The following is a 144,179-nucleotide window of genomic DNA, read 5'->3' on the forward strand; positions in this document are numbered from 1 at the left end:
GGCAGAAGAACATACTGAAGAATACATCAGGAGGGTAATAATAGCAAAGCACAGGCAAGCAAGAGAAGGATCCAAGATGGCGGACTAGAGGGAGGCTGCATTTCTTGTCACTTTGTGACTCAGGATTCAAGCAGAGGAAATACTGTTTCTCTGTGAGACAGCCCTCGCTGCCCACTGATCCCCTGATCTTTGCCCCAGGTTTTTACACCATGATCCCCAGTCCTTTTCCAATATACCACCCACCCTTTGGTTGCAGATCACTCGCTGACTGCTGCTGACCACCTGCTGTTTGCCCATTTTCCTGCCTTTTGCCTGCCCATCGCCCATATTTAGCTGGCATATTGCAGGCCACCCCCTGCCCACCCATGAAGTGACAACAGCTTGCAGACTGCCCATGGAGCGTCTGCTGCCCTTTGCTGCCTGGAAGTCCATTGTCAAGGTAGCTGCAGGTTTGGTTACACATAGCCACTGACATCTGGGACACTGGCCAGGGCCTTGGAGTCCAGGGCCAAGGGGCTTGCAGGTTTGCCTCTGACACTGACACTGCTATCTCAGGAACCCACCTCCCTCAGTCTGGGGACATTGGCCAGGGCCTGGAGATATATTGTTGGGGTTCCTGCAGGTCTGGTTATGCCTAAGGTCTTCCTGCTGGGTATGCTAGTGGCTGCAATCTGGCTGCCTCTTTGCAGGGTCCCTCCTTTGTGTGAGTGCATCCCTGGTGGTCTTTCTACAACCAGGAATGGCATTAAGATCTTGGGACTGCAGCAAGGCAGAGCCTGGGGAATCTAAAGCCCAGATCCATCAGAGTGCAGCTGGGTCTAGGTGGGCCAGTCTGGGTCTATCAAGCCTGTGGAAAGCTGGAGACTGGGGGCAGTTTTCCAGGGGGAGCACAAGTTGGAGAAACTGGAGAAAACCAGGCTCTCTCCAGCTCAGTGAGTCCTTAAGTACACAGGGATAGAAGGGACCAGCTACAATGGGTGGGAAGACTGGAAGAGTGCATGAGGGAATCTTACTGTAAGCTTACCCAGCCAACTGGTACAGCATCCACAGGACTGGAGCTACCATTAACTTCAGACGACCCAACCTATTGGCCAAGAAAGGAAGCTGAAACATTTTTGAAAGCTGACAGAAACAACAAGTCAATTTTCCATAGAGACTTTCTTACCCCCCCCATCTCTACCATCTTTGAATACAAATATTTTTCATGCATCAATTTATTGAGGAGTGGGATGTTGGAATAGTATATTAGTTTTGTTGTGTAGTATCTTATATTTTTACCTTTTCTTAAAAAATCTGTATATATTTTTTCTCTCACTTATCTGTCTCCCTGGATTCTCTTTCTCATTTCTCTCATGCTAATAACCAACCTCTATTAATTCCTCCTTCACTCTCATTATAAATTTTTACCTCTATCTTCTCTCCTTCTCCCTCATGACATCACATCTGATACTACTTCTGTTCTTCTGTTCCTTCTTCGTCCATCATTTGAAATGGTAAACCCTTTTACTGTTTATATTGTAGACAATAATGGAAGACATTATTTCTATTCATTGTGACAAAACTGTAGACACCTTATTTGGTTTAAAATTCTATATTGTTTGCATTGGGTGCTGTTAATATTGGTCTCACACTTAAAGGTGAGGTACTAGAAGCCTTCAGGGACACTAAAAGAGTAGAAACTTTACAGCCTCAGATCCATAGCAGTAGATGGGAAGACACAAAAGAACATGAGAAAACAAGGAAACAAAGCTCCTCAAACAAACCAGGATGTTCCAACAATAGAATCTATAGATAACACAGTAGAAGAAATGTCAGAGAAGGAGTTTAGAAGGTACATAGACTGATCTTCAAAATAAAGGATGGTATTGGAGAGAAATACAGGAAATGAAAGATCATTTCAATAAAGAGGCAGATATTATAAAAAGGAATCAAGCTGAAATCCTGAAAATAATGGAAACAATAAAACAAATTAAAAATTCAATGGAAAGTATCACCAACAGACTAGACCATTTGGAAGAAGAATGTCAGACAATGAAAGTATGTACTCTTGAAAATAAAGGTAAATTAGAAAGTCTTAAAATTTGTGAAATACCAGCAATCAGTAATTAGGGATAAATTTATAGTATTAAATGCTCATATTACAAAAGAAAAAAGGTCTCAAATCAATTACCTCAGCTTCCATTTTAAGAAACTCTAAAAGAAGAGCAGTCTACTATTGTGGAGGAAAAGAGGTAATATCACAGCAGCAATCAATGAAATAGAAAACAGAAATGTGATAAATACCAAATGATACAATAAATTTGGAAAAGAATTTGGCAGTTTTTTAAGGATTTAAAGACATACCTACATGGGGTTTGATCACTTCATTCTAGTTATTTATCAGAAAGAAAAGCAAGTGTATGTCCATGAAAATACTTACAGATAAATGTACATTGACACTTTCTTTGTACTAGGTGTAAATTGGAAACAATTGAAAATTCCACATTCAGTAGAATGGAGAAGGAATATTACTCAGGAATAATTGAACTTCAATACAAAATGGTAAAAAAGAATTGTGTGGATTTTTTTTTTTGCTCTGAGTAATCATAATGGATTTCTATTTTAATTACTTGTGAACAATTGCAATTTTAGCTTAAAATTTTCCCCCCTAACTGGCGATTGACTCCAAGACCTTGCACACTTAGCTACAACCTTAGTCTTTCTTACTTTCACAAATTTTATTTTGAGACCTGGTGTCACAGAGTTGCCAAGGCTGACATTGAACTTGTGATCCTCCTGCTTCAGCCCCAAGTAACTGGGATTATGGACATGTGCCACCATGCCCAGCATTTCAATTGGTTTTTAACAAGTAACAATAAACCAAAATATCTCTATAATAAACAATTTTGAAGACAGTTGATTATCTGATGTAATGATAAAAATGATTCGAGGACATGCTTAGCTTTTAGATATATAAATGATATTCATACTTTAAATTGAATCTTAAAACATTTTAAATGCTAACATGCTGGGCAAGTGTTTACAAATCATTACAATCACACCAGTGTTACGGAGTTATGCCTGGAATACTCTTGTGTGTGGTAAACGTGTATTGTGTAGGAGGAGGCAAAATATCTCTAGGTCCCTTCTTTGCATAAATGAAGAATGGATTGCCTATTCAAGATGCTCAGAGGAGGCCTGGGTATTTCTCATGAGGTTGATTTATAGAGTGACATTCTAGGACAATCTCTTCTCCTCTGCACATAACAAAAGCAAAGCACTAACCAGCCTGCTTCTGTCCCTCAGATGTGATATAAAGAAGATTGAAACCCTCTGTGACAGGCCAGGCCTCTTGGTTGCCATTATAGGTATCTCTTGACTGTTCTTGAGATACTAGCTTAGGTTATTTATTCCATTCCGCTATGATGGTGGAAAAATGTGATTTTTTTTCTGTTATATTTAATTTTATTTCATTCAAATATGGACATATATGGACATAGGATTTATATTGAGTGTGAATCTTATTTTGAGAAATTGGGTTACCAAGTTCTGCTCAGTGGAGCCCACTATTTGCTGGATACCAGGAAATAAAAATCTTTAAGATTTACATATTGTAGAAATATTTGAGAAATATTTTTCTGAGTATGCTAGTATTCATTTCTAGATAGCCTACTAATGGTGATATTAGTATTTCTGTGTATGGATGAAGCTGAAAGATAATAAAGAACTTTTACCTCTACATAATGGTCAGCTGACTTTTGTCACTTGCTTCATTCTATAGCTGCAATTTGAGTATCATGCTATAGTTTATTCTGTAATTGATTTCCTTTATATTTATTTTGGCTGGTCCACCATTGTTTTCCACAATTTTACCAACTCACTTAAAAATAGAAGACCTTTTTTCAACCTCTCTTGTTTGTGATGACCTCAGTTTGGTTCATGCACAAGAACCAAATTTAGTTCATCTGTGCAATTTGGTTCATTGCACAAGAGCTCTCCTGCTCTTGTTTTTCTTTAAAATTTTCAAGGATGTCTTAGAGTAGCCATGCAGTATATAATGTGGCTCTTTAATGCTTAAATATGCTATTTTCCAGAAATTTATCACATCTCATCTTTTATTTCCATAGGAAGGGTATTAAGGGAATGACCAAGACCCTAAAAATGTTATCTCTGGTAGATCCTAGTCTCATAGCTGGAAAAACGGTGAAAGATGATGGTGATTTAATGACTAAATATTTCTGAAACTTCTTATTGGAGCTATGCCATTAGATTTGCAACTTTCACCTTTCACCTAAATGCTAGATTTATGACTTTCACCTGAGCTCACAAGTCATATTTATTCAATCAATGTTTCTAAATTGCAATGTTGAGACATGTACTGAGGCTTCAGTAGAAAATAAGACAAAAATCTCATTTATCATGGGATCATCATCTAGTAATGATTTTAATATGGACGATATCTTGTGTAAACAAGTTATGGTTTGAATTGTGTCGTGTGTGTGTGTGTGTGTGTGTGTGTGTTTGGAGTCCTAATTCACAATACCTCACAGTTTGACTTCATTTGGAAGTAGGATGTCCTTGGTTAAGATATGATCATTCCAGAATAGAGTGGGCCCCTAATCCATTATGACTGTTCTCATGAAAAGAGGACCATGTGAAGATACAGAGACAAGGAGAGAACCCCAAGTGAGGGCAAAGGTCGAGAATGGATGTGCAGCTGTAAGCCAAGGAGCGCCAGAGATTGCCAGCAGACCACCAGAAGCCAGGAAGAAGCACAAGTGTCAGACATACCATGATCCTGCTGACACCTTGATGTAGGACTTATAACCTACAAAACTGAGACAATAAATTTCTGCTGTTTAAGTCACCCAGGGTGTGGTACTCTGTTATGGCAGACCTAGAAAACTGATAAAATAGTTCCACTGGATTTAATTATTTCCTTTTTGAAAAATTGTTTACCTGAAATCACCAATATTCCTTGGTTACTTCTTTGAGAATTTGATAATAAATGTAGACTCTCCAGAAGAGGAAGTCAATAATAATAAAATTCTAAGCTCTTGAAGAAAGAAAGGACCTTGCAAAGTCTCTGATTAAACCTTTCCCTTAATGTGGTAATACTCCATAACGTAAATGCTATAGTATGTTCCCTACAAAAATGGGTGTCACTGCCTTATAGGGTGGTACATTCCTATAGGCTGTTTTTTCACAGAGTGGTAAATACAATGTAAAATTTACCACCAGGAACATTTTAAGTATACAGTTCAGTAGTAAATATACTCATATTGTTTTTCAACAAATTGCCATAAATTTTTCATATTTCAAAACTACAACTGTATGCTTAATAAACAACTTCCCATTTTCTGTTTGAAAGCTGTTAGAGTTCTTTTTTTACTAGTAAGCCTGAGTTGTCTTCTTAGCTACTAAACTGAGAGTACTCTAATACCACTTGCCTCTTTTGTACTTGGTCCAAAGACATAATAACACTTCTGCAAAAACCTCTAAAACTTATGATTATTGTCATTATTGTTGTCAATATTTATCATCAAGGACAGCACAGTCTATAAGTTCTCTGCTTTAAACAGGTAGTAAGGCCTTCTGACTTGGGTCTTACCACTCTTATATTTTGGTGATGTTTTGGTGCTGGGGATCAAATACACAGCCTAATGCATACTAAGTAGATGCTTTCTCACTGAGGTATACCACCATGCCCCCATCCCTATTTTTTCTTTCTTTTTTTCTTTCTTTTGTACCGGGGACTGAACTCAGAGGCACTCCACCACTGAGCCACATCCCCAGCCCTATTTGGAATTTCATTTAGAGACAGGGTCTCACTAAGTTGCTCAGCGCTTACTGTTGCTGAGGCTGACTTTGAACTCATAATCCTCCTAACTCAGCCTCTGGAGATGCTGGGATTACAGGTGTGCACCATTGTGCCTGGATTTTCTTTGGTTTTTAATCTTTTCTTTTTTTCCATTTCCATGACAGAATAACTACAGTTACTCAGGTTTATTTTACTCTTTTCTCATTATGTTCTCTGATTTTCATGAACCTCTTTCAGTCTTTTAAAATTATTGTCTATATTAATATATTTATCAAAATTGTATTTTAACACATCCCCCTTTTTAAAAAAAAATATTGGGTTCTATCTGAGGACTTAGATATTTGTCCTCCTTTTCCTGTGTGTGATTTAGTCTTATTTCTTAGGCCAGTATTCAAGGTTTTGTTTACTATTATTTTCTTAATGCCCCTGCTATACCTATTAAATCATGACTTGTCTCTTCTCAGTATGTCCCTACTGCTGCATGTGTTTCCCATGCTTTGATTCACAAAATCTTAAGGGGAAATTTTACTTTCCAGCACCATCTTTCAAAATAGAACCACGATTGAATTTTATCACTTGCAAACATGTGACTTTGGCCATATATTGAATTTCCTGAAATTAAGACCTTTTTCATCTGAAAATGGAGATGCTTAATAATAGAATCTATCTCATTATATTTTTGTGAGAAACAAATGAGAAAGTGTGAGAAAAATGCTCACTAAACAATAAATTGTAATGGTTTTATTTCCATGGTTTTGCTTTCGAACATTTGACAAGATGATCCTTTTGTGTATATAACTCTTATTTCTCTGGTTAGAATCTAAGATTTGTAGAGACAAGAATCAAGCTTAAAACTTTCTGTGAATTCCCCAAAGCCACTGTAATTGTGCTGTCCATATAGCATTCAATTAAATCCAGTATTTAATGACTATGTGAAGGTAAATTCTTTTTAAAGTAGAGGAGATTTAGCAGTCTGACGGATGCCATGTTTCAGATACCATTCTCTAGTATCTTTATTAAGATGTGTACAGATCTGTGTCATAAAGAACATTTTATGCCTCATTAGGGCACCGTAGCAACACGGAAGCTGTTTTGATGGCAATATGGCTGCGGCATCTGTGCAGGAGCTACAGGATGGCTAATGACAGAGATGTGTGTTTGCAACATGTCTGCTTTTGTTCTGATGGGGTAAATAATGAGAAATACTTCATTAAGCTGTGCTTTTGAAAGAGTTCATAGAATACTATGATATATGCTACAGGAAAGGGCACCAAACTCTTCCTTTGGAGCATGAATTAATAATGTTCCCCAAAGCGTGTGTTCTGCAACGTGCCAATCTTACCATGTGATCACAAAAAATTCCACATTATCCATCACTTAATATTTGTGCAATATCATTTCAAATATAAGGATACTGAAAAGCAAATTTTGTTTTCATGTGCAAACCAAGGTAGTTATATTAATATTCACATATGGACTACCATCTGGACTACAAAGTTATTATTAATGACTATGAAGGCTTCTCTTGGATTTCCTTGTAATTAAAATGCTGTATGCTTGCTCAGCTAACAGTAAAGTTTGTTTTATATTCCTAGGGGTTTTTTTCTTCTGTATGTCTTTGCCTTTACTGCTTATTATTATGTACTTTCTTATTGTGATTCAACTTTTAAATGAATTCATTAATTTAGCAAATATTTAGATTGCCTACTACACATCAGATATTATATGAGGTTCAGGGGAGATGTTTTTGAATAAAAGAGACATGTCACTGTCCTAGAGAGTTTTCATAACTAATTACAAATAAAATTAAAAATGTCTTTAATTTTAGCAAAGAGACAACATCCAGTACATATAATTGATGTCCCAAATAGTCTAGAAGTCTAAAATTAATTATTTAATTGGCATCATGTAACAGTACTAAATTCAATATGTATTTTATAAAATTTCACTCAAATTTATATGAAGAAAGAATTATGATGCATTTTCCTGGTAATAGTAATTTCTTCCTTATTTATCACAGAAATTAAGATATATAAGCTCACAACCTCTCCATTTTCAGAATGCTCTGGTTTATTGTATAATGAATTATGCTTTAATTTATATGTTTCATGAATTAAAACAATCATTACTGATTTAAAATTACTTTTTAGATATGACACTTTTATTTTTTTCACAACCTCATACTTTTTTACATTATCTTACATTTCCTATACAGCTTGTTCCATCTGTAAATACTTGTATAGTTAATACTACTCAAAAAGTCAGATTTTCTTGGGTTCGTTAAATTCTGTATAGAAGATTAGAGCTTTTTTGGTAGTGATTCACAGTGTCAAAAATTTTCCATAATGAAAGATGATAACACATTTGAATCCATAGTACTAATTTTGGAAATAGTGCAGTTTTATTAAATGTAAATTGACTGCTAGTCAAATTTCTTAATGGCTGTGTAAGGATTAGTTGAAAAATGACCTACATTTGCTTTCTTTAATAAGAAAATAAATAATGAATGGGGTTTTCTACATTTTTGGTTTACTTGGCATTTCAAAAAGAATTTGTGATCACACATCCGGTTTCTGACCATTTATGGGGTTATAGTTGAGATTTGGTCTATACTGTGAAAACATACCCTGAGATGACAGTATGAATTTATGTTTCCATTTCCGGTTCTTATTTTAAATGGTCTCGTAATTAGGCTCCAGGTGTTTTGCATTATTAGGTTGAGTGAAAACTTGGGAGTGAGAAATGTAAAATTCACTTTGTGGCTCTTCTAATTCTGCTTATTCTAGATAGCATATAAAACATTACATGGAAATGCAAATTTGTATGTGTTGCAGTATAGCAGTATTGACTTTTTTTCCACTAATGTAATTCTTCAGAGGCATCTTTATTCTTACTTTTTTTTCCTCCCTGAAGATTTTTTTGAAAAGGAGATAATATTCTTCCTCCTCTTCCCACTTGAGCCAGATTATTAATAATATTAAACTCTCCTTGGCAATGATTTCTTATTTATGAATGAACAATAGCCAGTTCAGTTTAATACAACATAACTGTGAAATCTTATCACAGTTTTTAATAAGAGGTTGATCCTCTTGGTATACTTTAGCAGTTGGTTAGGATTATTAGTTTGGAAGTTTATATTCTGTCAGATACTTTAAACCCTAGGCTCCTTTTCATTCCACCACAATAATCCCAGCATTTCAGAGAACCATGTTATATAATCTGAAACTCCTGGATTAGCTCAAATATAATTATAATTTTGTCCAGTATGGTTGGCTTTGTTCCAATATTCTTTACCTACATAATAATAAGGTTAGTTCTTTCTTATATATGACATGGGAATTTAGGCGGGGGGGTGGTAACATAACCCCTGGAGATGGTCATAAAGTATATGTGCAAATATGAGCAGAGACTAACTTGGGATGTACATATCATTATGTGATGAAATACATGAAGAATGGACTCCAGAATAAAAATATTAACCAACCTATTGGGATAGATGAGTTATATTTTAGTCACTGGTTTTAAGAGAGATGTGTAATTAAATTCACATTAATGACAAGAATATTTTAATTCAGGGAAAACTTTCTTTCCTTTTTTATTCCTTTTTTTGTATATATTTTTTGTTTTTTATTCTAATTTGTTATTTATGACAGCAGAATGCATTACAATTCATAATATACATATAGAGCACAATTTTTCATATCTCTGGCTGTACACAAAGTAGAGTCACACCATTCATGTCTCCATACATTACTTAGGGTAATGATGTCCATCTCATTCCACTGTCTTTCCTGCCCCCATGCCCTCTCTCTCCCCGTCCCTCCCCTTTGCTCTATCTAGACTTTGTCTAATCCTCCTATACTCTGCACCCCACATCCCCATTATGAATCAGCATCCTTATATCAGAGAAAACATTTGGCATTTGTTTTCTTTGGATTGGCTAACTTCATTTAGCATTATATTCTCCAACTCCATCAATTTACCTGCAAATGCCATGATTTTATTCTCTTTTAATGCTGAATTAGTATTCCATTGTGTACATATATACCATATTATCTTTATCCATTCATTAACTAATGGGCATCTAGATTGCTTCCACAGTTTAGCTATTGTGAATTGTGCTTCTATAAACATTGATGTGGCTGTGTCCCTATAGTATGCTGTTTTTAAGTCCTTTGGGTATAGACTGAGGAGTGGGATAGCTGGGTCAAATGGTGGTTCCGTTCCCAGTTTTCCAAGGAATCTCCATGAGTGTGCCTTTTCCCCCACATCCTCGCCAACACTTACTGTTGTTTGTACTCTTAATAGCTGCCATTCTGACTAGAGTGAGATGAAATCTTAGAGTAGTTTTGATTTGTATTTCTCTAATCAATAGAGATGATGAACATTTTTCATATGTTTGTTGATCAATTATATTTCTTCTTCTGTGAAGTGTCTGTTCATTTCCTTAGTCCATCTATTGCTGGGGTTACTGTTTTTGTTTTGTTTTGTTTTAATGTTGAGTTTTCTGAGTTCTTTATATATCCTGGAGATATTAATACTCTATCTGATGTGTGTGTGGTACACAATTTTCTCCCACTCTCTCTTCTTGTTATTGTTTCCTCTGTTGAGAAGAAGCTTTTTAGTTTGAAACCATCGATTTTACTTTATTGATTTTTGATTTTACTTTTTGCTCTTTAGGAGTCTTGTTAAGGAAGTCACTTCCTAAGCTGACATGGTGGATATTTGAGCCTACTTTTTCTTCTATTAGGCACAGGGTCTCTGGTCTATTGCCCAAGTCTCTGATCCACTTTGAGTTGATTTTTGTGCAGAGTGAGAGATAGAGGTTTAATTTCATTTCTTTACATGTGGATTTCCAGTTTTCCCAACACCATTTGTTAAAGAGGCTATCTTTTCTCCTATGAATGTTTTTGGCACATTTGTCTAGTATGAGATAACTGTATTTAGGTGGGTTTGTCTGTGTCTTCTATTCTGTATCATTGTTCAATGTGTCTATTTTGGTGCCATAAGGTCTAGTGTTATGACATCCCCTTCTTCAATCTTCTTGCTAAGTATTGCTTTGGCTCTTCTGGGTCTCTTATTTTTCCAAATGAATTTCATGATTGCTTTTTCTATTTCTATGGATAATATCATTAGGATTTTAATAGAAATTACATTAAATCTGTATAACACTTTTTGTAGTATGGCCATTTTGACAATATTAATTCTCCTATCCAAGAGCACTGGAGATATTTCCATCTTCTAATGTTTTCTTCAATTTCTTTTTTTTTAGTGACTTAAATACATAAAATTTTATTATTTCCAGCGAAAGCTAGTGAGGGCAGCGTAAGGCAAGCATGGCATCTCTACAGATTTACCATTGATCTTCTTCCTTTTTCACATCTTAAATGAATGTCTTCCATTCTCAAGTTTGCCTTGTGGTCCAAGATTTTTTTCTTCTTTTCTTTTTTTTTTTAGATCATCTAGTTTACTTTGTATTTTTTTCATATTTCATACATTAGATTCAAGTGGGTTATGAACTCTCATTTTTACCGCAAATACAGATTGCAGAATCACATCGGTTATACATCCACATTTTTACATATTGCCATATTAGTAACTGTTTTATTCTGCTACCTTTCCTCTCTTCTACTATCCCCCCTCCCCTCCCCTCCCATCTTCTCTCTCTACCCCATCTACTGTAATTCATTTCTCTCCTTGTTTTTTTTTCCCATTCCCCTCACAACCTCTTATATGTAATTTTGTATAACAATGAGGGTCTCCTTCCATTTCCATGCAATTTCCCTTTTCTCTCCCTTTCCCTCCCACCTCATGTCTCTGTTTAATGTTAATCTTTTCCTCCTGCTCTTCCTGCCTGCTCTGTTCTTAGCTGCTCTCATTATATCAAAGAAGACATTTAGCATTTGTTTTTTAGGGATTGGCTAGCTTCACTTAGCATAATCTATCTTTAGTGTTCTGTAGTTTTTATTGTAGAGGTCTTTCAACTCTTGTTAGATTAATTCCCAAGTATGATTTTTTGAGGGTATTATACATGGGGTAGTTTTCCTAAATGCATTTGATTTATGGGTACTGATTTAATATCATGCAACTTTGCTGAATTCATTTATTAGTTGTAGAAGTTTTCTGGTGGAGTTATTGGGATCTTCTAAATATAGAATCATGTTGTCAGCAAACAGTGATAGTTTGAGGGTTTTATTTTGTTTTTTTTCCTATTTGTATCTCTTTAATTGCTTTCATCTGTCTGATTGCTGGCAAGAGTTTCCAGAACAGAAGTGGTGTTCCAGTTCTTAGAAGGAATGCTTTCAATTTGTGTACATTTAGAATGATCTTGGCCTTGGGTTTAGTGTAGATTGCTTTTACAATGTTGAGTTATGTTCCTACTATCCCTTGTTTTTCTAGTGTTTTGATCATATAAAGGTGCTATATTTTGCCAAATGCTTTTTCTGCATCTATTGAGATGATCATGTGATTCTTGTTTTTAAGTCTATTGATATGATGAATTACATTTATTGATTTTCACATGTTGAACTAACCTTGCATCCCTGAAATGAGCCCCACTTGATCATGGTACTCTATCTTTTTAATATGTTTTTTATATCATTTGCCAAAATTTTATTGAAAATTTTTGCATCAATGTTCATCAGGGACATTGTCTGAAATTTTATTTCCTTGATGTGTCTTTATCTGGTTTAGGTATCAGAGTGATACTAGTCTCATAGAATGAGTTTGGAGGGGTTTCCTCCTTTTCTATTTGATGGCATAATTTGAGGAGTATTGATGTTAATTCTTCTTTGAAGGTTGGGTAGAACTTAGCTGAGAATCCATCTGGTCCTTGGTTTTTCTTGGTTGGTAGGCTTTTGATGGCATCTTCTATTCCATTGCTTGAAATTGATCTGCTTAAATTGTGTATGCCCTTCTAATTCAGTTTGGGTAGGTCATATATCTCTAGTAATTTGTCCGTGTCTTCAAGATTTTTTATTTTATGGGAATATAATTTTCAAAATATTTTCTTATTATCTTCTGTATTTCAGTAGTGTCTGTTGTAATATTTATTTTTCATCATGAATTTTAGTAATTTCAATTTTCTCTCTTCATTAGCATAGCTAAGGGTTTATCAATTTTTTTTCAAAGAACCAATTTTTTGTTTTGTCAATTTTTTTCTTTTGTTTTAATTTTATTGATTTCAGCTCTGATTTTAATTCTACTGTTTTTGGTGATGATTTGTTTTTCTTTTTCTAGGGCTTTGAAATGTAATGTTAGGTCATTTATTTATTGAATTTCTTTAGAGGAATATGCTCAGTGCAATGAACTTTTCTCTTAGCACTGCCTTCATAGTGTCCCAGAGGGTTTGATACGTTTTACCAGTGTTTTCATTTACTTCTAAGTATTTTTAATTTTCTCCCTGGTTTCTTATGCTATCCATTCATCATTCAATAGCATGTAATTTAGTCTTCAGGTGTTGGATTAGCTTCTATTTTTTATATTATCATTGATTTCTAGTTTTATTCCAGTATGATCTGATAGAATACAGGGTGTTTTCTATATTATTTTGTATTTGCTGAGAGTTGCTTTGCTGCATTATATATAATCTATTTTAAGGAAGAATCCATGTGCTGCAGAAAAGAAAGTGTATATATATATATATATATATATATATATATATATATATATATATATATTTGTTAAGCCTAAATTATTGATTGCATTATTTAATTCTATAGTTTATTTGTTTATTTATTTACTTTGGAGTATCTCTCCAGTGGTGAGAGAGGTGTGTTTAAGTCTCCCAATATTATTGTGTTGTGGTCTATTTAATTCTTGAAATAGAGAAGGGATTTTTGGTGTATGTAGATGCTCCATTGTTTAGGGAATAAATATTTATGATTGCTATGTCTTGTTGATGTATAATTCCTTTAATCAGTATGAAATGTCCTTCTTTATCCCTTCAGATTAACTTGGGCTTGAAGTCTACTTTATCTGATATAAGGATAAGAACCCCTGTTTGTTTATGTAATCCAAGTGAGTGATATGTTTTTTTCCCACCCTTTCACCATCCATCTGTGGATGTCTTTGCCTATGAGGTGAGTCTCTTGGAAACAGCATACTGTTGGGTCTTGTTTTTTAATCCAATCTTTGAGGCTACGGCTTTTGATTGATGGGTTTAGGCCGTTAACATTCTGGGTTATTATTGAGATATGATGATATGATTTGTATTCCTGTTCATTTTTGTTTATTTCTGGTTTTTAATTTGACTTAGTTTCTCCTTTGGTTCTCTTTTCCTTTAGCATAGTTCCTCTCTTTGCTGATATTTTTTTTCTTTGTTTTTTTTCCATTTCCTCCTCATGGAATATTTTGATAAGAATATTCTGTAGTGCAGGCTATCTATTTGTGAATTCCTTCTAATTCTATTTATCATGGAAGATTTTTATTTCATCTTCAAATCTGAAGCTTAATTTTGCTGGATATGCAATTATGGGTTGGCATCCACTTTCTTTCAGAGCTTGATATGTGTTGTTCTAGGTCCTCCTGGCTTTGAGGTTATGGGTTGAGAAATCAACTGTGATCTGAATTGGTTTCCCCCTATGTGTAGTCTGATGCTTTTCTCTTACAGCCTCCAAAACTTATCTGTATTCTGTATGCAACACATTTTCATTATAATGTGCCTTGGTGTGGGTCTGCTGCAACCCTGAACACTTGGGGTCCTGTAAGCCTCCCATACCAGACCTTCCACTTAACTCTTCAGGCTTGGGAAACTTTTATATATTATTTTATTGAAATGGCTGTGCAATACTTTGGTTTTTTATCTCTGCCTTTTTCTATCCTGATAAATCTTAAATTTAGTCTTTTCACATTATCCCATAGTTCTTGGAAATTCTGTTCATGATTTCTTAAAATCTTCTCTGCATGCTCAACTTTATTTTCAGGATTATATATTTTGTCTTTGTTGCCCAAGGTTCTGTCTTCCAAGTGGTCTAGTCTGTTCATGATATTTTCCACTGAATTTTTAATTTTGTTTATTTATTCCTTCATTTCAAGTATTTCTGCTTGATTTTTTTCAGAATCCCTATTTCTTTATTGAACTGACCTTTCACCTCCTGAAATTTATCTCTGATTTCACTGCTTACATCCTCATATATGTTGCAGATCAGTTTAACTATGTATGTTATGAACTTCTCTGACATTTCTTTCACTATATTGTCATCTTAATTTGTTTTGGGCACCCTCTTCCCCTGTTCGCTCATGTTGTTTGTGTGTCTTACTATCTAGCAGCATGGATCAGAGGCAGCACAGTTTCTACCCAGTAGACTTACAGAGTCCCTGAAAGTCCCCTGTACCTCACCTTTAATACGAAGACCAATATTAACAGCACACAATGCAAACAATATAGAGCCTTAAACCAAATAGCTACTATTAATATGTCAGATACTTCTTCTCTCCCAGGTAGTCCTGAGGGATGGGACCTTTGTGCCTGTCACAGAGAGCCATTCTGTATCAGGTGAATCAGGACCAGATATTAAGAGCTGTTGGCTGTCCATGTAGTTGTGAGCACTGGGCTGGGTTGATGGCTAGGTAGTGTTTGGGAGACTGGGGATTAAAGGGCTGGAGGGCCCTGTTGAGTACAGGACACATGCTGAAACTGGCAGGAACAAGGGACCAATGGAGGCCATACTGAGGAGGGAGTCAGGGACCAGTGACCACCGCCCCAAGTGGGTTCGAAGAACCTGGTGGGCACCAGACTGGCTGTCTGGGTGAATGGAGAGCAAGATGCTCTCACATCTTCTTATGACCTTTTGACCACTGTAGCCTTCCCCATCTGTCCGACATGCTTCAAGACTTGTATTAGAGCTGGGGAGAACCAAGATGGTGACTATTAGCAGGATGGTGACTATTAGCACACCTAGTAGGAAGACCTCAAGTATAACTAAACCTGAAATCACCTTGATAATGGCCTTCCAGTCCCTAGCTGGTGTCATTGATAGAAGCTGTCATGTCTGGAGATGGGACAGCAGTGGTGGTGGCAGGCCAATGTATTTTTTACCTATTGAATTTAGAAAACCTAAAAAGGCTGATGGAATTTCTTTAAAGGTAGACTAGTTATACAGACTCTGAACTTAACTTTTTAAACCAAATTGAATGATTTCCTTTGTGGTTTTAGCATTCTTTAGCTATATACCTGCATATCTCATTACATGTTTTGAAAACTCAAAAGATTATGTAAATCCTTCTTTTCAAGAGTATGTTTTTTCTTTGCCTGCCATTAGTCATTGTAAAGAGATTATCCCTATATATATGTCTGATCTTCAGATATTTTCTGAGAATTATAACAAGGTTGACTATTAAGTTTACAAGATTTTAACAACCACACATGCTCTTCATAATGCACCAAAAATAAAAACCTATATTCTCTGTCCCAGACATCATCAGTGATGTTTTAAAATAAATCCGAATTACAGAAATTCCAAATTATTCCTAGGAATAGTTAAGGAGCACAGTGTCTCTGTCAGGAAGTGTCAAGAGCATGGGGCCTGGGCAAGATTTTCCACAGTGCATCTTCAAGTGCACAGACTTTCAAAGGCCCTTGTCACATACTACTAGGCACAAGCATTTAACAGGAAGTTAGTGACATCCCCAAAATAGAAGTTCAATTTTCAGGTAAGAGAAACACCAAGGAAGGTGAAAGAAGTGCTTAATTCAGAGAGATTACAGTTGACCTAAGCTGTAAATAGGTTTTTAGAATCCTGGAAATCCTTGAAATTTTGGAGTGGTCATGAAACAAGGTGGAGACCAGCCTAGATTCTGAATCCAGATAGTTCCAGGCATGACTCCCAATGTGTTCTGTCATTTACTACAGGACTTTGGATAGTCACTTCAAATTTCTTAGTCCACTTTTTAAATTATTTTTTTATTTATAAATGAGAGCAAAATACATTAAAATTCTTATTACACATATAGAGCACAATTTTTCATATTTCTGGTTGTATACAAAGTATATTTCACCAATTCGTGTCTTCATACATATACTTTAGATAATAATGACCATCACATTCCATCATCATTTTTAACCCCATGCCCCCTCCCTTCCCTCCCACCCCTCTGCCCTATCTAGAGTTTGTCTATTCCTCCCATGCTCCCCGTCCCTACCCAACTATGAATCAGCCTCCTTATATCAGAGAAAACATTCAGCATTTGGATTTTTGGGATTGGAAAACATATTTCAGAATCATTTGTGTTTATTCTTCTGTGAATTATCTGAATCATTTTCCCTTTTTCTTAATTCTTTATGCCATTGATATCTAGGGGATCTTCTTACATTAGGGAAATAAGCTGTCTGTGACACAAATTGCAAACATTTTCTCCAGTTGTTGCAGAAGATTTTTATATAATATAGACAAATTTTTAAGTCCTTACTCTCATTTCTTGAGTCATGGTTAGAAAGATCCTTATCACTCCAGAATTGTAATTTTATATAATTATATTTTATATAAATCTGTATTTCCCCCAATTCTTCTTGTAGGGAAATTATCATTTTTTTCCCAAACTTTTATCTAGGGAGGAACAAAAATGGGTACAACTCTATGCCATACAAGGGGCCTGATGCCTCATAGGTCTTAGTCCACTTTTGCTATGCGAAATTAATGTGGCAATAATACCCACTGCATAAGGCTACTGGAAGGATTTATTTAAACAATACATAAAACACATATTGCAGTATTTTATATATGCTAATTATGGTGAAAATGATGAAGACGATAAATGAGATGGTCATTTTTTCTGGTCAGGTTGGTTCCATGCAACCAAAGGAACACTAAAACAGGAAGCCTAATGTCTGGTTTCATGTGTCATATGTCTATTGGCTAGTTGATCACAGCTTTGTTCCCCCCCACACACTGGATATTTGATTAAGCAGGTTCTTTGTAAAAATGATTCACAAATAAGATTTCTGCTTTTTTTCCATATATCAGTCACCTGAAAATATACTTCATGTGTTTATTAATAACTCAAACACTCCAGGAATTTACTCTAAGGAAATCATAGGAGTATTTTACTACAAATTGTATTTAATAGTATCAACCCCAGTACTTTTAAATGTTTTAGAACAATGTAAATATATAAAATAAGGGATTATTTAATCAAAGTACAGAGTATGCAAATATATGAACACATTTGCCATTATTGAGTAATGTTCTAAAAAATGATATTTATAATCAAGATGTTCTTAAAAAAAATGACAAAATGGCCAAGTGTGGTGGCACATGGCTGTAATCCCAGTGGCTCAGGAGACTAAGGCAGGAGGATCTCCAATTCAAAGCCAGCCTCAGCAATGATGAGATGCTAAACAACTCAGTGAGACCCTGTCTCTAAATAAAATACAAAATAGAGCTGGTGATATGGCTTAGTGGTTGAGTGCCCCTGAGTTCAATCCTTGGTGTTTTTTTTTTAAAAAAAAACCTACAAAATAATTTAGAAATACTAAGCCATATTTATTTTATTATATACATGTGTATGTGTGTATATAGAGACAAAGACACGAATATTCATTAAAATGTTAATAGTGATTTCCCCCTATGATTATTATAGTAAGTAGTGATTTTTTTTTTAATTTGTAAAATAAGAAAACATTACCTTTATTATTTTAAAAACATGTATTTGGGTTGACTACTTACCCTCTATGTGTATATTAAGTAAAATATTTTAGATTGCAAAGTGAAATGTTTTATGGGTACACATTTTTAGACTAGAAATGTTTTATTTGGTGAACATTTTCTCTTGGATGAGTCTGTTATGCATTGAAATGTAGATAAACTAAAGTATTTATTTAAAAGTTAAATCATTCTACTAATAAAGCTATAAATTCTATCTACCAATAAATTGGCTGGTGAGCTCATAGTGATACATCCATAAGTCTCTTCAAGCCATCAAACCATGAGATTGCAAGATTCTCTTGTTCAGTGAAAGTGGGGGGTAAAGCAATAATAAAGCTGATTTTACTCTTTCTGTAGGGAAATCATCATATTTTAAACAGGATTTGGGGGACAATATAATAATAATAATAACAGTAAGAATTTTCATCTATTAAAAGCTCACTGCAATACACAGCAATGTTTCAAGGTGTTTTCTTTGCAGATCTCTTTGTGTCTTCTCAACTATATGAGTTTAATATTTTCTTTCATCACCACTCAACAGATGAGAACACTAAGGCTCAGAGGTTAATGTATTATAGGTAAAAGCTAATAGCAGAGTTGGATTTCAGACGGAGATCTTTCTAATGCTAAAAGTCATTTTCCCCAAAAGAAATTTGTTTCTGTAACCACTAACTTATTTATTTTAAAGCTATCCCTCTAATCCCAAATATTTTTGAACAATCAAATCTTAGTATATCTGGTACTTCTGTGTAATAACAATACAGAAGCCTAATCAAGAATTTTGGAAAGATATCTTTCTTCCCCTATTGTATTAGTCAGGGCTACCATAATAACATACCACCCATTGAGTTGCTTAAACAAAAGAAATTAATTCTTTCACAATTCTGGAGACTAGAAGTCCAAGATCAAGATGTTGGCCAGGGCATGCTATCCTTGTAGCTCTGTAACTTATGGCAGCATAACTCCAATTTTCACATGGTGTGCTTCCTATGAGTGTCCCTCTTAATAAAGGTACCAGTCATGTTGGATAAGGGCTCACCCTTCTCAATGCAACTTCCTCTTAACTAATTAGATCTTCAGTAACCCTCTTTCCAAACAATGGCACATTATCAGATATTGGGAGTTAGGACTTCCAACATTTGAATATCTAAGGGATGTATTTCTACCCATAACACCCACCATGATTATATCCCATTTCTACTGTGCTAAATTCTCCTCAACCTGAATCACCAGGGTATTTCCCTGGGTCTATAAAGGGATCCATGAATAGAAATATATGTGAATGTCATTGGTCTTCATTGTTACCCTGTTTGAAATTTCATTGATTTTAAAAACAGTATTTCAGAAATATATGTTGAACAGCCTTCAGCAGACTGCCAAAGGAATGAACGTCCCTCCCACATAAAATTAAGACCAATTATATAATATCATACATAGCAGCACTAAAGCTCAAGGTTATATATATTTATGAATATGTCAAAATTAACCCCACTATTATGTATAATTATAAAGCATTAATAAAAACATTTTAAAAATACTATCATGTCATAAACATATTGTCATGTAATAAATATATTCTCTCTATAGATATTTATAAGAAATTACAAGTCTTATGAAATCTTACTGTTGCTGTAAGATGCTGATTTAAATGTTTTATAAATTAACATTTTTCTTGTAATAAACCTATGAAGTTATCATGTTATTTTGCCCATTTTGCAGGTAAGAAAAATAACTCTCTGGGAGATTAGACAACGTGTAATAAGTATACTCAGTTGTCAGCAATAGGTGGGAATTTGAACCCAGGTAGGCTGGGTTCACAGTCTGAACATTTAACTGCTATGCTATGGATGCTATGGGATTAAATACATCCAATAATAGGCAATGAGAGGAATTTCTTACTCAGTAGTGGAACTAATTGTCTGAATGTGGTAGACTAACCTATTAAGTAGAATATAGGAAACTTAATTTGAATAATGAGAGATTCCATGGGATGATGAACCAGCTTCACTCTTTCAAAGGGGAAACCTGTACATGGGACAGCTAGACATTCAAGGTTAATGTCTTCATGGTTCCCAAATTTTAGTAAGCCTCCAAAATCACTTGGGAAGCTGTACTTAATTCTGGTAAGTACTTTATGGAGGTAAAATTACTCTGTGTTAGGGGTTTATTAGGCCTTGTTGTCTATTACCAATACCATTATCCTAATACTAAGGGAACATTTCAGTAATGCCCTCAAGCACTTAGTTTGTTTACTACATTTAAAATGACATTTTAGAGAGAGACCATGGAAAATACTCCATATTTCACATTTTTTATTTTTCAGAGTGTTTGGTGTTAGAAATTATTATATGATGAAGAGTTTAATGACATTTACTAAATTAAGGATTTACTTATTTTTTTATCCAGTCTTCCATTACTACAAGGAAATATCTGAGGCAATTAACTTGTAAAAAGAAAAGGTTAATTTGGGAGTCACAAATTCGGAGGTTCCAGTCCAAATTTGAGTTTGCTAATGAGGATGGCATATATGACCAGAGCACACAACAGAGCAAATCATGAACATCATCAGCCAGGGAGAAGGAAAAAAGAAAGGGGAAGAGATTGGATTCCCACAATCCCTTTAGAGGGCATACTTCTAATGACCTAAGGACCTCCCAGAAAGCCCTATTTCCTAAAGGTCTTACCACCTCCTACTAGTGCCACCATAGGGACCAAGCCATTAATACATGGACCTTTGAGGACATTTGACAACCAAACTATAGCATTTGCTTGGAAATGCTTCATATGTTTCTATTATGTCTAGCTGTCCCATGTATAGGTTTCCCCTTTGAAGGAGTGAAGCTGGTTCATCATCCCATGGAATCTCTCATTATTCAAACTAAGATTCCTCTACTCTACTTAATAGTTGGTCTACCACATTCAGACAATTAGTTCCACTACTAAGTAAGAAATTCCTCTCATTGCCTATTATTGGATGTATTTAATCCCATAGCATCCATAGCATAGCATTTAAATGCTCAGACTGTGAACCCAGCCTACCTGGGTTCAAATTCCCACCTATTACTGACAACTGAGTGTACTTATTACACGTTGTCTAATCTCCAAGAGTTATTTTCCTTACCTGCAAAATGGGCAAGATAACATGATAACTTCATAGGTTTATTACAAGAAAAATGTTAATTTATAAAACATATTTAAATCAGCATCTTACAGCAACAGTAAGATTTCATAAGACTTGTAATTTCTTATAAATATCTGTAGAGAGAATATATTTTTTACATGACAAGTCAAAAATATCTGAATTAGCTATCTTTATCCAGATAAGTTAGAAAATATTAACCCAGTGGGTAAGAGTGTAATTGATATTTACTTTTAAAAAAAGGATATTAATACTTCCAGATTTTTAAGTCAAGTTCTTGTTTTACAAATTTATATGAAAAAACTTAAAACTGTTAGATGAGTTCTTTTAAAATATCCATTGTTGGATATATATGTTAATATATCTACTTTGGTAGTCGAATATCCATTTGCCATGCAAGAATAGTCTTTTTATAATAACTAAAACAAAAAGCATTGTAACAACTGAATTCTGGCATGTACATGCCAAGAGATTTAGGGAAAAGTAAGACAAACACAGGGCAATTAAAGTTCAGACTGGAAACATACAGATAGACTTCAACATATATCCATTAAGGGTCTATTATGCACCAAGCTACATAGAGTACAGGCATGTCCTTGTGGGACACTTAGTCTCAATAAGCATACAGTAAATAGGAAAGTGAGACATGCCCAGGCAAGGCCATGACTGCAGTAAGCACAATGTACTGTGGGAGGATCTAGAATAGATGACAATTAGTCCAGGTGTGAGAGGTCTAGGATCTGTTCACTGGAAGAAGACAGACCTGAACTGAGGCTGCTGGGGCAGTTAGAGTTAATAAAGTGAAATGCCAGGAGAAAGGCAAGGAATGAAAGAATATTCCAGCAGGACATGTCTATCAGCTTGAGCTTTAGACAAGAGACAGGGTTGGATTGAAAACATCCCCAGGAGTTTAGACTGAGAGAAATATAAAGAGATAAATCTGGGGAGGTATGCAGGCAGGTCATGAAAGGCCTTGTGATCCACGTTACACATTTTGAACTTTATCCTAAGGGTAAACAAGAAGCCCTTGAGGGATTTTACTAAAGAAGTAAGGCAGGGTCAACAAGAGCCAGAGAAAGAGCATTTTGTTCTTTTCTCAGGTTCTTTGTGTCTTTAAACCACTAGGGAGACAGAGAAAAGATGCTGAGTATTTTCTTCATAACCACTTTTACCCAAGGGAAAAACCAATGAAACAGAGGGACCATATAATTTATCACTTCAAGTATTTAGGCGGGAATAATGAGAGTAAACTGAAATGTATGGTCACCTTAAATTTAAGTCTCAGAAATTTTATAAGTCTTCCTCTAACATTTTCTTCAATCCTATTTAAAAATGCAGAAATAAAAAACATTCTTTTTAGTCATCAGCAAGAATGTGCTCACTGGTCAGTCTAGAAGATTACCATAGTCTTCACAATTAATCATATTCTTTGCTTTTCTGGATCCAACCCTGTGTTCCTGGATGATTTACAGTTTACATCTTGTTACAATCACTAAGCATTTTTATGCCGTACTTGGGCTTAGAAAGTCTTTACTTACTTACTTCTGCCTCAGAATTTTTCCAACCATAATGTATCTTGGTTTCAATGGATCATTTCTCTAATGTATAGAGATCACTTTCAATTACTCCCATCTTTCAGCTGTTAGTCACAGAATTATTAGCCATTAGGTCATAAAAGACAGGAACTATGCCTCCCTAGACATAATAAGGTACATATCTGAGACTTCCTAAAAGAACCAAATGACATTATTTTTATTGTTGTTTCTCTCAGTTCTGCAACATATATAGGTACAGTCATTACCATATTACTCAAGAGGAAAATAAAGAATTGGACATTGTCAGAAAGCCTGGAATTTTTATTCATTCCCAAATTGTGTTTAATTATTTATTATTAGCTACCAAATGAAGTTACTACTTAGAAATTGCTATCTCTTTTTTTATCTTAATAAAAATATAATAGTATCACAACATTCACTGCAAAAGCTCATTTAAAATGCTAAGTTTTCCTTAAGTCATCAAAATTTCTAAAGACAAAGAGCAGAATACTTATGAATTTAAATGTTTCATTGACCTTGAGGTGGAAATTAGGTCAGGATAAAGAAGTTTTGTTGGGCACAATTCAGGAGCTACTTGTCAAAATAAACGAACTTCATTTTTAGAACCACACACGCCAAACAAAACAGCTCCTCAGGAAAAACCTTCAGAGCCCAACTGCCACCACCGGCTTCCCACAAGCCTCTCCACCTCCCATACTCTTGAGGTTGATTGGCTGGGTCACATAGGCGGAGCCAAAAAAAGTCCCCCAATGAGCAGCTCCATGGTCTGAAAGGGCGGGGAAACAGCCCAATGAGCATCACCACAGAGGAGCCAATCAGTTGGCAGCTAGAAGTTTGCTGGGGCTGCTGTGAGCCAATCATCAGCTGAAGCTGGAAGTTTGCTGGCAGCTGGAAGTTTGCTGGGGCCCCTTCAGCTGTGGCTCTCAACATCTCCCCCTCTATGTTTAAACAACAAGCATGTGGCTTAGGGACCGTGCCTGCCTTAGGTTGTCCAATACTACATACGGTCCTTACCCGTTATCGGATGAGCTGACCTCAAGGCATCAGCCTCCTGTCTTAGGTTGGTACCATTGCAATTGGATCTTACCCATCACTGACTACCGGTCCAGCATACAGCTACACCTGGGGATAGGTCTTTGTACCAGCCAGGGGGGGTGAGGTTCTTTGCCTCACCTCTGTTGGCCCCCAAATTTTAGCTGAACGACCATAACAAGCAGAAGGGAGGAAGATACACCAAACCAATTGACGGCTCCTTTTGGAAAAATTGTACCACCGATGACACCATCAGCAAAAATAACTCAACACTACCACAAGTCACTGTACCAACAGACAGTTCACAATGCATACAAGTGAGTCCACAATGCATACAAGTGATACATAGTCCAGGCAAGTTCTGCAAGCAGTTCAGTGATGGCTATTGCAGAAGCTGTAGATTGGTTTTATCTTTGTCTTCACTGGCACTGGGATGAAGATAGGAATTCTGGCAATAATGGCTAAAGAAAAAATTATATAACATTCCAGAAGGCACTGAAAGAAAACAATTTTCTTAACAATTTACATTATCTTGAACAGAATTATTAAATATAATGAAAAGGAAAGGTAAAAGTAAACAAACAGATCTGTTAACCTCCTTTTTTGTTCACATATTAAAACAATCCTCAACAGCTGTTTACCCAATTTAAATTAAACCATTTAAATCACGCGAATAAAGAAAAATATTTGGATCCATTTTTTCATGAGCGCTCATCATATATGATATACGGACATGCGTACATTCAAACATATAACACAAAACACAAGTGTACACACATAATATAATACATACAACACATAACATAATAGTAAAGGTCTTATAACTTTTTACAGGTGAAATATCCATTGCAATGTTTAAAAACTCTATAGTCAAAAAATAGAACTGATCAGCAAAACATTAACCTAGGTCTGTATGAGCTCAAAAAACAAAATAGAACTTCATGATGTGGGAAATGGTAATAATAAAATAGATATTGAAAAAAGCATCATGGTTCTGTCGAAGATGTAAGAATAGCCAAACTGGAGTTTTGGATATCAGTTGTTATGGATTTGAGCCAAATCATCTTCTTTTTGGTCTGTAGAAATCGATTTAGCTAATCTTTCTGGAATCCAAATTGGCTGCTGTTCTCCCTGTGGAAACACATAAACAGAACCCCGACTCCAGACAATCACTGGGTCAGGACCTTAGTTAATCTCTCTGGAATCCAAATCAGCTGCTGTTCTCCCTGTGGAAACACACAAACAGACCCCCGACTCCAGACAATTACTGGGTCAGGACCTTTCCATTGTCCTGTTAGAATATCCTTCCAAAGTACTTTGGGCTTATGTACATTTTTTGGACACATATGCCTTTCCGCAGCACTAAGCCCTGATGAATCCAAATTTTAAAAGTTTAGAGTAAAAAGGGTTATTTTAAGTTTATCTTTGCGGAATATATACCACTTCCCAATTCCCTCTTTTTGCTTTAATAAGTACATTTTAATAGTTTGATGAGCTCTTTCAACTATGCCTTGTCCCTGTGGATTGTATGGGATTCCTGTTATATGAGTAATGCCAAATGTTGAGCAAAATTGTTTAAAAGAGGTAGAAGTATAACCAGGGGCATTATCTGTTTTTAACTGTTTTGGAACGCCCACAGTGGCAAAATTTTGTAAGCAATGAGCTATAATATCTTTAGTTTTTTCTCCGGCATGAAGGGAGCCCATCAAAAATCCAGAAGAAGTATCAACTATAACATGCAAATATTTTAATTTTCCAAATTCTGGCAAGTGTGTGATGTCCATCTGCCAAATATGGTTAGGTATCAATCCTCTAGGATTAACTCCAAGATTAACTTGTGGTAAAAAAGTCACACAATTTTGACATTGTTTTATTATTTGTCTAGCTTATTCTTTAGTTATTTTAAAATGCTTTTGTAAAGTATTAGCATTGACATGGAACTTTTTATGAAAATTTGTAGCTTCTTCTAGTGTAGAGAAAATATGTATGTCATGTGTAGTTTTATCTGCTAAATCATTGCCCAAACTAAGGGCTCCAGGCAATCCTGCATGTGCCCTGATATGTCCTATAAAGAATGGATCTTTTCTGTCCCAGATTAGACTTTGTATAGTGGAAAGCAAAGAGAAAACAGTAGAGGAAGGGGAAATCCTACCAGCATCTTCAAGGGATACTATAGCATTAACTATATACTGACTATCGGAAAATAAATTAAATACAGAATCTTTAAACATAACAAAAGCTTGTAATACTGCATTAAGCTCTACCTTTTGAGCTGATTGTTTGGATACTAAAAATGTAAAAGTTTGATCAGGTGTAACTATTGCTGCTGTACCATTATTTGACCCATCAGTGAATATATTTGGAGCCTTCATAATAGGTGTTTTTCTTATCACTTTTGGGAAAATTACAGGATGCAAACACCAAAAAGACAATAAAGGATTAGATGGTAAGTGGTTATCAAATGAAACATTAGATTTGCACATGATTATTGCCCAAGTATTTAACTCATTAGCTAATTCATCAATTTGATTCATAGTATATGGAGTAATAATTTTATTGGGAGAAATTCCAAACACTCCCTTTGCTGCTTTTATTCCTTTGAGTATTAATTGTCCTACAGCCTCAGGATACCTAGTAAGAATAGTGTTAGGAGAATAAGATAAATGTATCCATAATAATGGACTTTCTTGCCAAAATACTCCTGTAGGAATATTTTTTTGGTAGTACAATAAATAATAAAGGCAAACTTATATCAATTCTATCCAAATGCATATTTTCCATATATGTTTCAATGATTTTTAATGCCTTTCTTGCTTCAGGAATTAATATGCGGGATGAATTTGGATCTGATGGAACTTTTAGGATATCAAATAAAGGTCCCAACTCTCCTGTTGGTATACCTATATAAGGCCTTATCCAATTTATGTCTCCTAATAACTTTTGAAAGTCATTAAGTGATTTGAGTTGATCTACCCATATTTGAATTTTTGGTGGACGGACCATGGTTGAGGATAATAGAACTCCTAAATAATTAATTGGAAAATTTAATTGTACTTTATCTATTGCTCTCTCTAGATTATAATTTTTTAATAAGTTTGTAAGTGTGGCATAACATTCTAGCAATATGTTTTTATCTTTGTGTGCTAATAATACATCATCCATATAGTGAAATATTTGTAGTTCAGGATTTTGATTTCTAAGTGGCTGGATTACTTTGTTAACATAAATTTGACACATAGTTGGACTGTTAGCCATCCCTTGAGGGAGTACTTTCCATTCATGTCTCTGATCAGGACCTTCATGATTCAGTGCAGGGATAGTAAATGCAAAACATGGACTATCCTCAGGATGAATTGGAATTGAAAAAAAAACAATCTTTAATATCTATAACTAAAACATACCAGGTGCTTGAGGACAGCTGCTTCACTGTTTTGAAATTTAAAGCATGGTGAATTCGCTGCCCTCCTGCCTCAAATACAGGGCATGTTAATATTTGAGATCCTGTCTCAGGATCCCAACTATCAACTGTGGGGGTTGGGAGCCTCCCAGCATATGGAAGTGGTGCTGTTGGTTGGACACTTATGCCCTCTGGTGATAGAAAGGTGTTAGTAGCAGTCTCCTGTTGTAGCTTTTCCCCTGATGGCTTTTTCTGCTCTAAGCTTTCTTCCTCTATCTGACTAGCTCAAAAGACCTTCTCTTTTACTTGAATCTTTTCCTCTTTCTGACTAACTTGAGAGACCTTCTCTTTTTCTTGAATTAATATGTCTTCTCCTTCCTCTACCTTTGTCTGAACTGAAGGCTTTGGACTAAGCAAATAAGATACCAATGCCCACAATGTCAATGTGCCAACTGGCAGAGTTCCTGGGCTTTTCTTTTCTATTCTTTTTAAATCTTCACCATGATGGTTCCATTGTGATATATTCAACAACTCCACCTTAAAAAGCCATGGGCTACATTTTTGTATTGTATCAACATATGCCCTGACTGCTCTTGATTTTACTGGGATGCCTCCTTCCTCTAACAATTTACTTAACACTCTTTTGGTTTGTTTTTTACTAATTTCTGATCCCATATTTCTACTATAATACAACCCAAAAAGATGACACCAAACAAAGCCGAGACAGAATGAAACAAAAATGGAATAACAAAAAATCATTATAGCCTTTCTATCCTCCTGAAATGTCCATCCGTCCTTTCTCCCTATCTGTTCCTCAGATGCAAATAGTTTTTCCTCAGATGTGAGCAGTTTTTCTTCAGTCTCACTCATCTCCAGGGACAGGCAACTTAAAACAAAAGTGAAACAAAACAAAAGAAGAATCTTAAAATGGCTACCCATCCTCTCGCCCTGCCCTCAGGGGCGAGCAGTTTACCTTATCACTTACCCTCAATCTTTCCCTGTACGGGCCACCAAAAGCTGCAGTCTGGCTGGGCACAATTCAGGAGCCACTTGTCAAAAGAAACAAACTTTATATTTAGAACCACACATGCCAAACAAAACAGCTCCTCAGGAAAAACCTTCAGAGCCCAACTGCCACCACCGGCTTCCCACAAGCCTTTCCACCTCCCACACTCTTGAGGCTGATTGGCTGGGTCACGTGGGCAGAGCCAAAAAAGTCCCCCAATGAGCAGCTCCATGGTCTGAAAGGGTGGGGAAACAGCCCAATGAGCATCACCGCAGAGGAGCCAATCAGTTGGCAGCTAGAAGTTTGCTGGGGCTGCTGTGAGCCAATCATCAGCTGGCAGCTGGAAGTTTGCTGGCAGCTGGAAGATTGCTGGGGCCCCTTCGGCTGTGGCCCTCAACATCTCCCCCTCTCTTTTTAAACAGGATATAAACTATAAAAATCATATATGGGATAAAACATCATTCCCAATATTATTTTTCTTCCAAATACAGAAATAATTTTTAAATCATAAATGAAAACACATTTATATATTTGTATTGGTTAATCCACAAATAAAATCCCTTAGGGATTTTCTATTCATACTGAATTTCAGGATTCTGGCTAATTAGTTGGGTTTCCCTTAAATTTCTTTTAAGACAGATGCAGGAGAAATGTCCTTCATCTGGGTTTAAGAACATATGTAAATGTCTCGGTATGTACAATTAGTTTTAGTTTGTATTTTAAAGCTTCTACTGTTAACCCCTCCATTTCTTTGGAAACTGTAGTGACTTCCACACTATTCTGTGTCAGCCATCTACATTTATGCCCACAGATTGAGCTGAGAATTCCTTGATACTGAAATCACAAATGCAAACATTCTTCCAAGTTCAATGTTTTCTCCTTCCTATTCTCTGACTTAGTTACCTATACTTTGCTCATTATTCAACCTTAAAGAGACCTCTGAGTCTCCATGTCTGCATCTTCTGATTGCTTTATCGCTTGGGATTTTCTTTTTTATTTTTCCTTACTTTATGTGTGTGTTAGTGTGCCCATGCACATGAATGGAATGGGAAGCTCTCATAATTTCCTATTGAGCATTGTAGACATGGTGAGAAGAGCAGTTCCATTGTTATAAGGAATGTCCATTGCTCATCCAGCCTGGATGAAGACTCACAAGGCTGTCAACTGGAGCATACACTGCAGTTGCCACATACATTTCAGCTCAAGCCTGGGGTCAGTAATGGACTGTCACCAGCCCTGAGACCTGGAGTCATCTTGTGCTCAATGTGATAAAGTCACTCCAAATCTTCAGGTCAACAATGTTCTGGCAACCCAATCTCACATGATACCCATAAAAGAAATACAGCACTACCAGCAAGAATGAATTGCTCTTAAGCTGCCCTCCAAGAAACTGGGCCAGGGCACAGAGATTCTCGAAGATTCTGTAGTTATGACTCAAGTATTGGATCAATCCCATGTATTGAGTAGACTACTTAAGAATTAGGTATGGGGATCTACACAAGATCCATTCCTGACTGGAGTATTGTCTTAGTACATTTCTGCTACTATAACAAAATGTCATAAACTGTGTGCCTTACAAAGACTATAAATTTATTTCTTCTAGTTCTAGAGGGTAGGAATTGCAAGGTCAAGGTACCAGCCTATTTGGTATCTGGTGAGGGACCTGGTTCAGAGTGGTACCTTTTCATTGAGGCCTAACATAGTGAAAGGGACAATCAAGCTTCTGTAAACCATTTTTATGAGAATGCTAATCTCATTCAAGAAGGGCCTAATTTTATGATATCTTCACCTCCCAAGGGCTTTACCTCTTACAAACATTACTTTGAGGGTTCAAATTTCAATACATGGATTTTGGGGAAAACATTCAGGCCATAGCAGGCAAGTTGCTCAGATAGCATTGCCAGCCCAGCTAGTCTCAGACACCAGAGAGGAGCTTAGAAAATTCCAAGGAAGTCACTCAAAAGTACAGTAATACCATAGGACTCTCAATAGTAACCTTATTTGTCCAAGTCCAGAGTCCAGGTTGCTGATTTCAAAGTGATCACATTCTAGGGAGAAGCATCCAGAAATTAAGGGTTCTAAAAGTCCAAGGCAGAAGGTATCACATTTCTGATCCAGTCTCAAAAATCTTGCAGCATCACATGGATCTTATTTTAATGGATGCAAACCAGTTACTACAGCCTGACCAAAATCAAGGGAGAGAATATTAGATTCCACCTTGATAGGAGAAGTCAAGGTCAAATTGCAATATAACCATGTTTGACAAATAAAAGCTGCCCCAACTAGCATGGTTATAATTCTTCTCCAGAGCACTTAGAGTGTTTTACTATTCATTTCTTTACTTTTTCTCTATTATCTACCAGATTTCCACTTGCCCTAATGTCTAAACGCTAGCACTTGTGCACTTTATAGCCAAGTGTTGATAGAGCAGTAAAGATAAGAAAATGAAAACAAAATATCTGAAAAGTAAGAGGGGGTGCCAGTAAATATCTACTGATTGATACACAATTAACCACATCTCTGTTAAACAGTTAAAATGTACATATTGAAAACAAAGTTAACCTTTACAAGAAAAGTCAGCTCCAAGGAAAACTGTGTCAAATTCATCAAATTCATCCCTTTACCACAAAACTTTCACTTAATATGTAAAACTCTACCATGCTAGTTCAATACTACACAATAAGGAAATCACAGAAGATAACTCCTCTGAGCAGAGCCATATGTATGCTAAGGAAGGTATTCCTTCCCAGTGCCCACGGAGGGATGAAGGCATCCCGAGAGCAAGGAATTGAACCACTCTAATAACAAAAGTGAAATTAATAGCTTTAATCTGTTTATCTATTCTCATTCCAGTCTGTTCCAGCCCACTATGTCTGGAAATTTTTACCCTCAGAAAAAAAAATGCAGTACTTTATGTCTGTCATTTTTTGCTAATCTTCAGATGCTGAAAATCATTTTAAATCCATTCTTGTCATTTTGGATTTGCATAAGTGTCTTGAAAGAAAAGTCTAAAAAGGCAAAGGCTGATTTAGTGTGAATGAACATGCCATAAAACATTTCAAACCTTACATCATTCATGTAAATCTTTCATGATTTAAATTTTTTCAACTTACCAATAACAAGTATTCTAGTGTGAAACTGAATGCAGTAGCAAGGGCTGGGAAGGTTCTTTCATTAAAATCCTTCTTCCTGAGACACTTCTAAGTTCGGGGGAGGGTGGAAAAAATATTCTTCACTTCAGGCTGAAATTTGCAATCTTAGCCTAAACATATGATTTACTAGTTGAGGGAAAGGAACAGTCTACAGAACTTCATTAAGATACTGAGGTAAGTGGGGTTGGGAGGGGTTGATATTCAATATATACCCAAATTGGTTTAGTAAAAAAATGTTTAGTTTAGTCAAGCAACTGATCAGAAAATTACTTATATATTTGGAATTTGCTTTTACTAATCCTGCACCAATCTTATTGTCAGTTTGAATACTTTTTTACTCAAATACTAACTTTCCCTAGTGAAATGGAGATCTGAAAACTCTCTAACCCATTTCTTAATACATGGCATGAAAAAAAACCTTCTATGTTTCAAAGTACCTGTTTTTATCAAACACAAGTTACCTATTAATGAAGTAGTCTAATTTAGACCCTATAGAAATTTTCACTTTAATTGCAGCATAAAAATCTTCAGAATTAAACTGTATTTTTCCAAAAAAAAAATCCCCAAACCCCCCTCACTTTGTGACTTTCATACTTTTTTGACCTCATCCATTTTCTATTTAAACTTTTAAAAATATAAAATCCATGAAAGAAAATTACTTTAAAAATCCCTCAGAAACTTGACAGATATTAAGGAGTAAATAATCTCTAAATGATCTATACAAATAATATTCTTCAAGTGGAGGCTAGAGGATAAGAATTTCAATTTCTGTATTTAATTTATTTAATGCTAGTGACCCAAGATAGCATTATGCTGTGCTTTTAGAGTTCTTTTTTTAAAAAAAGTTTTAGAGTTCTTATTGATGAAAGTGGTTCAGTTCCATTTGATGAGGGGCCATTAGCCAATGTCAGACACCTGTCTACAGAGTATGTGGTAGCACTTGAGACATGCACCTAATGAGGCCCATTTTTACCTCTGACAATACAGGCTACAGTCTCCTGCATAGTTGTATTAAGGTCGACAAGATTGAAATTGACCAAGCAGCTCTTTGCCTGAAAGCTATAGGGTCTCTATTAGAAGTACATTACTTTGGATCATTCTTTTTTCTAATATGGATTTCTGTGTAAATGACACACATATATACCTTATGACAACAAATTGAATAGTGACTCATCCTGTGAATTTGGATCAATACTACCTCTTCCACCACAAGCAGCCCCACTGTCTACTATTTCCCTGGAGGGATCTTGGCAGTTACTATTAAAAGCCATGAAACCCCAATACGAGTATCTGAAACTCACCTCTTGTGGACCCCCCCGCACATCACTGAATTCTCCACAGCATCCATCTCAAACATTTTTCAGATAATAACCATACTTATACAATTTTGTGTGTATACTAAACATCTATGAATTATAAACTTTAAAATAGTGATTTTTGTGATATGAGAATCATATCTTAATTTTTAAAAACGAGAGAGATAGGAACCTAAGATATAGACAAAAAAAAAGTCAACATGTAAGTCAATGATTCCTTAGGAAACATAAAATTTTTCAACACCTCTTCCACAATAACACCCTAGAGCTCTGGCACAGCATATTTGGCAGGTGCCCAGCAGTCTTCATTTTAGCAGTCAGGCGATCCTGACATAGGTGGTCTGCAGGGCACTGTTAAAAAATACTAATATATTTGTACAACTAGAAAAAAAACCCACTCAAACATAAGAATAGGAGTAGAAAGAGGGAAAGAGCACCACATTCACTTATAAACTAACCTGTGCTTATGAGTTCAACACTGCTTATTAAAGAAAAGGATTTCACTGTCAGAAGTTGGATGCTAACATTAAAAAACAGTCTATTCATAAAGATTATTTTAATTCAAAATAAATGATGGTAATGAAGAATTTTGGACAATAGCTTAAGTTGGGAAGCTACACACTGACTGGTGTATCTTTCCCAGCCTCAAAACATACCATAAATGTGGCTACTCACTTTAAACCACAAAGACCAATATTCTACCACAAAGTTTAGCACAAAGTATGTTTATCATAAATTAATTTTGTTTACTATTTCAAAAGATACATATGTAGTTATTAAAATTAATTTGTGGCTGCCACATGCCTATAATCACAGAGGCTTGGGAGGCTGAGACAGGAGGATGGCGAGTTCAAAGCCAGCCTCAGCAATTTAGGAAGGGCCTAAGTGACTCAGAGAGACCCTGTCTCTAAATAAAATATAAAAAGGGGCTTGGGATGTGGTTCAGTTGTTAAGCACTCCTGGGTTCAATCCCCAGTAAGAAAAAAAAATAACTTATAGTTGAGATTTTAAATATTGCTATTTATTCAAATTCTGCTGTGTTGTTTTCCTACCTTTGTCATTACCTTTAATTACTCCACCACTTATTAATCCCATATTTCAAAACCACATAACCACCTGACCTATTTCCTTTGCTCTTTAGCTACATTGGAACACTGAGGCAAGCCTATCATCACTGTTAGTATCTGAATGTATCCCCAAACTTCATGTTTAAAATATTGTGAATTGGAAACTTGATCCCTGGGGTAGGGGTATTTAGAGATGGGGCTTTTGGGGATATATATAGGTCATGAAAATCTCATGACCATGAGTGGAAGGTTACTATAAATAGGGATATAAGAGTGAATATTCCCTCTTCTGCCCTTCTTCCATGGGAGGTTATGGAACTCCTCCCCTCTAGAGGACCCAACAGTCAAAGCATTGTCCTAGAAGCAGAGACTAAGGCCTTAACTTTCTAGGACCTTGATCTTAGAATTCTCAGCCTTCAGAATTGTGAGATATAAGTTTCCATTCTTTTTAAATTACCAATGCATAGCATTCTGTTATAGCAACACAGAATAGACTAATGCATTCACCTCAAAATAAATGCTAATCCATCAAAATTCCTTAAGTTAGGGCTAGGGATGTGGCTCAAGCGGTAATGCACTCGCCTGGCATGCGCAGGGTGCTGGGTTCAATCCTCAGCACCACATAAAAATAAAATAAAGATATAAAGATGTTGTGTCCACCAAAAACTGAAAAATAAATATTAAAAAATTCTCTCTCTCTCTCTCTCTCTCTCTCTCAAAAAAAAAAAAAAAAAGATATTCTAAAAAAAATTCCTTAAGTTAGCATTGTGAACCTGGATTTGAGCTCTTTGCCAGTCATGGCAAAAATATAAACTCTTTGAATAAATATGGGCTTGAAACATCTCACAGTCATTCACTCAGCAAACAATGATTGAGTAGCCACCAAGGTATTGACACTATACTTGGCATTATAGATACCAAGGCAAATAAAACATAAGCCCGCTCCTCAAGGACATGGTAGAGTAAAGACTATTAATACATTAACAATAAAGTATACTGAAGTTTTGTAGATGCCCTGATGCATGTAATTCAAGGAACATGGAAACAACAAAAGAAAAAGTAGCTAGGCCTACCTGGATGTGGAAAGAATAGCTAATAAAAAGGTAAACCAGAAAAAGAACGTTCTGAGGGTTAAAAATAGCAAACAGTCTTTTGTCTGGAAAACAAAGAGGATGCATCAGTTGGAATTCCAAAAAGAAACAGATGACATTCTGCAAGTAAGCTCATGTGTGGGGGATTATTTGCAAAGACCATTTATTTCTGAATAACTGAATTAATTTCTGCATTGGAATAACAACTTGACATCTTCTTGAAGCAAATAATAATTGAATAGTAAATGACATGAAATACCATCATTTAAAGCATATATTCTGTATCAAGTGTTTCACCTACATACACCACACCTGAAAAAAATAGGTATTCATTAATTCATTTGTTCATTCACTCATTCATTCTGTGAATAACCACTGAGCCCCCACCATTGGTCAGGCATTGTTTGAGCACTAAAGATAGAGCTGTGAAGAAAGCAATCAAGGTTCCTCAATTTATGGGTATTCCACTGGAAAACGCCAATGATAAATAATCAAAGTAATTGTGGAAGTGATAAGTATTATAAATAAATAAATGGCTTATATTAGTCAAAGTGGCTTAAAAAAAGCAGGATCTGCTTTAGGAAGATGTCTCTTAAGAAGAGGCATTTGAGATAAGGCCTGAGTGATGAGAAAGAGCTTGAGTCCAACCATATCACCTTCTGTTTATGTTAGTATGCTTTTCCATCACTGTGACCAAAATACCTGATGAGAACAAAGAAGAGGAGGAAAAAAATTTTTATTGGCTCATAGTTTTAGAGGTTCAATCCATGATTAGCTGACTCCATTGATCTGAGTCGGGTGAAAGGGTATGACAAAGGAAAGCTGCTTAGTTCATTGTAGCCAGGAAACAGAGAGAGAATGTGAGGAGCCAGGGACAAGAAATAATCCCAAGTGACCTGGTATAAGTCCCCAGTGACCCGCTTCTTCCAAGCATGCCCCAACTGCATTCAGTTACCATTCTTAGTTTATTCATATTATTGACCCGTCAAATAGATTAATATACTGATTAGGTTACAGCTCTCATAATCTAATGATTTCACCTCTGAACATTCTTTCATGAACACATGAGCTTTTGGGGGGACACCTCATATCTAAACCATAACATCAGTAAAAACAAAACACCAAAAGAGCATTAGTTGTTGGGAGAAGAGAAGGATGTACAGGCAAAGCACAGGATTATTAGGGCAGTAAATGTACTAAAATAGTAGATACATATCATTATATATTTGTCTACAGTTATAGGATGTGCAGTAGCAAGTGAACTCTACTATAAACTATGAACTTTGGGCAATAATGATGTTTCAGTGTAGGTTCATCAGTTATATCAAATGTACCAATGGTTGTTGGGGGAGCACTGTAGGGGTACCTTCTGTTGTATTTTACTATGTACCTTCTGTTGTATTTTACTATGAATCTAAAACTGCTCTAAAAAGTAAATTTTGCCTAATAATTTGAAAAATCTGATCTAGTTCACAACAGAGCTCAATTAAATTTACATGATTCAAGTTAAAAAGAGATACTACAACACTAAGTTGTCACCCATGTTATGAGAATTGCTTTGGGTTAACCTGTTGGAATCTGGAGAGTCTCACCTGCACTCATCTGCTTTGTGCATTTCAGTTCTCTATTTGAATTAAGTGATTACACTGAGAAAACGTGTGATTGCTACATTTTCAAGCTAAGAAACGTTGGGGGACGGATTGGAACACGATGGATATGAAATCAAAAGATGTAAAAGGTAGGAAATTAGAGGGTATTAAGCAATTGAAACTCATCTGAGTAAAAGCAAGAGCAGTTTTCGTTCAGTGTGAACCATTAAGTCAGCTTTGAATGTCACTGGTTACTATAGGAACTTGGGTAATGGAAAACGAAAACAGCTAGATTTATGACTCCCATAAATGTGTTACACAGCTGCCTACTCCCTGCCAGAGAAAACTGTTGAGACTGGTAAAGCAGTGAGACTTTACATGTAAATGTGTAGAAAGGACATGGACAAATTAATACATCTTTAGATGTTAATTTGCAGATCAAATATGTTTGAATTATTTTGCCTTTGTTTATTATTTAGTAAGATACTGAGTCATCCTGGGAATTAAAATCATAAAGATTCTATGTAGAACAAAAAAAAATGTTTGTTGAGTTGAATTTGGTCTTACATAAAACAAAACTACAAAATTTATTATTCTTAAATATATAGCCAATCATACTTAAAAAAGCAGTCTCAGATATCTACAAGGACTCAAAAAGTTATGGTTGTATATAATATTAATTATAATTGAAAAATACTCATTTTAAACCACAATACACTATACAAATGAATGTAATCTTATAACCAACAATGAAATATTTATCTAAATTTGTGATAGTCTTTTATTTCTTTCTAACCTCAGGATTACTCTCTGAATCCAGGCCCTTATTTCCTGAGCACTATAAAAACCACTTGAACTATGCTAAACATCCTCTTCCAACCTATTTTCCACAATACCACCTAAGCAATCTTTCCAAAATATCACTCCCTTCTGAAGCACAAGATTCCAAAAACCCTATTCAAATTGTCTTCTTGGGAGTACACATATTTTGATAACCAGAATCCAACCAATATTTTTATTGTCACCTTTAAAACATAGAGTGACCATATAATTTATTTTCATACCAGGATACTTTTGATAGTAAAACAGATAGCCATTAATAATTATCCTGAGATAGCTAACATAGGAAATGTGAAATGTGATTCCCTTGTTTAAGAGCCTTAAGAGTTCCTTTACTTTTTCAGCTTTAATGAATTTTTCCTTCCTCTGCACTACATAGCTCTAGGAATGTTCCTCTACTTAGCAATTTCAAATAGCATGGTGAGCATTCTCATCATATATAATTCCTACTCTAGGTTCACATATCCAAGAAGTCGAAGATGCACCTTTGCATCCTAAGTAACAAAAACAACATTAGATACTTAAAAAGTATTCAATAAATATTTTTTTTGGTGGTCAAGCAGATGCTGACAAACTTAAGTAAAAGAAAAATAAATGTCCAATAGACATAACAAAGATCAGGTAAAGATCTGATCATCCAGATGAATCTATGAAATTATTTTTCATCTTTTTGATAATAGCCATTCTGAGCGATGATAATTCTGTGGTTTGTGCTTTTTATTTCCTTGATGACTAATGAAGTTGAACACTTTTTCATAAATTCTATGGCCATTTTAATTCCTTTCTTGAAGGAGTGTTTATGCATCTCCTTTTCCCAGTTGTTAATTGGATTATATTATTAAGTTTTTAAAATTTCTTATATATTCTGGATATTAATCTTCTATCAGATGATTATAAATTTTTTTACCCATTCTATAGGTTGCCCCTTACTCTGTTGATTGTTTTCTTTATTGTGCAGAAGCTTCTTAGTTAAACATAAATCCATTTGTCTATTTTTACCTTTTTTCCTATGCTTTTGGTGTCTTATACAAAAAAAAAATGTGGCTTATTCTGATGTCTTATAATATTTTATATCTTGTCTTCTAAGAGTTTCCTAGTTTTAGGACTTATATTTATTTATTTGATAAAGTTTGCATTGAATTTTTCTACAGGATGAGAAACAGGGATCGAGTTTCAATCTTCTGCATATGAATATCCAGTTTTCCAAGACCATTTATTGAAGAGGTTGTTCTTTCTCCAAAGAATGTTTTTGATGCCTTTGTCAAGAATCGGTGAGCTGTAAACTCAAGGGATTATTTCTGGGACTCTTCTGCCCACTGATCTGTGTGTCTGTTTTTATGTCAATGCCCTGTTGTTTTTCCAGCTATAACTTTTTAATATATTTTGAATTCAGGTACTATGTCACCTCTAGCTTTATTCTTTTTGTTCAAGATCACTTTGCCTATGTAAGGTCATTTGTGCTGCTATATAAATTTTAGGATTTTGTTTTCTAGTTCTATAACAACTGTCATTGGTAATTTCACAGGCATTACACTGAATCTGTAAATTATTGTGGGTACAATAGATCATTTTAATAATATTAAACATGAACAAAGGATGTCTTTACATTTTTTTTCTGTTCTATTTGTTTCACCAGAATTTTGTTATTTTTATTATAGAAATGTTTCACTTTTGGGGTAAAATTTATTCCTAGGGTTTGGTTTGTTTCTTTTGTGGCTATCATAAATGGGGCTGCATTCATTCTTTCTTTCTCTTCAGTCTCATTATTGGTGCCTAAAAATGCTACTGATTTTTGCATCTTGATGTTGTATCCTCCAATTTCACTGAACTTGTTGATTAGTTCTAATAGTCTTCTAGTAGAGTCTTTAGAGGTATTTTCATGTATAAAATCATCTACAAAGATGATAATTGGCCTTCCTTCCTTACTATTTGTATGTTTTTATTACTTTCTCTTGCCTAAATGGCCTAAGTCTTCTAGGACTGTTTTAAAAAAAGTGTTGAGAGTGGACATCATTGTCTTGTTTCAAATCTTTGAGGAAAAGTTTTTTTTAATCTTTTCCCCTTTCAGTATGATATAGCTAAATATAGATTTGCTATATACAGCCTTTAATATGTTGAAATATATTCCTTATATACCTAATTTTTTCAGAGATTTTATCATGAAGGGATGTTGAATTTTATCAAATGCATTTTCTGTATCTATTGAGAGAATGATTAATTTTTGTCATTCAATATGTTGAGGTGATTTATTACAACTTATTGCCATGTAAGTGTTGAATCACCCCTGCCTTCCTGGGATAAATCCCATTTCTAATAGTTCCCTAGCTTTAGGTCTGATAATTTTGATATGCTGTTAGATTTGGTTTCCTAGTGTTTTGTTGAGAATGTTTCTGCCTTTGTTCATTAGAGATATTGATCTATAGCTTTCTTTTGTAATTGTTTAATTTGTTTGGTTTCAGTATTAGATTAATGCTGGCCTCATAGAATGAGTTTGGAAGAATACCCTCCCTTTTGCTTTTTCTTCGGAAATACGTTGAGAGGAACTGACATTAGTTCTAACTTAAACTTTTGATAAAATTCAACATCAAGTCATCCAATCCAGGACTACTCATTGTTGAGAAACTGCTACTGATGCACTCTCACTAATCACTTTTGGTCTGTTCCATTTTCAATGTCTTCATGGTCCAACTTTGGTAGATTATATGTGTCCATTTCTTCTAAGTTGCTTAATTTGTTCATGTATAGTTGTTTATAATTATCTTTAATGAGCCTTTGTATTTCTATGATGTCAGTTGTAATGTGAGTTTTTCATCTTTAGTTTTATTTATTTTCATCTTTCTTTGTTCTTGGTTAGTATAACTAAAGGGTTTTTTTTTTTTATCTTTTCAAAGAACCTACTTAATTTCATTGATCTTTTATTTTGTTCTTTAGTCTCTATTTCATTTATTTCTGTTTTAATCTTTGCTATTATTTTCTTTCTACTAACTTTAGGCTTAACTTGCTCTTTCTCTCTGGTCCTTGATATGCATAATTAAATTATTTATTTGAAATCTTTCTATTTCCATGATCTATGTGTTTATTATAAACTTCCCTTTTAGTATTGCTTAGTGCTTTGCCAGTAAAGACACCAGTAAAGATTTGATATGTTGTATTTCCATTTTCATTTGTTTCCAGAATTTTCAAATTTTTCCTTTTGCTTACTTATGATTCATTATTTTTTCAGTATCCACTTACATAATTTCTGAAGTTTTTGTTGTTTACTTCTAGTTTTATTCCATTGTGGTCAGAAAATATACATGATATGTTTTCAATTGCTTTGAATTTATTAAGACTTGTTTTGTGACCTGATACATGGCTTATTCTAGTGAATGTTCCATGTGTGATGAAAAGAATTATTTGGAAACAGTTGTATGAAATGGTTTATAAATTTCTATTGAGTTCATTTGAGCAATAGTATAATTTAACCTTGATGTAGCTTTGCTGATTTTTTGACTGGATGATTTGTCCATTGATATAAACAGGGGTCTGAAGTCTCCCACTATTATTATTTTGGAGCCTATTTCTCCCATTAAATCTATTCATGTTTGATTTATAAAGTTAGGTGCATAAATTCATATTATTTATATATCTTCTTATTAAATATATTCACTGATCATTATATAGTGAAGTGACCTTCTTCATCTCCTCTTATAAGTTTTGTCTTTAAATCCAATTTTCCTGATAAAAGTTCAGCTACTTCTGTTTGCTTTTGGTTTCCATTTGCTTAGACTATCATTTTCTATCCTTTTACCTTCAGTCTCTGTGTGTCTTTACTGGTGACGTGAATTTCTTATATGAAGCACAGATTTGAGTCTTGCTTTTGTATCCATTCATCGAGTCTCTATCTGTTAATTTGTAAATTGAGTCCATTTACATTCCAAGTTATTAGTGATAAATGCTAAAACAAATGGCAGAAATAATTGGTGTAAATTAACAGAAAAGTACTAGACTATTTTGGGAGGAGTGAGATACATCAATGTGATTAGGCCATCTGTGTTTAGTGATTATACAAGTTAGTTTCCTGCCCCACAGAGAAGGAATAACAGGGAGACTATCCTTTTGTAAGTTAGGTTTCTGCCCCACAAAGAAGGAATAACAGGGAAACTATCTCTTTGTGACTCTACTTTGTGTACAACTAGAGATATAAAAAAAATGTGCTCCATATGTGTAATATGAATTGTAATGCATTCTGCTGTCATATATAACCAATTAAAACTTTTTAAATGAAAAAAAAAAAAAGAAACAACAACAAAAATTCAACCAGATGATCCCCAAGTTCCTAAGAAACACATTCCTGGATCCATAAAAGACTTACATCTCAAAGGGGCAGAGAAAGAATTTATAGTAGCAGAGACCTAACTTCAGGAAGAAACCATGTGAAGTCCAGTTAAGCTGAGAGAGACAAGAAGATTATCCTTGTCACTCTCTATTATGTTTTCCCCCTTTTTTCTTGTACCTCTGTCCCATCCTAAAGGTAGGGGTCAGTGACTATTATTCATTTTATTCAATATCTTCCCTGAGATAATTTGGTTATCTTATGGTTTTAGATACTACCTGACAGATAACCTCATTATCTCTTCTCATTCCTTCACTATCCACCAAATTCCAAATTTTAATTCCTAAGTATTTAGCAAATTAATCTGCTACTATTAATTCCTACTTTAAGTCCTACCTCAGTCATTGAAGCAGTTTCTTAATCAGTGCCCCTCTGGGACTTCCTTCATAGAGCTGACAAATATTTAAATAAAATGTGAATCTAACATGTGACTTCACTGATTAAAATCCTTCAAATGTTCCAGCATCCAAACGTAATGCACAGGCTTCTTAACATGGACAGCACACAGGCCTCCATGAATAGGTCCTAGTCATTCTCTATGGTCACATTTCTCAAAAGTTTGCCTTGGGAAGACCATGCTGTCTCTCATCTCCAGTTCTTGCTTCATGTTTTTTTTTCCTACCTACTCTATGCCCATTGCCTCAAAAAAACAAACCTAACCTGTACAGTATAATCAGATTAACTGCTGCTTTTCCCAAAGTCCATGCATGTTTCAAATTTTAAAATTCTACATTTGTCCATTTATCTGAGTGTTATAAATTTCCTACTAAACACGAATTCCTTATGAGGACTTCATTTTTTTTCCATTTTTTTATATTCCCAGAAAAAGCTACTATGCATAGTACATAGCAGAATCCAATAATTACCTTTTGAAGTAGTCATGAAATGAATAAACTAGTGAGCAGTCTATTTGGGCTTAATAAAATATCATACTTGAGTAGTTTATAGAAATGTATTTCTTATAGTTCTGGAGGTGGAAAAGTCCAAGATCAAGCTACCAGCAGATTTGATGTCTGGTACTGGTTGGTTTCCTTCCTATTTCATAGATGGCACCTTCTTGATGTGTTCTGTTAAGGCCAAAGCACAATAGACTACCTTTGGACAATTTTATAAAGACACTAATTCCATTGAAAATGGCTCTGCTTTTATGACCTAGCCATCTACTAAAAGTTCTTACCTCCTAAACTCAATCATTTTGGGAAGATAGGTTACATTTTCAACATATCAGTTGGGAGGGGGGCATAAACATTCCAATCATAGTAACAGGTAAATATGTAAACAGCAGGATGGATAACTCAGGCATTGTAATGATTAATTTGAATTGGCAACTTCATTGGATGATGCCAAAGCTTAAGAGGCTTCTGGGGGGCTGGGGATGTGACTTAAGCGGTAGCGCGCTCACCTGGCATGTGGGTTCGATCCTCAGCACCACATACAAAGATGTTGTGACCGCCAAAAACTAAAAAATAATAAATATTAAAATTCTCTCTCTCTCTCTTAAAAAAAAAAAAAAAAAAAAAAAAAAGAGGCTTCTGGGTGTGTCAATGAGAGTGTGCTAGGAATGATCGGCATGTGGGATAGCAAACTGGAGACCCTCACTAAGCATAGGCAGCACTGTCCAATAGGATGGTGGCTTGGATGCAATAAAAGTTGGAAGAAAAGGAAGCAGCAACAGATGCTCCATTCTTCTTGAATGGATTCCTGATTGCTGCTGAAATCACCTGAGAATATCAGACTCTCACTCCCTCATTCTTCCAAAGTGGACTCTGCCAGTGATTCTCCAGGTAGTTTCCAGAAACCTTTAGTCTCAAACTGGGGTTTGGGATCACTGATCCCTCTTGTTCTGAGGCTTCAGCCTCTTGGACTGTGCAGCTACTGGTTCCTTCAATTCTCCAGCCTTTGTGGACTATTCAGCTTCTGGTTGTGTAGGTCAACCTAATAAATCCCCTTTTTAAAATCATACTTCCTGCTGATTCTGTTCCTCTAGAGAACCCTAATACAGGTACCTCTTTATTTTCACAACCAGATTATAAAGAAGCAAACACATTCATAAATACAGATGCACAAGAGGAAATATATCCAAACATATACACACATTTATTAACAAATAGACATAAAATAATCTTAAAAAAATTGCGTAAACTTAACAAAGTCTAAGTTTTCTGACTTTTAAAATGTTTTATCCACACATTGCCCCCAAAACCTTCTTTTAAATGAAGGGTACTTGTATCAAACTATTATAGAAACAGAGTTCAGTTAATCTGATAGTGAACCACAGGCAATCAGAATCCTCCCAAGTTGTAATAGCACACTACACCCTTTTAAAAGCAAACCTATGGAGCCATTCTGAGAAATGAAGGGTAAAAGACTATCTACAATTTTGTATCCTGTTTAGGTGAGGAAAAAGAATGTCTAAAGTATTTTGGCCAATTTTATATTTTTAAACCATTACTTTCACACCATGATTCATTTGTATCATCCGTTATGCTAATTGACAAGCCATTATTTCTGCCAATGAAAGCCTATTGCTAACATGCTAATTAGCTAATCTTCAGTGCTAGGGATAAAGCTAAAGCACTTATATGTGGCCTTGGTAATTAAATGTTAGTTGACTACCCCTGGAGTGTGAATACTGGATTAGAACAACTGACTCTCCCACAGGTAGAAATTAAAGGTAACTAATGCACATTTACATCACAGTGTTTATGCTAAAGGATTGTAAAGCAGATTACAGACAGCATAACACCCACTGTCTAACATGCATATAAACTGTATGAATAAAAAACTCTCAAATTCTTGTTGAGCTCTTCCTTACAATGAGAAACTGTGGTCTTAGATTTATTTTCCAACTGATTTCCACATGCACTTTACAAATGTGGTCTCTACAATCAATATTTAAGAAGAGAGAAAAGAAAATATATTTGATGTACCTGTCCAAATGTTTAGCACTGCACCTCAGAGGAAAATGTTTCTTCGTGTCTTTATTATGTCATCAGCTTATGGCCTGAAGCATAAAGATAAATTTCTCCAAAGTGCTTCTTTTTACTAACAAGATAGAAAATAAATAAGAACTTTCAGCATTCCAAGATACAATGCTTTCTTCTTTAATATGACCACATTAATCTTTACCTCTGAAATGGTGATGAAAAACATGTAGCATTACTGTTGTTTACTCTTGAATAAGACATATTAACAAAGTTAATCCAAGGTAGATACACTGTATCATGCATCTGAAATCTATTGTATTAATTCAGTTCTCAAACCTGTGGGATAAGGATATAATTTTCTTTTGGAAGTCAAAACATCATATATCAACTCATGGTGCAGCTTATTGAAATACATTTTGATCTATTTTCCTTCCATTTATCTTACATATAAATAGTAGTCAATTTCATATCTCAAATACGGTTTTCTATGGCATATGCTTAAAATCCTATAGACAACAAGTAAAGTCTCCTGAATGCTAACTGGTAATTTTTTTGCTGATTTTTTACAAATATAACTAATAGAGGTCAGCCGGGTGTGGTGGCACATGCCTGTAATTCCAGCAGCTCTGGAGGCTGAAGTAGGAGGATCATGAGTTCAACGCCAGCCTCAGCAAAAGCAAGGCGCTAAGCAACTCAGTGAGACCCTATCTCTAAATAAAATAAAAAGTAGAGATGGGGATGTGGCTCAATGTCCAGTGCCCCTGAGTTCAATCCCCATTACCAAAAATAAATAAATAAAAATAAAGAACAGAGGGGGAAAAACTTAAGAACAAGAGAGATGTTGCTAAACTGAATTAGCATTAATTTTCCTTGTAAATATAATGGTGAAGAATTTATGCCTCCTAATTAATAGGATTTAGTCATGCTTCCATTTTATGCAATGAATACTACGTATTATAAATTAAGTATATTGTATCAATTTTGTCTAAATTAAATAAAGTTGGGCCCCAAACAACAAACTGTATGTTCACATTGACTATGGATGGCTCTCTTTACTACATGGAATTCATTTTCTCTGCGATCATTTTTTTTTAAATACTCTGTAAGTTCATTATTTTAGTCAGCTTTTCTTGCTGTGACCAAAATTCCTGACAAGAACAACTTAAAAAAGGGAAACTTTATTTCGGTTCATGGTTTCGGGGGTTTAGTCCATGGCGGCCCAACTCCATTGCTCTGGGCCTGAGATGAGTCAGAATACCATGGTGGAAGAATGTGCTAGAAGACAGCTGCTCCATTTATGGCAGACAGGAAACAGAGAGACAAGGGGAGAAGGGCTACAGGGAAGATGAACCCTTCTGGTACCCCAGTGACATATCTCCTCGAGCCATGCCTCATCTGCCTAGAGTTACCACTCAGTCCATTCAAACTGGGGTGGACTGATTAGGGTTACAGTTTTCACAATCCAATCACTTCTGTTAGAGTCTGTAAACAAGTCAAGATGGCACCTGGCATTTTGCAGAGGGAGTGGTTTGTGAAATAACGCCAGCGAGACATTAAGTGTGGAGATTCCTTATTGGTTGACTGCTGTATCTAGTTTATGTTAATTAAGATAAGCTGTGTGGAATGTATATATACCCCTCCTGTCCTACAATAAACGGCTCCCACTTCTGCTGTATCAATGTACACAAGTTGTTCGTGCCCCCCCCCAGTTATTTTGCCCAGCCAGCTGGACTGCGGCACACTTCTCCAAACATTCCTGCTTTAACCAAAAAAGATATGGATAAACATGTCATATCCAAACCATAGCATTTATCAAGTTGATACATATTTTTTGCTGTCATTAATAGGAATAACCACCTATATAAATTGACTGCATTTTAGAACTGCATCCTAAAATGCAGTCAATTTATATAGGTGAAAATTATGGTGAAAACAACTATTGTACGTAGGAGTTACTCCAAGCAAAGTCGTAGGTAACCTAGATTTTGTTTTACAAATGCTTGAACTGCTGCTCTTAATACTACTGTTCAGCTTCCCCAGTGCTATATTTTACAGCTACCAAAGGGCCTCTCATGGATCCTCACAAGTGAAGGACTGATTCACTCCTTGATTGACTCATTTCCAACACATAATACTGTTCAAATCTTCCCATTTCTTATTTTATTAAAATGTACTGCCCTTTTTTCTTTTCCTCTCTCTTAGATATCGATTAGGAATGTAAGTGAACTCATTTATACTATTCTATTAATATAAGATAATGGCTTAATAGGGAATTCTCTAAAAAGCAAACTTGAATATTAATACATTTATTATTTATCAAATATTGAGTATCACCAATGCACTAAGCATCATTCTGTTCTGAGCCATTGGGGGATATACATCAGTGAGGAATACCAGAAAAGAATGCCAGTCCTCATGGAACTTTCATTCTAGCAAGACAAGAAAGAGACAACAGTCAGCAGACAGAAGTATGACAGAATATTAGAAGGCGATCAATACTATGGAAAAAAAGAAGAAAATAGAATAAGGTAAGGGGATCTGTAGTGCAGGGATGGGAAAAGGATTATAATCATTGAGAAGGCAACATTTGACCAGAGACCTGAAGTGGGAGAGTAACAAGTCATCCATATGTCTGGGAAAAGTACCTTCCTCCTAGAGAGAGTGACCACTACAAATGTCCACTTATGGCAGGAGCATGCCTGGTATATTTGAGGTATAGCAGAGATGATAGTGTGGCTGTGCAGAGCAATCCAGATAGAAAGTAGCAGGAAGAAATCATAAAGATAAGAAGGAATGGGTAGTAGGGAGAGAAAGACAAGATTATCTATGGCTTTGTTAATAAAAACTTATGTACTTAACCTATCGTGGTCAAATACACCACAGAAATTCCAATTACAACTGCATATTTATTTCCTTTATTGACTTCCCAATTTTGAATGGCCAATAAGTGTCGAGCATTATGTGAAGTGCAGGTGATTCAAAAATGAAAAGGCTGCCTTCGGAGAGTTTAAAATTTAGCAGGAATACAAAACAGGCAATTATAGCACAAAGTAGAAGTTCTATAATAGTAATACTTATAAGACACACTCAGATTATAGAACAAATGGCTCAATATGGAGTGCAGCAGATAAGACGAGAAGTGGAGAATCAGGAAAGAGTAGGCAGTACTTGAGCTAAGCTGAGCTGAGCAGAAATTCAGGTGTCTTATACAAGAGAAGGACATTCTAGGCAAAAGAAATAGATAAGCAAATTCAGAAAGTAATAAAAAGCAGAATGTTTCCTTGGTATTATAAATAGGTCAGTATTTTATAACAAGAGAATGTTTTGTCCTGTAAGCATCAGAGTAGAGCTGCGTAGCCTGCTGCAGTGCCCTGTCTTGATGGCTAAGTGGGTGAAGGTCCTTTCAGTGAGGAATGAGAATTAGGCCACCTACAAATTTATTCATTCGAGCTCAAGATCACAACTCTACAAGGTTACTTCTGGGAGTCTGACAGTTACAAAAGCATATCTTCCAAATAAGACAACCTACGAGGTACATCTGAGCTGCCCCTGACTTTATAAGCACAGAACTTGGAGTTCACTAGCATGGCAGAGACAATAGCATGGTTTCATTTCCATCCTCCTCCTCAAGCAACAGGGACTCACATAATCTTTACTCCTAGCCATTGCGCTAGACAGGTATTATCTTTCTCCACTTTATGTAACATTAGTGAAAAAAATGCTTTCAAATTACTGCAATAGCTTGTTTCTTTCTTTTAGGCCATCCCTGACATTCACTTCAGGAGTAGATAAAGTTGAAGAAAGCTCAGTCATGGGTCCTTTTTAGTATTCATCAGAGATAGCCATCAGATGCTCACCTAGAAAGGGAGCTATAAGACAAAGAGATCCTAGAAATGTCAGCAGAGTGGAGCCTGAGGATATGACACCAGTAAAAAAGCCCTTGTTACCAAACAACCAAATGTCTCTAAGAACGTGATGTCTAATATTCAGTTTTAGGCAGAATCCATAAAATGGCAGTAACATTTTCCCCCACCTCTATTAAGTTTCAGAAGTGAAAAGAAAAATGTCCGTTTATAAAGTAGGAAAGGGAGCAAATTTGAAAGAGAAAGTAAAACAGCAATTGAGGTTTCAAGAATCAAGATTTCTGAGGGTCTTAGCTACTCTTCGTCTCCACTGTCATCATCCTTGTCCAAGTAACTGTCACCTAAGTGTGACAGAGTCACAGGACTATCCATACATCTCTTCATTGTAGAAAAAAAATCCAGCCCTTTAATCTTGTTCTAATTACTTTTTTTCCTTCACAATTCCTAACTGTTAGATACACAGAGGGGGAAAAAAAACTCAATTGGTAACTCAATCTAATGTGATGCTGATATATCCCCTTTAGATGATGTTAAGAATTTTTAGTCAAAACTGCTTAGTTTCACTTTTCTATCCTTAACTACATTTCCTGGCTTTTTCTTACCACCCAGTGCTGGGATCAAACTCAGGGCCTTATGCATGCTAGACAAAGCACTCTACCACTGTGCTACGTCCCCAGAGCCCTCTCCCTGCCATTTTTAAGATGACTTCAGGGTATAGCTCATTGGGATAGGTATGGTTTATGTCATCTATAGGTAAAGAGACAGGGAATGCACTCTGGCTCCTTGGGTGATAAAGCTGATGGTTCTTGCCTCATGAGTTGCTCCTTGGGCTGCTGGTCTTCATGACTAAGTTCATGAGTTGGGAGACCTGAAAACCCAGTCCCTCAGGTTTTGGTCACATTCCCCTACTGTTCTCTGGCTTTTCCCAGCTCTGGGTATGTATGCAGGTTCCTGTGAACTGCTGCCATATTAAGCTAGCTCCTACTCTACATTTTCTTCCTGACATGCCTTAGCCCATGACAGAAAAGAGCCTGTGGCAGACAGTCACAATCAAGCACCAATCCATCATGCAAACCATATATGACCCTACAGGATGAGAGAAAGGAACTCAGAAAACACATTTACACTCTCTCTCTCTCTCTCTCTCTCTCTCTCTCTCTCTCTCTGTGTGTGTGTGTGTGTGTGTGTGTGTGTGTGTGTCTTGTTCTGGTTGTCTCATGTTTGAATTTCTACCAATTACCATGCTTCAAAACCTTGATACTGAGCCTTTTATCTTCTTCTTTTCCTTATCATTATTTTCATCTTTTAAGGACAGATGGATGCTTCATGTAGATTACATGTTTAATGTATACAGAAAAAAATCTTTTTAAATATACATTATTTCTCATATTTCATGAGATCTCAATAAATATTTGCTGTATGAAATAAATATGACTTTTTAAGATGAGACAAAGTGAAATTAGAAAATAGCAATAAAACTATTAGACCAAACTTTCCACATAGCTGGTAATATAATTCTGCAAAAAAAAAAAAATAGGTATCTGGTAAAGTTTCTTCTCTGTCTTCCTACAATTTTTTCTTTCAGAAATAAAAATAGAATATATAAATAAAATTTTAACAAGAAAAAATAGTGCTTTAAGAATTCATGGTGGAAATTAAAATTTATAAGCCTAGAATTTTGCTTACAACAACAACAACAAAATTTAAAGCATCCTTATTTGGTTCCTGTTTTCTCCAAGGAAGAAAATAATCTTCAATAGATAAAGTAAAAATTACTGAAAGGTATTGCAAATTGACAAATTTTAAATGAAAATAATTTCTGAGCCTTAAAAAGATTCCAACCCAGGATATGGAAATACACCTCAGTTGTAATTGAGAATCTACTACCCATAATTTTGAGAAATTTTGAATAATGGGAAAGGGAAGACTTTAAGAACAAGATTATATTAGCGTTGCTCTCTTTGCTGACACAGAAGTAAATGAAAATCATCTTCAAAGGAAAAGAAGCAAAGACCCAAAGTTGGGAAAGTACAAAGGAAAATTTAGCTACAGTGTTGGTATATGTGAGGAGGCAGTTAAAGAGAAGTCTAGAAAGGGATAAAACCGTATTTGGGGAAGCGTGAAAGCCAGGCTAAGTAATTTAGAGTTTTTTCTACCTTCAATCCTAAAACACAACTAAAAATTTATATTCTCTCCATTTTTATTTATCTTTTCAAAGAAATATTGCCTATCACAACCATATGGTTTGAGATTCTATGCCTATGTGGGCAGCTGGCCATGATTACTTGGGTTGTTTCTGTTATGTGTGTGTGTGTGTGTTTAATGAATATTCTTTGCAAGAGACCTTAAGCCAAAGAAATTAGAATTAAAAGGGAGTGTTCTAGGAAGGTGTTCAGAGGAGATAAGTAAGGTATACAACTCTGTCACAGAGCAGAGAGAAAAGAATGTCCAAGGATGGAAAATAGTGAGATGGTCATTAAGCAAAAGGACAAAGAGACAGAGATGGGTTAGGCCAATAAAGAGGAGTATGAAGGTATATGATAGAAGAATGAGCTATATTTTATATTACCTCTTTCCACTTAGTACAAAGTGCCCAAGGACAGAAAGCTTGACTTACTACCTAGAAAAAGATGTGATTATCTCAGAATATTTGATAGATTTTCCTGCCATGGCCAGTCATGACAGTCCTCTTTACCTCCTTTACGTGACTCATGATGATTTCTGTGTTTTTTCCAAGGCAAGAAATCAGAATGTGCCTGTTTGAAATGTATCTTTTCCATTGCTTTCCAAATTTTACAATGATAAGTAAAAGTAGATTTCTCCTTCGTTTATGTTCTCTTTTTGAAAGATAGTAGAAATATTTACTCAATAATCACCTCTGCCTTCTTCCCCTTCAAAGGGCAGAAGTGATGCTCTTAAGTATGAAAGAAAAATGAATAAAATGGTAAGATTAAGGTTTTGAATTCATGAAGAAAAGAAAATCGCACCTTCAGGTTTGCTTTATCAAAAATATGCACAACATTATGAATAACTATGATTGCTATTCAAACTCATTGGATATTGCACTGGGCAAAGTACAGACAACTAAAACATATTGATGAGGGCAGACCCTGAAGAACAGGCAGGTAATATTGAAACACTGCATTTGTTAGTGTTTTCAACAGGGAAGAATAATTACAAAACCATTAACTGTCTACAAGCAAGGATAAACACACAATAAAGATAATCTGCTTCATAGTATTTATAAGTAAGTAAAAACAATCTTTAATTTCTGATTCTAGTTATGATGGTGTAAAAGGGATAGATAGGACTTACAGTTATAAAACTGAACAACAGGCAGTATAAGGCTATGATCTCTAGAAAAAAAAATGGGAAAAGCAGTGGGTATTCCAATCTTCTGCCTGGAGTAACAGTCCAGACCACAATGCAGGGAAGGAGAAAGCAATCAAAGCCCAAGGTGCCCAAACTAATTTGAAGAAAGAGAGATTGGAGCTGAGGAACAAACGGTGGGCAGAATTTGTCATCCAGAACATTGGAGTCTTTGAATGAATACTCATCTGTTCATTTAAGAGGAAACTATTCAAAACCAGCAAAATAACCACTGAAAAGTGGTAAGCAGAGTGCACACAGGGCTCAAAATTGTTCATATTCATACCAGAAAGAGTAGGAATGCCTTGTAATACAAAGAACATTGGATAAAATTCTGAGAAAGTACTCCTTCACAGTGGAACAAAATCATCCCTATGTTACAGGTTGTTCTGGACACATCCTGACAAAGTTTAACATAAAGTTTCAAATGACCAATTGATTTTAAATATTATGACTCTGTGGAAGAGTAAAGCCCATAACAATTTAAAACCATAACTGAATACAGCAATCAAGAAGAACTTACAATGACCATCATCAATAAAAATATGTAGATAAAAAAAGAACAAAGTACTAATGCCAAAGAGAAAATATCAATGAATGGAATCAGACAAAGAAATAATAGATAATAGATTTAGCATTATAGTAGATTTAAAGGCAATTATAAGTAGTCTCCATAGGTTTGAGACTGTAGAAAAAAACAAGAAATAGAAAATATAAAAACCATTGAACTTCTAGAGATAAAACAAAAATACCTGAAAAGAAAATTAGATAGAATTAACAGCAGAATAAATACTTCAGAAGAAAAGATAAATGTAAAGACAACAAAAACTATCCAAATAAAGTTTAGAAAGAAAAAATAATAAAGGAAAAATGAGTAGAACATTAGTAATTTGTTTAATAGCATGATATATTTGAATATATTGTAATTAGTGTCACAGAATAAGAGGGGAGAAATGGAACAGAGAAAAAAATTTTAAATAATATCTCAAAAAACTCAAAATTAAAAAAAATATATAAAACCACAAATCTAATAATCTCAACCAATCTGAAGAAAAGAAAAAAATACAAAACATGCAAGACCATATTATAATAAAATTGCCGATTGAATACCATACTTGAGAGTGAGATTGATCAAATTTTATGCATGTACCAGTATGCTACAATGAAACCTACAATTTTGTATAATTAATATGTACCAATAAAAATTGTAAAAAGCATCTAAGAAAAAGACATTCTGACAGATAATAGTATGCTGTTAAATCTCTAACAACACACTCTCAGGAGGGGTGATGATGACATGATTTGTAGTGTTTGCTGAATCCTCTGGGAAAAATGCTTCTATGTGACCTATTCAGTTTACCATCTTAATGTCTCTGAATGCTGAATTTGGAACTTAAACATATATCAGCTCTCATGAGGTGGCACAAACTGGACACAGCACATTACCACATATGAAAGAACAAACATAATGGCAGCAAATTCTCCTCAAAACTCATGAAAGCAAGAAGTAACAAAATTCTTGGAATTCTATATTAAGCAAAATATTTTCTAAGAATAGAGTTAAATTGAGGCTTTTAAATAAAAGTTTATCGAAATTAAAAGAGAATTGACTACCAGGAGATGAATATTACAATAAATATTAAAATATATTCTTAAGGCAGGAAAAAGTTTTAATCAGGTAGAAATTTGCATGTACACCTGGGAAAATTAAGAGTGAAAGAGATATTGAACCTGGGAATAAGGAAAAAATAACTCATGTATTTCTCATTTTAAAAATATTTAAGTAATAACTGTTAAAAGCAGAAATAATAATATACTTGAATATTTGTACCACATAAAGAAGCAAAATGCATTTAACAAGACCACAAAGAACGGGAAATGAAAGTATATGTTTTAAGGTTCTTATTCTCCAAGAAAAATGGCATAATATTATTTGAAGGTAGATTGTATTGAAATAAAGAGGAGAATTATAAGAAAGAAAATAACAAAAACAATGGAGACAAATGAAAAACATGCCAAGATAGTAAATTAAACCCACATTTATGGGTAGTATATTTAAATATAAATCATCTATCTACTCTTATTAAAAGATTTAGTTTTTTTAAAAAAGTCCCTACCATATGCTGTTTGCAGACATCTTCTTTTTACATATAAATGCAACTGTGCCTTCTTGGGATAAAACATATTGGGTCATGAGATATTACATTTTTTAATATTGTTGGATTCAAATTGCTAAAATTTTGTTATTTTTTATATCTATATTCATGAGGGAAGTTGGTGTGTATTTTTTTCAATGCTGTCTGGTTTTGGCATCAGAATTTATTTTAATGCTAGCTTCATAAAATATGTTCGGAAGTGATTCCTTATTTTCTAGAAATTTTTGTATAGAATTGGTATTATATTTTTCTTAAATATTTGTTTGATAAAATACATCTTGAAAAACATTTATACTTATATTTTGTTTGTAGAAGGAATTATAATTTTGAATTGTATTTCTTTATCAGATATAATGCTTTTAGAGTTACAGAATTCTTTTTGAATTAACTTGTAATTTATCTTTCACGAAACTTTTTAATTTTCCTAAATTATAAATTTATAATGTTCGTTAGAATTTTACTTTTTTTTTAAAAAATTAACTTTTTATTGTTGCATATGAATTATACATGGTAGTGGATTTCAACATGATAAACCAGTGCAAGTATGTAACATAACTGAATCAACTTCCCTCCACAATAACTCCCCTTACCCTCCCTGATCTCTTCATTTAACATATTAGTCTTTCTACTTTCATGAGATCCTTTTTTTACTTATTTTTTTCTTTCTTTTCCAGTAGCTTATATACATGAGGAATAAAAAACACATAATATTTGTTTAAGACTGGCTTATTTCATTAAGGAAAGGGATTTCTAATATATTAAGCTTCCGCCTTAGACCATACAAAGTCATTGGAAAGATTAAATACAAAAGTAATGAAATAATCAATAGGAAAAAAAATAGAGGAAAATCAATAAGCCAAAAGGGTAGTTTTTTGAAAATGTCAGCAAAATTAAAACCTCTAACCAATGTGATCTAGCAAAAAGAGAAATCACCAATTACCAATATCAGGGATTTAAAAAGAGGGTATCACTATGAATTAAAAAACATTTAAAGATCATGAGAGAAAAGCAGAGGGCTGGAGGCATCATAGTAGACTGACCACTCTCCAAGACTGAAAAATATCAACCGGGGTGCAGCTGTAAGGTAGGAGAGCCTTGAGAAAGCAGGGGAGTACAACACAGTGCATCAGCAGCCAGGTACCCAGAAATGCAGGTTCTTAGAATAATAAAAGAAAGCAAACTCCCTTCCAGGGAGCTCAAAGAGGGAACCCAGGTGATTTTAAGAAATGCATACTTTGCTGCTAGGCAGGCATGCACTCTGAGCAGAAAGATTTGGAACCTGTATAGGGAGCCAGTGGAAGAGAAATCACCTGCCCATCTCTGACCCTGTGGTTCCAGTGGCAAATGGGAAGGGGAGGCATCTTAAAGGAGCTTCACTGTCTAGATGCTCTGCATGGGAGATCAGAGCTCCTGCACTTGCCTGCCTTCCTTCCTTCCTTCCTTCTTCCTTTCTTATATTTGTTTTTTAATTGGTGTTTGCAAACTCAACAGCCACTTTTTTGTTGTTCCCACTGGGTTGGTGGGCAACTGCTGTGCATCTCAGTCTGCTTTCAGGAGTGAGACTGTGGCGAGATCCCATTAGGGCCTCTAAGCAAGAGGAAAGCAGAGCACATCTCCCCCTGTGAAATGAGTAGTCCGAGCTTTGTGACAAGTGGAACAGGCTGATTGTAGATGTGGAATGGTATTGAATATAGGAGAAATGAAAGTTGGTTTAGTGAAAAACTTGCTGCTCTCGGCACACTGCCTTGGTTCAGGCTCTACAGGCCTGGTCATGTCCCCCAGGCTCAGAGGTATTAGAACATTCATGCAGCAACTTGAATATCTCTCTCTCTCTCTCTCTCTCTCTCTCTCTCTCTCTCTTTCACACACACACACACACACACACACACACACACACACACACACACCACAGACTGAAGCTCTCAGGGTATGAGGTGCAGCACAATCTGGAACAGTTCATAGGCTATGCAGGTGAGAGGGATGATTGGAGGCTCCTAATATGGCCATACCCCCATCCCTAGGTATAAAATATAGAGCTGTTGAGGGTGAATTTTGCTCTGCAGAGGATAATGTTCCTTCAATATTTGCTGGTGGGCAAGAAGGATCGGAGTTCAGAACACAAACTCCACTAACAGGTTGGCCTACCTGGGTCAAAGCTGAAAGGGAACACACTATATAACAATGGTATCCACAAACTTCCCCAGAACTGGTGAAGCCCCAGAAAGAAATATATCCTTTAAGAAATATATCCTTCATACTAACATAAAGGAGAAATCTTCATCTTTTTTACAATTTTGTTGTATTTGCTTTTTCTTTTATAAGTTGTTTTGTTATATCTTCTCTCATTATTTTTTTCTTTATAGCTCTGATTTTGTGTTTTTCAGTTAATTGGGTTTTTCTTGATAACTCTTCTTTCTCATTTTTATTCACCTCCCTTCTAATTTTCCTTCTTTCTCAATTCATTCTTCTTCTACATCCCTTCAATTCCCCCATTTTCTTTTCTTTCTTTACCTCAGCAAGGAGAAATCTTAATCTTTGTATATCTGTCACTATATCATTTTACTTTGTAAATTGTTTTGTGTCTTCCCTCACTATTTGTTATTTCATAGTTCCTATTTAGTTTCTTTAATTCACTGTTTCATTTTATTAATACTAGCAGGACAGGCATATAATTTATGTTGCACATTCCATTATGTAAACACTGGAAGAAACTTATCACTTGGCAGATTCCATCCCCACCCATACCGACTTAGGGCAAGCTACAAGGAACCCCATCTAACTGGTGCCTAAGCAGGGAAAATACTGCCCAGTCAAAGTTAGGTAGGAGTAGAGGGAGCCTTATTTTTATAGAGCATCTCAGAGTTAGAAAAAAAAAAATCAAATGCGTGCAAGTTGCTTCACAATATATAGGTTTTACAAACAACATCAACAAATTACTAAAATGCCTCCAAATCCTTAGAAATAACAAAATTTAGTCAGTCTTACAACATATAACCTAATAGAATGCTATACTAATGTCCTTTCCTCCAAAAAGCACTCCTGTGAGATGAACCTGTATGATTGCTAAACTTGAAGTCTATCAACAAGTACTTCAGGTATTATGGAGGTTTCTCTAGAGGTAAGCTATGAATCATTTACTTTCCTATTTAACTGATAGATGTGACAGAATTTAGGTAAAATGCCTTTGGAAAAGTAATATGAGAAAAATATAAATATAAATAATTTTTACTCCTATTTCGTTTTATGTACTTTTTTAATTAATTAGATTTTTCTTAGACATTTTTCCCTCATTTCTATTGTCTTTCTTTCTCTTTTCCCCCTTTTACTCCCCTAATATTTTCCTCTCTTCCTTCTCCATATTTTCCCCTCTTTCTTCTTACATAATTTAGCATTAAGCATACTATCATTAATACCTAATTTTTTAATCCTATTCCATATTATTTCTCATCTACCTTTCTCACTGGTTAGTAGACTTATAGAGATCATTATTAATACATTTTTAGTATATGCTGACATATGGTTTCCTCTTAAGTTATCACTGTTAGTAATAGCTATTCTCTTTTCTCAAAGTGGCATTTGTGGCTGAACTTGGCACTCTGGTCAGGCTGGATTTGGTGTCTTGATGCTGAGATAAACTCCCAGCCCAGGGCAAATTGTAAAGAACTAACTGGTTACTAAGAATACACTTACATAATAGAGGAAGAGAAATCTATCACAACAGATGCACAAGAAACAAACTCAGATTGCAGAAAACACAAGGAAACAAGCCAATATGATGTCTTCAAAATTTTGTAAGTCCCCTCTGATTAGGTATATATCTATGTATTTATATTGGGTGAAATGCAGGACAATGAATTCAAAAGTTTATGGTTAAAATGATCAATGACTTAAAAGAACTGAAAATGCACTAAGGGAGAAAACACAGAACATTACAGAATATTTCAGTAAGGAGATACAGATTCCAAAAAAGAAAAAGAAATCTTGAAAATGAAAAAAAAATCAAAGTGTTCAGTGGAGAGTCTCACCAACAGCCTAGATCAGGCAGGAAAAAAAAAAAGAGTATCAAGGACCAAAGACAAGGTAAGACAATCACTTAGATAGTGATTTTAAAAAAATTAAGAAACAATGAGAATATATAAGAGCTCCGGGACAATATTAAAAGACCAAACTTAAGATTCATTAGTCTTGAGAAAGGAGAGAAGATACAGACTAATGGCCAAGAAAAATCATTCTTCAAAACATTAGCAGAAAACTTCTGTAATCTTAGGAATCAGATGGACATGAACGTATGTGTGATATTTAGAACTCCAAGTAGACTGGATGAAAAAGAACTGTTGAGAGCCACAGCCGAAGGGGCCCCAGCAAACTTCTAGCTGCCAGCTGATTGGCTCCTCTGAGGTGATGCTCATTGGGCTGTTTCCCCGCCCTTTCAGACCAAGGAGCTGCTCATTGGGGGACTTTTTTTGGCTCTGCCCACACGACCCAGCCAATCGGCCTCAAGAGCAGGAGGAGTGGGGGGAGTTGAGAGGCTTGTGGGAAGCCAGTGGTGGCAGTTGGGCTTGAGGGAATTCCTGAAGAGCTCGTGTGGTGTGGCGTATGTGTTTTTAAAATAAAGTTCATTTCTGCTTGATAAGTGGATCATGAATTGTGCCCAGCCAGACTGTGGCATTTGGTGGCCCACATGGGGAACAACTGAGGGTAAATGATAAGGTAAACTGCTCGCCCCTGAGGGCAGGGCGAGAGGATGGGTAGCCATTTTAAGATTCTTCTTTCTTTTTGTTTCACTTTTGTTTTAAGTTGCCTGTCCCTGGAGATGTGTAAGATGGAAGAAAAACATCTGAGGAAAAACTATTTGCGTCTGAGGAACAGATAGGGAGAAAGGACGGATGGACATTTCAGGAGGATAGAAAGGCTATTATAATGATTTTTTGTGTTCCATTTTTGTTTCATTCTGTTTCAGTTTTGTTTGGTGTTATCCTGTTGGGTTGTATTATAGTTATAGTAGAAATATGGGATCAGAAATTAGTAAAAAACAAACCGCAAGAGTGTTAAGTAAATTGTTAGAGGAAGGAGGCATCCCAGTAAAATCAAGAGCAGTCAGGACATTTTGTAGCCCATGGCTTTTTAAGGAGGAGTTGTTAAATATATCAGAATGGAACCATTATGGTGAAGATTTAAAAAGAATAGAAAAGCCCAGGGACTCTGCCAGTTGGCACATTGCCATTGTGGACATTCGTATCTTGTTTCCTTAGTCCAAAGCCTTCAGTTCAGACAATGGTAGAGGAAGAAGACATATTTATTCAAGTAAAAGAGAAGGTCTCTCAAGCTAGTCAGCCACAGGAAGAAAGTTTAGAGCAGAAAAAGCCATCAGGGGAAAAGTTACAACAAGAGACTACTACTAACACCTTTCTATCACCAGAGGGCGTAAGTGTCCAACCAACAGTGCCACCTCCATATGCTGGGAGGCCCCCAACCCCCGTAGTTGATAGATGGGATCCTGAGACAGGATCTCAAATATTAACATGCCCTGTATTTGAGCAGGCAGGAGGGCAGAAAATTCACCATGCTTTAGATTTCAAAACAGTGAAGCAGCTAAAAGAGGCTGTAACAACCTATGGTCCTCAAGCACCCTTCACTGTAAGCATGGTCGAATCCATTAACAACTTGAACATGATGCCAGCAGATTGGGCTAATATGTGTAAAGCTGTGCTAAATGGAGGACAATAGCTGTTATGGAAGGTTGCCAATGAGGAATTTTGCAAGGAGATGGCTAGGCAAAATGCAGCAGCTGGTTATCCTCAGAGAAATCTAGATATGTTGTTAGGAAAGGGACCTTATGAGGATCAGCAGCAACAAATTGCATATGATCCTGCCATATACTCATAAATTGCTGTAGATGCGTTTAGGGCATGGAAGACTTTACAAGGACATGGAGGTTTATAAGGTCAATTATCTAAGGTAATACAAGGAGCTAATGAACCTTACGCTGAATTTGTAGATAGGCTTATTCAAACAGCTACCAGAGTTTTTGGGAACACAGAACAAGCAATGCCATTAGTAAAACAACTGGCTAATGAGCAAGCGAATCGTTGGTGCAGAAAAGTCATTAGACCATGGAAACATGAAGATTTAAACACATATAGTAAATTATGTAGAGACATTAATGAACAAGGGCAAGTCTTGGCAGCTGCAGTACAACAGGTTTTAGATGCCAGGCCAAAAACATGCTACAATTGTGAACAAACAGGACATTTTAAAAGGAATTGCCCCATAGGAGGAAGGTTTCACAAAACTACTATCAAAGGAGTAGAATACCAGGTATTTGCCCACAATGCCGTAGAGGGAGACATTGGGCTAATGAATGCCGTTCTCAAACCACCATAGAGGGTACTCCGTTATCAAAAAACGAACAAGGACCAGGTGTCTATCCACGATATCATGGAGAAAGGCATCGGGCTCCACTGCCAAAAAATGGACAGGGGAGCCCAATGCTCTGGGGCCCAAGACCACAAATATACGGGGCAGTGGAGGAACCCAGCAACCCCATCAGGGTAGTGCCCAGGACACATTGTCCATTAGATCCCTCACTAGACAAACTAGAAGAAGCGCAGGATTGGACATCTGCGCCTCCGCCAAAACAGTACTAACTCCAGAGATGGGAGTTCAAATCATTCCCACAGGGGTAAAAGGACCTCTTCCCAAAGGAACAGTAGGCTTATTATTGGGATGCAGTTCTTCTACTCTAAAAGGACTTATGATAAGTCCTGGGGTAATTGATCCTGATTATAAAGGTGAAATAAAAATTATAGCCAGTTCTCCAAAGGGTATATCAGTAATTTCACCAGGAGATAGAATAGCACAGTTACTAATAATACCCAGCCTACATGATAAATTTTCCAGTCATACTATAGAAAGAGGTTCCAGGGGATTAGGCTCCACAGGTGTAGATTGGGCTATGCTGTCTTTAAATTTAGATTCTTGCCCCATGCTAAAACTAAATATTCAAGGACATGAATTTAATGTACTACTGGATACAGGTGCAGACCTTAGCATCATCTCTCGTCAAGAATGGCCAAAACATTGGCCATTACAACAAGCCACTCAAACGCTTCGAGGCCTAAGAGTGGTGACTAATCCCCATAGAAGTGCAATGGTATTAGATTGGAAGGATCCTGAAGGATGTGAAGGAACTATACAGCCATATGTATTGGAACATCTTCCCGTAAATTTATGGGGACGAGATGTCCTAGATCAATTAGGACTAACATTAACAAATAACATCAATCGAAATGTGCCCACTATTATGGCTAGACAAGGTTTTAGGAAAGGAAAAAGATTAGGAGAACAAGAACAAGGTATAGCAGCACCAATATAAATAGATCAAGGAACAGACAGAAATGGATTGGATTTTCAGGAGGGGTCACTGAGACAGTAAAAATTACTTGGAAATCAGAAAGACCAGTATGGGTTCCTCAATGGCCCCTGACTAAAGAAAAGATACAAGCAGCCCATGACCTGATCAAACAACAATTAGTGGAAGGACATATACAACCTTCTGTACCTCCCCATAATACTCCCATTTTTGTCATCAAAAAGAAATCTGGTAAATGGAGATTATTGCAAGATTTAAGAGCCATTAATAATGACATGGTTATTATGGGACCTGCTCAATCGGGGATTCCTCAATTGTCTGCTTTGCCAAAAACCTGGTATGTTTTAGTTATAGATATTAAAGATTGTTTTTTTTTTTCAATTCCAATTCATCCTGAGGATAGTCCATGTTTTGCATTTACTATCCCTGCACTGAATCATGAAGGTCCTGATCAGAGACATGAATGGAAAGTACTCCCTCAAGGGATGGCTAACAGTCCAACTATGTGTCAAATTTATGTTAACAAAGTAATCCAGCCACTTAGAAATCAAAATCCTGAACTACAAACATTTCACTATATGGATGATGTATTATTAGCACACAAAGATAAAAACACATTGCTAGAATGTTATGCCACACTTACAAACTTATTAAAAAATTATACTCTAGAGATAGCAATAGATAAAGTACAATTAAATTTTCCAATTAATTATATAGGAGTTCTATTATCCTCAACCATGGTCCATCCTCCAAAAATTCAAATACGAGTAGATCAACTCAAATCACTTAACGACTTTCAAAAGTTATTAGGAGACATAAATTGGATGAGGCCTTATCTAGGTATACCAACAGGAGAGTTGGGACCTTTATTTGATATCCTAAAAGGTCCATCAGATCCAAATTCAACCCGAATGTTAACACCTGAATCAAGAAAGGCATTAAAAATCACTGAAACATATATGGAAAATATGCATTTGGATAGAATTGATATAAGTTTGCCTTTATTATTTATTGTACTACCAACAAAAAATATTCCTACAGGAGTATTTTGGCAAGAAGGTCCATTATTATGGATACATTTATCTTATTCTCCTAATACACTTCTTACTAGGTATCCTGAGGCCATAGGACAATTAATACTCAAAGGAATAAAAGCAGCAAAGGGAGTGTTTGGAATTTCTCCCAATAAAGTTATTACTCCATATACTATGGATCAAATTGATGAGTTAGCTAATGAGTTAAATACTTGGGCAATAATCATGTGCAAATCTAATGTTTCATTTGATAACCACTTACCATCTAATCCTTTATTGTCTTTTTGGTCATCGCATCCTGTAATTTTTCCAAAAATGACAAGAAAAACACCTATCATGAAGGCTCCAAATATATTCACTGATGGGTCAAATAATGGTACAGCAACAATAGTTACACCTGATCAAACTTTTACATTTTTAGTACCCAAACAATCAGCTCAAAAGGTAGAGCTTAATGTAGTATTACAAGCTTTTGTGATGTTTAAAGATTCTGTATTTAATTTATTTTCCGATAGTCAGTATATAGTTAATGCTATAGTATCCCTTGAAGATGCTGGTAGGATTTCCCCTTCCTCTACTGTTTTCTCTTTGCTTTCCACTATACAAAGTCCAATCTGGGACAGAAAAGATCCATTCTTTATAGGACATATCAGGGCACATACAGGATTGCCTGGAGCCCTTAGTTTGGGCAATGATTTAGCAGATAAAACTACACATGACATACATATTTTCTCTACACTAGAAGAAGCTACAAATTTTCATAAAAAGTTCCATGTCAATGCTAATACTTTACAAAAGCATTTTAAAATAACTAAGGAACAATCTAGACAAATAATAAAACAATGTCAAAATTGTGTTACCTTTTTACCACAAGTTAATCTTGGAGTCAATCCTAGAGGACTGATACCTAACCATATTTGGCAAATGGACGTCACACACTTGCCAGAATTTGGAAAATTAAAATATTTGCATGTTACAGTTGATACTTCTTCTGGATTTTTGATGGGCTCCCTTCATGCTGGAGAGAAAACTAAAGTTATTATAGCTCATTGCTTACAAAATTTTGCCACTGTGGGCATTCCAAAACAGTTAAAAACAGATAATGGTCCTGGTTATACTTCTACCTCTTTTAAACAATTTTGCTCATCATTTGGCATTACTCGTATAACAGGAATCCCATACAATCCACAGGGACAAGGCATAGTTGAAAGAGCTCATCAAACTATTAAAATGTACTTATTAAAGCAAAAAGAGGGAATTGGGAAGGGGTATATATTCCGCAAAGATAAACTTAAAATAACCCTTTTTACTCTAAACTTTTAAAATTTGGATTCATCAGGGCTTAGTGCTGCGGAAAGGCATATGTGTCCAAAAAATGTACATAAGCCCAAGGTACTTTGGAAGGATATTATAACAGGACAATGGAAAGGTCCTGACCCAGTAATTGTCTGGAGTCGGGGATCTGTTTGTGTGTTTCCACAGGGAGAATAGCAGCCAATTTGGATTCCAGAGAGGTTAACTAAAGTGATTTCTACAGACCAAATGAAGATGATTTGGCTCAAATCCATAACAGCTGATATCCAGAACTCCAGTTTGGCTACCCTTACATCTTCCACAGAACCAGGATGCTTTTTTCAATATCTATTTTATTATTGCCCTTTCCCACATCATGAAGTTCTATTTTGTTTTTTGAGCTCATACAGACCTAGGTTAATGTTTTGCTGATCAGTTCTATTTTTTGACTATAAAGTTTTTAAACATTGCAATGGATATTTCACCTGTAAAAAGTTATAAGGCCTTTACTATTGTGTTATGTGTTGTATGTATTATATTATGTTACACACTTGTGTTTTGTGTTGTATGTTTGTATGTACGTATGTCCGTATATCATATATGATGAGCACTTATGAAAAATGGATCCAAATATTTTTTTTATTCACGTGATTTAAATGGTTTAATTTAAATTGGGTTAACAGCTGTTGAGGATTGTTTTAATATGTGAAAAAAAAGGAGGTTAACAGATCTGTTTGTTTACTTTACCTTTCATTTTCATTATATTTAATAATTCTGTTCAAGATAATGTAAATTGTTCAGAAAATTGTTTTCTTTTAGTGCCTTCTGGAATGTTACATAATTTTTTCTTTAGCCATTATTGCCAGTGCTGGTGAAGACAAAGATAAAACCAATCTACAGCTTCTGCAATAGCTATCACTGAACTGCTTGCAGAACTTGCCTGGACTATGTATCACTTGTATGCATTGTGAACTCACTTGTATGCATTGTGAACTATCTGTTGGTGCAGCAACTTGTGGTAGTGTTGGGGTATTTTTGCTGATGGTGTCACTGGTGATACAATTTTTCCAAAAGGAGCCATCAATTGGCTTGGTTTATCCTCCTCCCTTCTGCTTGTGATGGTCATTCAGCTAAAATTTGGGGGCCAACAGAGGTGAGGCAAAGAACCTCACCCCCTCGCTTGTACAAAGACCTATCCCCAGGTGTGGCTGTATGCTGGACCAGTAGTCAATGATGGGTAAGATCCAATTGCAATGGTACCAACCTAAGACAGGAGGCTGACGCCTTGAGGTCAGCTCCTTCGATGATGGGTAAGGACCATATGTAGTATTGGACAACCTAAGGCAGGCACGGTCCCTAAGCCACACGTTTGTTGTTTAAACAGAGAGGGGGAGATGTTGAGAGCCACAGCCGAAGGGGCCCCAGCAAACTTCCAGCTGCCAGCTGATGATTGGCTCCTCTGTGGTGATGCTCATTGGGCTGTTTCCCCGCCCTTTCAGACCACGGAACTGCTCATTGGGGGACTTTTTTTGGCTCTGCCCACGCCACCCAGCCAAGCGGCCTCAAGAGCAGGAGGAGTGGGAGGGGTTGAGAGGCTTGTGGGAAGCCGGTGGTGGCAGTTGGGCTCTGAGGGAATTCCTGAAGAGCTCATTGGTGTGGCATGTGTGTGTGTGTGTTCTAAAAATAAAGTTCGTTTCTGCTTAATAAGTGGCTCGTGAATTGTGCCCAGCCAGACTGCGGCAAAGAACCATTTACATATTATAGTCAAACATATTATAGTCAAAATGCCAAGAATTCAAAACAAAGAGGAAATCTTAAAAGCTACGAGAAGGAAGCATCAAGTCACTTATATAGGAAAACTCATCAGAATAACAGATTTCTCAAAAGAAACTCTTAAAGGCCAGAATGATGGTACACAAGGCATTTGAAGCCCTGAAAGAAAATAACTGACCATCTAGACTACTAATCTTACAAAACTATCCTTCATAATTGAAGAACAAATAAAAATTTTTGAAGATAAGTATAAGCTAAAGGTATTCATGACTGCTAAGGTAGCTTTGCAGAAGATCTATGAAGGACTCTTTTAAAGTACAGGAAGATAAAAAATAACCAGAAGAGCCCAAGAAATAATAAATCTCACCAAAATAATGATGAATCAAATGATTAGGAATAATTCAAACATTATAAATCAAACAACATTATAAGAAGCAAAACGTAGTACTATAATAACATTTAATATAAATGATCTTAATTATCCATTTAGAAGACATGTATTGGAAAGTTGAACTAAAAAAAAAACAAGTCCCAACGGTATGTTGTATCCAGGAAACACACCTCACAGGCAAACACATTCACCAACTAAAAGTGAAAAAAGGGAAAATGATATTCCATGCAAACAGAATCCAAAAGCAAGTAGGTATTGTTACTCTCATATCACACAAAGCATATATAAAACCAAAATTAAAAGAGGCAAAAAAGCAATGACATATTGATAAAGGGAACAACCTAACAAGTATATATAACAATTATAAATATTTGTGCCATGAATATTATTGTACTCAACTTCATAAATTTGTTTTTAAATTCTCTATTTAAATGACACAAAGGAACATAAGGGCCCCAATACATTAGGGGACTTCAATATACCACTCTCGATAATATCTAGAAAGAAAAACAACAATAACACAACAGATTTGAACTATACTATAGATCAAATGGACTTAGACTTCTAGAGTATTTTATCCAACAACAGCTCAATACATTTTCTTTCAGATTCTCATGGAACTTCCTCTAATATTGGTCATATATTAGGCCATAAAGTAAATCTTAGCAAATACAAAAACAAAAACCATGAAATATTCTTTGTATTTTTTTTCAGACCATAATATAATGAAAATAGCAAACAATAGCAAGAAAAACTGCAGGAAATACAGAAATACATGGAGATTAATACTCTATTGAATGATGAATGAGTCACTGAAGAAATAATGGTTGTAATTTTAAAACTCTTAGCAAATGAAAATGGAAATACAACACCATGATCTGTGGGATGAAGCAAAAGTAGTTTTAAAAGGGAAGTTTATAGCTGAGTGCCTACATTAAAAAATTTAAAAAAAAAACCAAATAAATAACCTAATGATGCATCTCAAGTTCTTAGAGAAACAAGAACAGACCATTCCAAACCCAATAGAAGGAAAGAAAACAGATCAGAGCCAAAATTAAATAGAGAATTTAAAAACAAAGCAGAGGGGTGATCAATGAAAAAAAAATGCTTCTTCAAAAAGATAAATAAAAAATCAGTAATTTTTAGCTAAGCTAAAAGAAAGAGAACATCCAAATTAATATACAGGTGAAAAGGGGGATATTGTAACAGACATACTCGATATCCAGAGGATGATTAGCAATCATCATGATCAACGTGGCTTCATCCCAGAGATGAAAGATGGTTCAACACTCACAAAGCAATAAAAGTAATATACCATAAATAGAATTAAAGATAAAAATTACATAATCATCTCAACAGATGCAGAAAAAGCATTCAATGAAATTCAAAACTGCTTCATAACAAGAATACTTAAGATACCAGGGGTAGAAAGAAGGACAACATCATAAAGTTTATATATGACAAACTCAAAACCAACATTATACTGAATAGTAAAAATACAAATGCATTTGTTCTAAAATCAGAAACAAGACAAAGATGTCCACTCTCACCACTTCTATTCAATACAGTACTTGAAATTTTAGCCAAAGCAATTAAACAAGAAAAGGAAAAGACAGAAATAAAAGTATCTTTGTTTGTAGAAAATAAGATCTTAGGAGACTCTAAAGGTTCCACCAGAAGAATTATATAACTGGTAAACAAATTCAGCAGAGTAGCAGTATCCAAAATCAATAGCTTTCTTACACACAATAATGTAAATATTCTAAAAAAAAAGAAATTAGGAAAATAATCTCACTCATTATAGTTTCAAAAGTAAAATTAAAAACATAGTAATGAACCTAACTGAGGAGGTGAAAGATCTCTGCAAGGAAAATTACAGAATGTGAAAAAAGAAATTGAAGAAGACACTAGAAGATGTAAAGATCTCCCATATTCACAAATAGGCAGAATCCATTTTGTTAAGTGGCCATATTACCAAAAGCAATTACAAACAGTTCCTCTATTGATTCCAATGACATTATTCACAGAACTAAGGAAAAAGAAGAAATTCCTAAATACTTTTGGAAAAAGATTCAGAATAATCAAAACCATTCTTAGTAAAAAGAGCAATGCTGGGGCATGACAATATCTGACTTTAAATTATACTACAGAGACATAATAACAAAAACAGCATGGTACTAGCATTAAAACAGACACATAGACAAATGAAATAGAAGACAAAGAGACAATACCATATAGTTACAGTCATTCTTCACAGAGGTGCCAAAAACACATGGGAGAAAAAATAGCCTCTTTAACAACATGGTGCTGGAAAAACTAGATAACCGTAGGTAAATAAATGAAACTAAACCCCTATCTCTCATCCTGTACAAAATTCAATTCAAAATGGATCAGAGACCTATGTATGAGACTAGAAACCTTTCAGTGTTAGAAGGAAAAATAGGAGAAACACTTCAATATATAGGCAAAAGCAATAACTTCCTGAACAGGACTCCTACAGTTCAGAAAATAATAACAAGAATCAGTAAATACGATGGCATCAAATTAAAAAGCTTCTGCACAATAAAGGAAATAATAAAGTGAGAGACTACAGAATAAGAGAAAATCTTTGTCTACAGGCTACAGAATAAGAGAAAATCTTTGTCAGCTACTCTTGGGACAGAGGATTAATATTCAGAACATGTAAAGAATCTAACTTAGTACCAAAAAAGACAAATAACCTTTGCAAAAAAAAAAAAAGGTGGATGAACTGAACAGACATTTCTCAAAAGAGGAAGTACAAGTGACCAACAATTATATGACAAAATGTTCAACATCTTTAGTCAATAGGAAAAAACTAGAGACCCTGCATCTAATAGAAGAAAAAGTAGGCCCTAATCCCCATTATGTCAGATTAGATCCCAACTTCCTTAACAAGACTCTTATAGTGCAAGAATTAAAATCAAGAATCAATAAATGGGATGGATTCAAACTAAAAAGTTTCTTCTCAGCAAAAGGAACAATATGTGAGGTGATTAGAGAGCCTACATCTTGGGAGCAAATCTTTACCCCTCACATATCAGATAGAGCACTAATCTCTAGGGTACGTAAAGAACTCAAAAAGCTAAACACCAAAAAAACAAATAACTCAATAGATAAATGGGCCAAGGAACTGAACAGACACTTCTCAGAAGATGATACACTATCAATGAACAAATATATGAAAAAATGTTCATCATCTCTAACAATTAAAGAAATGAAAATCAAAACTACTCTAAGATTTCATCTCACTCTCAGAATGGCAGCTATTTTGAAGACAAACAATAATAAGTGTTGGCGAGGATGTGGGGAAAAAGGTACACTCATACATTGCTGGTAGGACTGCAAATTGGTTCAGCCAATATATAAATCAGTATGGAGATTCCTTGGAAAACTGGGAATGGAACCACCATTTGACCCAACTATCCCTCTCCTCAGTCTATACCCAAAGGACTTAAATAGCATATTACAGGAACACAGCCATGTTAATGTTTATAGCAACACAATTCATAATAGCTAAACTGTGGAGCCAACCTAGATGCCTTTCAGTAGATAAATGGATTTTAAAATGTGGCATATATACACAAGGGATTATTACTAAGCATTAAAAGAGAATAAAATCATGGCATTTGCAGGTAAATGAATGGAGACAGAGAAGATAATGCTAAGTGATGTTAACCAATCCCCCAAAAAACAAATACTGAATGTCTTCTCTGATATAAGGAGACTGATTCATAGTGGGGTAGCGGGGAGGAGTATGGGAGGAATAGATGAACTCTAGATAGGGCAGAGGGGTGGCAGTGAAAAGAAGGGGGCCTGAGATTAGAAATGATGGTGGAATGTGATGAACATCATTATCCAAAGTACATGTATGAAAACACGAATTTGTGTGAATATACTTTATATACTACCAGAGATATGAAAAACTGTGCTCTATATTTCTAACATGAATTGTAATGCATTCTACTATCATATATAAATTTTAAAAAATACTGGTGAAGATGAAGGAAAAAAAGGAGATCTCATACTGTTGAATTAGAACACCCACGATAGAAATCAGTATGCAAGTTCCTCAAAAACGCTAAAGATAAAATTAATATATGATCCAGCTATCCACCCCTTGGTATTTCTTCAAAAGAATTTAACTTAGCATAATTTAGAAATACCTGTATACCCATCTTCATCACACCACAATTCACAAAAGCCAAAGTAAGGAGTCAGTCTAGGTGTCTGTCAACATGGGGACTGAAAAAAAAAATGTGGCATATATACAATGAAATTTTATTCAGTCACAAAGAACAAAAGTATGTCATTTGCAGGAAAATGAATGCATTGGAGAGTATTATGTTAAATAAAATAAGCCAATCTTAAAAAAATAGCATATTTTTTTCTCATATATATATAAGCTACTGTGAAAAAAAGAAAGGAAAAAATAAGTTAAAAATGAACGTCATGAAAATGGAAAGAAGGCCAATATGTTAGATGAAGGGGATCAGAGAGGGTAAGGGGAGATATTGGGAAGGGAAATTAATCCAGTGATGTTATTTACCTGCACCAATATATCACAATGAAATCCACCACTATGTATAATTAATATGCAACAATAAATAGTTAAATTTAAAAAACAAATTTAAAATTCTGAAGAACATTGTGAAAACCTTTGCCAATAAATTTGATAATTTCAGAAAAGTGAAAGTTTCTTGAAAGACAAATTACAAATTTACAAATTTAATTTAAGAAGAAATATATAACTTAAAAGGCCTTCTATCTAATAAAGGAATAAAATTAACAATTAGAATTGTTTCCACAAACTAAATTATAGGTGTAAATGTTTTTAGAGATGAATTGAGATGAATTCTATCAAACAAATATTAAAGAAAGATATAATACCAATTCTGCACAAAAATTTCCAGGAAATAAGAGGAATCACTTTCTAACATATTTTATGAAGCCAGCATTAAAACAAATTCTGATGCCAAAACCAGACAGCATTGAAAAATAATTACAGACCATTATCCCTCATGAATATAGACATAAAAAATTCCATAACAAAATTTTAGCAAATTAAAACCAGCAATATTAAAAAAAAAATTTAACACCCTATGACCCCATATGTTTTATCCACAAAATGCAAAGTTGGTTTGAAATGTAACAGTCAACCAAGTGTATTTTATCATTTCAAAAGACATTTTTTTAAAAAGTCATATAATCAATAAGTGCAGGAAAGCATTTGACACAACTCAATATCCATTCATTATATTTTTAAAAAATCTCAGCAAATAGGACTAAAAAGTAAAATAATACTCAACCTAATAAAGGGTACTTATTTAAAGTTCCTATTATATATAATGGTAAAATTCCAAAAAGAGTTCACCCCTAAAATTAGGAGGAAGGCAAAAATATACAATGGCAGCATTAGCCTCTTTTTATTTGTAGATGACTTGATCATCTATGCAGAAAATCCTAAGGAATCTACAAAATGGCATATAATTTAAATATAACTAATAATAGAGTTAGCAATTTTGTAGGATATAATATCAATAAGGAAAAATCAATTGTATCTCTATGTGCTAATTGTGAATAACTGGAAATTGAATTAAGAAACTAAAAAGAGCATGCTATAGGGACACTGCTACATCGATGTTCATAGCAGCACAATTCACAATAGCAAGACTGTGGAACCAACCTAGATGCCCTTCAATAGATGAATGGATAAAAAAAAATGTGGCATTTATACACAATGGAGTATTACTCTGCATTAAAAAATGACAAAATCATAGAATTTGCAGGGAAATGGATGGCATTAGAGCAGATTATGCTAAGTGAAGCTAGCCAATCCCTAAAAAACAAATGCCAAATGTCTTCTTTGATATAAGGAGAGTAACTAAGATCAGAGTAGGGACGAAGAGCAGGAGAAGAAGATTAACGTTTAACAGGGATGAGAGGTGGGAGGGAAAGGGAGAGAGAAGGGAAATTGCATGGAAATGGAAGGAGACCCTCAGGGTTATACAGTGGAGGGGGTAGAGAGAGAGGAGGGGAGGGGAGGGGAAAGGTGGGGAGGGGGGAGGGGGGAGGATGGGAAAGGCAGCGGAGCACAACAGACACTAGTATGGCAATATGTAAATCAATGGATGTGTAACTGAGGTGATTCTGCAATCTGTGTATGGGGTGAAGGTGGGAGTTCATAACCCACTTGAATCAAAGTGTGGAATATGATATGTCAAGAAATTTGTAATGTTTTGAACAACCAACAATAAAAAATTAAAATTATAAAAAAAAGAACATGATAAAAATATGACATGTACAGAAATAAACTTCATATATGCAAAATCTATACACTAAAACCTATGAAACATTGATGAAAAAATTAAAAGAAAAATAAATAAATGAAAACCTATATCATGTTCATAATTAAGAAAATATTTTAATGATTTAAATTCTCTCATATGTAATCTATGTATTCTATATATAGAGATATATTCTATATATGTATATATTCTATATAATCCAAATTAAAATCTAAGAAGACATTATAGAAATCATCAAGTTTATTCTAAAAATAATATTAAAAACTAGAATATCCAGGCAAATTTTAAAAAGAAAACATTGATATATGCTTGGGTTGAGCATAATTCAATCATGATATTGCATTTCTCTTTCTGTGATTAGTAGCTGTTTTTTTCTTCTATGGTAGTTTCCAGAGTAAGTTTTTATTTTTTAAGCTATTTCTATTTATATTCTGTTTACAAATTTTTCATCTAATATTTATTTTACAAATATATTCTCATAGGTATGAGAGTTTTTTTTTGGTTTCTTAAGTGTCTTTTGAAGAGCAAAAGTTTTAAATTTTGATAAAGTCAAATATATCAACTTTTTCTTTCAAAATCTGCATTTCTCAGGTCCTATTAAAAATTGATCTAAAGAAGCAAGCCATGTCTGTAAGAATATATTTGAAAAATAAATATTGGATATAGGAATTGTAGCCACAATAGAAATAAAAACATTTTAAGTGGATTAAAACTTATGGACATTTCACCATGAAGATACACAATGGCAAATAAACATGAAAAGAGAAATTCAACATCTATAGTCATTAGGGAAATTAAAATTAAAACAGTGCAATACCACCAAACACTCACTAGAATGATTGAAATTAAAAACTTAGTTTGAGTATTTCTTATCTAAAATGCTTGAGAAGTTTTTCAGACTTTGGATTTTTTCTGACTGAAATATTCACGTATGTATAATGAATGTCTTGGGGATAAAAAGAAATTATAAATACTAAGTTCACTTTTGTTTCATATACCCCCTTTACATACAACCTGAAGTCATTTTATATAATTTTTTAGTGCACCTGAATTCTGACTATGAACTACCACATGAGGTTACGTGTGAAATTTCCTACTTGTGGCCTCATGTTGGCACTCAAAAATTTTAGGATTCTAGGGCATTTGAATTTTGGATTTTTAGATAAAGGGTACTCAATGTGTTGGACAACAGCCAAGTACTATAAAAAAACATGAAGCAACTATAATGCTTACACATTTCTATTAGAATGCAAAATGATACAGCCTGTTTGGAAAGAAATTTCGCATTGTTGTATAACTTTTCACATTCATTTACATACAGACCTAGTCATTATATTCTGAGGAATTTATCCAGGAGAAACAGAAACAAATGTCCACACAAGATTTGTTCTTGAATATATAAAACAGCTTTATTTATATTAGCAAAAACCGACATGGTGGTGCATGCCTGTAATCACAGTGGATTGAGAGGCTGAGACAGGAGGATGGAGAGTTCAAAGCCAACCTCATCAATGTGAGGCAGCTATACAACTCAGTGAGACTCTGTCTCTAAATAAAATACAAAATAGAGCTGGGATGTTGCTCAGTGGTTGAGTGTCCCTGAGTTAAATCCCCAGTACCCAACCCACTGCCAAAAAAAAAAAAGGAAACAATACATTGAACTGATGAATCTTTAAAAACATTACAGTAAGAGAAAGAGGCCAGGTACAAATAACTGTTTCATTTTTTATTTTATTTTATACCTTCAAATCTGATTCTAAAAAGCAAAACTGAAGCTATAGAATGCAAGTCATGGGTTACCAAGAATGCAGAGGTGGCCTTACTACAGAAGTGCATAGAGAAAGCTGCAAAGTGACAGAAATGTTCAAAATCGTTTCTGTAGTCCACCAAATACTTCTGTTAAAACTCTTGAAAAATTGTTTAATTATGTTATATTTAAATTATACTTCAATAAATATGATTATTTTAAAATTTTAGTTAAATTCTCATCAAAGACCCCAATTCAGTTAAAACTGTGGCTCCCTGACACCTGTAATCAAGATGGCTTCTTGGAAGCCTGGGGTTAATCATAATTAAGGAGATGAAAGTCACCTTACTTTGTAAACCAAGTTTCAGGGAGGTCAATTAGTTTCTCTTCCATTGAAGGTAACTACATATTCTAGTTGGCCTGGACATTTGGGTTTTATTCTTGTTGTCCTGGGGCATAATTATTAACAGCACACTCTCACTTTCAAAAACGTTCCAGTTTGTATAATGAATCTTATATTCATTCAGCAAGTCAGTAGCACAGCAAAGTATCAAATCCAGGGTTCCTTATTCCCAGCTCCTGCTTCCCACAAAATCACACTGCCAAACATCTGATAGGGTAGAAAGTGAAATTAACATCTTTGAGTCTTCTTGTCAAATGGATTTAATTAAAAACTAATCACAGTCTGCCTTAATGGACATACACACACACACATACACTCAGAAACACATACATGGATGCTCACACATACAAACCTGTGTAATGAGGAGTTTGCATTTAGAGGTTCTCCCTTTCCCAGAGTCAATAGAAATTGACGTGTGTTGTGCCCCAAAGAAGATTTTCTGAGAATCTTACCTGCCTATAAAGAGCCACATGACCTATTCTATTGACTCTGGTTCTCTGTATCTCACCATTTTTTTATGTCTCTTGAGAATTCATCTTTTTTTTAAATTTTTATTGTTGGTTGTTCAAAACATTACATAGTTCTTGATATATCATATTTCACACTTTGATTCAAGTGGGTTAGGAACTCCCATTTTTACCCCATATACAGATTGCAGAATCACATCAGTTACACATCCACTGATTTACATATTGCCATACTAGTGTCTGTTGTATTCTGCTGCCTTTCCTATCCTCTACTATCCCCCCTCCCCTCCCCTCCCCTTCCCTCTTCTCTCTCTACCCCATCTACTGTAATTCATTTCTCCCCCTTGTTTTTTATTTTTTCCCTTTCCCCTAACTTCCTCTTGTATGTAATTTTGTATAACCCTGAGGGTCTCCTTCCATTTCCATGCAATTTCCCTTCTCTCTCCCTTTCCCTCCCACCTCTCATCCCTGTTTAATGTTAATCTTCTTCTCATGCTCTTCCTCCCTACTCTGATCGTAGTTACTCTCCTTATATCAAAGAAGACATTTGGCATTTGTTTTTTAGGGATTGGCTAGCTTCACTTAGCATAATCTGCTCTAATGCCATCCATTTCCCTGCAAATTCTATGATTTTGTCATTTTTCAATGCAGAGCAATACTCCATTGTGTATAAATGCCACATTTTTTTATCCATTCATCTATTGAAGGGCATCTAGGTTGGTTCCACAGTCTTGCTATTGTGAATTGTGCTGCTATAAACATCGATGTAGCAGTGTCCCTGTAGTATGCTCTTTTTAGGTCTTTAGAGAATAGACGGAGAAGGGGAATAGCTGGGTCAAATGGTAGTTCCATTCCCAGCTTTCCAAGAAATCTCCATACTACTTTCCAAATTGGCCGCACCAATTTGAAGTCCCACCAGAAATGTACAAGTGTACCCTTTTCCCCACATCCTCGCCAGCAGTTGTTGTTGTTTGACTTCATAATGGCTGCCAATCTTACTGGAGTGAGATGGTATCTTAGGGTGGTTTTGATTTGAATTTCTCTGACTGCTAGAGATGGTGAGCATTTGTTCAAGTACTTGTTGATTGATTGTATGTCTTCCTCTGAGAAGTGTATGTTCAGGTCCTTGGCCCATTTGTTGATTGGGTTATTTGTTTTCTTATTGTTTAATTTTTTGAGTTCTTTGTATACTCTGGACATTAGGGCTCTATCTGAAGTGTGAGGAGTAAAGATTTGTTCCCAGGATGTAGGCTCCCTATTTACCTCTCTTATTGTTTATTTTGCTGAGAAAAAACTTTTTAGGTTGAGTAAGTCCTATTTGTTGATTCTAGTTATTAACTCTTGTGCTTTGGGTGTCCTATTGAGGAATTTAGAGCCCGACCCCACAGTATGTAGATCATAGCCAAATTTTTCTTCTATCAGACGCCGTGTCTCTGATTTGATATCAAGCTCCTTGATCCATTTTGAATTAACTTTTGTGCATGGTGAGAGAAAGGGATTCAGTTTCATTTTGTTGCATATGGATTTCCAGGTTTCCCAGCACCATTTGTTGAAGATGCTATCCTTCCTCCATTGCATGCTTTTAGCCCCTTTATCAAATATAAGATAGTTGTAATATTGTGGATTGGTTTCTGTGTCCTCTATTCTGTACCATTGGTACACCCGCCTGTTTTGGTACCAGTACCATGCTGTTTTTGTTACTATTGCTCTGTAGTATAGTTTGAAGTCTGGTATCGCTATACCTCCTGATTCACACTTCCTGCTTAGAATTGCTTTTGCTATTCTGGGTCTTTTATTTTTCCATATGAATTTCATGATTGCTTTCTCTATTTCTACAAGAAATGTCATTGGGATTTTGATTGGCATTGCATTAAACCTATAGAGAACTTTTGGTAATATCGCCATTTTGATGATGTTAGTTCTGCCTATCCATGAACAGGGTATATTTTTCCATCTTCTAAGATCTTCTTCTATTTCTCTCTTTAGGGTTCTGTAGTTTTCATTGTATAAGTCTTTCACCTCTTTTGTTAGGTTGATTCCCAAGTATTTTTTTTTTTTTTGAGGATATTGTGAATGGAGTGGTTGTCCTCATTTCCATTTCAGAGGATTTGTCGCTGATATACAGGAATGCCTTTGATTTATGCGTGTTGATTTTATATCCTGCCACTTTGCTGAATTCATTTATTAGCTCTAATAGTTTCTTTGTAGACCCTTTTGGGTCTGCTAGGTATAGAATCACGTCATCTGCAAATAGTGATAATTTAAGTTCTTCTTTTCCTATTTTTATGCCTTTAATTTCTTTCGTCTGTCTAATTGCTATGGCCAGTCTTTCAAGAACTATGTTGAACAGAAGTGGTGAGAGAGGGCATCCCTGTCTTGTTCCAGATTTTAGAGGGAATCCCTTCAATTTTTCTCCATTCAGAATGATGCTAGCCTGAGGCTTAGCATAGATTGCTTTTACAATATTGAGGTATGTTCCTGTTATCCCTAGTTTTTCTAGAGTTTGGAACATAAAGGGATGCTGTACTTTGTCAAATACTTTTTCTGCATCTATCGAGATGATCATATGGTTTTTATCTTTAAGTCTATTGATGTAGTGAATAACATTTATTGATTTCCGTATATTGAACCATCCTTGCATCCCAGGGATGAATCCTACTTGGTCATGGTGCACAATTTTTTTGATATGTTTTTGTATCCATCCGATTTGCCAGAATTTTATTGAGGAGTTTTGTATCTAGATTCATTAGAGATATTGGTCTGTACTTTTCTTTCTTTGAATTGTCTTTGTCTGGTTTAGGAATCAGGCTGATGTTGGCCTCGTAGAACGAATTTGGAAGTTCTCCCTCTTTTTCTATTTCCTGGAATAGCTTGAAAAGTATTGTTCTTGAAAAGTATTAGTTCTTGAAAAGTATTAGTTCTTCTTTAAAGGTTTTGTAATACTCTGCTGTATACCCCTCCGGTCCTGGGCTTTTCTTAGTTGGTAGTCTTTTGATGGCTTCTTCTATTTCCTCAATTGATATTGGTCTGTTTAGGTTGTCTATATCCTCCTGACTCAATCTGGGTAGATCATATGACTTAAGAAATTTATCAATGCCTTCACTATCTTCTATTTTATTGGAGTATAAGGATTCAAAATAATTTCTAATTATCTTTTGTATTTCTGAAGTGTCTGTTGTGATATTGCCTTTTTCATCCCGTATGCTAGTAATTTGAGTTCTCTCTCTTCTTCTCTTCATTAGCATGGCTAAGGGTCTGTCGATCTTATTTATTTTTTCAAAGAACCAACTTTTAGTTTTGTCAATTTTTTCAATTTTTTCTTTTGTTTTGATTTCATTAATTTCAGCTCTGATTTTAATTATTTCTTGCCTTCTACTTCTTTTGCTGTTGTTTTGCTCTTCTTTTTCTAGGATTTTGAGATGAAGTGTGAGATCATTTATTTGTTGGTTTTTCCTTTTTTTAAGGAATGAACTCCAGGCAATGAATTTTCCTCTTAGAAGTGCTTTCATTGTGTCCCATAGATTCTGATATTTTGTGTCTGTGTTTTCATTTATCTCTAAGAATTTTTAAATTTCCTCTTTGATGTCTTCTATAACCCATTGATCATTCAGTAACCTATTGTTCATTCTTCAAGTGATGCATGATTTTTCCTTCCTTCTTTTATCGTTGATTTCCAGTTTCATTCCATTATGATCAGATAAGATGCATGGTATTATCTCTACTCCTTTATAATGTCTAAGAGTTGCCCTGTGACATAATATATGATCTATTTTTGAGAAGGATCCATGTGCTGCTGAAAAAAAAGTGTAACTGCTTGATGTTGAATGGTATATTCTATATATGTCAATTAAGTCTAGGTTATTAATTGTATTATTCAGTTCTATAGTTTCTTTATTCAACTTTTGTTTGGAAGATCTGTCCAGTGGTGAGAGAGGTGTGTTGAAGTCTCCCAGGATTATTGTATGGTGGTCTATTAGACTCTGGAACTTGAGAAGAGTTTGTTTGATGAACATAGCTGCACCATTGTTTGGAGCATATATATTTATGATTGTTATGTCTTGTTGGTGTATGGTTCCCTTGAGCAGTATGTAGTGTCCCTCTTTATCCCTTTTGATTAACTTTGGCTTGAAATCTATTTTATTTGATATGAGTATGGACACTCCTGCTTGTTTCCAAAGTCCATATGAGTGATATGATTTTTCCCAACCTTTCACCTTCAGCCTATGTATGTCTTTTCCTATCAAATGCGTCTCCTGTAGGGAGCATATTGTTGGATCTTTTTTTTTTTTCTTTTTTTGATCCATTCTACTAGCCTATTCTCTTAATTGGTGAGTTTAAGCCATTAACATTTAGGGTTATTATTTAGATATGGATTGTTCTTCCAGCCATATTTGTTTATTTATGTTACTTAACATGGTTTGTTTTTCCTCTTTGATTATTTTTTCCCTTTACTGTACTACCTCCCACTGTTGGTTTTCATTGTTATTTTCCATTTCCTCTTCCTGTAATGTTTTGCTGAGGATGTTTTGAAGAGATGGTTTTCTAGCTGCAAATTCTTTTAGCTTTTGTTTATCGTGGAAGGTTTTAATTTCATCTTCCATCCTGAAGCTTAATTTCGCTGGATACACAATTCTTGGTTGGAACCCATTTTCTTTCAGCGTTTGAAATATGTTGTTCCAGGATCTTCTAGCTTTCAGAGTCTGTGTTGAAAGATCAGCTGTTATCCTGATTAGTTTACCCCTAAATGTAATCTGCTTCCTTTCTTTTGAAGCTTTTAAAATTCTCTCCTTATTCTGTCTGTTGTGCATCTTCATTATAATGTGTCTAGGTGTGGATCTCTTATGATTTTGAACATTTGGCGTCTTGTAGGCTTCTAGGATTTGGGATTCTGTCTCATTCTTCCAATCTGGGAAGTTTTCTCGTATTATTTCATTGAACAGATTGCTCATTCCTTTGGTTTGGACCTCTATACCTTCCTGTATCCCAATGACTCTTAAGTTTTTTCTCTTTATGTTATCCCATATTTCTTGGATGTTCTGCTCATGGTTTCTTAAGAGTCTCGCTGAGCTGTCTATGTTCTTTTCAAGTTGAAATACTTTGTCTTCATTGTCTGATGTTCTATCTTTGAAACATATATGGAAAATATGCATGAAATCTAGATATGTTGTTAGGAAAGGGACCTTATGAGGATCAGCAGCAACAAATTGCATATGATCCTGGCGTATACGCACAAATTGCTGCAGATGCAATTAAGGCATGGAAGACTTTACAAGGACATGGAGGTTTACAAGGTCAATTATCTAAGGTAATACAAGGAGCTAATGAACCTTATGCTGAATTTGTAGATAGGCTTATTCAAACAGCTACCAGAGTTTTTGGGAATACAGAACAAGCAATGCCATTACTAAAACACCTGGCTTATGAGCAAGCGAATCGTTGGTGCAGAGATATCATTAGACCATGGAAACATGAAGATTTAAACACATATATTAAATTATGTAGAGACATTAATGAACAAGAGCAAGTCGTGGCAGCTGCAGTAAAACAGGCTTTAGATGCCAGAGACATTAATGAACAAGGGCAAATTGTGGCAGCTGCAGTAAAACAGGCTTTAGATGCCAGGCCAAGAACATGCTACAATTGTGAACAAACAGGACATTTTAAAAGGAATTGCCCCATTGGAGGAGGGTTTAACAAAACTAGGTATCAAAGGAGTAGAATACCAGGTATTTGCCCACGATGCCGTAGAGGGAGACATTGGGCTAATGAATGCCGTTCTCAAACCACCATAGAGGGTACTCCATTATCAAAAAACGAACAAGGACCAGGTGTTTATCCACAATATCGTGGAGAAAGGCATCGGGCTCCATTGCCAAAAAACGGACAGGGGGGCCCAATGCTCCGGGGCCCAAAACCACAAATATACGGAGCACTGGAGGAACCCAGCAACCCCATCAGGGTAGTGCCCAGGACACATTGTCCATCAGATCCCTCATCAGACAAACCAGAGGGAGCGCAGGGTTGGACATCTGCGCCTCCGCCAGAGCAGTACTAACTCCAGAGATGGGAGTTCAAATCATTCCCACAGGGGTGAAAGGACCTCTTCCCAAAGGAACAGTAGGCTTATTATTGGGACGCAGCTCTTCTACTCTAAAAGGACTTATGATAAGTCCTGGGGTAATTGATCCCGATTATGAAGGTGAAATAAAAATTATAGCCAGTTCTCCAAAGGGTATATCAGTAATTTCACCAGGAGATAGAATAGCACAGTTACTAATAATACCCAGCCTACATGATAAATTTTCCAGTCGTACTGTAGAAAGAGGTTCCAAGGGATTAGGCTCCACAGGTGTAGATTGGGCTATGCTTTCTTTAAATTTAGATTCTCGCCCCATGCTAAAACTAAATATTCAAGGACATGAATTTAATGGGCTACTGGATACAGGTGCAGACCTTAGCATCATCTCTCGTCAAGAATGGCCAAAACATTGGCCATTACAACAAGCCACTCAAACGCTTCGAGGCCTAGGAGTGGCGACTAATCCCCATAGAAGTGCAATGGTATTAGATTGGAAGGATCCTGAAGGATGTGAAGGAACTATACAGCCATATGTATTGGATCATCTTCCCGTAAATTTATGGGGACGAGATGTCCTAGATCAATTAGGTTTGACATTAACAAATAACATCAACCAAAATGCACCCACTATTATGACTAGACAAGGTTTTAGGAAAGGAAAAAGATTAGAAAAACAAGAACAAGGTATAGCAGCACCAATACAAATAGATCAAGGGAGAGACATACATGGGTTGGATTTTCAGAAAGGGCCACTGAGACAATAAAAATTACTTGGAAATCAGAAAGACCAGTATGGGTTCCTCAGTGGCCCCTGACTAAAGAAAAGATACAAGCAGCCCATGACCTGGTCAAACAACAATTAGCAGAAGGACATATACAACCTTCTGTATCTCCCCATAATACTCCCATTTTTGTCATCAAAAAGAAATCTGGTAAATGGAGATTATTGCAAGATTTAAGAGCCATTAATAATGAGATGGTTATTATGGGACCTGCTCAATCAGGGATTCCTCAGTTGTCTGCTTTGCCAAAAACCTGGTATGTTTTAGTTATAGATATTAAAGATTGTTTTTTTTCAATTCCAATTCATCCTGAGGATAGTCCACGTTTTGCATTTACTATCCCTGCACTGAATCATGAAGGTCCTGATCAGAGATATGAATGGAAAGTACTCCCTCAAGGGATGGCTAACAGCCCAACTATGTGTCAAATTTATGTTAACAAAGTAATCCAGCCACTTAGAAATCAAAATCCTGAACTACAAATATTTCACTATATGGATGATGTATTATTAGCACACAAAGATAAAAACACATTGCTAGAATGTTATGCCACACTTACAAACTTATTAAAAAATTATAATCTAGAGATAGCAATAGATAAAGTACAATTAAATTTTCCAATTAATTATTTAGGAGTTCTATTATCCTCAACCATGGTCCGTCCACCAAAAATTCAAATACGAGTAGATCAACTCAAATCACTTAATGACTTTCAAAAGTTATTAGGAGACATAAATTGGATAAGGCCTTATTTAGGTATACCAACAGGAGAGTTGGGACCTTTATTTGATATCCTAAAAGGTCCATCAGATCCAAATTCACCCCGAATGTTAACGCCTGAAGCAAGAAAGGCATTAAAAATCATTGAAACATATATGGAAAATATGCATTTGGATAGAATTGATATAAGTTTGCCTTTATTATTTATTGTACTACCAACAAAAAATATTCCTACAGGAGTATTTTGGCAAGAAGGTCCATTATTATGGATACATTTATCTTATTCTCCTAACACTATTCTTACTAGGTATCCTGAGGCTGTAGGACAATTAATACTCAAAGGAATAAAAGCAGCCAAGGGAGTGTTTGGAATTTCTCCCAATAAAATTATTACTCCATATACTATGAATCAAATTGATGAGTTAGCTAATGAGTTAAATACTTGGGCAATAATCATGTGTAAATCTAATGTTTCATTTGATAACCACTTACCATCTAATCCTTTATTGTCTTTTTGGTCATTGCATCCTGTAATTTTTCCAAAAATGACAAGAAAAACACCTATCATGAATGCTCCAAATATATTCACTGATGGGTCAAATAATGGTACAGCAGCAGTAGTTACCCCTGATCAAACTTTTACATTTTTAGTACCCAAACAATCAGCTCAAAAGGTAGAGCTTAATGCAGTTTTACAAGCTTTTGTGATGTTTAAAGATTCTGTATTTAATTTATTTTCTGATAGTCAGTATGTAGTTAATGCTATAGTATCTCTTGAAGATGCTGGTAGGATTTCCCCTTCCTCTACTGTTTTCTCTTTGCTTTCCACTATACAAGGTCTAATCTGGGACAGAGGGGATCCATTCTTTATAGGACATATCAGGGCACATGCAGGATTGCCTGGAGCCCTTGGTTTGGGCAATGATTTGGCGGATGGAACTGCACATGACATACATATTTTCTCTACACTAGAAGAAGCTATAAATTTTCATGGAAAGTTCCATGTCAATGCTAATACTTTACAAAAGCGTTTTGAAATAACTAAGGAACAAGCTAGACAAATAATAAAACAATGTCAAAATTGTGTGACCTTTTTACCACAAGTTAATCTTGGAGTCAATCCTAGAGGATTGATACCTAACCATATTTGGCAGATGGACGTCACACACTTGCCAGAATTTGGAAAATTAAAATATTTGCATGTTACAGTTGATACTTCTTCTGGATTTTTGATGGGCTCCCTTCATGCCGGAGAAAAAACTAAAGATGTTATAGCTCATTGCTTACAAAATTTTGCCACTGTGGGTGTTCCAAAACAGTTAAAAACAGATAATGCCCCTGGTTATACTTCTACCTCTTTTAAACAATTTTGCTCAACATTTGGCATTACTCATATAACAGGAATCCCATACAATCCACAGGGACAAGGCATAGTTGAAAGAGCTCATCAAACTATTAAAATGTACTTATTAAAGCAAAAAGAAGGAATTGGGAAGGGGTATATATTCCCCAAAGATAAACTTAAAATAACCCTTTTTACTCTAAACTTTTTAAATTTGGATTCATCAGGACTTAGTGCTGCGGAAAGGCATATGTGTCCAAAAAATGTACATAAGCCCAAGGTACTTTGGAAGGATATTCTAACAGGACAATGGAAAGGTCCTGACCCAGTAATTGTCTGGAGTCGAGGGTCTGTTTGTGTGTTTCCACAGGGAGAACAGCAGCCGATTTGGATTCCAGAGAGATTAACCAAGGTCCTGACCCAGTGATTGTCTGGAGTCGGGGGTCTGTTTATGTGTTTCCACAGGGAGAACAGCAGCCGATTTGGATTCCAGAAAGATTAACTAAAGCGATTTCTACAGACCAAAAAGAAGATGATTTGGCTCAAATCCATAACAACTGATATCCAAAACTCCAGTTTGGCTATTCTTACATCTGCAACAGAACCAGGATGCTTTTTTCAATATCTATTTTATTATTGCCCTTTGCCATATCATGAAGTTCTATTTTGTTTTTTGAGCTCATACAGACCTAGGTTAATGTTTTGCTGATCAGTTCTATTTTTTGACTATAGAGTTTTTAAACATTGCAATGGAGATTTCACCTGTAAAAAGTTATAAGGCCTTTACTATAATGTTATGTGTTGTATGTATTATATTATGTGTGCACACTTGTGTTTTGTGTTATATGTTTGAATGTACGTATGTCCATATATCATATATGATGAGCGCTCATGATAAAATGGATCCAAATATTTTTTTTTCACGTGATTTATATGGTTTAATTTAAATTGGGTAAACAACTGTTGAGGATTGTTTTAATATGTAAACAAAAAAGAAGGTTAACAGATCTGTTTGTTTACTTTCACCTTTCCTTTTCATTATATTTAATAATTCTCTTAAAGATAATGTAAATTGTTAAGAAAATTGTTTTCTTTTAGTGCCTTCTGTAGTGTTACATAATTTTTTCTTTAGCCATTATTGCCAGAATTCCTATCTTCATCCCAGTGCCGGTGAAGACAATGTAAATTGTTAAGAAAATTGTTTTCTTTTAGTGCCTTCTGGAATGTTACATAATTTTTTCTTTAGCCATTATTGCCAGAATTCCTATCTTCATCCCAGTGCTGGTGAAGTCAAAGATAAAACCAATCTACAGCTTCTACAATAGCCATCACTGAACTGCTTGCAGAACTTGCCTGGACACATTGTGAGCTCACCTGTATGCATTGTGAACTATCTGTTGGTGCAGCGACTTGTGGTAGTGTTGGGGTATTTTTGCTGATGATGTCACCGGTGGTACAATTTTTCAAAGGAGCCCTCAATTGGCTTAATGTCATGGCATTTTGCATCCTCCTCTACTAGTGATGGTCTAAAATTTGGGGGCCAACAGAGGTGAGGCAAAGAACCTCACCCCCCCACAGGTGCAAAGGCCTATCCACAAGTATGGCTGTATGCTGGACCGGTAGTCAGTGACGGGTATGATCCAATTGCAGTGGTACCAACCTAAGACAGGAGGCTGACGCCTAGAAGTCAGTTCATCTGATGACGGGTAAGGACCATATGTTGAATTGGACTGCCTAACAGGCACGGTCCCTAAGCCACATGCTTGTTGTTTAAACAGAGAGGGGGAGATGTTGAGAGCCACAGCCAAAGGGGCCCCAGCAAACTTCCAGCTGCCAGCAAACTTCCAGCTGCTGGCTGATGATTGGCTCACAGCGGCCCCAGCAACATCTAGCTGATTGGCTCCTCGGCCCCAGCAACATCTAGCTGATTGGCTCCTCTGCGGTGATGCTCATTGGGCTGTTTCCCTGCCCTTTCAGACCACGGAGCTGCTCATTGGGGGACTTTTTTGGCTCCGCCCACGTGACCCAGCCAATCGGCCTCAAGAGCAGGAGGATTGTGGGAGGTGGGGAGAAGCTTGTGTGGGAGAGAGAGGCTTGTGGAAAGCCGGTGGTGGCAGTTGAGGCTCTGAGGGTTTTTCCTGAGAGACTATTTTGTTTGTCGTGTGTGGTTCTAAAAACAAAGTTAGTTTCTTTTGACAAGTGGCTCCTGATTGTGCCCAGCCAGACTGCGGCAGATGTTCTATCTTCTAAGTGTTCTACTCTGTTGGTAGTATTCTCATTTGAGTTATTAAGTTGGTTTATTGCTTCCTGCATTTCTAGTATTTCTGTTTGTTTGTTTTTTATAACCTCTATCTCCCTATATAGTTGATCTTTCGCTTCTTGGATTTGTTTATGTAATTCATTGTCGAAGTGATCTTTCATTGTCTGATTTTGCTGTCTAATGTCTTCCTTGAGACTCCAGATCATCTGCAGCATGTAAATCCTGAATTTTTTATCTGACATTCCATCTGCTGCAGCTATTATCTCTTCTAAAGTTGAGTTGAACTGCATTGCTTGTGGTCCTTTCTTTCCTTGTCTTTTCAAACTGCTCACATTTCTTTCTGCTTGGTGAAACTGTTGTGTTATTGAATTTTCCCCCTATATATTTATATTGCTCTTGTATAGTTGCAAAGTCTCCCTTGCAGGGGCGGGCGGCGGCTGTGCTCCTCCTCCAATTGGGGTGATCTGTCTATCACGCTGGCGGGCCGCTGGGCCCCTTCTCCAGATTGCGTGGTCTGCCTACCTTGCAGGCAACGGCTGGGCCCCTCCTCCGATAGGGGTGATCTGTCTACCACGCTGGCGGGCTGCTGGGCCTGTTCTTCAGGTTGCAGTTCTGCCTACCTTGCAGGCGCGGGCAGTAGCTCTGCCCCTCCTCCCGAGAATTCATCTTTTATAAAAATTAAATTGTTTCTATTAATTGAGATAACTACAAATCTCTAACTCTGGTATTTCAGGTCCAATTTAGTAGGTACTGTGGATAAAATTGTGTCTCTAAAAAGACATGAAGTATCAATGCCCAGGAATTCAGAATATGGCCTTTTTTGGAAATAGGGTTATTGAATAATTAGTTAAGATGAATTCTACTGAATAAGATCTCCCCTATAAGAGGCACTGTGATCCTCCAGACACCTTGATTTTGGACTGCTAATCTGCATACTTGAGATAATAAATGTCTGTTATTCTAAGCCACCCAGTTTGTTGTTCTTCATTACAGAAGGAAACTAATTCAGTAGGTGAACTACTTAGTAAATTCTCAAATACCCTGAATACAAAATTTAACTAAAAAGTAAACTTTTATTACCTAATTCTTGATGGATTAATCTGAGGAGGTCTTATTAACCTCTTAACTTTTACCACTATTGTTAATTGAGGTAAAACCATGTCTCATGCCTAACTTTTAACAGAAATTTACATAGCTCAAGATGTTGCCTAAACTAACTATAGCATCCTCCCCAATCCATCTCTTTATCCATTCCTTCACCATAACAACCTATGCTACTTACATCTGCATTTGTAGCAGTTGAGGAGACTCAGTATCTATACTCTGAGTATGTAGACCAGGCAAATATGAGGCAGGGGGTGCCACCAGGACAGATGGAAGAGCAACCTCAGTTCCTCCCTAATTCCACTCCCCTTGCCATCTGTACATCTTTCCATAAGGAAGCAACTGAAAGTCTCTCTGACAACTTCTCTGCTTTTCCACCATGCCACCATGTGTAGTGCCATCCAAAAAGCATTAATATTTTTATGTAGGACAGTAAGCCCTCAGCTCCAGGGTATTGATGATCATTTAAAAACTTATGTCTTCCTCAAAATTCAAGAAAAAAGCCAAAATTATACCATGGAAATCATCAAAATGATGTAGTCTCTATTAAGAGTAATGTCATAAATAAGTGATTCTCAGTTAAGATGGTACCATTTCTTACTATCATATTGATGTGGCTTTAACATCACCACTTTCTTCTTACCAAAGGAAAACTTCCATCTAAAAGAAGTGTTTTTAGAGGGCCATAACTCTCGAGTATGTTGTAGGAATGAAAAATAAAAAAAAAAAAAAAAAAACTGAGAATGACTTCTATAGACCCTCATCTATCATGTTCCTATATTGACCTGGGAATAGAAGAATAGAATACAAATCACTAAGTTCTTTAAAAAATGTAAATTTCAAAATAGTATATATAGTATGGTACCACTTAAGATTTTTTTTTTTTATTGTGGAGAGGTGTAGGTATGTGTGTATATATATATATATATATATGCCACACACACACACACACACATATACACACACACACACACACCATTATGCATGTGCTTAATGCCACTGATTGAATAATCAAAATATTTAAATGGTAATGTTCATATTTTATATAAATAAATATTTAATTTCCATTTAAATATTTTGATTGTTAAATCAGTGGCATTAAGCACATGCATAATGGTATAAAACACCACCACTATCAATGTTTAGAACTATTTCATCACCCCAAACATGAGTTCTTTACCCCTTAAACAATAACTTCCCATTTCCTCCTTCCCCAATATTTTTTTATGATAAAAGTCTGGAAGCATATAAAAAATGGTCTCAAAATGTTTATCTAATCTGTCTAACATCCACTAAGTATATTTGTTTAGCACTTACTTTGTGACTTCTCAAAAATGGTTGACTAGATTAAAAGCTATTTTTAAAACTGTTTTTAACCTTATAGAATAAATAAGTTAAAATATGCATAGCACTTTGAAATAGCACCTGGCACAGTAAGTACTATGTTGTGTTAGTTGTTAGCATCATTTGATTTGTTTCCTTTATATTTTTTTCTAGAGTGAATTATTTCTATAATCAGAATAAAAGTCATTTTGAAAATTTTAGTAACCAAAGGTTCATAAAGTCACTAAAAAATAGTTAAAATAGTCCAAACCTTACATTTATTTAAAAAAATAGAAAAAATACATGAAGAAATATAACCACACATATAACCAACATACTCTTGTAATGCACACTGACAGGACCCACACAGGGAAACAGAGCCTGGGACAGGAGGTTTGATGTGTTGGTGTAGGTCCACAACACCTCTGAACCATCTGTCTTCTGCCATCTTTCTAGAGTCTACCTACCCACTCTGCTCCTTCATCAACCCTGGCCTGATTTCTTTCATCTATGACTCTTTTCATTTCAATCCTGGGGCTTGGGATAAAATGTTCAGCTATATTAACATAACAGCACAAATCCTGATTAGGAACTGAAAATGCAGGATTTCCTCTGTGCATAGACCAGCAGGGTTTAGTTCTGCCAGCAGCATAGACCTAAAATTGTCTCTTTCTTTTGTTCTCCAAACATTTTGTCTCTCAATACCTGCATCATACTGTGTACCTTACTCTGCTTTATTGCCATTCTGAAAGTGAGGGCTGGATAGTTAGTGAGGCAAAGCTTATATCCTCCACAGATTCCCCCTTCAATGCGTGTAAATGACTCTGATGCTTTAAAATGTCACACTTCACATGTAAAGGTGTTGAATACAGCTATTTGGATCATCTATGCTAGTTAAATTATACAGTCTCAACTTTATCCCTAAATTTCAAGACTGCTCAGAAAGTCACTAAATTATGGGTTCTGCTTTCCAGAAAAATAGGAAATGTCATCATCAGGGTCTGAGGTTTAACACTTTGGGGGTCTAATGTCTTATTCAGTCCTTTTTAGTGACTAATCCAGACCACATTTGCATTAATAGTCTTAACCCCAGTCAGGGGTTTAATTTGTTTAAAACTATATTTAGGCCTTTGGGAGCCTCTATAATGAATTTCATTAAACAGAAAGATTATATAATGTACTCTTTTATGATTAATTAACTCTCTATAAAGATGGTAATTATAATTAAACTCATAATTCGACTCGTGCGTCATTATCATAATAATTGATCAACTCATTTTACCCCACAAGCATTCAAAAACTGCAATTCATGTGAAACAGAAACAATCCTAAATCATCCCCAAAATGCTGTTTTTCACATATATCTCACACAATCTACAACGCTTTTCCAGTCCTTTTAGTTAATTGGCCTCTCTCCTGACTCTAATGATTCGTTTCCCCCAAAACCACTTTTTATTACTAAAATGATGGCAACACATATATCTGTAACATATTTCAGATCAGAATTACTGCATGGTTTAGGCATATCTGATGTTTTTGCTTTTATAAAGCAGAATGTGCTGCTTCTGGTTCTTCAAGTTTGTGTGTGTGGCCTTTAGCTGTAATATTAAATAAATGAAGAGCATTAATCAGAAACTATATATATAAAACATACTTTCCAAAGTATGACTTGAGTGACCTTCAAAGACATCAACATTAGACAATGTGAGATATTCCCTTTACAAAAATGAGAAGAAAAACTCTTTGGGTTCTGACAACTCATGGCATCCCAGAAAACCCAACAAATGTCCATAGGGAATTACAATTAACCCTAAGGAACTACCATGTTCAAGGCTTTCAAAGGATCTATCCTAAAACATTGTTGCTCTTTGTGGTGCCCCTGTATTTGGAGGTGTGTACAGTGACAGCTGTGAGAAAATGCTGCAGGCAAAACAAACAGCAGCATCATTATAGCTATTTTTAGCCTGCAGGATGGAGGCTGCTGGCTGGGCTCACACACCGAGCACTGATGCACTGAAGCGTCAGCATTCTACAGCACATGGCTGCAGGACCACTGCAATAACAATTCAGGAAAATCCTGACTGAGCACGGAATTCTCTCCATTAGGGCAATATTCAGGTTAAAGTCTTAACAGTGGGATATCCAGTGGGAATTTTATGGCTTATGTAATTTCTGTTTCTTGGTTCTGTTTTCTGTTCCTTAATAAACACACACACACACACACACACACACACACACACACCCTTAAGTGTGGTAAGTACAAATAAATAAATAAGAAGATTTTAGTATGAATTGCTTTTTAATTATCTTGGCCAAATGAACAGATCTTGTTGTCTATGTCTGAGTGGATTAACCTAAATAATCTAGTTACCAACCCAGTGCTTGATGCCTTTCTGTTTGACCCCTGCCCCTTTCTTCCTACCACTTTTGCTACACACTGTACGCTCCACTATATGCCCCTGCACTTTGACCTATGCTCTTCACTCTGCCTGGTATAAGTCTTACTCAATATTTTTGTTCAGCTTTGTGATCCTATCTCAAAACTCTGCTTAAGCATTTTCTTCTATAAGAAGCCTTTCATGCTTTCCTATTCCAAGCATTTATCAGGACTATGCTGTAATCCATGATTATAAATGACTTTCAGGTAAAAAAACTATCATTGTCTTCACAGCTCCAACACCTAGCATAACACCTGTCAACAGAAACTGAATATATTGTGCACTGAATGCATTAATTAATGAGTAAATGTCCTTTCCAGCTCTGACATCCAGGTGGACTGGATAGCCACTCAGATACTCAGCACAGCCATCCTATTACCCAGGAGGGCAACTAATTCTGGTGGAGATGGAAAGACTTAAACTAGAGGAAAAAATCGACCTGGCTCCATGGGACAGCCATGGATACGCACCAGTTAGTAAAAGGAAAAGGCAAAAGGAATTTCACTTACTGATTTGGCCTAGGAACTAATCTAGAGCTTTATATAGTAAGTTAAATCTGATCAGGCTTGGATCCTGTGAGATAAACAAATGGAATTTCCTGATACCAGTCAAGATCCCAAAATGCCTCACACACTCTAGGAAGCAGGAGGAGGAGCATCAAACCATAAAGACATTTTAAAAAATAATGAGGTTTGTAGTTCCCATTGGTCATATGGTTTGTCTGTGTTCTCATGGGGCATTACTGTGTCACCACAGGGATATCTTGAAAATGTGTGGACTTTTACTTCTTTGCTATTTATCTTCTAGTACAACTGTGCCTGTGCATTTGTACTGAAATGTATATTATTTACCATAACTTATTTTCTCTTTTTAAAATTATTTATTTATTCTAATTTGGTATACATGATGGCAAAATGCAATTCATTTCATATTATACATATACAGCACAATTTTTCAAGTCACTGATTGTACACAAGGTATTTTCACCCCATTCTTGTCTTCATACATGTACTTACAGTAATGATGTATAACTCATTCCACCATCACTCCTACCTCCATGACCCCTCTCTTCCCCTCCCTCCCCTTTGCCCTATCTAAAGTTCCTCCATTCCCCCCATGCTACCTACCCATCGCCATTATGAGTCAGCATCCTCATATCAAAGAAAACATTATATTCTCCAACTCCATCTACTTATCTGCAAATGCCATGATTTTATTCTCTTTTAATTCTGAGTAATATTCCATGGTGTATATATACCAAAGTTTCCCTATCCATTCATCTACTGAAGGGCATCTGGGTTGGTTCCTCAGTTTAGTTATTGTGAATTGTGCTGCTGTAAACATTGATGTGGCTGTGTCCTTGTAAAAATGCTGTTTTTAAGTCTTTGGGGTATAGATTGAGGAGAGGGATAGCTGGGTCAAAAGGTGGTTCCATTCCCAGTTTTCCAAGGAATCTCCATATAGCTTGCTATATTGGCTGAATCAATTTGCAGTCCTACCAGCAATGTATGAGTGTGCCTTTTTCCCCACATCCTCACCAACACTTATTGTTGTTTGTCTTTATAATAGCTGCCATTCTGACTGGAGTGAAATGAAATCTTACAGTAGTTTTGATTTTCATTTCTCTAATTACTAGAGATGTTGAACATTTTTTCATATGTTTGTTCATTGACTTATTTTCTCTTTGTTTTGCTTAAATTAAAATTGTTTCAGCTTAAACATTGAGTATACAGGGCTGGGGACGTGGCTCAAGCGGTAGCCCACTCGCCTGGCATGCGTGCAGCCCAGGTTCGATCCTCAGCACTCAGCACCACATAAAAACAAAAGATGTTGTGTCTGCTGAAAAACTAAAAATAAATAAATAAATATTAAAATTCTCTCTCTCTCTCTCTCTCTCTCTCTCTCTCTCTCTCTCTCAAAAAATTGAGTGTATATAGGTTTATTATTTATTAGCTTGTCTTATTGAAGTAAAGGGGGTGTTGCATAACATTTGCTATATAAAAGCTCAGCCTTACCTCCAGAAATACTAAAAAAATGTCCAAGAAAATGGGGAAGAGATCATTGTTCCCTCTCCTGGGCTTTTCTCTGGATTCACTATGGCACACCCTACAGAAACCACAGCCCCTGTGGCTTCCATCTAGAGCTGTCAGATGAGGGTACTGTTAGGCTTCAAGACCTAAAGCATATGACAATAACTGAAATGTGTCAGATTTGCTGCCTTTGGAGGAACAGAATGGCTTATCCCACTATGAAAATCAAGGAAGTTTCAGAGGGTATACTCGAATTAGTCCTGGAAAAAAAGGCAAGAAGATATAGGGTTTTTCCTTCCTTCCTTTCTTGTTGTTCCCTTTCCTTTTTAATAGGTACTAAGAATTATATCAATCACATTTCTTTGTTCATAACACTATTTTCATTTGTCTACACCAAAGGATCCAAAGTCTTTTGAACAAGATTAGTTATAGCATGATAAAACTGTTCCATGGTTAGGTTAATCTGTGTTCAAGGCCAAAATCACTTGTACCTAATTACCCTAGAGGTTTCCTTACATCAGACAGAAAGTACAATGCACATGATTTTGACCAACATCCCTGAATTATTTTACATACCAAAGTTTGAGAATCAAATAGGTAAGCTAATGAGAGGAATAAAAAACATCCACATAGACTTATGATCATTTGAACTTTTCTGCTACTATGATAACTGTCAATTGCTTGTCAATGAAGATGGGTGGAGAATTTTAAAATATTATTTTCCTTTAAACTTTGTTCCATTCTGTGTTTTTCTCTTAGGGGTTTCTCAAGGTTCTTTTAGTTATGATTTTAGGCAAGTTGCAAAGATTGTAGAGTTCCCATGTACCCCACACCCAATTTTCCTGTTATAAACATCTTAATTTTATATAGTATACAAATCGCAGCACATGAACTCATATTGCTTCATCATAATTTATATAATCCAATAATTTATGCATGTTTCTGTAAATTAGTCTTTCTTCTGTTGCACCCAGCATCCTATGTTACATTTAATTGTTAGGTCTCCATAGGTTCCTCTTAGCTGCAGCAGATTCTCAGTTTTTTCTGGGTTATAATGTGATCTTGACAATTTTGTGGAATACTGGCCATGTACTCAGTAGAATTCTCCTCTGTTGGGATTTCTGAGTTTTCCTCATGATTACTTTGGAGTTACAGGGTTTAGCAAAGAACCACACAGGCTCAATGCTATTCCCATGTCATCAAGTTGAGGGTAGGTTCTGTCAGCATGACTTACCGCAGTTGGTGTTAGCCCTACACTCCCTCCAGCCATAAGCAAGAGATTCTATTGCTCTGCATCTTTTCCAGTAAGCAATTGATATTGCCATGGTGTGTTTTTTTTTCCACCATTCTGATACACGTGTAGGGGTATTTCCTTGTCCTTTGAACACAAAAATGATGCTGAATATCTTTTCAGATGTTTAGTTACTTTCTGTATATATTCTTTGGTATCCATTCAGATCTTTTGCCAAGTTTCTTGTTTTTTTCTTGCAGTTGATTTTTAGAAGGTTTTATAAAGAGTATTTTGGAAACAAGTCTTTTATCAAATACATGATTTGTAAACATTTTCTCCTCATCAGTGATTTGTCCTTTTTTCCCTCTTGACAGTATCTTCACAAAACAAAGTTTGAATTTTAATAATGTCTAACTTACCAATGTTTTTTTTTTTTTCTCTCATAGTCCAAGCTTTTGAAGTTATTTCTAAGAACTCATCTCCAAACCCAAGGTCATATAGATTTCATGCTACATTTTCTTCTGGATGTTTTATAGTTCTACATTCCATGCTTAGCTCTATAATTCATTTTAAGTTTTGCGAGTTCCGTAGCCAGGTGTCCAATTGTTCCATATTCCATGCTGTGCTAAGCGTGTGTGTTGGAGTGGAAGGTATGGTGGGGAGGGTGACCATGGAAGTCAGGAACTAAGGCCTTTCTCTGAATTAAATGAATAAATGATGTGATCCTACTGTGTTCACTATGAAGGCATTATATCTCTCTTTTCACAATTCCTCCAGGAAACAGAGTAGTCGAGTGAACAACCTTCAGAAGGTCTACTTTGGAGTTTCAGAGTCCTCATTTGCCTCTGACAAAAATGCCTGTCTGTACTACTTCACAGGGCTCTTTTGGAGGACAAAAGAGATTATGAAAAATTGAGTACGTTTCAGAAATCCAAAGGCCAGTACAAATGTAAGTTAACAAGCACCACTTTATAATGAGCAATCTTTTTTTAAGCTCCCTCCCTAAACTGTGCTTGAGAGATAGAATCATCCCCTTTACTACTGAGGAACTTTTCACCATATAAACATTATTTCTAAAAGGTAGTTCCATGTCAAATTGCAGTACAGTGCTGTGAATGGCATCCTCCGCTGTGAGATTTCATAAGACTAAGCATCCCCACCCCAGTGTGTTTCCCCCTTCCCTTTGCCTTTCCTTTTCTGCAAAGGGCTATCTGAAGTCCTAGGGAAACAACATGTGACATACTTGCCCAGAAAACTGCTTGGCTGCCTAGGCATGCCAATGGGCAAGTTCCTATTGTAAGGCCTGAAGAAGGTTAAAATCATGCTTTGACTCCATTGCATTGAAAATTGAACGTGGGACACAATGTCAGATCACAGAGCTACCTACCAAGTAGACTACACCCCAACCTCATCTACATCATCTGCCTAGACATTCACCAGGGGCTGGTGGCATCAGACCACACTAGTCCTGGAGACTAGTTGGCAATGATAAACTAATCACTAAGTGAAAAGCTAGGCAATTCTATTTTGTTAAGCTAGATAATTCTTGAGCTTTTGTCTTATTTCTGAGTTTCCCTCAGCCCCCAATTCCCTTTCAATAAAAAGGGGAAAGTTGAGTTCTGAGTCTACCTATGGTCTCAATAAATTGCCAAACCATTCTAGCTTGGAAATGAATTAGCTAATGCTTCCAAAATGTAAAATCCTCTGTGCCTTCTCAAATTGAAATGGAAAGGAAATACTTCAAATGGAAGATTTCAAAAGCAAGATCTGAATAACGACTCAGTTTTCTCCTTCCATCAGCAAACTGCAAGTTTTCAAGTATAAAATATTCCCTAATAAGCAAAAGAAATGACTCTTTTCTGGAAAAGAAATGCAGGTGAGTAATGACACAGTCAATATTGATATTTCCATTAGCTTGAAGTCCCATTAAAGACATTTGTAATTAATTGAAAATATATTTTGAACACAGAAGATTTAACAAGAATACCGTGTGCACATTCCATTCTAATTTTGTTGATCCGGGTCTTTCTATCTCTGGAAACAACGTATGCAATGAATACCTAACCTTTGCTATGTGAAATGAGGGACTAAATGAAGCTCACATTTAAATGTAACTGAAAATGTGTCAAGTGAGTTGTAAGTGAATAAAGCATGTCAGAATGATTATTTTCTAAAGGTGACAGACACTGTAGCTGTATTTCCAGGTATGTGGAGACGCTATTAAAATTCTAGCAAGGTCTATCAGGTTCAGAGAATGACACTAGAAATTTATTACAGGTGCCAAATTCAGTCATATTCTGAAGCGTGCTAATGTTTCCCACTGCAGACTCCTATAAAATTCATTTCAAGATCTTTGGGGAAAAATGTGTTTATGAAAATCACAGGGCCTCCAAAGGGGAAATAGGAGAGTGACTGAGTACGAGTGTGTCTATATATGTATGGAAATTACCGAATTATCAAATGAGATAAACCATAAACATCAAAAAAGACCTTCTGTGTTCCTTGCCTTCCCAAGGGTCATTTACAGGGTGCACTCAACAAAGCTTCAACAAATGGCTGTAGCATTCATCTTTCTTACTTTTATCTATGCTACCTCCCTGGACTTATTTGCTCACAGAATAACCAGCCTTCCAAACAATTCCCTTTTTACTTAACTGTATTCAAATACCCTCTCAAATATACAAACCCTCCACCAGAAAATCAGTTCAGTTCCTCTAATTCTCGCCATTGGTTTTTGTTTTGTTTTGTTTTGTTTTTTATCACAATTTTTGATTGTTGGTTGATGTTGTGGCTGGATAGTTATTGTTTAATAGCAAATCAGGGCACTCATTTAATTTTAAAGACTTTTAGCTTAAGGTGCTGGATTTTAAGTTGAGTTTCAAGTCATTAACTCTCTCCAAGGATAACATAATTTAAGAAATATTCCTCATAGTGGCACACTTGCCCCTTTACATGTGGGTAACTGGTTTTGCATTAACCTAGCAGACATATACTAGGCGGAATGCATTGAAGTAACATTTGTTTGTTACAGACTTCATCACAGAGCATGAATTCATGTGGGAAAGACTCAAAGGTCCAATGTGGCTGTAAGGCATAGGGAATCAAGCAGTCAGTGTGAGACTAGGGTTCTAGTGTGCTATGACACTCTAGAAAAGTGTCTGTGGCAAAAGTCTCTGGAGTAGCTATTTTGCCTAAACAGTTTTGTAGCAGCTCATTGAGTATTGTGAATACTGATTGGACCAGTTATTTGGTGGCACATAATTTGACATACCAAACGGGATATCATTGTGGACTGATTATAGAACACTGGAAAAGTTATATGATATTAAGAAAAAACAAAGGAAAGAATTTAATCAGAAGTAAAAGACCTCTACAATGAAAATTATAAAACATTTATGAACTAAATTAAAAAGGACACACTAAAAAGTAGAAAGACATTCTGTGTTCATGGGTTTAAAAAAATCAATATTGTTAAAATGCCTGTAATATACAAATTAGTTTACAGATTCAGTGCAATTACTATCGAAATATCAATGACATTCTTTACACAAATAGAAAAAAATCTAAAATGTATATGGAAACACACACATATACACATACACACAGACTCAGAGTCATTTTGAGCATAAAGAACAAAGCAGGGTCAGGCACAGTGGCACATATCTTTTAATACCAGTTACTCAGGAGGCTGAGGCAGGACAATGGTAAGTTCAAGGGCAGCCTCAGAAACATAACAAGACACTGTCTCAATTTTTTAAAAAGGAGGATAGGAGGCTAAGGATGTAGCTTAGTGGTAGTATCGGGGCCTCCAGCCATACCTCTGAGACCAATCTCCCTTACAAAAATAAAAATAAAAAATAAAAAGCCGGGCACAGTGGCACACACCTATAATTCTAGCAGCTCAGGAGACTGAGCCAGGAGGATTGCAAGTTCAAAGTTAGCCCCAGCAAATTAGCAAGGCCCTGAGCAACTCAGTGAGACCCTGTCTCAAAATAAAATCTAAAAAGGACTGGGGATGTGGTTTAGTGGTTAAGCACCCCTGGGTTCAATACCAAATTCCAAAAAAAGTAAAAATAAAAATAAAGAAAGAGCAAAACTAATTATACTACCTGACTTCAAAACATATATCAAGCTGTGGTAATCAAAAAAGCACATTATTGGCATAAAAAAAGACAGACCAATGAAACAGAATAGAAAGCCTACAAGTAAACCCATGCATCTATAGCCAACTGACTTTCAGCAAAGGTGCTAGGAATATGCATTGGAGAAAGGACAGTCTTTTCAATAAATGGTGCTGAGAAAATTGGATAGCCACAAGTAGAAGAATTACACTTGACCCCGGTCACACCAGCTACAAAGATAAAGTTTTCAAAATAGATAAAAGACTTAAATGTAAGACCTGCAAGTATGGAATAACTAGAATAAAACATTGGGGAAATGATTTAGGACATTATAATGAGCAAGGATTTTTTTTTTTTTGTCAAGACCCTACAAGCACAGAAAAATAAAATATAAAAGAGACAAATGGGATTAAACAAACAAAATTCTGCACAGAAATAAAGCATTTTGTAGGTGAAGAGACGACCTACAGAATAGAAGAAAATGCTTGTAAATATATCTGACAAGGGGCTGATACCAGAATAAGAACTTCCGAAATTCAACAGCAGTATGACGATCTCCTTGAAAAACAGATAATAGACCTAAATAGACATTTCTCAAAAGAAGACATTCAAATGGCCATCAAGTATGTGAAAAAAGTATGCTAAGCATCACTAATCATTAGGGAATTGCAAATCAAAACCACAATGATATATCACCTCACCCCAGTAACAATGACACTGTTAAAAAGATTAAAGATAACAAGTGCTGGCCAGGAAGTGGTGAAAAGGGAATCCTTGAGACTGTTGATGGAATGTACAGTAATACAGTCATTATGGAAACCAATATTGAGGCTCCTTAAAAAGTTAAAAATACAACATAGATCCAGCAATCCCAATCCTAGGAGGATATAGATTCAAAGGAAATGAAGTCAGTGTGTTAAGAAATATCTATACCACCAAGTTCACTGCAGCTCTGTTCACCATAGCCAAGATGTAAAAATAACCTAAATGTTGGTCAACTGATGAATGGGTGAAGAATATATGGTACAGAAACACAATGGAATAGTATTCATCCATAAAAAGAATGAAATCCTGTCATGTGATACAATATGGTTGGAACTAGAGGTCACTGTGTTCAGTGAAATAAGCGAGGCACAGGAATATAACATGATCTCACTTACATGGGGAATCTAAAAGAATTAATCTCAAAGAAATTGAAAGTAGAATGGTAATTACCAGAGGCCAGGAGAGTAGAAGGTACAGAAATGGGGAAAAAATATATAACGCAAACTAACTTGAAGTTAGATTAAGAAAAGAAGCTTTGGTGTACTAATTCACACTATGGTGACTATAGATAATAATGTAATGTGCATTCCAAAAAGCTAAAAGAAACAATTTTGAAAGTTTGCATCACAAGAAAATTAAAATGCTGATGAGATAAATATATTTAACTTGCTTTAAACATTTTGCAATAGAGGCATGTATTAAACAAGCATATTTGTAATGTAATTTGAACAAGCATATTTGTAGGTAGCACACTAAGAAGTAGATGTATGTACAACTGCACAGTTCTCTAAAAATGTGTGTACAATTTTGATGTTTTTATTTTTCAGTTTAAAATTTAATTTTTAAAAGAAAATTCTATTTCATCTCTTTAGCTAGAGAATTAGCTAGCAAACTTCTTTGGGTCCATATCAGGAACATAGGCTGAAGGACCAGCTCTGAGATGCATTGTTATGCTGCTGCACTTTGCGCTCCTAGTTTTGAAGAACCTTAAGTCAATGTGTGATGGTTTTCAGAGGTTTTTTCATCACTACTAGTAACTGAGATTGCTAATTACCCAGAAGCAGATGGGAGAGTAAATGTAACAGCTCCCATGTATGCTTGAATTTTTCAAGCCACTGTGTTTTGCCAGGTCTCACAAACCATGGGCTCACCCTCTAGGTTCAGATCCCTCCTACTTCCCACTCTCCCAATATTCAAATCCACTCCCACCTTTAGGCTACATTCTTCTCTAGAGACTTGAAAAGACAGTGCAAAACAGATAAGACTCAATAAGAACTCAATGAGCGAATGTACAGCTTTCTCTACTAATGCAAGAAAATGTTGAAAACAAATATACCACTTAGTAAAAGCACAGAATGTTTCCCCTGAAGAAACAGAAATAGCTAGAATGGGGAAATGTGAACACTCTTCTGAAACTGCAATTTTCTTTACTAGTTTGCCAGGCAATTTGCAATCTAAAATGTAGCAATCGTTGGTAGTAATTTGCTGGTAGCAGTCATGTGAATGAACTTGTACCTGAATGGCTAGAGGCCCCCATACTACCTAATCTTGTTTCTGTTCCAATTCTGTGACCTATGGCAAAAACACACCAACATATCCATCGATTGTTTACCCTAGGTGGTCTTTCATGTGTGTCCCCAACAGTATTGCTTCTATTGCCCTCCTTTTTTAAAAGGCTCCTTCATCTACTTCTTAGTGTGCTACCTACAAATATGCTTGTTCAAAGAAAGAAACACCTCCAGAAAGAAAGAGTCCACCTGGTGTTTGAAGTTGATGGTGCATTGTTGATCGATGCCAAAAAGAAAAGTGAACTCCTCAACTCCTATTCTGCTTTTGTCCTTATGGTCAAGGGAAAAGATATTTAGACTCAAGTGAGTAGAACAAACACTGGCGTGTGGGAACTCAAGCTCAAGATGAGAGGAGAGGTTGTAAGGAAGTGCCTATGGGCCACAAATAAGTTCAAATCTCTTGATCTGAGGATTATATCTCAGGTTACCCAGCAAAGTTTAACTTGAAGTTGAATAACTCCAGTGGGTGATTTTTAGAGAACTGTGTAGAGAGTAAAAGTTGCTGAAAATCTAGAAACAGTAAATGTGATTTTCATTTTCACGAGAGGTAAAGTATACTGAGTATAAACTTAAATTCTAGGCAGGACCATATGATGAAAGGCAGACGTTGGTGACCTTTCATGGTTGATACAAACCTTTTCAAAATACAGTTCAAGTAATGGATAAGTAAAATACAACATGAATATTTATCTTCCAAAATATGCATATGTATATAAAACTTGCATACAGTCTCAGGACATATATAGATCCCCTTAATTTAATTCATAACTTGACTAATGAATTCATTAAGAAAAAACATCTATTTAAAATCATTTATTTGTTAGCAAAGTTTCTAACTGATAAATCTATAAATTTGATCATTTATATATTTATTATATATAATCATATATATGATTTTATATATATATATATATATATATATATATATATATTTACTAAGTACATTCTGATAAGTTCAAAATCTTTCTGTGGACAAGATTGAAAAAAAGTGAATTAGCTATTAGCAAAATTAATTTGCTATCTCTTTAACACATATTTACCAAGTACCATTATGTGTCACTTATATATACTAGGGATAAAGTGGTACAAAATTGGGACAACTCCTGCTGGGTGCAGCGGCACACACCTGTAATCCCAGTGGCTCAGGAGGCTCTGGTAGGAAGATGGCAAGTTCAAAGCCAACCTCAGCAAAAGCAAGGCACTAAGCAATTTAGTGAGACCCTATCTCTAAATAAAATACAAAATAGGGCTGGGGATGTGGCTCAATGGTCAAATGTTCCTGAGTTCAACTCCAAGTACCAAAAAATAATAATAATAAAATAGGACAAATCCTAACATTAGAAGGCCTTCTAGACTAGTAGAGAATTCAGACAACTGACAAGTAAACAAAATAATTTCAGACAGTGATCATTGATACAAAGAAATCAAGCAAAGTGACGAGATGAACATGAAGGATGCGGAAAGAGGCATGTTAGGACAGTCTCTCTTAGGAGGCCATATCTGATTGGAGACCTAAAGCTTGGGAATACTCCATCTGAGACCTCTATCTTCACATACACAACTGTGAAGGACAAGGGAAAGGAGAACTGCAGACCAAAAGAAAAGAAGGTTGGTTTATTCAAGGAAAAGAAAGACTAAGGAAAATAGTAGCCTTTGGTCAAAGCACAGACCATTTAGTGTCTTCAGACATGGTAAGGATTGTGGATTTTATTCTACGAAATGGAAAGGCATTTGAGGATTTTAATCAGGGCAATGACCTACCTGACATGCTGGTTGAAGTGTGGCAAATAGACAATTCTGGGCAGGAGAAGCAGGTTACAGAGGAGCAGGTAAGGCAGCTTGGAGAAAGGCAGCAATCATGGCGATGAGAAGTAAGTCTATGCAAAATGTGTTCCCAGGATTTTTCAATAGATTGGGTGTAAAAAAGAGAAGTAATTACAGCCAACTCCTAGGCTGTTATCTTGAGCCTACCTATCTATGAGGTAGGAGAGTAAACCTATTTATGGAGATAGGGAAGACTGGGAAAGGAACAGGAGTGGAGACAGGAAAAATGTTAAGTGACTTTAATTTTAAATGGTTCATATTAAAGATTAAGAGCATGCTACTAAAATTTGTCAAGTAATAATGTAAATGACAACATCCTTGACCTAGTCTTGCTCATTTTTTTTTTATTAATAGCATGGCTTAACGTAGAGAAAGAATAATTTTAAAATATATAAATAAAAGGAATTTAAGATTGAATTTGGGTTAAAAGCATGTGCCAAACATAATAAATTAACTTTTAAATAAAATGCAAATTCCTTCTCCTGAGTCCAAAACCTTTACATTTAAGTATAGATTGGGAGAAATGTGGCTTGCAGCAGCCTGTCAAAAGATCGTTGGGTTTTGGTTGACTAGAAATTTAAATTCCAAATATATTGCATATAAAAGATTTAGCAAACTGGCATATGACCAACATTGAAGCAAAAATATTTTGTTGGCATTATTACTATCATTTTTTAAAAGTTTAAGTCAATATATAAGGTCTGTCAAAATATCTAATGCAGTTTTAAGATGAATTAATAGAAACAGGATATCTGTAGTAAGGAAAGTAATAATTCCAATTTATTCTATTCTGATGAAACCACATGTGTATTATTATAGTTAACTATGTAATGGCTATAGACAAACTTTGCAGGGGAAGATAGTAAAGGAACTAACAATATACGTGGAAGATATAAAAAAAGCGGATGTTTGGACAAAAACAAAGGAGGACCACAAGAGATATATGAAGGATTTTCATGTTATAAGAAACTAGGCTTCTGCTACAGAATTGCTACAGAAGAACAGTTGCATAAAAATACCAAAGAACTCTCTAACAATCTGAGCTTCCCCATGAAAGAATGAGCCCCAGAAGAGGAAAGAGTTTATAATATCAGAAGTATTTGTGAATTGGTGGTTGTCCATTGCAGATGTACCAATGCTAGATGACTGTGACTACACAGATACTTTTCTGCCCTGTGTTTCATACTTGATCTATACATGAACACTTATAATGATTGATTTTTTTCTTTTTTTGATAGAAAGAAGCAAAATAGAAATTGTCAGTGATTTTTTTAAGAATATCAGAGATGATGAACATGCTCTCCAGCTCAGTAAATGCTATACATAGGTAATGTGATAATGTGAAAAATTCTTTCCCAGAACCTGAGATGGAGCATATAGAATGTGGCATTAGGGTTGTCCTATATGCCCTTAAAATCCTGCTGAGAAGTAGCCAGGCCATGATTTGGTCTTACTTATTCACATGGCTTAGTCCCCACTCTCACCTTTCTAGTTAGTAAGCCATTACTACTATGATATAGTTTGCAGTATTTTATTTGATTAATGGAAAGATAATAAGAAATAAATAAATAAATGATATATATTATATATTTATAATAAATAAAAGATATATTAAAATATATATAATAAATAAAAGATAATAAGGTCCTACCTGAAGTCATTATTGAAACAAATAATGCACTTTAATAGATGGTTTTAAAGCCATAAAACAAAACCATTTATCCATTGCTCACTTCCCAGCAGAATGTGAAATTCAGCAGCTGTGTGAATTACTTCCACGTTCTAGACTCGCATATCTCAATGACTATACAATGTCTCCACCTGAATGTGTCAGAGTTTCCGAATACAGCATACCCAAAATTGTCTCTTGATTTATATTTCTAAATCCTTTCATACCTCTGGTTTCCCCACATTAGGGAACTGCACCTCTATTCACTAGTCTCTCAAGCCAAAACCCTGGAATGCGCCCTTAAGACCTCCCTTTTCCTCTCCCTCTCCTCTGTAAGGTTGGTCAAGTCTTCCTTCTTCCATATAGATGACATCATTTGACTTTTTACAGTCTTCTTGGCTATTACCCTGGCTATTACCTATGATGACCTCTGGATGCAACTGACTTCCTTTTTATCTTCTCATTCAACTTCTATCTCTATGTTGAGTCATTGCTCTCAGTCTATAAGTTTGTCAGTGTCATCTCCAGTATTAATCTAACTTTCTAGTAATTTTTACCTGGTCAAGGTCACCATTGTAGTTTTCCTGGCTTCCCATAGCAGCTCCTACCAGTTAAATGTGTCATTTCCCTGAGTGAATTCAACTGTTTGTCATAGTCATGTAGATAATTAACTGCTTACCATGGCCATCAGGGCCTTAGTGGATTGTTTCTGGTTTTGTTTTTGCTGTGCTGGGAAATCCAGCCCTGGCCCTTGAGCTAGCTAGGTGAATGCTGTACCACTGAGCTAAGCTATATCCCCACGGGCAAGGCTCAATTGTGACATCTACTCACCTCCATCTGTATCTCATACCTACCATTTCTTCTCTCATCATGTTCCACTCTTCTTTCAGTTCTTCAAAACACCAAACTCTCCCCCATCCCAGTTTCTCCAGGTTGTCTGTTTCTTCTGCCTACAGTTCTGTCTCCTGCTTTTCTCTTGGCTGGCTCTTTCTCAAACTCTCAGGTTTCACCTTAAATTTATCCACTTTGGAGAGGCTTCCTTAAAAACCCTCTCTAAAGCAGATTCCCTGTCAATGCCTCTTTTTCACTTTGTCCCATTATCGACTGCTTCACTTCAGTTATTCCTTCCTAGCATTTGCTACGAATTTTAATTCTTTTACTTATGTGTATGTTTTCCTGTTTGACCCAGACTATAAGCTCTGAAGGACAAGAATATACATTTTGTTTACTGTACACAGGACAGGGAAATGTAGCATTAAAGGACAAAGGCTCTGAAGCAGGACTGCCAGGGTCCAAATGCTGCTTTGCTAATTCATAGTTTGCTGACCTTTACTTCTTTGACTTTAATGACTTCTTATATGAAATATGAAAAGGAAAACATACTTACTGCAAAGGCTCTTAGGAGGAACAACAGATATAAAGTGCTTAGCATATAGTCAGCACACAATCAATGTAAGTTATTTTGATTTTAGAGCCTGCCTACCTAAGTGCTGAGTAAGTATTTGTTAAAAAAGAATGACACCTTTGAACAGTGGTCTTTGCAAGAAATGTCAAAGCCAACTGGAGATAATCTATCAGATTAAGAAATGATCCTTATCTTGAAGCGATTTGTAACCTCAAATAAATTGCCATGGTTGTTCATAATCTGTTCATTCATTTTGGGTTGACTTCCCAAATGGTTTTTCTAACTATCCATCATTTTCTTTGATCCCTCAAAGGACCAATCACAGTCTTCACATAGTACATGAAAACAATAAAAATTGATGACCATCAATATTCAGTTTCCCTCCCCTCCACTTGTAAATTTAACTCTGACTTTACCTCCTTTTGCATCAATTTTTAAATAGAAAGGTCCCCCTTTTTCCATGGTCAACTCTTCCAATACCTCTTAATTTACCTTCCTATGACCTCTGGATGCAACTCAACTCCATTTTATCTTCTCATTCAAGTTCTTTCTCTATGCTGAGTCCTTGGTCTCAGTCTATAAGTTTGTCAATGTCTTCTCCAGTATTAATCTAACTTTCCAGTAATTTTTACCTTTCTTATATGACCATATTTCCTGTACCTACTCAAAACATTTTTCTCTGCTGTCCATTCTTTGTAACACACTCTCCAGCAACATTTGTCACTCTCTTTAAAGGACTGGCTCCTTTCCAATATGTCACATATTTCCATCCATGGTATTGTTTTTCTCTCTGTATGATCTTTCTAATCATTATAGTTCTCTATTAATAAATCAGATGCTTTTATGTTTAGCTTACTCTATTTTTTCCCTATCAAAGTTTAGCACATTTCCCCTCTGTAATAGCACCACATACATTTCTAATATATTTCAAGTACTTTTTAGAACAATGTATATCTATGGATATGTAGATAGATAAATATTCTGTCTACTAGCTTTTGATTTCATTACAGTTCCTTAAAGGGGATTCATGTGTTTTATCCATTTGTGCATGTTTATTTAATAGTTTAGCACCCACTGTGCTTTTTTTAGTACTCGAAATGTTTTATCACTGTGCTAAGCACTTTACCTTTAATCCTAATACCAAGAGGGAAAAGAAAATGCATTATCTCCATTAACAAATGAGGATATCGAATCCTAAAGTGGTCAATTTACCTGCTTAGCACACCAGCTATCTTATTGTGTGTGTGTGTGTGTGTGTGTGTGTGGTGCTGGGAATTGAACCCAGGCCTTGTACATGCAAGGCAAGCACTCTGCCAACTAAACTAAGCTATATTCCTGCCGCAAGGCTCAATTGTGACATCTAAGGATGATAGCCCACCAGCTATCATCCTTAATCATCATATTGTATTTTTTCCTAGATATTTCCAGAGGAGAGAGAGGGGAGATAAGAATGGTTCAAGTTTTAAAATAGGCCTAGATGTATAATCCCAATCTCTAAAACTGTTTCACCAATACATGTGCTTCTTTTACTATCTATTTCTAGCCTCTAATATGTTTTTTAAATAATAGCTTAAAGCTAAATGTTATTAAGTTGAGAGCAACAGGTAAGATTATATTCTGTTGTTAATTAAACTTTCAAATTTTTTTTCATGATTTAGTTTATTCTGTTACCTTCCCAGACCATGGCTACTAATAGTTTTTGCTTTGTAAGAAATCAGCAAACAAACTCAAGTTCCAATCTTAGTTTCACAATGTTGAGAGATAGGGACTTTGTAGAGGGAAATGCAAACATTAATAAACAAAACATATCTAAATAAACTAAACAACATTACATTCTTTTATTTATTAAATGCTTCATAATTTAGGTACCTGTATTTTGCTTGATCTAAATAAGTAGCAATAGGTAAGATAGGGAGAAAAGGTGAGCCACAGTGCATAAGTAAAGGTGAGAGCTAAGATAGAATTTGTGAGAGAAATAAAAACAGTCAACTGAGTGAAAAGAGATAACCAAAGTAAGAAATATTCTCTTACCTAAGTGACAATATTTTAATTCCTTAACTTCAGCAGCATTAACTCTGAAACTACTAGATTCATGTAATATATATTTGAAAATTATAAATCACACAGCTATAAACCACTTGATATGATTATCTTTACTCATTTCTAAAAGTCCAGACAACAGAATGGTATGAGAAAATTGAAGAAATGGAAGACTTCACTTAAATAAATAAATAAATAAATAACCCCTTGTATCTGAATTTTTTATAAGACGCATGTATTACCTTAATGTATGTGTACAGATTTATTCTAAAATATAGTAATTGCCCAATAAAGACAATTCCCGATTAATGAGAGGAATTTTTAGAACTTATCTTTGTTCTTAAGGGTTATAACTAACAACATAACTACAAAGGTATAAAATACAAAGTTCAAATGACCTTGCCCAGTCTCTCTCTTCAGAGGAGAAAACTCTACAGGGGTAAAGTGATTCACCTGGTATCATGAGAAATTTATCATTAAGGTTGGAAGAAATTAATCAATCAGTGAAGAAAAGAGAGACGTATCAAATAAGTTAACCAACAAATAGCCAGAAAAACTTGTCACAAGCTGCTTGGTTGACGCTGCTCTGTAACCTCCCCAGATGACTGTTGCCAAGAGCCTTTGCTCTGGAAAGAAACTGCTTCCTGCTTGGGCCCCACAGTACCAGAGGGCAGGAGCCAGAGAAAGCTCAGTGTCTGTAGCTAACTTACGAAAGAGGAAACCAAGGCATCTGACACCATCAGAAACAAAAAGAATGACTCACTATGCAACAAGATTTACAATTTTCCTACTGTGTGCCATGCTGAACACATCTGATAATGTTAATAGGAACAGGGAGAACATGAGTGAGATCCCAAGAAGCCTAAAGTCAGAACACAAACAGCTGAACCAAAGTACAAATAAAAAATATGTATGCATATTCCAATACCATTCAGCAAAATAATGAGCACATTTTTAAAAATGAAAACCAAAATAGTTTGTCTGAATGACTAATACTACATATGCACATATTTTCATGAACACTATCAAAGACAAGTTGTCCTTTCCCCTTCTTCATTGAAATAAACTTAATCTAATGAATAAAAAGATGCAATTACAATTTTGGCTGTCATTCAGCATCAAATCAGAGAAGCCTTGCTGCCAGTCCATTCTGACTGAAGACTTGGCAGGAGCTAGACTTTGTGAGATAACCATACCACTTTCTGTTTAGCTTCTTTCAGGACAAGAATATAAAAATCTTGCTTTTCAACATTTTAGACACTGTGATTCTTAGGTTTCAAAGCTCTAGATGCAGACCACAAAAGAATTACAATTAAATAAAAAATTTAAAATATTTTAAGCCTCCTTGCATGCATAACTGGTACAATCTAAATCAGCTCTCTAGATGTAGCAATGCCAGTTTCTTCACTTTGAGATTGTACTACAGTTGTGTAAAGTGTTAACTGTCATTTGGGAAAGCTGGGGAAGGAGACTTGGGTCTTCCTTCAATATTTATTTGCAACCACTTGTGAATGTATAACTATTTTAAAAGAAAAAGAATATAATCTCTAAGCCATATTTTCTGTTACTGAAATTTAAAATGTGGGTTAAATCACATATCAAGTGGTGAATCCTTTGGTTTAAAGATTATGAATTGTGTTACCTCCAGGGGTTATTTTCCATAAGCTGTCAGTCCCACTAACTTCCTTTTAGAGGTTTTTCAGTATAACAAGCATTCAAGGAGTATTCTAAGAGCTAAGAAAAATTGCACTGTTGGCATCTGTAAGACACCTGGACCACACTTCATCTTGTTAATAGAGTTTCAATGCAGATTTGTCTATGTTCTTATTTCATTGCAGCCCTCATTTTCTTCCATTTGTTCCCCATAAAGTGTTTTCATCATCAGAAGAGTGATTTTATAACAGGTACTAAATATTTCCTCAAATCGTATTTTCTCGATCACTTTTCTTTACCTTTCTGGTAAAATATTTTCTTTTGTGTAACTAAAGCCAATCTAATATGCTTTGCCATTGGAATGTAAAAAAACAAATCTCTTTTTTTTTAATGGGGTGTCTTTAAATTTCTAGGTAGTTTTTCACATGAAATCATTCTCTACTATTGTTATTGGATGGGAATATTTTAGAGTGACATCTGTGAATACACTGGTACACTAAACTAAGCAATTTAAACGTGTTCTGTACTTACTGTCTACCATCCTGCAGATAGTGGGAACATAGGAACAGCCCTATCTTTAATTTGCCAGCCAACTTTGAAACCATGAAAGCAGCCAGATGACACAGGAAGCAGAAGGAAGGGTTATGGAAGCAGGAGGAATTTTGTGGCTGAAAGCGCGAGAAAACTTTAGATGTTGAAGAGCAGGGCCCAATTAAGGATAGACTTTCTAGAAGAATGTCAAGAGGTGTTTGACCAATTTTTTCAGTGACAAATTTTTTTTTTTAAAAGTGAGATCAGTGGTGTTGATATATAGTTGACTATAGCAATGTCATTGCTTAAGCAAGGACTTCCAAGCCTAGACCAAGTTCGCTGTCTAGTACTTCATTATGGGATGCTCATATAGGCTCATTGGTGTGTTCTGGTATTTGTCACACAGCAGGGTGGGTGAACAAATGGTTGGGTCCACCTTAATCATATAAAAGGCTAATTACAGAGTTTTCGTTTATCCTCGGAGTTTTTAATTATTTTTATGGTGAATCGGTGACTAACAGACCATAGTATTCCTTGCTTTTCACATCAATGCAGTGATTGAGGGGCACTGTTAAAAAAGGAGGTGATGAAGGGAAGCAGAGGTGACACTGTAAGCTTCTTTTCTTTGACGCAAATGGCAGCACCAGCTGCTACTTCCTCTCTCCTGAGATTAGAGAGAAAAATGGATGGCCACTTTTATAATTGCAATGCATTTAAATCTGTTTGCAAGGGATTTACTTATATCCTACAGTCAATACGTTTAGTAAACCCAACAAAACCCTGCTTGCAATGACAACTTCTTAAGCTGCATTAAGCAGCTTTGTTTCCAACTCCAGTCAATAGAGAGACAACATGCAACTCCACTGTGACGTCTGGTCTATTTGCCATGGCCCATTAATTGACTTTGGGAGAAGTCCTTCCCTTGATTGAATTTTGCCGCTGTATATAGACAGTAACCAGATGTTATAGCTGAAAGAAACATTAAAGTCTTCTGACCCAATCCTCATCTGACAATGATAGTTTCAGCAGAAATATATGTCTACTCTTGACCACTAAACAAAAGAAAGTCCTTCCAAGGTGATGTGGGTTGGATTTGGTTTGTCGCCCAAAGGCTCATGTGTTGAACAGTGGCTTAATCTTCAATGTAGCACTGTGCAGAGGTAGGGCCTTTAGGAAGTTATTGATCATGAGGGTTCTGACTTCATTAATGGATTTACCTAATCTATTGATGGGTTCATAATCTGAATGGACTATTGAGAGATAATAGAAACTATAGGACGTAGGACCTAGTTGAAGGGAGTGGGATCCTAGAGGTGTACCCTGGGGGACTCATCTAGTCCCAGGTCCCTTCTCCTCTCTTTTTCTCTCCCCCTCCCTCTCTCAGACTCCATGAGGTAAAAGCTCTGCTCTCCCATGCCCTCTCCTCCATGAGTTCTGCTTCACTGCAGGCCCCTAGCAATGGAGCCATCCAACCATGGACTAAAACCTTGGAAACAATGAACCCAAATAAATCTTTTTCTCCTTTAAGTTGTTTTTCTCAGGTATTTTGTCACAGTGACTAAAAGCTGACTAGCACATTAGGATCTTACAGAAGACTTGCTAAACTGTCATTAAGGAAAATTAAATATATAATGAAAAAATGGTGTCAAAATATCATGGGCCTGTGAACTGAGAAATTCAACATCAATAAACTGTTTTTCTTGATCAATATCCAAATACCATCTTAGAGTCAGCAATACCACCTTTTCACCTTAGAAGACAGAAGAAAACCACAGGTAATAGAAGTGAAAAAGAAAGAAACATGGCTGCATCAAACTTAAAAACATCTATTCACTAAGAAAACAACCAGCAGAATGTAAAGGAAGAGAATATATTGAAATCATATATCTGATAAAAAGTTAAAATCTGGGCTATAGAAAGAATATCTATAACTAAACAACAACAAATTTATTAAAAGGAAATTGTTAAGAACCTGTCTAAGGATTTGAATAGATATTTCTGCTATACAAATGACCAATCAGCATACGAAAAGATGTTCATAAGTTAATATAAATCAAAACAACAATAATAAATCATCCACAGCCACTAGAATAGCCACTATTCTTTTAAAAAAGAAAGAAGGGCAGGGAATGTGGCTCAAGAGGTAGCGTGCTCATGTGGCATGCGTGGGGCGCTGGGTTCGATCCTCAGCACCACATAAAAATAAAATAAAGATGTTGTGTCCACCAAAAACTAAAACTAAAATAAATAAATATTAAAAAATTCTCTTTCTCTCTCTCTCTCTCTCTCTCTCTCTCTCTCTCTCTCTCTCTCTAAAAAAGAAAGAAAAAATAAGTATTGCTGAAGATATGGAGAAACTGTTGTGCATGATAACAACAATAATATAAAATGGTGCAGTTGTTATGAAAAATAGTGCAGAATTTCCACAAGAAAAATAAAAATGTAAAAGCTTATGATCAATTTAGCAATTATACTTCTGGGTATATATCAAAAAGGATTGAAAATAGGATTCAAATAAATATATTCACGCCCATGTACATAGCAGCATTCTTCACCAAAAGATAGAAATAATCTAAATATCTCTTGATGGTTGAATGGATAAAGATAACATGGTATACCCATACAATGAAATATTATTCAGTCTTTAGAAAGTACATGCTGCTATAAGCCACGACATGGATGAATCTTCAGGGTATTATGCAAAATGAAATAAGCCAGCCACAAAAAAAAAAAAAAAAAAAACAAATACTGCTTGATTCCACTTATATGCAGTCTAAGATATTCAAATGCTTAGAAACAGGAAGTAGAATGGTGGGTGGTAGGGGATGGTAGTGGGGATGGAGCAATGGGAATAGAGTTTCAGATAGACAAGATGACAAAGTTGTCGCGAGAGTGGCTCCACAACATTATGCACAGAGTTAACACTATAGCACTTTAAATTTAAACACGGTTAAGATAGCAAAGTTTATGTTTTTTATACAATTAAAAAAAAAAGAAAAGGGCAAGTCACTGCACCATATTTTATGCAATGGTTTCTCACTGACAATCAGCAGCAGGGCCTAAAAAATATTTGGATTATCACTGCTGCTCAAGGAGATGGGAAAAGGAGGGACAGACCACATCCCTCACCTCTAAGAATCAGTGGCTCCAAACTTCAGTATTAGAGATCCGCATGCATGAAGATAGAATATGAAGTGAGGGAGGACAAATGATCGTTGAATGAAACAACTTGAACAAGTACAATCTTATTTATCCTCTGCAGTAGGCAGATTTCTTTTTGTTATATTACAAAATAAAAAAGCACTTAGACAGAGTTTAGTGACCCCTGCTATGTTTGTGTCCCTCCAAACTTTGTGGTGAATTTTTTAAATTTTATTTTTATTTTTATTTTTGTTTTTTTGGGATACCGGGAATTGAACCCAGGACTGCTTAGCCACTGAACCTTACTTATCTCCAGCACCTCCACCTTTTTTATTTTAATATTTTTAGTTGTAAATGGACACGATGCCTTTATTTTATTTATTTGTTTACATGAGGTGCTGAGGATTGAACCCAATACCTCACACATGCTAGGCAAGAGCTCTACCACTAAAGCCACAACCCCAGCCCTATATTTTTTTTTTATTTAGAGACAGAGTTTTGCTAAGTTGCTCGGAGCTTCGCTACCTTGACAAGGCTGGCTTTGAATTTGCAATCCTCCGTGCATCAGCCTCCCAAGCCCCCTGCAATTATAGGCATGTGCCAATATGCCCAGTTCATGTTGAAATTTAACCCCCATTGTGGTGGTATCAAGAGTTGGGTCTATGGGAATTGATTAAATCAGGAGGGCAAAGCAAAGGGATTAATACCTTTATAAAAAATGCTTTAGAAAGCTGCCCTTCTGTTCTTCAGCCATGTGAGGACATAGTATTTGTCCCCTTTTTTGTCCCTTCTGTCATGTGAAGAGGCAGCAACATGGCATTATCTTGGAAGCAGAAAGCAAGCCCTTACCAGACACCAACTCAGCCAGGTCCTTAATCATAATGTCCCAGTTGCCAAAACTGGGAGAAATCAATTCCTATTATTTATAAATTACCTAGTCTATGGCATTTTGTTATAGCTTCACGAACAGACTGAGACAACCCAATGATAAAGTCAGCATCTTTGGCTGAATTTTGGGAGGAAAGAACCATGTCTTCTCTTTTATAAAGAAGTATCTAACACAGATTTGCCTATGAAATTATTTTTAAATGTTACTGAAATTGAATTCAGCTCAGAAAGCTAATGTTTTGAAAAGAAAACATCAATTACCACACCAATTTGTTCCTCAGAGCATCTATTGACACTGTAGATGTCACAGAAAATATTGATGAGTTTACCGATCACAAAAGATTAATTTGTAGAAAACAAAGTAACTTCAAACTTTGTACCATCTTCATAAGCTTGTTCTTTTTTAAAAAAAAATTAGTTGCAAATGGACACAATACCTTAATTTTACTCATTTGATTTTATGTGGTGCTGAGGATCAAACCCAGTGTTTCACACATGCAAGGTGAGAGCTCTACCACTGAGCCACAACCCTAGCCCTTGTTCTTCTTTTTTAAAAATTATTTTTAATTATATTTATCAGGTTACATTTTTACATAACTCCAAAATAGTAGAATATGATTTGCTCTAATTGGGCTCCAGGTATACCTGTGGTTTTTTGTAATACCCAAATGTGTACATCAACAAACATACAAACACATGTACATATGCCAGGTAATTAAAGTGACAAGAAACTTATTAAGTCTAGTTTTAAAGATGGGGATAGATTATACCTGAAAAGGAAAAACTTAGATTGCCCCATTTGTTGAGTCAAGTTATTCAATCTGAAATCCAGTGACACATGAGTGATTGATGGAGGAAACACTTTATGTAGGTGAAGAACAATAAAACAGATATTTTTAGAAATGGCATTTCTTCAGTTATCATTAGAATAATATCAGATAACAATTATTGCCAGGTGTAAGTTTTAATAAGAGTTGGTAAATATATGTGTCATTTATCCATATAATGGATTTATATGAATATTGCCATATTTCACATATTTCATCTCTTTCATCTCTAGGTTCTATGAGGTTTTGTATAAAGAAAGCAGTTAATAAGGATTTGATGAGCTAAGTGTGTTCATTCTTTTATCTGTGTTATGCTCCTGAGTAGTTGAAAGTTTCATGTGCAATTGCTTATTAATCAAGGCAAAAGTTTTAGTATCCTGGATGTCAATGAGAAAATCTGCTGAAGAAATAAGAATGAAATCCAACATGTCCAAGGCAGGCCAACTCTACCTACGCAAAGATTTCTAAGGAAATGTAAAGAGTTTATATGGGCCCCACAACATTACTGCAGCATTAGTGAGAGCTGATATTGGGGCTTTTCCTATCATATACTATAGCTACATACCACACACTACAGATTATAGCAACTTCGTAGGAAGAGGCTTGGAGGAATAAGACCACACCCTACCTCAAATAAGGGTAAAATACTGCATATAAATAGATGGGACTGTTATAGTTTCCCCAATCCTTCTCCTACCACAAAGTCATTTAAGCCATGGAACATCTGTACCACCTAAGAACTTGCTGGACATATAGAACCAGTGGCCCTATTCAAGATCTAATAAATCAGAGCTTACATTTTCACACTAATTCTCACACACAACTTTACATTTTATAGGATATCACAATGTTCTAGTAATAAATAATGGGTAAGAACAATTCTAATCTTAACCATTGAGAACTTTATTCTTAATGAAATATTGAACAAGGACAATGCTACCTAAACACATCAATAGTAGTAAAATAACAGGATGCTTGATTCCCACCTTGATTCGTACTTGACTCCATTATGATGATAGCAAAGAAGTAGGAAAATCAGTACCGTAATAGGTGTTATTCATTTGCAAAGTAATTCCTGAAGGAAGACTTCAATTCTGAGTAAACAGTAATATATGAAGGCCTCCATATTAGTGTTCAAAATGATGAAAGAACATAGTCAGCAAAGGTGATGCTGTTGCTTTCTCATAAGCTTAAATTCTGTATCATTTCCAATACTTGGTAAAATGGTAAGTATATCCAACTGCCCACAAGGCATTGTATTTTGATGCCTGGATGGGGAAAAGTCAAACTAATTCAAGAGAGCAATTGTTGTCTGGTTTAGTTATATTTTAAGAAAACAAAATAAAATTCAAGTTTAGGATTTCAGAACTGATTAACCTAGGCAGTCATAATGATAATTGAACAGGCTCCATGATCAGAACACAAGTGAAGACAGTGTTCAGCGTAACCTAAACCAATGTGCCATGAGAAGGGGATATTAAGGGCATCTGCAGCTGAGTCTCCTCAGGAACAACTCAGCATGGGAACAGTAATCAGAGGCCTTTGCTGGCCCAAATAGGGAAGCTCTTCAATGGGGTTTTAAATTGTGTGCTTAGCCAGATCTTGAAATGATGCTCTTTAGGACTCAGCACCTTCCTCAAGTTGGACCTCTCTTTGCTGGTGATGCCCCGTCATGGTCACCGAGGAACTGCAGTTATTCATTATGGATTATGTGTACACATTTCAGCAAGGCAGTATCTGTCTCTGTCCTCCCTATCAGACATCACAAGGTTAATGTGGAAAATGCTCTCTGAGTGCTAATCATGTATGAAAACTGCTACTGAGCGGAAGAGGACCAAGAGACTATGAGTAACTAAGAAAATGCATTCCTTTGCAAGACTATGTGCGCAGAGAATCGATCGACTGAGATGCATATCCTTGCAACTTCAGAGGAAAACCAGTGACAGTATGCCTCCTTTCGAGGACACAATCAGTATTCTTACTGCTTGCATCACATGCATTATGGTGCTGCAGCACTTTTAACCACCTGTGGTCTGGAAGCTTTCCCCTTCAGAGAAATGAACCACGTTTTTTTGTTTTGTTTTGTTTTTAATTGGTGTAAATGAATTGTAGAGAACAGTGGGTGTTTCTTTGTGGCATATGCATATATGCACATAATTTGATCAGTGGATCTCCCTTACCCTTTCTAATTTCCCCACTTCTTCTACCTTAGTGATCTCCCTCTTATTTTCATAAGATTCGTTTTCTTTGTTTTGTTTTGTTTTTCTTTAAGGCCAATTTCTTTGGGCTTTGCTATAGAAAAGTAAGGGTGGGCTTCTATAAAAAGAAAAAATATTGTTATTTTGTCATCTATGAAAGACTTGTGTTTGTTTTTGATTCTGTGACATAGTGACATTATGAGAAGATGTTATAACAAGTTTAGTTTCTTTTACATGCCAAACTTTTTTTTTTTCATTTTAACCCTTTTAAATGCTTTTTGTATTTTTTTACTACCTAATTGGATATGAAAAATTTATAATATTCTTTACCTCTCTACTGCTAAATGTATCTCATGAGCCCCTGTTTCTTCACCTTGGCCAGTTAAAGAAGGTAACTCAGTGTTTCCCCGTTGAAATTCAGTCTGTTCTGAGCAACTCCTCAGCCCATTCAGAACTCTCGGCTCATGTACTTCCTCTCCTTCTCACAGAGTGCTGGACTCCAAACAGTAGAGCACAGGGAGGTGCATTCCCCATGACTTGCACTTACTACCCTTTTAATTCTTATTATCTGCAAATAATAATGGCAGATCTTCTTGGAGTGTCACGTGATATTTTGGCATATGCTTATATTATGGAATGATCATATCAAGCTAATTAACATATCCATCACCTCACATGCTTATCTTACCACTTTAACTTATCTTCATGGCTTCTGGCTCTAACCTGTGGCAGCCAGGACCACACACTTTGCCTTATGATGTCTAGAAGTACATTGAGTGGTAACAAGCTCAATTAGGCCACTTCAGGGAAGTACTTGGGAGGCGTCTGGTGGGGGTGGGTCATAAAAATCTTTCTGATGGATTCTTACACTAGACAGTCCCCAAAGACTTATATCCTGCAATATCCACCAATCTAATACTATTTTATCATCCTGTTCTCCTAGTGGACACACAGTTTACCTAAGAGTCTCTTATTATTCATAAGCTACACCCTGGGGGAAAAGACACTGCTCTCAGGCCCCTTAAATCTATCTGAGATTTTAATCACTACTCCTTCCACCAGGAGTAACAAAGGCACTGAGTAGGTACTGGACCCTTCTCAGAGACCTGGGAAGTATCTAAATCACAACCTCCTTCCATTCTCATCCCCTCTAACCAGGACAAAGGTATTTACCTTATAAGCTATACTGCCCACACTAAGGGCTATGGTCCGAATGGTATGCTCTAAATCTTCCAAACTTCATCTCCCACTATTTAAAGTCAAGCTTTTTAAATTCATGAAATCTGTTTTTCTAACCTGAGTCCCTGGCTCTTTCAATTGAAAGCTATAGCTTTTAAGACTTTTATCTCTGCTATAGATATACAAAAGTAGGCACAAGAGCTCAAAGGCCAAGAATTTGACTCTTTTCTTTCTGTACCATCTCTAGTCTGCATAGCAGAGCAATATAGATAACTTTCACTGCTGTTTTGATGATAAGGAAAAACGAAGGGGTAGAAGGAATTGGAAAAGCACATAGTTTAATATCAAAGTATTACACTGCTACACATGACTACTTCTTCAGCAGGCGATGCTGAACATAATTGTGTGTTTTCTGGATAATGTGGGATCCTTATTGGCCTGGTGGTAATTATTTCTGAAATGCTTTTTAGTTTCCTTTTTCTGCCTCTTCTGTCAGACTGTCAGTCATCCCTGTGATATTGATGGCCACCTCCAACAATCCCTTCTTTGCCTCTTTTCTAGTTTGCCGTTTCTTGCCTGCTATGAGCTGGGAAACCAGAAAAACCAAGCTTGTTAAAAAATTGTGTGCTAAAGAAAAGTCAATAAAGCCCCGGCCCTGAGTTAAGTGCATGCCTTTGTAGCCACAATGTCAGCCTTAAAGGATGCTTTTTCTTACTTCTAAGTTTGTACTGCATTCCCAAGGGTAGAAGTTGTCAGAAATTTCACCTCTGAATAAGCAGGTCATTACTATAATTTAAAGCATAGTATGTATCATTCCCCTTCATAAAAATGACACAATAAAAGCCTTGTAATTTATACCATGAGCATCATGTTTGAACTTAGAATGGGAGTCAAAGCCCAGTAGGTTATTTCCAGACATCTCTACAAAAGGCAAGCACTCCATTAGGGAGCAGTGGATTTTTCTTTCTCTCTGTTTTCATTGACTAAAGTGTATTTCCATTTTTCTTTCCCATGAGGACACTGACTTCAGTTATTCAGGGTTCAGAGTTTTGACCCAGCTGCTACCACAAAGGTTTCAACAGAACATCTTAAATTGTGAGAGATTGGTACACAAATTGGGCTGTAAAAGCAAGACATTTTCTGATAATTGCTTGAGAAGGTCTCAGATTAGAAACAAAGTCTAAGATAAAAAAAATATATAAGGCACCCAGGTCAACCTTTAGGAAATTCATAATCATCAAAATAAATACATTATACAGCAATTATCTTTGTTCAACATCCCAACCTCTGAAGGGGAACAACTCCCTGACTTTAGAGCTGACATCTTTTAGCTTTGAGGCTGTTCAGTCTTTCTCAAGCATCAAAAGCAAGGATGCTCCTGGTGAATAGGTACCAAGGAGCAGCCACACAAAGCTAATTCCACCACCCTCATGAAACTCCAGGAGCTTATTAAGAGTTCACTCCTAGCTTTTACAGCAGAAGACATTTAGTATTAGCTCCCTGGAACTAGAGTCCTCTGTCTACTTGGTTTTCATTTTGTTTCTTTTCTTCTCCATCTCTCATTGGCTTATGGGAGGAATATACAACACTAGCAGGTAAGCATCCAAACACAGAGCTTTTCTACAAATAACAATCTCATTAACTATAATCTTTATATCCTCCTGGATGATGCAACATTCAGATCTCACTACCTGCCCCCAGCAGTAGCTCCACAGTTAATCTCCTATACTATTGGTTTACTAGGAATTTTGTCTCTTAAGTTGGACACTCAAAATAAGTCTTCATTGGACACACAATAAGCATTTAATAAATTTATTCTTTAGGAAACATTTATTTGTACACCCAAGTGCTAAAAGAATGAATTACTGCAGTCCCTTCCTGCATATCACCCAAAACTTAGCTGCTTAAAATAACATACACTCATTATCTCACAGTTTCTGTGAGCCAGGAGTCAGAGTACTGCCCTCATAGGCTTTATAATCCAGTGAGGGATAGAGTAAAACAAATTCTCCATTATGTTATGCTGTGATGATCAATGCCTGCCCCTAAGATCCAGGCAGAGGGTAGGATGATATGAATGGGTTTGGGTGTACAGGCTGCAATTCTCAAACACATGACTAAGAGTCTTCTTGGGGTAAAGATGTAGCTAGGGAGGGCTGAAGGAGTGTGGTGTGACAAGACAGCACTCTCTCTGGTGTGAAGAAGTCTGAGAAATCTAAATTTGAACCAGGTTTTCCAGGTTATTATCATTGTGCATCTGTCAGCTAACAATATGTCACCATGTGTGTTCTTATACAGACCCCTTGAACTTCCTGGCTTGACCAGGTCTAACACTATGAAGATGGCAATTCAGAGGAATGAGTTCCTAGGAAATATACCTTACCCCAGACTAGGAGTTATTCCAGAGAGTGGAAGTCATAAGAATCTGAGGGCAGGAAGTACAGTTGAGCTACTGTGCTCTGAGATCCATCACCATGTTTGCATCAAGGCCACTGCTCCCAGCCAATGCTGGGCCTGGCAGAGGTAATAAAGGAAGACCATTCTTTGGAAATGTAGGAGTCCTCCAAAGGACACCTTTGGCTTGATGACTCCCCAGTGTCATTGCTACACCCTTGTTAGAACTGTTCAATAGTCCAGCATACTTCCACCCAATCCTCCCTTCTTCCTCCTCTCTCCTCTCTCTCTCCCTCCCTTTCTTTCTCCACTAGGTCTCTCTCTTTCTTTGGAAATCAGACCTGAATTGCTGTCTGGAAGCTCTCTGAACCTCACCAGCAAGCTCCCTATTTTCTCTCAGAGGTGTTTTAGTCCCTAATAAATTCATTGCATACCAACCCAGTCTTGGCATTGATTTACCAGAGGACTTGGACTAACACAGTAGAAAGGAAGGATTCTGGCAATAATCTCATTGAGATCAATTTATTGGAAAAGGATACTCTATAAGTTTTTCTAGAAAGGAATCCTTATTAGAAGAGAGGATTTATTGAATTTATCATCATTTAAGCCATGTAGATGGGTCTTTGCCTACATTCACATATTAGCAATTTTTTTTTAATCTCTGTGACAAAAATACTTGACAAGAACAACTTAGAGAAATAAGAGTTTATTCTGGGCTCATGGTTTCAGAGCTTCAGTCCACAGTCAGTGGTCTCCATTGCTCTGGGGCTGAGGTGAGGTAGAATGTCATGACAGAAGGGCACAGCAGAGGAAAGCTGCTCAGCTCATGGCAGCCAAGAAGCAGAAAGAGAATGAGGGGAGCCAGGTACAAAACAAAATTTCCAAGGGCAAGTCAAGTGATCTGTTTCCTCCAGCATGCCCCAACTGCCTACAGTCACCACCCAGTGATCGATTCAAACTATTAATCCATCAAATAGATTAATCTACTGATTTAGGTTACAGCTTTTATAATTTAATCGTTTCACCTCTGAACACTACTGCATTGCCCAACACGAGATTTCAGATCCAAACCATAACAATTCACATTCTCTCCCAAAAGGAATTCCTGAAGACTACCCTTTTTATCCCCAATTCTTGATAATAGTAGAACATATGAGAGATTTTTTTAAATTATCAACATCTACATAGGTGTTTGTGATGATATTATTTATAAAGGGTGGAAATAATCAGTATATATACAATAGGGAATATCTAGATTAAAATATTGGGGTATTCTAACAAATTAATGTATGGCCATTAGGCATATCTATTGACATCTCTACATCCCAATAGAGTCATGCATCATTTAATGACAAGAAATGTGATTTCATCATTGTGTAAACAGCACAGAATGTGCTTACACAAACATAGATGACATAAGTCAGCCACTGGACAAGACCACTTGAGGTGATCAAGAAATGTGGTAAGCAGGAGATGTTGGAGGCTACTGCTTGCATAACATGGTATACTGTTTTGCAGTAAATTTTTTTATGAGTCAAAAGAATAGACTCTAATTATTATAGTACAGGATAGTCAATACATACATAAGTAATATAATAATTTGTTATCACTATCAAGTTTTCTGCTGTTCAGAATTTTATGTGCTACACTTCTCTATGACTGAGAGCACAGGTTTGTTTACACCAGGTCCACTACAAACATGTGAGTAAATGCATGTGCTAGATGTTATGACAACTATGACATTGCTAGACAAAAAAAATAATTTCTCAATTCCTTATAATCTTATGGGACCTTTATTTTTATATAGTCTATTGTCAACTTTTTGGTGGGAGCTTATAAATTTGGTTTATCTTCATTTTCTTATTTATTTTCAGTGAACCAGCATCACTTATATAATAAAGAAAAATGAGAAATATAACTGGTTTCAGTAGATGACAAGGGTAGAAGTGTTTTGTGATTTGACCTGGATCAGAAAGGAGGGAGAAAGATCATTATAGTTCTTGATGAGAGTTTTTAAGGAGCATCAGAGCCAGGAAACATCACCACTGCGATGTGAGGGTCTGTAGGGTCCATCTGAGGAGTGGCAGAACATGTATAGGACCTGATTCAAAATCAGGAAATTGGGATCTAAGACACATGAAGTCCTCATTAGGAGTATGATTTACCCTTATTCACTGGGCTTTGTGCCACTCAGCTAGTGTCAGAAGGGGCAGTAGGATGGAGTGCCAATTCTTAAGAAAGAGGAATTCATTTCAAGCCCATTAAACATCCACTATTTTTTGAGGAACCTGAATTAAGATGCGGATTCCCATCGTGTTTATACGTGCAACTGTGCTGGAGGAAACCTGTATGTTACTGTGGTTCTGTCCCCAAGCATGGCTGGGCTAGAGGAATGGGGAAATTTAATCTCACCAATGCCTAGATGTTATTTCATACTTAAAAGATGTTCCCATTCTCTGAAACACATAATCAATAAATACGCAAATATCCTTGTCTGCTCTCAGATCTGTTCCCAGGCTTTCTCCTTCTAATTGCATTCTCAGGCTCTCTTAGCACTAGTTGGGCTGTATTGGAAAGTGGCATGAAAAGAAAAGACAAGCATTTCTCTTTCTGCCCCAGAGGCATTGCCTGGTGTAGCCACATCTCCATTGCTACACACCCTTAAGAAACCTGCTTTGGCTCCACATTGCTTGCCTTAGTGTTAGCTCCCTCAGATAACCCCTTGTCCTGCCAGCCCCGAGGGTATTAGTAGCTCCCTGCAGTTGCTAACCTCTGGGTTTTTCTATTGTCCAGCATTAGGCCTAGACCTGTCACCTACCTACCAAACAGCCCATTATTACATGCCCTCTTATTAAAATGTCTAGAGTGATTTCTACTTTCCCCAGTCAACCAAACTGATATAGGTGATCTCATCCAGTCTGTCCCCTGAGGAGGTCCCAGGGATGGACTGCCAGGAGTTCATGTGATGTCTCTATACTTAGGAAGTTTTCCATAATTGCGTGGAAGTCAACCATCCATATTAATGCAAACAACAAATTACATGCATTTTTCAGCAGCTAATTTTAGAAAGTAGGAATATTACAGGCTCAACCAGTCATAAGATTATTCCTTTTTTTTTTTTTTTTTGTCTAAAGAGCTAGTAGTATGAATAATAGGACTAACACAGTGGTTATATTACTTAAAGTCATTCACGGTGTAATCACTGAATCTATTTTAGTTCAGTTTAATGTACAAAGTGATCCCAAACTTTTTAAAAGTTTCTTTCAGTTCTTCAGCCACCTTAAAGAAGGCTGTTCTAGCCCTATTCTTTATTCTTCTCCCTGTTGATGAAGGGTTCTTATTCTGTACTTACCAGACCCTCCTGCCTGAAGCCAAAGCAAGATTTTTACTTTTCACCATATCTTATAGATTAGTCTCCTTTTTCTCATCTCTCCTTCCTTCCCCCTACAAATCCCAACTGACTTCATATAAGAGTGTGACCCAACATTTGGAAGGATGGGCCATGACATGTTCAGACTGGGGTGAACCTCACATCACATGTAGTAGTCATCATCTCAGCAATACACACAAAGCAGAGTCAGAAAATAACACAGAAAAAATTTGAGCCTTCTGTGGGTGGTGGGACACCCAGGGAGACCATGAACGTTTGAAATCCCGGCTTCTTATGCACAAGCTGTAAGACATTGGGCAAATTATTCCACCTCTGTGAATCATTTTTCCCAACTGTAAGATGAAGAAAATAGTAGTACCCACCTCATAAGATTACAGAAGAATTAAATGAGTTTATTCCTGTAAATCTTTCAGCATAGCACTTGTTCCTATGGAGACACTCAACAAAGATAAATTTTTTTGGAGGGTGGGGGGAACTCTAATAACCATCAAACCTCTTAGTAATCTTGAAAACTCTGGTACCTAAAACAAAGTTACATTTATTTATAATTCTTTACAGAGAAGCTTCACAGCAATATGAACTAATGACTATTCAGTTTATGTCAATATATTATATAATGGGATTTGCAAAAAGCAATGTATATTTCAGTGTGACCATGATTCTGATTTTTGCATTTAAAAATGTAATTAAAATGATACCAAAATTAGGAAAGTTACAATCTTCTATTTTAGATTTTTTTTTTTCCGTAGAAAAATTGTCCTAGAGGCAGACGCATTTACAGACCTCTTGTTAAATGTCAAAAATTTATAGAAATTATATTATTATAAGGCAGAATGGATGGTATCAAACATACTTGCTTTCTTAAGTACTTGTTTAATCTACCTCAATAACCTTTATAATATTAAGATTAAAATTGGTATTTGAGTGTAAGTCTGTGTCAGAGACATTAGACCATTTAGAACTGGTGTATCCTTCTGTTAAAGGTTAAATTCCACCACATGTGGGAGAAAAACTTATTATCACAGCCTAGTAAATTTTAATGTTGAAAAACAGGTCTTTTAAATTCTAAAATATTAAATTTTGTCTCTTGAAATGTAGCCTTTAGAACTGTGCTTTTCTTAAAACATATTTTCTGAAAAATAAAAGCACTTAACAAGCACCATAGGCCCAAATGAAATGTATCCTTCTGCAAAAGTCACTTTCTCTGACACAAGAATCTCACTTAGAAGTTTGGAAGTTTGATTTAGATAAGTATCCAAAGCTTCACCATTTTTGAAGTTATCAATGTCTCTTGAATTTCAAAAGTAAATCAGGTTCCACACAGGGTACACACAGTCTCTAAAATGGCTTTAGCAGTTTTTGTTAACATTTTTCTACTATAACCATCTGTGTTTCTAATTATTACTTATAGAACTTATTTATAGATAATATTGTGGCTTTAAGACTGTCAGAGTACGTCATTATAAAAAGTAAAATATTAAAAATCTTTTTTCTTTTTTTGTTACTTTTATTGAAAGATAGTGTGATAGTGTGTTTTGGAAACTGAGAGCCCTGGTTTCAAAACATGGGCAATACCTTACTAGATTTAAGACCTTGAACAGATTACTTAATATGTCTGAGCCTAAACTTCTTCCATTGCCAAAGTGAAGAAACTTCAGGAGAATGACATGAAATATACTTTAGACATTTGGAAGAGTTCCTGACTCATTAGACATTGCTTCTCTTCTGACTCTCTTCATAAAAAAACAAAGTAGAAATTGGAAGATTTGTAACATTTCACCCATATACACTAATAATTGAATATTTTACAGCCTCAAAAACATTTATTTGTGAATTTAGCTATCTTTTCTTCATAGGCAATCATTTCTCTCCTGATAAGACCATAGCCCAAGGAAAAACACTCCTGTAATAATAATTCATCTAATAAAACTCCGTCTATAATAATTATCTTCTAGCAGAATCAAACCATAGGTTAATCTATGTGGGGGCACATAGACCTACCCAAAGTTACAAACACTTTTTTTGTGGCCCAAAGGGAGAAATCAATATGTAAAATAATGCACTAAATGAAACTTTGTCAAACAAGAGCAGTTTTAAGTTTAGACATCATATTTTGAAGGTAATGAAAGGTTTGCACCACTCTACACTCTCCCCGATGATTTAACTCAAGTTCAAGTTGATTCCAAAGCTGGATATCTGCCAAACTCTATGATGGTCATGTCTAGAATTCCTGAGAATTCTGAGTTCCTCCAAAATGCATTCCTACCCACTCCCCTAGCCTCAGAAAAACCTCCTTGGATTCCCATGCAATTTGAAATCTGTTTCACTTATCCAATAGAAAATCTTTGAACCTCCAGAAAAAGTTATAGTAAGGTCAGAGTTGAACCAAGAATTGACCAAGTTATAGTCATTAGGAGCTCAAGCAAAGCTCCTTGAAGGGGTGTCAAACGTTTCAATACTTCTTACTCAGCTTTGAAAAACTTTTTGACATTCGGATGACAACTTATGAATACAAGCATATTCTTGATTATCATGCTCATATAGACTGGAGTCTAATCATTAGGATAATTTGGATGATACAGTTAGTTCAAGATGCTATTGGAACAAAAAAGCAAGTATGACAAATGCCAAGATAGCTTCCCAGAGAGATAATATTTCAGATTGCTATTGACAAATGAAAATATGGTTGCCAACTTCACCAAGTTCAAAAGGATGATCTTAAGGTATATTCTAGGTAAAGAAAAAAACTTGGGAATAAAACATAAAAGTATAAAAGAAAAAAGCACACTAGGGGAAAATTTAGTACACAGATGTCCTGCTTAGTCCCTATGAGTTCCTACAAGTGTTAATTTTTATAGAAGTATTTATCCCTAGGCATTCTCCATTGGAAGTTAGGAGGTCATAGATATACTTATATACCTACATGCTGTTATTTTATGTGTTTTGCATATTCTTAGAGCACTCATCACATTCTTATTAACAATAACTACTCAGGAATCTGTGTTTTACACCCTTAGCCAATAAGAATTAATATGTCATCATGCAACAGCTCTCAGCCAATGAACTTTCATTGAACAGTCCTAAGACTGAGTGCATTCTGCAGAATAAATTACATTCTATGTCCTTTCTTTCTGCAATTAATGTTGCTGCTAACAAATAGCTTTGACCCATCCTGACTGTCAAGAGATGATATTGCTGGACAGCTGAATTAAGGCACTGCAGTCTCCAGGGGCTGCAGTCTCCAGCATTTCAATATCTGTGCCATCTTCTATCTAGTTTCTTAGGAAGAAGATGGCAAAGACATTGAAATGTCAGAGATTTCAGGCATGTACCTTAAAGGAAATGATCAAGAAAGCAGGATAAAAAATCACAAGGTCATAAAAACCACTTCATGAACATAACCAAGACCTGAAACAAATGACCAACAAACCATAAAAATGTTAAGTGAAAAAAAGTTACAACCAGAGGTATGGCATGGAGGTGAGGGGATTTGAAAGAAGTATTGGAAGAAGAGCAACTGCTAGTGTGTGTTGTTGGGGAGTTTGACTCTGATTTATTTAACACCAATTCAACTGTACACCAGATATGTTTATGGATCACTGTGGCTTAGCAGAGTGTATATTGGGACATGCAGCAGGAAAAATTTAGGAAAGTGAAGGCTTGATCATAAAAGTTCTCATGTTTCAACCCAAAGACTTGAATTCTTTCTTTAGGGCAGGCAATAGGAAAAAGTACACATTTTTAACCAATGAAATGACAAGGAAAGTATTTTTGCTTTAGAAATAAAATTGATGATGGAGTACCATCTCTTCTTTAGTACCACTGAATGACATTATATAGGAAACAGAGACACATTCATAGATTAACACTGCCACCGAATAATAGACTAAGAAATAAAAACAACATAAATAACAAGCAAGAACCCTAAACTCTCAACCCAGCTCTGTCAGTTCCAGAAATATATCACAGCAGATGAAAGCAAACACAAAACAATAAAAAGAACACAAGAATCTGGGAACACAGAAAAGTTAAGCAAATGTGCTTTATCACGTTTATACAGTCAACACATGGGTCTGGCACTAGATGTCACTTGACCTATCCACTCTCTGTACCTCTTCCCATCCATGTTTATGCCCCTTTTTCTTCTAACCGATTCCAACATTACACTGAAAATAGAGATGAGCCCCAATGAATGGAACAAGAGACACTTAAAATGTCAAATCACTTGTAAAGGTTACTCAGCAGGGACATATCTTACTCCAGCATGCCCCACCCAGTTTGACAAGAGGAGTTGAAAAGGTTGCCAATGCCCGTTAGACAATCTTACTGGAAAGAAAGTCCCTTTTATCTCTTTTAGCCACATGATCACAGGAAACTGAAGGTCAGGCCTTTCAATAGAAGATGAAGGTTCACTTCATCTTGGTTTCAAACACGGAAGATCATAGCACCACAACAGGAACACAAGAATCTTGGAACAAAGCAAACCGCAAACCATGATATTTCCCACAGGGAATTTTCCAAGCATAATTGTTAGCTTCGTACTCCTTGAGGTTTTGAGATGCTCACGCACATTTTCATGGGGCACCTTGCTTTGAAATTGCAACCTCAAGTCTTTTATCACTGAAGGACAGGCGTGCTTAACACATTTATGTAGTCAAAACAGTGGCATTCAGGAATATCCTGTTAGTGTTACAGATAAAATCAGTTAAACTTTCTGCAGTAATAGAGATCAGCCATCATGATTATGGGACTGTACTGTAAAGATGACACAGCTTATGAGATTTTGTTACAGCAAATGCCCTCAAAAAGGGCTCCATGTCATCCATTTTCAACATCCTTGCAGGAAGAGTGACTTCAGTGGTACTCTGAATGTGACTGTTATACTAATGATACTGGCACGAGTGCCCATTCAGAATAGCCAGTGGATTTGTCAGGTTTATCCAACTCTAAGTCTTTAGAATCCACTCTCGTTAGCCTGAGTCATAGCTTTAGCAACTTTGAATGAAAACAGTCCATTACATGAATAATCAATTCAGAGAATAAGGGAAGGTTAAGAGCAGATATCAAAGATTAGATTTCAATGTGGAAGTTATCCATATGCTTTTACCCACTTTAATACATGCTCAAGAGAATTTTATCACCATTGTGTCCTTGAGGAACTAGAGCAAGTGGTCAAATAGGATTTGTAGCTGAAAAATAAATATTCTAGGGGCTGGGGTTGTGGCTTAGCTGTAGAGCGCTTGCCTAGCACGTGCAAGACCATGGATTCGATCCTCAGCACCACATAAAAGTAAATAAATAAAGATATTGTGTCCAACTAAAAAAAATAAATAAATATTTAAAAAATGAATATTCTAAGTAATGTTTGTCTTAAGAATTGATAATCATAATAAATATTTTGCTTTTCAACACTATAAAATTAATGGCTCTCTACAAATAGAAAAAAGAACAAAAATAATTAGAAATCTATTTAGAGACTAAATTTAAAGAACAAAAGATATCCACATAAACCATCAAAGTCTAAGATTTGATAAACTCTGATGCACAACTAGAAGAAAGAAGCTGAATATGGGAAGGCATCATTCAGGGTTTACTGTAATATATTTTATGGCAAGTTCTTCCATTTCCCATGTGCATGCTTTTTTAAAATATGTGTGGGGGCTGGGGATGTAGCTCAGTGGCAGAGTGCTTGCCTATCATATGTGAGGAACTGGGTTCGAGCCTCAGCACCACATAAAAATAAATAAATAAAATAAAGGTCTATCAGCAACTACAACTAAAAAATATTTTTAAAAATATGTTTCAGCTACCACATGAAAATTAACCATATCTCATAGGAAAAAAAATTGCTATTTAACAGAGTGCTCTAAGCTAAATAAATACAAAATACTTTCTATATAGATGCTGATTTGCAACTGACATTAAATTATTTTTTTAAATGTGTACCATAAAAGAATACATGCAAAAGCCTTGTCGAAAAGACTTTGTTATAGGTTGGTTTAATAGCCGTAGCAAATTCAGAATTAGCCAAGATAAGCTAATTACATCCAAAAAATTCATAGTGACAAGAACTGCTGATCAGAAAGTATACCAGAAAAAGAAAACCACTGAAGAACATTTCTAACAAGAAGAAATGAAAGGAGGGGGTCAAGATGGTGGAGTAGAGGAGGTTACTTTCAAGTTGCTCTGTAGCATGAGACCAGGAAAGCAGACAGACAGTATCTCTTTGAGGTGGTGTAAGGATGGCCTTAGGCCCGAGCCTAAGCAACTCCATTTTAAAAACTCCAGTTTGAAACCTGCAGTCTCACCAGGCATGCCTAAAGGCCCCCTCCAGTATGGCCCTCTGGCACAAACAAGTCACTTCTCCCTACCCTGATAAAATCAGAGTGAAGCATGAGGCATGCTGTCCTCCCCCCATAAGAGAAAGGCAAAAAGATCATGGTGGGAACCACCAGTCCAGATGTTTTAACCCCAGGGTAAATGACATAACTGAGAAATCTGGTGGCAGCTGATAAGGATTGAAAGAGGGGGTCAAAAGCCCCTAAATTTAGTATAAATAATAGGGCAAATGAACAGATAGTCGATAATGATGCCCTCACACTGAGAGCCTGATGAGGATCCCAACTGACATCCCAACACTTTTCATTGTTTGCTTATCCTCTGCATTTTCCTCACCGCTCTCAAACTCTACAGCCACATCTTGACCCTGGTGAGAATGGCAACTTCTTCCTATAACCCCCTCCTCAACGGGCAGTCAGCTCCTGCCCAGGAGAAGCCTGCCTTGGTTCCTGACCTGATCACTGCCTTCTGAGTGAGTGTGCATCTGCTGGACTGCAGAGGTAATGTCTGTCATGGGCCTGTCATGATTAAGTGCGTTTGCAGTGCTTAGAATTAATCTTGAATTGTTTGCTATGAATTACTTAATCTTGAATTGTTTGCTGTGAATTGATTATGTCTATTGCAGTCTCTAACATCAAGGATTGTAATTTTCTTGATTAAGAACCTATAGAGTGAAATTGTATTGAGTGATTTGAGTGAATAAAGCATTGACAAAGGCAGAAACACAAGGACATTCTTCGTTTTTCCCCCTCGACTGCATAAGTCTCACCTTTTGCCCATTGCGACAGTGGGTAAAAAAATAAATCTTACTGGGATTTAATACTGGACTTTCAGAACAGCCTATGGACTCAGAAGGCTAGAGAGAATAAAATTTTAAAAAATAAAGAAAGGAAAAAACCCACCAGCAGCTGCAGATGTGAATCCACCATGAGCAGGTCTGAAATGGGGACTAAGAGAGCCAGCATTTTGGGTGACACTGTAGAGTGTCTTGAAGCAGAGAAGATGGTGACTGTTAACACTGTCAAGCTGATCCATTGGGTGAGCTGCACTTTGTTTTCCTGTGAGAGGGATGCTGCACATCTCCCAATGGCCTGTGGAGAGCCAGGTCAGCCGCCATCTTTTCCCGCTGTGCTATGGTGGCCAACAAGTGTGGGTGCAAACCCAGGGACCAAGACCTGAGTAATTCCAGCTGGGTCTGAAATAAAAGATCATAAATATTTATGCCCCTAACAATGTAGCATCAACATACATCAAACAAATCCTTCTCAATTTCAAGAAACAAATAGACCACGATGCAATAATACTGGGTGACTTCAACATGCCTCTCTTATTACTAGACAGATCAACCAAACAAAAACTAAACAAAGAAGCTATAGAACTAAAAAATACAATTATTGATTTAGACTTGTCAGGTCAATGGCGGTGACTTAGGAACAAAGCGCCAAGCAGCCCACACTCGAAAGAAACATCAATCAGGCACCAAGGGAACCGCCTGTCAATCAGCAGGGTCTCTGGCCAATCCTGGATCTCAGCCAGTTCCCCCTACGTACTCTAATGGGACAAGGGACTCTTAAAACCCCTTTTCCTGTCCCAAGCCCTTTCCTTCCTGCCCTAAGCCTCATAAAATTCTAGTCCAGTGAAGCCCCCACGAGGTTTCTCCTCAGACCTTCGTCCTATCCACTCTGTTGGTCTGAGAGTTCCCCCAGGGAGTGGGATCTCCATAAAGCCTCATTCAGTGGCCTTTTTAAATCTGCCTCCTTTTTGTTGCTGCCTTTACCTGACCTTATAAGACTAACAGACATTTATAGGATATTTTTTTCCATTAATAATTGGTTACACTTTCTTCTCAGTATCAAATGGATCATTTTCTAAAATTGACTGCATCTTAGGTCACAAAGCAATGTTTAGCAAATACAAAAAAAAACCAGAAATAATACCTTGAATTCTTTCAGACCATAGTGGAATAAAATTAGAAATCAATGATATAATAAAAAATAGAAGATACTCTAACACCTGGAAACTAAATAATACATTATTGAATGGCCAATGGATAACAGAAGAAATAAGGGATGAAATAAAAAAAAAATACTTAGAGGTAAATGAGAATAGCCATACACTGTATCAAAATCACTATGAAGGTGGTAATAAGAGAAAAGTTCATAGTGAGAGAGCTATAGAAGGGCTTGGGCAGCCAGGGCAAGGTGTCAGGAGAGGAGGTTGTGGGTAGGGTTAGAACAAAGAAGCATGGACAGGTCAACTTCCTGCTTGACAAAAGTGCTCATGGACACAAGCAGGGGACCTAATCAGACAGACACTGCAGTACTCCTGCTCCTAAGTGAAGGATACAACAGAAAAACTAAAACAGACATGTGAACAGAGAGGGCACCAGTCACTGATGGTTAGGATCTGTGGACAGGGGAGGAGTTAAGAAAAGGAGGAAATTCCAGAGACCATAAAAAAGAAGAAGCCAAAACTTCCCCACCAGATTTGCAGCTTTGGGGCCCCCTCTCTTAGAGAAGTTTATCTCTGTATCTCTGTCACCTTTGCAATAAAGCTATTTCTTGCTTGCTCTCTCTGTGTCCCGGTATTCAATTCTTTGATGAACAAAGACAATGAACCTAGGACCCCTAGATGGTAACAATAGCAGTGAGCTCCTTCATTAAAAGAATCAAAAAATCACTAAATAAATAACATTATATCTCAAGGCCCTGATAAAAGAAGAAAAAATTAACACTAAAAGCAGTAAAAGACAGGAAATAATTAAAGTCAGAGCCAAAAATCAATGAAATTGAAACAACAACAAAAAAGTTTAGAAGTCCACAATACAAATAGTTGATTCTTTGAAAAAATAAATAAAATTGAGAAGTCTTTAGCCACGCTACTCAAGAGAAAGAGCAAAACAACCTCAAATTTCTAAAATTCATGATGAAAATGGAAATACTGAAGCCAGAATTAGATGTGTTGGATCCAGAGAAGGAGGGATTGAAATGTTAATTCCTTCAGAGCCCTTTCTCCACCCTATCAAGAAGATGCTCCTGCTCTAACCTGTTGCTAAGGTAACCTATCCCAGGAATTGTCCTTCCTTACAGGGAGCTGTAAAAATTGCTAATTAATTTGCCCTGGGTCCCATTCCTGCCAGGATCACTCTTCCCAGGCCTTTATCCTTACCTTTTGGCCATCCCACCAGGAGCATCTTCTGGGCCTAGTCACCAATGCAGGTAGGAAAAAGATGAGGGGAAGGAAGAAGGAGAACAAAGGAAGCCTAGAATATATAAAAAGGCAGAAGGCCCTCACTTTGGGGGATACCAGGATACCAGCTCTGACCCCCTCCTCCCTCTTGGAAGAAGTCTATGTTACCCCTTTTTTAAATAAACCCTGCTTTATATGCTTGCTTCAGCAAGCTTCTCTACTGTTCAAACTTCAACATGTGAGGAGGCAGAACTCATCCTCTGTAACCAGCAGTATCACCATGATCAAGTGCGTTGTATTTCAGGGATGCAAGGTTGGTTCAACATACAGAAATCAATAAATGTAATTCACCACATAAATACACTTAAAGACAAGAATAACATGATTATCTCAATAGATATAGAAAAAACATTGACAAAATACAGCACCCTTTTAAGTTCCAAACACTAAAAATACTTGGAATAGTTGGAAAATACCTCAACATTGTAAAAGCAAGACCAACATCATTCCAAATTGAGAAAAACTGAAAGCATTCCCTCTAAAACTGGAACAAGACAGGGATGCCCTCTTTCAGCACTTCCATTTAACATAGTCCTTAAAACTCTAGCCAGAGCAATTAGGCAAAAGAAAATAATTAGAGGGATACAAATAGAAAAAAAAAAGAGCTCAAACTATCTCTATTTGATTCTATATTTAGAAGACCCAAAAAAACTACACAAGAAAATTTCTGGAACTCATAAACAAATTCAGAAATGCATCTGGATATAAAATGAACATCCATAAATCAATTGCATTACTATACAACAATGATGAATCTTCTGAAAAGGAAATTAGGAAAGTTATCCCATTGAAAATAGCATTAAAAAAAACTGGGAATCAATCTAACAAATGAAGTAAAGAACCTCTACGATGGAAACTACACTAATACTAAAGAAAGACATTGAACAATTCACAATAGCAAGACTGTGGAACCAACCTAGATGCCCTTCAATAGACGAATGGATAAAAAAAAAATGTGGCATTTATACACAATGGAGTATTACTCTGCATTAAAAAATGACAAAATCATAGAATTTGCAGGGAAATGGATGGCATTAGAGCAGATTATGCTAAGTGAAGCTAGCCAATCCCTAAAAAACAAATGCCAAATGTCTTCTTTGATATAAGGAGAGTAACTAAGATCAGAGTAGGGACGAAGAGCAGGAGAAGAAGATTAACATTTAACAGGGATGAGAGGTGGGAGGGAAAGGGAGAGAGAAGGGAAATTGCATGGAAATGGAAGGAGACCCTCAGGGTTATACAGTGGAGGGGGTAGAGAGAGAGGAGGGGAGGAGAGGGGAGAGGTGGGGAGGGGGGAGGGTGGAGGATGGGAAAGGCAGCGGAGCACAACAGACACTAGTATGGCAATATGTAAATCAATGGATGTGTAACTGATGTGATTCTGCAATCTGTGTATGGGGTGAAGGTGGGAGTTCATAACCCACTTGAATCAAAGTGTGGAATATGATATGTCAAGAAATTTGTAATGTTTTGGACAACCAACAATAAAAAATCAAAAAAAAAAAAAAAGACATTGAAAAAGATCTTAGAAGATGGAAAGATACACCATGCTCTTGACAGAAGTAATATTATCAAAATGGCCATACTACCGAAAGCACTATACAAGTTTAATGTAATTTCTATTAAAATTCCAATGATATTATTCATAGAAATAGAAATAGCAATCACAAAATTTATTTGGAAAAATAAGAGGCTCAGAATAGCCAAAGAAATTTTAGTGAGAAAAGTAAAGCTGGAGGCATTACTATAGTAATAAAAACAGCATGGTATGTGTACCAAAACAGACATGAGAACCATTGCAACAGAATAGAAGACAAAGAGACAAACCCACATAAATATGGTTATCTCGTACTAGACAAAGTCACCATAAACTTACATTGGGGAAAAGATAGCCTCTTCAACAAATGGTGCTGAGAAAACTGGAAATCCATTTGTAGCACAATGAAACTATATCCCTATCTCTCACCCTGCACAAAACTCAACTCAAAGTGGATCAAAGACCTAGGCATTAGATCAGAAACCCTACATAGTAGAAGGAAATGTAGGCCCAACTCTCCATCATGTCAGCTCAGAAACTGAATTCTTCAACAAGACCTCTAAAGCACAAGAAGTAAAATCAAGAAGCAATTAATGGGATGCTATCAAACTAAAAAGCTTCTTCATAGCAAAGAAAATAATCAAAAGCATGAAGTAAGAGCTTAAAGAATGGGAGAAATTTTTTTGCCATCTGCACCTCAGATAGAGCATTGATCTCCAGGATATATAAAGAACTCAAAAAACTTAACAACAACAACAAAAAACCCAAATAATCCAATCAATAAATGGGCAAAGGAGCTGAACAGACACTTCACAAGAGAAATATGAATGGTCAACAAATATATGAACAAATGATCAACATCTCTAGCAATTAGAGAAATGAAATTAAAACTACACAGATTTCATCTCACTCCGGTCAGAATGGCAACAATCAAAAATACAAGCAACAATAAACATTGGTAAGGGTATAGGGGAAAGGGTACACTCACACATTGCTGATAGGACTGCACATTGGTGCAACCACTCAAGAAAGCAGTATGGAGATTCCTCAGAAATCTGAAATGTTACTCCATTCCTCAGTATATACCCAAAGGACTTAAAATCAGCATACTATAGTGACACAGCCACTCAGTGTTTATAGCAGCTCAATTCACAATAACTAAGCTATGAAACCAACCTAGATACCCTTCAACAAATGAATAAAGAAAATGTAGTGTATATACCCAATGGACTATTATTCAGACATTAAGAAGAATGACTTTATGACATTTGCCAGAAAATGGATAGATCTGGAGACTATTATGCTAAGCAAAATAAGGCAATACTAAAAAAAAGAAAAAAGTCAAATACCCTGATATATGGATATATGGATGCTAACACACAACAAGGGGGAGAGGGGAAGAATAGGCATTCATTGGATTAGAAGAAAGGGGAATAAAGGGAAAGGATGGGGGATGGGGGAATAGAAGAGGAAAAAAAAGAAAAAAGCAGGAAAAAAGACAAGGCTTCTCATACTAACCTCATCAATGGGCCTTTGACTTTTTGAACTGTTTTCAACTGGATGAGATATTGAACCAACTATTTTTTGAAAATTGTCCACCCAAGAGGAAAACATTTCCACACACTATCAGGATCCATTCTTTTCTTAGAACATACACACACTCATTTCTTCATGAGTATTTTATTCTATTTCAAGATATGCCCTTCAATTTCCTTGGCTCTCTATATGTATCCATGTAATTATGATGAAATTACATGTTTTAAAAGGCTGAATTTTCCAGCTATTGTGTCTACTTACTGCTTTCAAATAATTCATGACAAAAAATATTTTTTTAAAAGTATGCCTTATATCATGTTGCAATTTTTACTTCTGGAAATGGAATGCTGGCAATAAATTCATGAAAGCATGTTTATATCCCACCCCTGTTATATTAGCTTAGAATTGATATAATTTCAAATAAGGGTTTAAAAAGTAAAGTCTTATTTTATAGTTAACATAATCCCTGGCAAGTGTAAAGTAAATGCTGAGTTCTATGAAGAGAATTTCAGGATATTATGAACTATATCAAAATAAACAATAACATATCCTTCTACTAGAATGCCTGAAGTCTGATGCCTTTGTCTAAGTGTGTCTACAAACAACTTTTAGAACTATATGAAATGGTGAGATTGGAGAAACACACCTAATTTCTAGTCAACTAACCTGGTGTTTTATTTTTAAATGTAGATTACATAGTACCATAATGCATTTTCAAACTCACCTTAAAACACTAGGAAGGAATCTATATTTATCCCGTTATCTATGGCATATATACAGTAGAGTATATATGAAATATGTTGCTATAAGATAGATTTTCAAGATTAATTATTTGCATTTCTGCACCTAAACATCAAGAAGTGCCTATAACCAGAGTTGCTTTCCTACTGATTACTGCATATAGATTAGAATTACCCTCTCAACAACTGTAATGGAGAACAGAGAGTAGAGAACCATAGTCCCTAAGAGAAAATAAATAAATAAATAAATAAATAAATAAATAAATAACAAGATGGTTCTGATAATCACCATGGCTTTTTTCCTAGGGGCACTTATTGGGCTGCAGCGTAAAAAAGGAGAATCTAAGCAAAGTATAGCACCTTTTGCTGATTTGAAGAGATAGAGAAACAAGTTAAGAAATGATATGATGGCTAGAATTGAATTGAGACTTTGGTCAAATATACAGACAGCTTCCTATGGGTAGAGTGAAGTTCAGTGAGGCTTAGTAAAAGACAATTACCAGGAAAAGAACATATACTGTGGAGGCATAAAATGTAAATTTCTACATATCAATCAGGGTTGAGATGTATCTGAGTTTCAACAAGCCAGAGAAGAGAGACCTCAGGTCAATTAGTAGAAATATCAAAAGAACCACAAGTTACTAGTAGGACTTGACTAGCACCAGAGTATAGGACACTCTGGATCCTCATTTTAAAATACTAAAAAGAAGTCCTGAAAGAATAAAATGAACTGCAAATAACCTCCCTTGCCCACTAAAACAAAATGCAACACTTAAAAGAAGAAAACAAAATTTAGATAATTAGCAATCGACTACATCCAAGCAGTAATTGCTAGAAATTCAACAAAGGAAACTATGATCTATAACTAGGAGAAAAGTAATTCAGCAGGAAAAATATATATAAATGATAAAATGCACAGGAACTTTAAAATAACCATTATAAATATTTTCAATGATTTAAATTAAAATCTGAACACAATAAAGAGAAAATAGGTTAAAATAGCCATATACAACTTCTTGAAGAAAAATAAAATGCAATATCTGAAATAAAAATTTCACCAATTGTAAAACATTATAGAAGAAAAGATTAATGAAGATTAGTGAACTAAAGACATAGCAATAGAAACTAAGTAGAACTAAGTACAGAAGGGAAATGGCTAAAAATAATGAACATACTCTTAGTGACATGTGGCAAAATGGCAAACATCTAAAATATCTCAATTGGAGCCTAAATAAGAAGGGAAGTGGTAAAAATATTTTTGAAGAAAAAGCAGCAGAAATGTTCTAAATTTGATGTAAACTATAGATATATAGATCAGAGAAACTCAACAAACCTCAAACATGATAAAATATGAAAAGTAAACAAACCCAAACATGGCTTAAATCCATGTGAAAAAATCTTTAAAGCAGCCAGAGATAAAAGACACAACAGAGGTACAAAAATGAGAATTATCATTGACTCTTCATCAAAAACAATGCAAGCCAAAAGACAAAGAAGCAACGTCTTTCAAGTCCTGAAAGAAAAGTGCATAAATCTAATATTCTATAACTGGGGAGAATATTTTTCCAAAATCAATGGAAAATAAAATTATTTTCAAACAGAAGCTGAATAATTTTGTTCAGCAGCAGACAAAACACTCAAAAAATTGTGAAGGAAATTCTTCAAACTGAAGGAACATCATATAAGATGGAACCTTGGAGCTAAACAAATAAGAGTGACAGAAATGATAAATAAAGAGGTAAATATTAAGGAATAGTTTTATTTAAAAATAATTGACTAAGGAAAGCACAAATGTTAACAATGTAGCAGGAGAATAACAGCTCTCTCAAAGTTGACCTTGCCTTAAGTCTCAATCTTTGATTAGTGTATAGAACATGACTAAAGAGACACCATAGATGTGACTATGCTCATAAACCTAAACATGGAAAGATTATCCTGGATTATCCATGGAGGTCAAATACAATTACATGAATCCTTAAAAGCAAAGAGTCTTTCCCTGTGGTTAGAGAAAACCTACAATGATGGAAGCCAAGGGTGAGATAGATTAGACTTTAGGAGTTGACCTATCTTGGGTCAGGACCTAAAAAATGCAGCACTCTGTAGAAGCTTGACTTAGGAGCCTCACTTTGCAGCCAAAAAGAGAACAGGGACTTTGATTCTAAAAACTCAAGGAACTGAGTCTGTTGCCAACCCAATGTGGAATCATATTGTCCTTAGAGCCTCATGAGAGGAGAAAAGTCCACTGAAACCTTGATCTTAGCCCAGTGGGACCCATTCCAGTCATACCACTGTGAAATAAATTTATATTGCACAAGTCACTAAGTATAGTAATTTATTACACAGCAATAAATAATTAATGCAAATATATTATGATATTGATAACATACATACAAACAAAATGTATGGCAACAATAGAAGAAAGGACAGGAAAAAGAAAAGCTTTACATCATATATTAAATAGCATATAATTTAAAGGTAGAGAATAGTAAGTATAAAAGTATATGTTACAAATGCTAGAACAATTGTGAAAAAAGAAGAGAAATATAACTAAAAAGTAATTGAGATAAAATTGATACAAAAATATTCAACAATGTTTAAAAAGCAGGAAATGAGAAAAATGACATGACAAAAAGAAAACAAACAAAATATGACACATTTAAATACTACTATGTGAGCAATTTTGTCAAAGGTAAATGCCCTGAACATTCTAATTAAAAGGCAAACATTTTAATACATTAAAAAGTAAGAGTTTAACTATACTCTGGTGTTATGGTTTAGATATTAGGTGTCCCCCAAAAGCTCATGTGTGGATCAATGTAAGAAAGTTTAGAGGTGAAATAATTTGGTGATCAGAGCCTCAAGCTTTGATGAGCCACCAACCTAATCAGTGCATTAATCCCCCAGTAGGGGTTAACTCAGTAGTAACTGAAGGTGGCTAGAGGACATGGCTCCCTATGGGCCTGCCATTGGGCTATATATTTTGTGAGCTGAGCTTAGCCTCTCTCTGCTTCCTGGTGGCCATGTCCTGAGCCACCTTTCTCTACCATACTCTTCTACCACGATGTTCTGCCACACTTTGGGCCCAGAGCAATGGAGCTGGCCTTCTGTGGACTGAGACGTCTGAAACTATGATCCCCCAAATAAACTTTCTTCCTTTAAAATTGTTCTTGTTGGTTTTTTTGGTCACAGCAGTGGAAAAAGTGACTTTAAAAAATCTGGTTACAACAAATATACTCTAAATATAAGAATATAGATAAATTGAAAATTAATTAAAAGTTTAAAAACTATATACCATAAAAAAAATTCATCAAAAGAAATCCAAGACTAACCACACACAGTGGTGCACACCAGTAATCCCAGCGACTCAGGAGCCTGAAGTGGGAGGATCACAAATTCAAGGTCACTATCAGCAATTTAGCAAGACTCTAAGCAACTTAGCAAGAGCCTATCTCAAAAGAAAAAATAAAAAGGGGAGGCAGGGCTGGAGATGTGGCTCAGTAGTTAAGCACCCCTGGGTTCAAGCAAAGGGAAGGGAAGGGAAGGGAAGGGAAAGAGAAGAAACCAAGCCTGGCAGTATTAATATTGGATAAATTAGATTTTAGCACACAAAATACTACTAGGATAAAGATAAGCATTTTATGATAAAAGAGTTATCAATTCAATAGATATTCCTGCATCTAATAAAACACCTTTAAAATAAAAGAAGGAAAGACTAACAGATCTGAGACAAATAGATAAATCCAAAATTATAGTTGTAGGTTTCAAGATATGTTTCTTTTAGGACAAGCAGATGGAAAATAAGTAAAGGCTTAAGAAGCACTGCAACCAGCTGGACCAAACTGGTGCTTACACAACACTGTACATATTGTTCCTCCAACAATATACATTTTTAAAAAATACACATGTGGGTTCATTTTCTATTGCTCTGTAATGAATTAAGGCAATTATATATTTACTACTTCAAAGTTTCTGTGGGTTAGAAGTCAGGCCAGTTACAGCTGGGTCTTGTCCCTAAGGTTTCAGAATGCTACAATCTAGGCATCAACTGGGCTTTTTCTCAGAGTATATGGTTGTCTTCCAAGTTCCCATGCTTATCAACATTCAAGTAGTTTCTTATACTAAAAAAAAAAATAGTCTTCCTTCTTAATTCCTCTTTTTCCATCACATCTCACATCTAGTCCTTCATTCTGTCCAGCCAGTACCACCTCCACAACTGGACTGCTCATCATCAAGGACCCTGAAACTGTCATGCATCACACCTTCAAATTCAACCTCATAGAAAAATCTCAGGACATGGGAAAAATGTAGACAACTTCTTAGCCAGAATGTTAATATAAATGTCCTTTAGTCTAATGTCCAATAGAGTGCTCCTTGTCCTTTGAAATCTCATGACCCTGATATTTGCTACCCACAGTGTAATTGGCATTCTGGTCTTCTAAACTCCCATCAGAATCATCCATCAAGATTCACTTACAACATTCTAAAGCCTTTACAGCTTCCATTGCTAAACTTTCCAAAATTCCTCCCACAAATTCCAAAGAGCTACAAAAGCTTCTAAACCACATGGTCAGGTTAGTCATAGCCATGACCCTACTTTGCGGTACCAATTTCTGTTTTAGTCATCTTTTTCACTTCTGTTGTTACTAAAAGCTCAGTCCTCGTCCCCAATGCCAATCCAATAACAAGGACATGGTCTTGATAAAAAGGAAAAAGAAGTTTTATTGCTTTGCTAGCAAATGGGAAACACAGGGAACTCCCGTCCCAGAGGTTATGATTCTGCCCATCAGGAGTAATAGAGGGTTTTTAAAGGTGATTCAAAGGCTACATTCCATGTTCTCTGTTCAGAGTTGTAATTCACTTGTTAATTTGGGAGACAGTCATTTTTGAGATCTTCTAATGCCATCACCAAAGTCTGAATTACTTCTTTCCTGTGGTGTTTGTATGCTCAGGGATAGATATCTCTGTCTAGGATAGGAAAGAAAAGTAATCCTGTTTCCCTGGAGATTAGGGTGGGGGTGAGATTGCAGGAAGGAGGGAGAGAGAGAGAACAGGTCCTTATAAAAATAAGTTGCAGTAGCAGAGCATCAAGGGCTATATCCAAAGCATAAAGTAGACCACTGTTAACATTGTGACCAAAAGATCTGACAAGAACAATTAGAAGAAGAAAAGTTTATTCTGTGGCTCATGGCTTCAAAGGTCTCAATCCATAGATGGGTGATTTTATTCCTTAGGGCTGGAAGTGAGACAGAATATCATGATGGAAGTATGTGGTGGAAGAAAGAAGCTAGGGACATTTTGAGAGGGGCGGGGGGAGAGATGTCTCCCCTCACCAAAACAAAATATAAACCCCAAAGTCATGCCCCCAATGAGCCACCTCCTTTAACCACACCCTACCTGCCTACAGATACCACCCAGTTAAGGCTCTCATAGCCCAATTATTTTATCTCTAAATCTCTTGTATTTTGTCACACATCAGCTTTGGGGGGACACCACATAACTATATCATAGCACTTATTCACATAATATTCACATAATATTCACATAATATTTACTTTTATCAGGTACTTTAAGTAATCTAGAGATGATTTAAGTATACAGGAGGATTGCTTAAGTTCTATGCAAAAATTTTTGATATTTTATGTGAGACTGGGGCAACCACAGATTTTGGCTCTACAGGGGTTGGCATGGAGGGGTCCTGGAAACAATTCCCCCATATGAAAAGGGGGTGGAGTGGCATTTTGGGGCTAGGAGTGAGAAAAAAAAGAAATATTTACTGGGTACGTATTCAGTGCCAAATACTATTATATGTGCTGATTTGTATTTTATTTAGTAATATTTATTTCCTTGCCAAAAGACATGTCTAACTGGAAAAAATATTTACAACTATTAAAACAAAAAACGTTTTCTAAAATATTTAATAAATGAATATTCACACAGGGAATGTACGTTAAATGTCCTTATCTGCTATAAAACATACAAATGCTGGATAGATTATAATAAACATGCTTTTAAAATCTTTTCTAATATCAATAAAAAGTACAGAAAAATCTCTCAGAGCCAGATAAAAGTAAGACTAAGCCAAAATCATGGACTCAGAACTCTGCTAACTCTGTGACAAAAACCAGTACCTGGAACTTACAGTTTGGGGAATAATAACTAGTCCAGGATAGAAAATTAGGTTTTGGCATCAACAGGGTGAACTGTAGCCTGAAAGCCCTGCATGGAGAAGCCAGGGCACTCTACTGGGCTTCACCCACCATTAAATGTTGAGTAATAAAACTTTAACATACACTCCAAGAAACGGAGCAAACCTGTCCTTTCTGCTGCTGCTCCAAGGGAGGAGTGTGTGAGGAGGTTATGCCTTCTTGAGAAAGATGCTCCTTACTCTATGGCATTGGAAGATGCTATTTGTCACACCTCCCATTTGGCAAGAGATTCCATCATTCGTGACAGGAAGCTTTTGTTGCATCCATTCAGATTATAATGACTTGTCTTGAATCAATTAACAGATTTCATTCTTAATTACCTTTTCACTCTTAAAACAAATCCAGCTTGATCATCCCACTGAAATTGAATTGCCAAATATTTAACTTAGGAATTTTACATTTAGTTAGATAAATAAATAGTTTCACTAGTTACTTGCCTTCCCATATTGTCCTGATCTACTTATGGTATTATGATGAAAAAAAGTCACTTTTACATTGCTGTTTTTAAACACTAAGCTATTAATTTATTAACATCTTTATAGCC

Source organism: Marmota monax, unplaced genomic scaffold (genome assembly GCF_021218885.2).
Source record: "Marmota monax isolate L192 unplaced genomic scaffold, Marmota_monax_Labrador192_F-V1.1 WCK01_AAM20220418_F8-fsc00001, whole genome shotgun sequence".
NCBI classification, from domain to species: domain Eukaryota; kingdom Metazoa; phylum Chordata; class Mammalia; order Rodentia; family Sciuridae; genus Marmota; species Marmota monax.